Source organism: Microplitis demolitor, chromosome 6 (genome assembly GCF_026212275.2).
Source record: "Microplitis demolitor isolate Queensland-Clemson2020A chromosome 6, iyMicDemo2.1a, whole genome shotgun sequence".
Lineage (NCBI taxonomy): Eukaryota > Metazoa > Arthropoda > Insecta > Hymenoptera > Braconidae > Microplitis > Microplitis demolitor.
Window position 1 is genome coordinate 1,218,279 of NC_068550.1, and position 131,746 is coordinate 1,350,024.

At 32.8% G+C, this 131,746-nt stretch overlaps 25 protein-coding genes and 1 long non-coding RNA gene across 49 annotated transcripts; 13 read left to right on the top strand and 13 right to left on the bottom strand.

The window, feature by feature from the left end:
• Nucleotides 1-591: 591 nt before the first annotated feature.
• On the top strand, nucleotides 592-7,265 carry LOC103575668 (MAGUK p55 subfamily member 7). 3 transcript variants are annotated; one of them, XM_008555533.3, is made up of 9 exons: nucleotides 592-661; nucleotides 1,643-1,864; nucleotides 1,959-2,408; nucleotides 3,585-3,871; nucleotides 3,936-4,067; nucleotides 4,815-5,054; nucleotides 5,212-5,467; nucleotides 5,778-5,954; nucleotides 6,014-7,265. In XM_008555533.3, the coding sequence occupies exons 3-9, from the start codon at nucleotides 2,369-2,371 to the stop codon at nucleotides 6,532-6,534; spliced, it is 1,653 nt and encodes a 550-aa protein (XP_008553755.1). In that variant the 5' UTR covers nucleotides 592-661; nucleotides 1,643-1,864; nucleotides 1,959-2,368; the 3' UTR covers nucleotides 6,535-7,265. The 3 variants fall into 3 exon arrangements, with proteins under 3 accessions (XP_008553755.1, XP_008553752.1, XP_008553753.1); XM_008555530.3 differs by having other exon boundaries at nucleotides 594-661; nucleotides 5,649-5,954; nucleotides 6,014-7,264; XM_008555531.3 differs by having other exon boundaries at nucleotides 594-661; nucleotides 2,303-2,408; nucleotides 5,649-5,954; nucleotides 6,014-7,264.
• Nucleotides 7,266-7,475: 210 nt separating this feature from the next.
• Nucleotides 7,476-14,812, top strand: LOC103575667 (uncharacterized). Of its 3 annotated transcripts, XR_549320.2 has the most exons (12): nucleotides 7,476-7,551; nucleotides 7,874-8,034; nucleotides 10,328-10,474; nucleotides 10,785-11,112; nucleotides 11,607-11,936; nucleotides 11,989-12,164; nucleotides 13,339-13,468; nucleotides 13,532-13,672; nucleotides 13,732-13,913; nucleotides 13,977-14,191; nucleotides 14,257-14,440; nucleotides 14,743-14,812. XR_549320.2 is itself a non-coding variant. In XM_014443357.2 (11 exons), the coding sequence occupies exons 2-11, from the start codon at nucleotides 7,999-8,001 to the stop codon at nucleotides 14,366-14,368; spliced, it is 1,794 nt and encodes a 597-aa protein (XP_014298843.1). In that variant the 5' UTR covers nucleotides 7,476-7,551; nucleotides 7,874-7,998; the 3' UTR covers nucleotides 14,369-14,371. The 3 variants fall into 3 exon arrangements, 2 of the variants coding, with proteins under 2 accessions (XP_014298843.1, XP_053595737.1); XM_014443357.2 differs by lacking the exon at nucleotides 14,743-14,812 and having other exon boundaries at nucleotides 10,331-10,474; nucleotides 14,257-14,371; XM_053739762.1 differs by lacking the exons at nucleotides 7,476-7,551; nucleotides 14,743-14,812 and adding an exon at nucleotides 9,376-9,424 and having other exon boundaries at nucleotides 8,016-8,034; nucleotides 10,331-10,474; nucleotides 14,257-14,371.
• A 22-nt stretch (nucleotides 14,813-14,834) lies between these two features.
• LOC103575666 (dnaJ homolog subfamily C member 22) lies at nucleotides 14,835-17,225 on the bottom strand. 2 transcript variants are annotated; one of them, XM_008555526.3, is made up of 6 exons: nucleotides 16,912-17,225; nucleotides 16,303-16,635; nucleotides 15,818-15,965; nucleotides 15,325-15,689; nucleotides 15,152-15,259; nucleotides 14,835-15,047 (listed from the first exon to the last, which is right to left on the bottom strand). In XM_008555526.3, the coding sequence occupies exons 2-6, from the start codon at nucleotides 16,609-16,611 to the stop codon at nucleotides 14,841-14,843; spliced, it is 1,137 nt and encodes a 378-aa protein (XP_008553748.1). In that variant the 5' UTR covers nucleotides 16,612-16,635; nucleotides 16,912-17,225; the 3' UTR covers nucleotides 14,835-14,840. The 2 variants fall into 2 exon arrangements, with proteins under 2 accessions (XP_008553748.1, XP_008553747.1); XM_008555525.3 differs by lacking the exon at nucleotides 16,912-17,225 and adding an exon at nucleotides 16,700-16,905.
• Nucleotides 17,226-17,796: 571 nt separating this feature from the next.
• On the top strand, nucleotides 17,797-19,826 carry LOC103575669 (U2 small nuclear ribonucleoprotein auxiliary factor 35 kDa subunit-related protein 1). The gene is made up of 2 exons (XM_008555534.3): nucleotides 17,797-18,316; nucleotides 18,387-19,826. The coding sequence occupies exons 1-2, from the start codon at nucleotides 18,065-18,067 to the stop codon at nucleotides 19,701-19,703; spliced, it is 1,569 nt and encodes a 522-aa protein (XP_008553756.1). The 5' UTR covers nucleotides 17,797-18,064; the 3' UTR covers nucleotides 19,704-19,826.
• A 440-nt stretch (nucleotides 19,827-20,266) lies between these two features.
• On the bottom strand, nucleotides 20,267-25,005 carry LOC103575670 (clavesin-2). The gene is made up of 7 exons (XM_008555535.3): nucleotides 24,896-25,005; nucleotides 22,459-22,692; nucleotides 22,108-22,267; nucleotides 21,974-22,035; nucleotides 21,711-21,904; nucleotides 20,819-21,032; nucleotides 20,267-20,698 (listed from the first exon to the last, which is right to left on the bottom strand). The coding sequence occupies exons 2-7, from the start codon at nucleotides 22,640-22,642 to the stop codon at nucleotides 20,493-20,495; spliced, it is 1,020 nt and encodes a 339-aa protein (XP_008553757.1). The 5' UTR covers nucleotides 22,643-22,692; nucleotides 24,896-25,005; the 3' UTR covers nucleotides 20,267-20,492.
• A 2,073-nt stretch (nucleotides 25,006-27,078) lies between these two features.
• On the bottom strand, nucleotides 27,079-29,887 carry LOC103579598 (uncharacterized). Its single transcript, XM_008561069.2, has 4 exons — nucleotides 29,798-29,887; nucleotides 29,206-29,650; nucleotides 28,891-29,056; nucleotides 27,079-28,782 (listed from the first exon to the last, which is right to left on the bottom strand). Exons 3-4 carry the CDS (start codon nucleotides 29,043-29,045, stop codon nucleotides 27,537-27,539), a joined length of 1,401 nt encoding a protein of 466 aa, XP_008559291.1. The 5' UTR covers nucleotides 29,046-29,056; nucleotides 29,206-29,650; nucleotides 29,798-29,887; the 3' UTR covers nucleotides 27,079-27,536.
• Nucleotides 29,888-30,625: 738 nt separating this feature from the next.
• LOC103575671 (serine/threonine-protein phosphatase 6 regulatory subunit 3) lies at nucleotides 30,626-36,366 on the bottom strand. Of its 5 annotated transcripts, none has more exons than XM_053739857.1 (18): nucleotides 36,348-36,366; nucleotides 35,810-36,002; nucleotides 35,524-35,603; nucleotides 35,298-35,449; nucleotides 35,067-35,188; nucleotides 34,489-34,659; nucleotides 34,177-34,355; nucleotides 34,001-34,114; nucleotides 33,547-33,682; nucleotides 33,079-33,345; nucleotides 32,930-32,994; nucleotides 32,639-32,837; nucleotides 32,423-32,509; nucleotides 32,262-32,359; nucleotides 32,100-32,187; nucleotides 31,682-31,871; nucleotides 31,111-31,600; nucleotides 30,626-30,809 (listed from the first exon to the last, which is right to left on the bottom strand). In XM_053739857.1, exons 2-18 carry the CDS (start codon nucleotides 35,867-35,869, stop codon nucleotides 30,761-30,763), a joined length of 2,547 nt encoding a protein of 848 aa, XP_053595832.1. In that variant the 5' UTR covers nucleotides 35,870-36,002; nucleotides 36,348-36,366; the 3' UTR covers nucleotides 30,626-30,760. The 5 variants fall into 5 exon arrangements, with proteins under 5 accessions (XP_053595832.1, XP_008553759.1, XP_008553758.1 ...); XM_008555537.3 differs by having other exon boundaries at nucleotides 34,489-34,626; nucleotides 36,173-36,355; XM_008555536.3 differs by having other exon boundaries at nucleotides 36,173-36,354.
• Nucleotides 36,367-36,731: 365 nt separating this feature from the next.
• On the top strand, nucleotides 36,732-40,085 carry LOC103575673 (leucine-rich PPR motif-containing protein, mitochondrial). Its single transcript, XM_008555538.3, has 2 exons — nucleotides 36,732-37,071; nucleotides 37,131-40,085. The coding sequence occupies exons 1-2, from the start codon at nucleotides 36,947-36,949 to the stop codon at nucleotides 39,982-39,984; spliced, it is 2,979 nt and encodes a 992-aa protein (XP_008553760.1). The 5' UTR covers nucleotides 36,732-36,946; the 3' UTR covers nucleotides 39,985-40,085.
• Nucleotides 40,086-40,637: 552 nt separating this feature from the next.
• Nucleotides 40,638-45,521, top strand: LOC103575674 (leucine-rich PPR motif-containing protein, mitochondrial). Its single transcript, XM_008555539.3, has 4 exons — nucleotides 40,638-40,956; nucleotides 41,021-44,649; nucleotides 44,736-44,888; nucleotides 45,294-45,521. The coding sequence occupies exons 1-4, from the start codon at nucleotides 40,823-40,825 to the stop codon at nucleotides 45,359-45,361; spliced, it is 3,984 nt and encodes a 1,327-aa protein (XP_008553761.1). The 5' UTR covers nucleotides 40,638-40,822; the 3' UTR covers nucleotides 45,362-45,521.
• An 83-nt stretch (nucleotides 45,522-45,604) lies between these two features.
• LOC103575675 (barrier-to-autointegration factor B) lies at nucleotides 45,605-46,380 on the bottom strand. The gene is made up of 2 exons (XM_008555541.3): nucleotides 46,131-46,380; nucleotides 45,605-46,040 (listed from the first exon to the last, which is right to left on the bottom strand). Exons 1-2 carry the CDS (start codon nucleotides 46,254-46,256, stop codon nucleotides 45,894-45,896), a joined length of 273 nt encoding a protein of 90 aa, XP_008553763.1. The 5' UTR covers nucleotides 46,257-46,380; the 3' UTR covers nucleotides 45,605-45,893.
• An 88-nt stretch (nucleotides 46,381-46,468) lies between these two features.
• LOC103575676 (PSME3-interacting protein) lies at nucleotides 46,469-48,112 on the top strand. 2 transcript variants are annotated; one of them, XM_008555543.3, is made up of 6 exons: nucleotides 46,469-46,523; nucleotides 46,633-46,887; nucleotides 46,983-47,081; nucleotides 47,154-47,441; nucleotides 47,508-47,724; nucleotides 48,023-48,112. In XM_008555543.3, exons 2-6 carry the CDS (start codon nucleotides 46,791-46,793, stop codon nucleotides 48,048-48,050), a joined length of 729 nt encoding a protein of 242 aa, XP_008553765.1. In that variant the 5' UTR covers nucleotides 46,469-46,523; nucleotides 46,633-46,790; the 3' UTR covers nucleotides 48,051-48,112. The 2 variants fall into 2 exon arrangements, with proteins under 2 accessions (XP_008553765.1, XP_008553764.1); XM_008555542.3 differs by lacking the exon at nucleotides 48,023-48,112 and having other exon boundaries at nucleotides 47,508-47,940.
• A 44-nt stretch (nucleotides 48,113-48,156) lies between these two features.
• LOC103575677 (protein sly1 homolog) lies at nucleotides 48,157-51,097 on the bottom strand. Its single transcript, XM_008555544.3, has 7 exons — nucleotides 50,941-51,097; nucleotides 50,663-50,822; nucleotides 49,563-50,415; nucleotides 49,091-49,488; nucleotides 48,870-49,008; nucleotides 48,608-48,811; nucleotides 48,157-48,465 (listed from the first exon to the last, which is right to left on the bottom strand). The coding sequence occupies exons 1-7, from the start codon at nucleotides 50,966-50,968 to the stop codon at nucleotides 48,355-48,357; spliced, it is 1,893 nt and encodes a 630-aa protein (XP_008553766.1). The 5' UTR covers nucleotides 50,969-51,097; the 3' UTR covers nucleotides 48,157-48,354.
• Nucleotides 51,098-51,132: 35 nt separating this feature from the next.
• On the top strand, nucleotides 51,133-52,192 carry LOC103575678 (uncharacterized). The gene is made up of 3 exons (XR_549321.3): nucleotides 51,133-51,219; nucleotides 51,291-51,315; nucleotides 51,706-52,192. It is a non-coding gene; the product is annotated as an uncharacterized LOC103575678 (long non-coding RNA).
• A 474-nt stretch (nucleotides 52,193-52,666) lies between these two features.
• On the bottom strand, nucleotides 52,667-64,157 carry LOC103575680 (polyhomeotic-proximal chromatin protein). Of its 7 annotated transcripts, none has more exons than XM_014443353.2 (12): nucleotides 59,514-64,157; nucleotides 57,209-57,478; nucleotides 56,564-57,139; nucleotides 56,282-56,489; nucleotides 55,974-56,212; nucleotides 54,756-55,637; nucleotides 54,421-54,682; nucleotides 54,109-54,348; nucleotides 53,894-54,022; nucleotides 53,670-53,805; nucleotides 53,410-53,572; nucleotides 52,667-53,225 (listed from the first exon to the last, which is right to left on the bottom strand). In XM_014443353.2, exons 2-12 carry the CDS (start codon nucleotides 57,410-57,412, stop codon nucleotides 52,998-53,000), a joined length of 3,267 nt encoding a protein of 1,088 aa, XP_014298839.1. In that variant the 5' UTR covers nucleotides 57,413-57,478; nucleotides 59,514-64,157; the 3' UTR covers nucleotides 52,667-52,997. The 7 variants fall into 7 exon arrangements, with proteins under 7 accessions (XP_014298839.1, XP_053595969.1, XP_014298840.1 ...); XM_053739994.1 differs by having other exon boundaries at nucleotides 53,903-54,022; nucleotides 54,756-54,925; nucleotides 54,998-55,637; nucleotides 56,564-57,478; XM_014443354.2 differs by having other exon boundaries at nucleotides 54,756-54,925; nucleotides 54,998-55,637; nucleotides 56,564-57,478.
• LOC103575679 (D-2-hydroxyglutarate dehydrogenase, mitochondrial) lies at nucleotides 57,762-68,274 on the top strand. 2 transcript variants are annotated; one of them, XM_008555546.3, is made up of 8 exons: nucleotides 57,762-57,847; nucleotides 66,107-66,381; nucleotides 66,447-66,644; nucleotides 66,770-66,963; nucleotides 67,045-67,213; nucleotides 67,288-67,577; nucleotides 67,674-67,842; nucleotides 68,016-68,274. In XM_008555546.3, exons 2-8 carry the CDS (start codon nucleotides 66,114-66,116, stop codon nucleotides 68,264-68,266), a joined length of 1,539 nt encoding a protein of 512 aa, XP_008553768.1. In that variant the 5' UTR covers nucleotides 57,762-57,847; nucleotides 66,107-66,113; the 3' UTR covers nucleotides 68,267-68,274. The 2 variants fall into 2 exon arrangements, with proteins under 2 accessions (XP_008553768.1, XP_053595970.1); XM_053739995.1 differs by lacking the exon at nucleotides 57,762-57,847 and adding an exon at nucleotides 65,916-65,982.
• Nucleotides 68,275-69,726: 1,452 nt separating this feature from the next.
• Nucleotides 69,727-85,714, top strand: LOC103575780 (uncharacterized). Of its 2 annotated transcripts, XM_008555715.1 has the most exons (4): nucleotides 69,727-70,324; nucleotides 70,407-71,526; nucleotides 82,157-82,243; nucleotides 82,312-85,714. In XM_008555715.1, the coding sequence occupies exons 2-4, from the start codon at nucleotides 70,704-70,706 to the stop codon at nucleotides 85,305-85,307; spliced, it is 3,906 nt and encodes a 1,301-aa protein (XP_008553937.1). In that variant the 5' UTR covers nucleotides 69,727-70,324; nucleotides 70,407-70,703; the 3' UTR covers nucleotides 85,308-85,714. The 2 variants fall into 2 exon arrangements, with proteins under 2 accessions (XP_008553937.1, XP_053595971.1); XM_053739996.1 differs by having other exon boundaries at nucleotides 69,727-71,526.
• Nucleotides 85,715-90,644: 4,930 nt separating this feature from the next.
• On the bottom strand, nucleotides 90,645-94,143 carry LOC103575682 (cdc42 homolog). Of its 3 annotated transcripts, XR_549322.3 has the most exons (6): nucleotides 93,874-94,143; nucleotides 93,235-93,421; nucleotides 92,558-92,667; nucleotides 91,688-91,885; nucleotides 91,331-91,481; nucleotides 90,645-90,960 (listed from the first exon to the last, which is right to left on the bottom strand). XR_549322.3 is itself a non-coding variant. In XM_008555555.3 (5 exons), exons 2-5 carry the CDS (start codon nucleotides 93,410-93,412, stop codon nucleotides 91,392-91,394), a joined length of 576 nt encoding a protein of 191 aa, XP_008553777.1. In that variant the 5' UTR covers nucleotides 93,413-93,421; nucleotides 93,874-94,142; the 3' UTR covers nucleotides 90,645-91,391. The 3 variants fall into 3 exon arrangements, 2 of the variants coding, with proteins under 2 accessions (XP_008553777.1, XP_053595902.1); XM_008555555.3 differs by having other exon boundaries at nucleotides 90,645-91,481; nucleotides 93,874-94,142; XM_053739927.1 differs by lacking the exon at nucleotides 93,874-94,143 and adding an exon at nucleotides 93,533-93,671 and having other exon boundaries at nucleotides 90,645-91,481.
• A 123-nt stretch (nucleotides 94,144-94,266) lies between these two features.
• On the top strand, nucleotides 94,267-95,399 carry LOC103575683 (proteasome subunit beta type-1). The gene is made up of 4 exons (XM_008555556.3): nucleotides 94,267-94,483; nucleotides 94,573-94,762; nucleotides 94,834-95,070; nucleotides 95,148-95,399. The coding sequence occupies exons 1-4, from the start codon at nucleotides 94,389-94,391 to the stop codon at nucleotides 95,331-95,333; spliced, it is 708 nt and encodes a 235-aa protein (XP_008553778.1). The 5' UTR covers nucleotides 94,267-94,388; the 3' UTR covers nucleotides 95,334-95,399.
• Nucleotides 95,400-95,595: 196 nt separating this feature from the next.
• Nucleotides 95,596-97,025, bottom strand: LOC103575684 (40S ribosomal protein S7). Of its 2 annotated transcripts, none has more exons than XM_014443359.2 (5): nucleotides 96,927-97,025; nucleotides 96,303-96,476; nucleotides 96,029-96,210; nucleotides 95,793-95,943; nucleotides 95,596-95,718 (listed from the first exon to the last, which is right to left on the bottom strand). In XM_014443359.2, exons 2-5 carry the CDS (start codon nucleotides 96,471-96,473, stop codon nucleotides 95,641-95,643), a joined length of 582 nt encoding a protein of 193 aa, XP_014298845.1. In that variant the 5' UTR covers nucleotides 96,474-96,476; nucleotides 96,927-97,025; the 3' UTR covers nucleotides 95,596-95,640. The 2 variants fall into 2 exon arrangements, with proteins under 2 accessions (XP_014298845.1, XP_014298846.1); XM_014443360.2 differs by having other exon boundaries at nucleotides 96,889-96,985.
• Nucleotides 97,026-97,349: 324 nt separating this feature from the next.
• LOC103575685 (cytochrome c oxidase subunit 4 isoform 1, mitochondrial) lies at nucleotides 97,350-98,960 on the top strand. 2 transcript variants are annotated; one of them, XM_014443361.2, is made up of 4 exons: nucleotides 97,350-97,441; nucleotides 97,760-97,981; nucleotides 98,309-98,501; nucleotides 98,581-98,960. In XM_014443361.2, the coding sequence occupies exons 2-4, from the start codon at nucleotides 97,763-97,765 to the stop codon at nucleotides 98,724-98,726; spliced, it is 558 nt and encodes a 185-aa protein (XP_014298847.1). In that variant the 5' UTR covers nucleotides 97,350-97,441; nucleotides 97,760-97,762; the 3' UTR covers nucleotides 98,727-98,960. The 2 variants fall into 2 exon arrangements, with proteins under 2 accessions (XP_014298847.1, XP_008553782.1); XM_008555560.3 differs by lacking the exon at nucleotides 97,350-97,441 and adding an exon at nucleotides 97,464-97,588.
• Nucleotides 98,961-100,869: 1,909 nt separating this feature from the next.
• On the bottom strand, nucleotides 100,870-105,648 carry LOC103575686 (terminal nucleotidyltransferase 4B). Its single transcript, XM_008555561.3, has 8 exons — nucleotides 104,796-105,648; nucleotides 104,176-104,346; nucleotides 103,663-104,020; nucleotides 103,415-103,558; nucleotides 103,123-103,310; nucleotides 102,871-103,024; nucleotides 102,596-102,737; nucleotides 100,870-102,467 (listed from the first exon to the last, which is right to left on the bottom strand). The coding sequence occupies exons 1-8, from the start codon at nucleotides 105,311-105,313 to the stop codon at nucleotides 102,196-102,198; spliced, it is 1,947 nt and encodes a 648-aa protein (XP_008553783.1). The 5' UTR covers nucleotides 105,314-105,648; the 3' UTR covers nucleotides 100,870-102,195.
• Nucleotides 105,649-106,434: 786 nt separating this feature from the next.
• On the top strand, nucleotides 106,435-107,643 carry LOC103575688 (cytochrome c oxidase subunit 5B, mitochondrial). The gene is made up of 3 exons (XM_008555562.3): nucleotides 106,435-106,603; nucleotides 106,854-106,927; nucleotides 107,019-107,643. Exons 1-3 carry the CDS (start codon nucleotides 106,516-106,518, stop codon nucleotides 107,223-107,225), a joined length of 369 nt encoding a protein of 122 aa, XP_008553784.1. The 5' UTR covers nucleotides 106,435-106,515; the 3' UTR covers nucleotides 107,226-107,643.
• A 92-nt stretch (nucleotides 107,644-107,735) lies between these two features.
• Nucleotides 107,736-110,055, bottom strand: LOC103575689 (peroxisomal membrane protein PEX13). Its single transcript, XM_008555563.3, has 3 exons — nucleotides 109,522-110,055; nucleotides 108,985-109,457; nucleotides 107,736-108,917 (listed from the first exon to the last, which is right to left on the bottom strand). Exons 1-3 carry the CDS (start codon nucleotides 109,584-109,586, stop codon nucleotides 108,217-108,219), a joined length of 1,239 nt encoding a protein of 412 aa, XP_008553785.1. The 5' UTR covers nucleotides 109,587-110,055; the 3' UTR covers nucleotides 107,736-108,216.
• A 183-nt stretch (nucleotides 110,056-110,238) lies between these two features.
• LOC103575690 (protein phosphatase 1 regulatory subunit 14B) lies at nucleotides 110,239-115,039 on the top strand. 2 transcript variants are annotated; one of them, XM_008555565.3, is made up of 5 exons: nucleotides 110,239-110,594; nucleotides 110,952-111,222; nucleotides 111,316-111,405; nucleotides 111,476-111,514; nucleotides 111,695-111,789. In XM_008555565.3, exons 2-5 carry the CDS (start codon nucleotides 111,013-111,015, stop codon nucleotides 111,716-111,718), a joined length of 363 nt encoding a protein of 120 aa, XP_008553787.1. In that variant the 5' UTR covers nucleotides 110,239-110,594; nucleotides 110,952-111,012; the 3' UTR covers nucleotides 111,719-111,789. The 2 variants fall into 2 exon arrangements, with proteins under 2 accessions (XP_008553787.1, XP_008553786.1); XM_008555564.3 differs by lacking the exon at nucleotides 111,695-111,789 and adding an exon at nucleotides 111,818-115,039 and having other exon boundaries at nucleotides 110,243-110,594.
• Nucleotides 115,040-115,117: 78 nt separating this feature from the next.
• LOC103575691 (U4/U6.U5 tri-snRNP-associated protein 1) lies at nucleotides 115,118-117,747 on the bottom strand. Its single transcript, XM_008555567.1, has 3 exons — nucleotides 117,476-117,747; nucleotides 116,777-117,375; nucleotides 115,118-116,703 (listed from the first exon to the last, which is right to left on the bottom strand). The coding sequence occupies exons 1-3, from the start codon at nucleotides 117,636-117,638 to the stop codon at nucleotides 115,192-115,194; spliced, it is 2,274 nt and encodes a 757-aa protein (XP_008553789.1). The 5' UTR covers nucleotides 117,639-117,747; the 3' UTR covers nucleotides 115,118-115,191.
• A 3,485-nt stretch (nucleotides 117,748-121,232) lies between these two features.
• Nucleotides 121,233-127,377, bottom strand: LOC103575692 (protein decapentaplegic). Its single transcript, XM_008555568.3, has 3 exons — nucleotides 126,752-127,377; nucleotides 124,372-124,801; nucleotides 121,233-122,808 (listed from the first exon to the last, which is right to left on the bottom strand). Exons 2-3 carry the CDS (start codon nucleotides 124,769-124,771, stop codon nucleotides 121,946-121,948), a joined length of 1,263 nt encoding a protein of 420 aa, XP_008553790.1. The 5' UTR covers nucleotides 124,772-124,801; nucleotides 126,752-127,377; the 3' UTR covers nucleotides 121,233-121,945.
• Nucleotides 127,378-131,746: the final 4,369 nt, after the last annotated feature.

Here is a 131,746-nt window from a genome sequence, read left to right on the forward strand (position 1 = left end):
CATTTAAATTTTCAGTCCCCTGTCATAAGGACTATTGCCGACTTACCACCAATCTTCCCTGTATTTAGCATAAGTTAAAGCGACAATTGTCTCTGAGATTACTACATTGCATTGATATATATTTATATATATATACGTATAAATATGATAGACTTGTAACGTGTAACATATGAATTTGCGGCGACGAGCACGCGTTTATTTGCTCATTTCCCTGCAATTTTCGCCATTGCGCAATGTTTGCATGTACTTACAAATAATAATAATGTATATTCTATATACTGATGTATTTATGTATATAAATATTAATGTGTATTCATATATGTTTGAAAGCTGATTCAACGTACGAAATGTAAATAACGTATTATTTATAAATTTTAATATTATTTTTAAATTATAAATTATAAATTACTTTGCATTTATCTTACGGATAACGTAAACTTTTTATTACCTGGATTTTACGTTGTCATGAAATGAGATTAAGCCAAGCCACGGTAAATATATAATATATATGTGTAGAGTTGTGTTAAAAAAGATCCATGTTTGAATTAGTATTAAATATTCAACATTCTAGTGTGAAATTAACACATTCTTGTTGTTTGGAATTTCAAATCAATTTATCTTTTGAAAATTTTTGAATTTTAACCTGCGGACAAAATATATAGTAAGTAAATAACAATCTCTGTCACTGGGAAATTAAAATTAAATTTAATGGTTATAATTATAATGGAGGCCATTAAAGATTAATGGAAAAATTCTAGGGTAAAATAAACATCTTTTAAATGGTAATTTTACGTGAGTAATTTGGGTTGAAAACAATAATTGTAGTCATGTATTTTTTTACCACAAATAAATTACATATCTTTTGATGAATGTGAGTGTAAACTTCTCTAGAAAGAGAATGAACTTCGAAATGCGCCTCAAATGTTAACTATTTCTAATCTGCGCCTGCGCAGTGAAAAGTGGGGGAATAAAAATCAAAAATACCTCAAGTTCTCTTTCTCTAGGAAAATTTCAGCTGTCAATTGGCAAGTTTTTGAATTTTGAAATGAATATAAATAAAAAGTTTGCTACACTTACACTCATTTTTTTTTCAAATATTAATTAAACCTCAGAATTAATCTTGACATTCGAAACTTAAAAATGATACTGAAGTTAGCAGACAATTGAAAATTTTCGAATTTTTTTTAACAAAAACTAAAAATATGCACATGAAGAAAATTTAAAAAACTATAAGTGCAATTTTTTAAAAATGTTATTTTTTATAATTTGTCATTTTAAAAAAAAATCAAAAATTATTAGTCAGCTGGCTTCAGTCTTATAAATTTTCAAATTTTTTCCCAAGTGATTTAAATGAATATTCAAATTTAAATATCAAAATTAATGATTAATTATCAATTATTTAAATAAAAATTTCCAACTTTACCTCAGAAGTGAAATCAAATCCTAGTAAAGTATAAATTTTCTCTTATCAATTATCGATAAATAAATCACTGCAGATAACTTAGGAATCACCAATAAGAGTAACAATTATTTATAAATAAATAAATGAATTAAAAAAAAATAAAACAATAAAATTATTGATATCAATTAGTTGACAATTATTCAATGACAGCAACAATAAGACGAATAATTTCTAACCTAGTCTAGAATTCAAATCAGTGTCAATTTCACCCGCTAGAGCGCAATTGTCAATAATAAAATGGCAGAAATCAGAGTCTATGCACACACACAGTTGATGGTAATTGTTAAATGTGTGTAATCAGTGTTAAGATCAAGTGCCAGAGCAGAATCAATAAATAAAATGAAAATTAAACATGTGAACAAAGTATTTAAATGTTAACCTCAATCAAGATTTAAAAACTAGGTAATTTCATAAATTATTATACAAATTACAATTAAATTAATTTAAATATTTAAATAACAATACAAATAATAATACATTTTTTATTCCCACCCAGTCTCCCCGTGTCGAGTGACAGCTTACGTAACAATAATTATTTTCGCAATGATAAGAGACGCGGGACTTTTGTGTTTCTGCGTGTCTGCTAGCTGGCAACTTAAATAATAATAATAATAATTATTATTATTATTTCAATAAGAAAATTCGGGGAAAAGTAGAATAAGTGTTTATTCCAAGAATCAGAAAGTACAGAATCAGTGACCCGGTTGTATTACAAATCAAATGTTGAAGCCGAGTCTTATTTACGTTTAATATAAAATTCAAATTATTAATATTATAATTTAAAGTAGTCTTTGTAATTTATTCTGGTGGCGGCTATTAAAACACGCAAGATTTTTCTAGTCCGTCTGAAGGAATAATTGACCAGAGCTCCAATCGATCCACCTAGTCTTGTTTGCTAGACGAGCTATGACAGCAGTCGTCATGGAAAACGTTAATTGGAATCCTGGTGAGTTTATTTTTGAGTACTCGATTTTATTTCAAGTTATTAATTGGTTTTTAATTCAACTTCTTGACAAATGCGCTGATGGTATAAATTAATATTAATTACGTGACAGTTAATTATAATTTAATTTTTTTTACTAACTAGTAATCGTTTTTTATTTACTTTACAGTCACAATTCATTAAAAGATAATTAGCATTAATTATTGGTATTTATTTAATTAGGGTAATTTACTTAATCACTTGTCAGAAATAAAAAACTAACAGCTTAAAAAATTATTTTTTATTTATTCGAGAATAATTACAACTCATTTAGTCTAGTAATTATTAATTAATTAATTAATCAAGCGGGTAATTGACTCTATTTATTTCTTGACCTCTTCACGCTATCGAAAAAAAATATTTTAGACTAAAGATTGAAATTTAATATATAATTAATTTTATACTGAAAATTTAATCTTAATACAATTAATTAGTTAATTAAAATTTCTCTATTAATTAGAAGTAGCACTCGTACAACAAGCGCACGCTAAAAAAAGTATAAATGTTTTAATATTTTAGTACAAAAAATCTCCAGAAGTCCAGAAAACTAGTCTTGTGTTGACGCTGGTAATTCTAGACTTCAATGCTGACTGTAATTTCGAAAAGATTTTGTCTAACATCTCGTCTGCTAAATCGTGGCTTAGTAATATCAAGTTCATTGCCAAATAACTTTGATTCGTATTCATATAAATATCTATTTATAGACAAGCAATTTATCGAAAAATTTTTTGGTAAAATTATTATTTTTTTTTTATCATCAATGAAAATGTAATTACTTATAATTATTATTAAATTATTATATATGATTCATAAATTTAAAAATGTTGACGTTAGTTATTTATACCCGAGGTTTAAAAACAATTTAACTTGATATATTTATAGATTTTAAAAATATATATTGAATATTAAATATTTACAAGAAGTATCAGTCAAAATTTACAACACATAAAAAATAATAAATATATATATATTAAGTATATATATTTATATCTCGTAGGTAGATTAATTTATCGATTCGCTCAGCCGCTAGCTGTTCTAATTTAATTTTCTATATTTACATACTAATAACCAGCAACAATAATAATAATAATAATTATAATAATAATAATAACAATAATATTTAAATATTATTATTTACAGCATTATCAACACTTCTCAACTCACTTGAGGAAAACAAGACCGAAATACCCAGTTGTACCGACGAGGAGTTCGGGTTCCTCAGTGAATTGCTGCGATCAAAGGAACTAAATGCCCTCGTAAACGTCCACAAAAAAATCCAATCGAATGTCGAAGACGACAAATTTTTTCCCATATTGTCAAACTCAATGGACATCGACATCGAGATTCTAGACATGCTCGCGTCGAAGACGCATGGCTCGGAACTTTGTCGCGAGCTGTTTCATTTGCTCCAAAAACCTCACATTCAGGTACTGACTTATCCTAGACAGACCTTATGAATTATCAATATTTCTAATTAATTAATCAAATTAGGGTCTGCTGTGTACACATGATGCAGTTGCTCAAAAGGATTACTACCCTCGGCTGTCGGAAATTCCCCTAGAAGTCGACGAAGACGAAGAGACAGTGAAGATCGTCCAGCTGGTCAAGTCAGACGAGCCACTGGTACGTCAAAATATCGGTATTTTGTGTACCTGAAAGTATAAAGACGAGCAAGCGGCTCATTAATTCGGGATTATAGTCGATCTAAATAAATGTGTGGAGTGGTACCTTTTAGCTGGACACCGGTCCACGATCTCCACCTGCATGTGTTTGGTCCTCTTATCCACTCCACTTATCCAGGGTCCAAAAATCCATTCTCTCCCTTCCTCAGGGCAATAAGAAAAACCCGCGTCCCAATTTCGCGACTCATAATCCGCAATATCTATTCCAAGTAATCACGTGTTTTGTTTTATCCTGAAACTTGCCGCGAAGGGCGGTGACGGCGTTGAACCGATCGTGGTAAGTTTTCCCGTGGCTTTAGTTGCATCAGCTGAGCTTTCATAAATATGCTAATATATTGTTATATTTATTATTTCACTGCAACAGTGAAAAATATACAAATTCATTTATGTTTTTTTATGTAAATAAGAGAACTATTTTTTTTGTAATTGTTTATTTATCTAGACTTAATTTATTATTATTTATTTGTTTATTTAAATTGCATGACCTGTATGTTGTACGTGATGCTGTAAATAAAGCATTTTTTATTTATTTTATTTTATTTTGTTTTATTTTATTTAACGCATGTAATAGAAATGTTTTTTTTAGATCCCGATCCTTGATCCTGATTGAGTAAAATAGTTGATGGTTTTGTTTTATGTTTTTTGATGGATAATTAATTAAATTTATTTACATTTAAATTGACAATAGGGAGCGACGATAAAGACCTGCGAGATAACAGGGAAGATTGTGATAGCGCGGATAATGCATGGCGGCGCTGCTGATAGATCTGGATTGATTCACGTCGGAGATGAAGTATGCGAAGTAAATAATATCAGTGTTGAAGGTAAGACACCGAATGACGTGCTCAAGATTCTTCAGAACTCCGAGGGAACTATTACGTTTAAAATAATTCCCGCTGACAGCAAAGGAGGCGTCAGAGAAAGCAAAGTAATTTTTATATATTTATTTTAAATTATTATTATTATTACACTGTACAAAATTGGGAGTAAATTCGGACCAAGGGAATTAAATAAATACACAGTCATCTGCTCCACATTCACTCCGCAAATTTTTTACAGTCTATTATTATTATATTATATTTTAGGTACGAGTAAGAGCTCATTTTTCATACAAAGCAGCAGATGATCCTTATATACCATGCAAGGAAGCCGGCTTGGACTTTAACAAAGGCGATGTCCTGCATATAGTCAGTCAGGACGACGCATACTGGTGGCAAGCCCGTCGTGAAGGTGACAGAAATATGCGGGCTGGATTAATTCCCAGCCGCGCGCTTCAGGAGCGACGTATAATCCTAGAGCGACAGCAAAAGGATAAGACTGATGATGAAGAAGATAACTTGAGTAAGGAACTAATGCTTCAAGCTTCATGCTTGCTTTTTATGCTTAACTTAAATAAAAGACAGTATTTTTTTTTTTTTTTTCAATTAACATGATAAATATTTAAAATAAAATGAGTTGCGTGATGGGAGCTTATCCTACTAACTCGGTAGCTATAATATGCTGACCTAACCCGCTCGGTTAGGCTTGTGTTCTGTTCCAGTGCCTTTGCCCACATTGTGCCCCCGTCCCAGTACCTCTTCATTACACGCTTCGCCTACAAAGTGCAATTTACAAGGAATAAAAACTAAAAAAATAATGTATGACGCTGCAGAGAACGACGACTTTGATCGCGAAGAGATACCCACTTACGAAGAAGTTGCTAAGTTGTATCCAAGACCTGGACTCTATCGCCCGGTGGTGCTTATCGGACCCCCTGGAGTCGGTAGAAATGAACTGAAGCGACGGCTCATGGCCACGGATCCAGATAAATACAAGACTCCAGTTCCATGTAAGCAATTACTTACCTGGTAATTAAAAGAAAAATTATAATAATTATTTAATTTCCAGACACATCAAGACCACCAAGACCTGGAGAAGTCGACGGCAAAGAGTACTACTTTATAAGCCGAGAACAAATGGAGCAGGACATAGAGGCGGGAAAGTTTATCGAGTACGGAGAATACAAAGGAAATCTTTACGGCACAAACGGCGAGAGTGTCAGCTCGCTGATAAACGCCGGGTTCGTCTGTCTCCTCAGTCCTCATTACCAAGCGCTAAAGATGCTCCGCACCCCGCAGTCAAAGCCCTACGTCATCTACATAAAGCCCCCGCGGTTTGAAATTTTAAAGGAGACGAGAAATGAAGCCCGCGCTCGGTCGACTTTCGACGAATCAAACTCTCGCGGATTCACCGACGACGAATTCAATGAAATAATTCACAGCGCAGCACGCATTGAGTTCCTCTACTCGCATCTCTTCGACGAGGTCATTGTCAACGGAGATCTGGCAATCGCATTCGAGCAGCTCGTCACCGCAATCCACAGGGTCGAGTCTGAGCCGCTCTGGGTACCGGCTTCCTGGGTCCAGTAAATTTAAATTTAAATTTAAATTGTTAAAGAAGCCGATTCCTCGGGCATTTTCCACTAGATTAGTTTGTTAACAAGTGAATCACCACCTCCGTCATCAACACTTGAGTACCTTTGTCATAATCTTCCATTACTTGCTCATCATCAAGTCTAATAAAAGTATAAATAATAATAATAAAATAATAATAAATAATAATACCGCTAGCATTATGATAAAGATTTAATAAAATATAAAGTTTTGTCATTATCCCCAGGATAATTCCTCACTGCCAGGAGAATAATATCTCTAATTAAATCTTGTGGTGATCACGATTATTATTCACATGTTAATTAATTAATAATTACATTAATTCAACTATAAATTAACTGTAAAAAAAAAACAATTGTATAGAAATTTAAATGATAATAATAATGATAATGATAATAATTAATTCCTTATTCATTAATAATTATTAATGATTATGATAATTAAATTTGAGAGATAACTAAGCGGTAATTGTTGTTAATTGTTGCCAAATAATTATTATAAATAAATAAATAAATGAATTGACGATACAATTGATAAAGATAATTAAACATATTGAAAAATTGTTCAATTATATTTTCCACTCGGCTATTTTCCACAATTAAATTTATTTTAAATTAGAAAGTAAAATAAAACGCTGATAGTTAATTGTAATTACGATTAATCAGAGATTTAAATTAATTGTCGTTGGTTAGATTACTCCGATGTATCTTGTCGTTAATAAAAAAAATCATTTTAAAAGTAATGACTAATTATTTATATTTATTTATTGTTTTTAAATTTTTTTTTTTTTAGCGCGCCCGGATTATTTTACTGGCCCGTCAATTCCCAAAGCTGCGAGTGTCGCGTTTGAGTTTTCGAGGGCACTAAGACTCCGAAATAGAACGCGAACGCTCCCCACGCGATCTAGCTCACTAGCGATAGACATCACAAAAAAAAAATGTCATTTTTAAATAAAATTACTCGATAAATTAAAAATCTGATCATCAATTAAAAGTGAGTACGAATTTACCGTAAGTTAAAATTTAAAAATTTACCTTTTAATTTAAAAATTTATAATTAAACGTTTTGTCGATGAAACCTTGACACAAATTTTCAAAATTTACAATTTATTTCGCTAAACTTTTAAAATTTCCACGAGTTAAATTAAATATCAAACTCGGCCGCGATCGGTAGCTTTAAAAATTAAAATAAAAGTTTTAAACCCGATCGATCTTGAGCAGATCTCTGAAGTGGATCTCGGTCTTGCATAGCGCATCGCATCGGTAATTAAAGTAATGCAGTGCGATAATCCTCATAAAATGTGATTATTTTCCAGGTAAAGGTATCACCGCCTCGCACCTGGACACGATCCGCGCTTGCGTGCTCCGGGGGATAGTTTACAAAATTTTTTAAATTTTTCCAGTAGACAGTAGGACGTACGAGGGTGAGCATCTGCGGGATATGGTTTTGAACCTCGTCGACTCCGCTGACCTCAAGGTAACTTTTTCCTAATCTCTGATAAATTATTTTATTTAAATAATCGACATGTGCGCGCGTATATAAAAAAATTGCAATTATTAACGATAAAAATTTACGTAAATTTTTACGCTGCTGTTATTTATAAATAATCCGAATGATGACGATAGATAGTTCCCTCTCCATTGAGTTGCTTTACTTAACTCAATATATCTATTCTAATCTATTCTCTTTGTCATTTGATTAAAAAGCCTACGTGTACATCCTCGAGAAACTCAGCGCGGTGATAAATTTTGTAGTCTATAGGTCAAGTATTTAATTCTATCTCTTAAATTTTATTTTAAAATATTTTATTCAAATCATCTTGACTTTTGCTCCAGAATCGATAACTTTTTTAATTTAAAATTTGTAAAAAATATTAATATTTAGATAAGACAATTATATTTATGTATATATACATAAATTTTATCCTTCTTACTTTCATAAATGGGTCGAATTAATCCGAAAAATATTTTCCGGATTTCAAATTAAAATTTTAAAAAATTTTTGACAAATATTTTATAAATGAAATTTAAAAAATTTCTGTAACTCGCAAACTAAGGACTTTAGCGACTCAACTAAAAGGACCTTTTTTGTAGAGAATAAAATTTCCTACAAAATTGTCCTCTACATTTTTACTGTAAGTTTTGTTTTTTAGTCAGTATCAACTAAAAACCAAAATTGACATCAAAAAAGCGACTTTCAGAACCAGTACAGAAAAAATCGGAAAAATGGCGGCTGATAATTTGAAATGCGGCTAAGCTCTAGAGAATTGAAAAAAAATTATTAGATTTCCTGTGCATTTTAAATGGAGAAATTTGATAATCAAAATAAAAATACTAGAAGTAAAGTTAAGAGCTAAAATTTTTAGGGAATTTTTTACGTAATATATATGAATATTTAGCTGTCATATTAATTAATTCATATATTTATTATTTATTACCATGGATAGTTATAATTAACTGAGAGATCATGAATTAATTTCCCGTTGATCTGCAAGTATAAGCCCGACCTTGAACACGAAAGGTAGTTTACTCGTTACCTATATATTTAATATGTATCTGTATATATGTACATGTAGGTATGCACACAATTGAGCACTCGAGAATATTATCTTTCACTCAGAGCTGTTATGTTACACCCTCGTGATCTCTGGGGGAAAGTCAAGCCCCCGTCTGTGTTTGCTGGGGTAATAAACGAAATTAATAAGGTCCAATAAAAAAATTATATGATTATTATGTTGATGTTTGCTATAAATAAACAAAAGCTACAATACTGCAATGTTTTAAAGAGATTTTAATTAAATTTACTGACACGTTCCAGTGCTTCATCAACCCGCGGCTCAATCAACGTCTCGGAGAAATCACGCACGGTATCTAATCATCCAGAGCTTCCGTATTACAAAACTCTTGACCTCTTTCTTCCTAAAATTAAATACCCGACAAGATGCTCATAAGACTGATAGAAAAAATTTAATCTAGAATTTTTATTTTTAAAATAATAATTAATAAAATTTTAAAAAACTGCGGACTTGTATTTTATTGTTCAAATCGATATTGCAGGGAAACTATTGGTCGTAGAGAAAAAAGTTTCTAATAAAAAATGTTCGTCTTTTTATGTAGAACAAGAATGTATTGATATGATTTATTGATATTCTAATTAGTTTTCTAGATAATTGCGATTTAATAAATTATTACCAAAATCAGCGCGCGTATATTTTCAATGATTAATTTACTAAATCGCAATTATCTTGAAAACTAATGAAAATATCGAAAAAACATATGAGTATATTTTTGTTCTTCATAAAAAGACGAACATTGTTTATCTAAAACATTTTTCTCTAAGACCAATAGTTTCCTCACAATAACAATTACTCCAATTGAATAACCCGAGTATTATTAATTTCCAACGAACCGACGTCACATTTTATTAAAAATAAAATAAAAATCAGGACTTGGACATATCTTACATGTATCTGGTAACCCAAAATTAAAAATAGATTTTTTTTGCGTTTCTTAGTTAATATTTATAACCAAAATTATCCATAGTTACATAAATTTTCGACGCATGTGCGATAGATCTCAGACATTTGAATTTCCCATTAGCCAGTATCCAGTACCCAATTCAGTCATTACTTATTACTCACCAGTAATTTAAATAATGCCTTGACAATAAAGTTAAACGTGATTTATCTCACACAATACAATCCAACAACAATAATAATAAAATAAAGAATATCTAGTATAAAGTATGACCATGAATTGTTTGCCGTCAGCAGCAGCAGTTGATGATGGACACAAGTACGACGACCGGACGAAGATGGAATTCGTCGGGGATAACGCATCACCGGGAGAGTATTATAAACGTGGGTGCCTCGAGTGGTAAAAGAATCCCCACTTATGTCGAGCCCACCACTCATCAAGTGAGTATGAGTATGAGCATGAGTATGTAAAGTAAAAGCAAAGCAATGCAAACCAAAGCACTTGTTTAATTCTATCTCTTACTTCTATCCGTACATTTACAATTAGCCTTAATATTATTATTATTATTACATTAGTGTATACATCGTACGATAGGCTTTTGACTCTCTTTAGTTGTCGAGTCAGCGTCAGAATCAGAATCAGTTAAAACCGTCAGCGGTTTATGATACTACCGACTATTTATCAACATTATCTTCAATTTAATCAGATAAAATATATAAAAATATATATTTATTTACTGGAAAATTGCAGAAAATAAATCGTATTATTGAAGAGCACAAGACTAAGTCTTCAAGAGAACGCGCCAAGTCTTTGTCATCGTCGTCTTCTTCAAATTTGCCGAATTATCTCGTCGCGTCAAGAGGTGAATTGTCACGGGGGTTTTTTACCATACCAGAAAGTTGTCGGAATAATTTTGTGCTGACGGACAGACGCAAAAGTTCTGTTAGCGAGTTGGTGAACGGGCGGGAAGATTTTAGCAGAGCTAGGATCAGTTCCAAGGGAAATTGGGATCGGAGGCGCGAGGACAGATCAAGTTCTAGGTCAAGAAGTGTCAAGAATAAATCCGCTGCAAAAGACGGTGAGTAAATTATTGTTTTTTAAATTTCCCGCTGTAAAATTTTAAATTTAAATAAAAGGGAAAGTTATTGGTTTCGGTATGAGTTTTCTTCAGATGTCGACATTTTGAAGTCTTAGGAAATTTTTTCTGACTAATTTCGGACAGAAGTTCGCGTGTGAGATTAAAGCTCAGAGTAGTTTCCAAGTTCTTTAAAAAATTTCAAAAAACAAATTTTTTTCATCAGGGAAGCTTTGGGATTCACCCACAGGGTCATCCGTTTTTTAGATTTTTTTTTATTTGATAAAGTTGTTTGCTGATTTTATTATCGAGTAAAGATAATTTTAAATGCTGGTTTAATATTTAATATTTTAAAAAACAATATTTATTGCCAAGTGAAATATACAAAGTGTGTGTGTTCTATTTCCTTAATGTTGACGCCAGGGGTATATTTAGTTGGGTCAGGGACGGGCGTTATTGATATGACGTATGCTATTTGTTGTATAAAAATGTTTCAGGACTGGGAGCTATTCCACCTGGCAAATTACCCACCGATGGAATACTAAAGCAATCAAAAAATTTTGTTTATAAATCCGCTGACAAGGAAGTTCTGCGGGCGTTTAAAAAAAGTACGCCCAGTCGAGTGGTTAAATCGACGAGCTACCAAACTCTCAGTACATCGGATTTTAAAAAAGACGGACGGATTAATTTTAATAATAACAGTAACTCGCGATTGGTTAAAAAATCCGTGTCTTTTAGTTCGGACACGAGTTTCGTCGCCAAACGGTTGCCTGCGCGCAAACCTGCAGTTCATGAAGCCAAAGTTTACCACAAAGGTGTCCTGAGAGGTAAAGAAAGTTTTATTGGTTTTGATTAATTAATAATTTTAATTGGTTTTAGACATAAAAAATTTTGATCAGCCAAAAAAAAAAGTGAGGGAAATAAAAGAGAATATGAACCAGTTGCTGTTGAAAGCCGCGCGCGACGCCGATGAACTCGCGCTCAGTGACACGATCTCCAGGATACAGAGGTCCAGCGAACCTATTGATGTTAATTTGAGAGACGCTAGTGGCAGGGTAATTATTTTTAAATCTGATGACAGTGCGTGAATTGGATTTTAAAATTAAGCGGGAAAGTCAAAAGGCGATTTAGGATTTTTATTAATCCTCGCGTGTAAATGGATGATAGTAGCAATCGATACGCAAATTCTTTCAGTTTTGCTGTTACTGGTAATGTAACTGCTTGTGTTGCACGCGATCAGTTTTTTTTTACGTCAGTGTTTTTAAAACTCATTATAAATTCCCGGGAAAAAGAATAATTTGAATTTACGGAAATCTAAGTCGGGCATTTCGCGTAGATCTATTAAGATCTACATAAATTTTGGCGCAAAAACATTTTTAAAATTCAAAATTTTTAATTTTAAAAAAATTAAGGCCTTAAAAAAACACAAAATTTTAAATCGAAGAAAATTGATATAAATCAGAATAAATATGAAATTAATAAAAATTAATCTAGTAAAATTAATACGGATGAGTTTTAGAATTAAATTTATCACTTGAATATCAAAATAAGTATTTTTAGATGAACTATATATATGTATATTGTATATTATTCTGTAATGATGATGATAATTATATACGTAGACTGTAAAATTTGAATGGTGAAATTGTACACATGTCCAGCCAGACATTTAACGATCTTCCGTTTCAAAAACACTCTTTGAGAATAAAACGTAATAGCGTATCGATAAGTTTACAAATAATCAGATTGTTATTAAAACAATTGCCGGGTTTCATTTGAAAGCTACTTAATTCGCATTTTTTTTTTTTTTTTTTTGCGAGTTAATTTTTTAAAAGTCTCGATCCTACGGAATGCTGAAGACCTTGACTGTATGATTCCGTAAACAGTAAAACAATTCCACTAACCCCGATGTCGCTGATCTATTTGTAATATGTAAAAACAAATAGTCAATAACTTTAAACATTCTTTTATTTATATTATTAGCGTAAGATTATTTTTTTAAACGTTACCGAAAAGAAATTATTGTTCACACGTGGAAAAAAAATTTGTCAATGAGCATTGAATTAAAATTTTTTTTAAAATTCAGAACCAAAATCATTTATTTTGTAAATTTTGTCCTTTTATTCGAATTATTTGAGTTCATTAAAAAAAAAAAATATATATATATATATATATATATATATATATATATATATATATATATATATATATAATTATATATGTGTACAGACTGTGATAAGTTACTTGGCTGGTAATGGTGCCGCTGAAGTATTGGAGACGGTGCTGAATTTTCCCGACGCAGAGGTCGATGCTGCAGACAATGAAGGGAACACGGCACTCCATTTTGCCGCTCAAGCCGGTAGTTAATTAAAAAATTTACCATATAAATGAACTTTACAAATTAATATTTTTACTGCGATAGGACAAGCCGAGTGTCTGAATATTTTGCTGCAGAAGAGCACGAGCGTCGAGTTGGACACCCGTAACATTTTAGGATTCACTCCGCTGATGAAAGCCGCGCTCCAAGGACGAACCAAGTGTGCTAAAATTCTCCTATTTGCTGGTTAGTACGAATATAAATTAAGAATAACAGCTGATGTTAATCATAAGATTTATCACCAGGAGCCAACCCAACTCTGAGAGACCACGGGCGAGGGTTAAAAGCCGAGCAGTGGGCGAGATTTTGCGGGCGACATGTGTGCGCTGACGTTATCGAGCGGTTCACTAGGCATCGATTGATGGAAAAGACTTCCTGTCGCTGGGGAAGCGAACCAGAGCTCGCGGCTAAGGTTCTCCAAGGAAAGGTAGACCTTGAACTCAGTTATAAATATTTTATGCACATATTTTATTTATATATTTACCTGCAGGTCCTGCCAGTTCCTTTCACTCCAGCGCCGGTGGCATCATCCGGATTTAAATCAAAACTCAAGCGCGTCTTCCGCAATGTCGGGGCAGATAAAAGTTTCTCGTTGGTTTCCCAGCTCACCAATGCCGCCCTGTGTGCCAGCACTCCCGCATTACCTAAACCTGGTGACGCTCCAGTTAAAAACCTTATCAGGCCGCTTAATATTCCTCAGCTCAGGTAAAATTTTTAATTGCAATTAAAAAAGTCTTTGATAACAATTATTATTTTTATTTTTGTTACAGAGTGACGCTAGTCGCGCCTATAGACATAATGGACAAATGCGAGGTAAATTACACGGAAAAACTTGAAGGCACGACAAAAAAACCGCCGCGTTTAAAAAAAAAGACAAAGTAGCATCAGTTTAGATCGTCGTCATTAATAAATTGCTGTGGTTTTCACGGGACACCGGTACTGGATGACAAAAGTGTAAGTTTCCCAGTTTTAGATGCTCGCTGGACGGGCAATGACAAGACGCGACGATTATTTCTAAAATAATCACTCGGTTCGGCGGGTAAAAAAAGTTTTGTCTTCTCCGACGACTGACCAACGAAATCACTGATCACATCCGCACTCACATCGCCAATTATTTTTTTAATCGTCTCCATCTCTACGCCGCGGTAATCAAAATTTTAAAATCACGGTCGTGGCAGTTTGTCATAAATTATAAATAAAAGTAACTAATTTATAATATTAAATATTTATAAATTATATTTGATTATAAAATATAGATGCGCTAAGCGCAAAGTCAAAGACTTGGTGGTGGACTGATGGAAAGACATAATGATTGTTAAATAAATAAATAATAAATATATAATGTATATTAAAATCATCCATTGCGACGATTTTTACGTTGTCGTCGATTTTTTTTGCTCGATAAAATTTCGTACGCCTGTTGGATCTCCATAAATCTGTCCTGCGCAGCTTTACGCTCTTCATCCGAACCTTTTACTTTGTCAGGATGATGTTCTTTGGATAACATGCGCCATTTAGTTGTGATCTCACTCTCTGATGCTGTTTGAGATAAACCGAGGACCTGAAATAATTATAAATAAATAAATAAATATAAATATAAATACATATATATATTTACTACATTTAAAAATTATAAATATTTATAATAAATTATTTTCTACATACTTTGTATGCATTCATTTCCCCGCGTAAATCTGACATGTCTATTAATTGCTGCCACGTGGCCCAGAATCCCTGATTTTTTATTTGCTCCCACGTTGTCCATAACGTCGTCTAGCAAAAAAAATTAATTAATTAATCAATTAATTAAATATATAAATAAATAAAAAATAAATTACTTTCAAGTCCAGCCACATGGGCGAGGTAAAGAAATGTTTGACAGCTTCAGATAATTTTATTTCCTCTCCGTCACTGTCAGTGACAACGGCATTGAAGTAGAAGTAACTCGTCCACAGAGCGAGGTAGAGAATAACAGCGAGAGCTAACCCGAGGAACCGCTTGGCAGCTGATTTTTTTTCCCGTGGCTTGAGTCTCCATTCCTTGCTGAAGGTGTCGAACACCAGGGCGTCCACGACAACCATCAGACTCAACCAGGTGCTGTCATCCCCGATGTAATAAAGGGTCGGGTACATCAAATACGAGCACACCAACGTAGGCCATAGAGATCCTTGCTCTCGGCCAATGTTTCCTATTACCCATACACCTGGAATTGTGTCAACTCATTAATTACCCGCTGCATGCATGCGTTATTAATATTTATCGCGCTATCGCAATAGATAACGAGTGCTAAGAGACCTTGAAGATTTTTTTACATAAGCAATGTATATTTACCTAGAGCAACTGCTAGCGGTACCAAGATCATGAGATGACGTAAATTTAATCCGTATATTTCGTCTTGAGGTATTGCCATCCATAATAATAAACCCCATAAGTATCCAACTATAAGTGCGCCGATAAATCTTACTGTTGAAAACGTTGGCTGTAAATTTGAATAAATATTTATTTTATTACTTTTTATTTATGCGAAAACTTACATTACATCGGATATTTTTTTTTATGTAGTAAAAAAAAAAATACTGAGTGTTTTTACTCTCGATTTTTAAATTTGGAATTTAAAAATAATTTTTTTTTAATTTAAAAAAAATTAATTAATAGAAATTTGAAATAAAAATTCAAAAATTTTTACAAATAATCACGGGTGAAAAATTAATTCAAAAAAAAATTTTGAAAAATATATCAAGCTCTTCAATATTTCTATATATAATTACTTGTTTATTTAAAATAGTAGTAAATCAAAGTATGTAAGCAAATAATACCTTCTTGTGGTGTCTCACTGACAGCTTAAACTGTTCGACGAAATGAGGATGATCATTAGCGTCATCGACGTACGTAGAAATTTTAAACAAATCCCTGAGCCACCCGATACCGAAGTATCCTCCTAAAGTTGAAAACCATATGAAAGCATGCGCATCTCTTCCAAGGTAAAGATGATGTGCTCCAAATATCCCGCCAAACACCCACCAGAAATAAGCCCAGTACTTGGACTTTAATTTTCTATCCGCGATTACCGGAGCGGTTCCATTTGCCTTCGGCTTCTGTTCCTTTCTATTGTTCGTCAGTTCCATTTTAAATTTTCACTCAAACTAAAACTAAAACAATCAAGATTCAAATATCAAATTCAATTAAATATACAGCAATAAAATTTTTTATTACGTTTTAAAATTGCATGAAGTAAAAAGACCGTCACTGACTTTCAGTAGAACGTTCCCAAAATATTTGAAAAACTGTCAGCACGTAAATAAAAACCGACACGTAGACGATCTAGTCACAGGTCATCAATTGACTAGAGCCCGTTAATTCAACTGACAATTGTTATATTTATTGTCGATAATTTTATGATAAGTATTAAACTATATATAGTTTACCTCAGGCAATTACTTGTATGACTCGTGTCCACGTTGCTGCCTGTAGACTGTAGACCCACGTCACAGTTTTACGTTATACCTGAAGAATAACGGGATCATAAACCTGACGTGGTTCTCATGCGATTGTTGATGCCTCTCCACTCTCCTCTCTTCTTTATACTCTCCAGTTATTTATTTCCAAGCATATTTACCTCGCCACCAATTCTTACCTTGATCTTGACCATGATTATTTCAAAATCTAGGTCAATGACTTTAAACAATCGACGTCTTTAATTTCGTTGCAATTAATTAATGACTCGAAGTTTACAGACAATTAACAATTTTTTAATTTTTTTTTTTCAACAAATCAATTACAAAAAAAAAAAAAAATTAAAAATATGCACATGTAGAAAATTAAAAAAAAGCGCAATTTTTTTAAATATTTTTTTTATTTTAGTTTATCGTTTTAAAAACAATCAAAAACTACTAGACGCCGGCTAACTTCAGTATCATAATTAATTAATTTTTTTCATTTTGAAAATTTCACTGAAATAATTAATTATTTAAATTCCACTTGTTGACTCAAATTTTTTTTTTATTTATAAAGAAAAATCAAAAATAAATTTTTCTTCAAGATCTGTTCGGATTCTCCGTTCGACGCACTGGGGCGCTTGCAATATACCCGGGAAAATTTGAATTCATAATTAAATTTAATTAGAAGAAAAAAAGTGAATTACCAATTAAAAAAAAATGTATTAATTATCAGTGTATTGATTAAAGTGAAATTTAAGTAAAACAAATCTTAGTATTTCAAATTAAATATAATTATGAATTTAAATTTTCCCGGGTATATTGCAAGCGCCCCAGTGCGCCGAGTGGAGAATCCGAACAGACCATTACTTACGTGTGATGATGAGTAGAGTGAAGATGATAATTAAGTTTAAAATTTAACTTCAAATTTAAAATTCTATTATTTAAATTTAAAAATATTTTATTTAAATAAATCTGTTTTACCGCCAGAGTAATATTGAATTAATTTGAAAAGAAACCACAAACAATAATATGGCTGTCATGGAAGCACATGATGCGGGCGATGTAATCGGTGATAAAATGACTCGTTTAAAAGTATGCAAGTATAATAGTGATAATTGATAATAATAATAAATTTTGTGTTATGGAAAATGATAAGAATGTTAAAATTAGTCATAAGGAATGGAGAAAAGTGGCTAAAAAATTACGACGTAAACGGTTGAGACGTAAAGCCGCTCAGCTGAGAGATTTTGATGACGAACAACTGAGGGCGGCGTTGGAAAGAAGCGCGGAATATTTGAATTGGGTTCAGGAGCAGAATAAATTACGCGAGGAAAATGAGAGAAGGGAGAAAGAGGAATTGGAAGAACAGGAAAAACAATGGCTGGAAAATGAGGTATTTATTATTTTATTCACTACTGCTAGTTATTAATTTATTAATCAATTAATTGATCAATTAATTTTAGGTTAAGGCGCAAAAAGAATGGCAAGAACTACAAGAGCGTAAAGCTAAAGCACGTGCTGAAAAATTTAAACAAGAAGAAATAATACGAAATGAATTTGAAGAAAAACAGGAAGCGGCGAAGAAGAAACGGGAGGAAATAAAACGTCTGCAGCAGGAACATCTTGAACGGCAAGTAGAATTTGAAAGAGAAATAAATGATTATATTGATAACGGAGCTAAAACTCCAGAGTCTCTGAGGTTAATTAGTGAAACTCATCCTACAAAAGACCCCTGTGTGTTCTTTAGTAAGACGGGGGCATGTAAATATGGAGACGGTTGCTCTAGGAATCACCAGAGAAAAGCGCTTACGAAAGTTATCCTTATTCCGGGTTTCTATTCTCATTTTTCGTTGGAGAAAAACTCCAATGAGTATGATACAGATATAGGGCTAGAGTACGAGTCTTCAGAGACACGGAAACACTACAGGGAATTTTATAATGACATTGTACCTGAATTAGAGAGTTTTGGGCGGATAAAAACACTCAAGTGTTGTGTCAATCGCGATATTCATTTGAGGGGTAACGTGTACGTTGAATATTACACGGAGAGAGAGGCTGCGAGAGCTTGGAGGAAGTTGAGGAACCGGTGGTACGCTGGCAGGCAGATAAATTGTGAGTTTGCTAACATTTATTCTTGGAGGACTGCCGTCTGCGGGATGTTCAATTGCCCTAAGGGACGACTTTGCAATTTTATCCACGCGTTTAGAAACCCCAGGGATCAGTACGAGATAAAAAGTCCGCCTTGGTGGGTCACGAAGGCTGAGAGAGAGTCGACGAGCTCGAGGAGAGATAGGATTGACTTTGACGAGTCGGTGAGAAGCCACGGGGACAATCACAGAAATTGGAGGTGGTCGGAATCTCCGGAAATGGAAGTTGACAGCTCGAGGAAGGAGACGAGTGAGGAGAGACGCAGTGGTTCCAAGAGTGAAAGACGTTCTGAGTCAGTTCGCAGCTCGAGGTCTGACAGACATTCAAAGTCCAGGCGAGAGTCATCTAGATCCAGCCACGATTCGTCTAAATCGAGTCGCGAATCTAAGTCGAGGCGAGAGTCATCTAAATCCAGACGAAAAAGTAAAAGACACAGCGATTCTGATAGAGATTACAAGTCTCGTGATGATAAAGAAAATGGTGACTACAAAAAAAATGAACGTCACAAGCGATTGAGTAAAGATGAAGTAGATTCAAAAAATTCGGATTGTGATAAAGTTGATGACGCAGACAAGCCAGCAAAGGTCCAACGCTCTGAGTGGGATACAACTGATTCTGAAAATAGTTCATAGCTCGTACTTATAATTAACTTTAAATTATTTTATTACAATAAAGTGTACATACAAAGCTGACTTTTAAGATAAAATTAATTTTTTTAATTAAAAATTGTAATAAAGGAGTGAAATCTAATTTTACATGCGAGGTTTTGCAATAACAATTTAAAAGTTCCACTTCCTTATTTTAAAATTTATGATGGTAATAATATTTAGATTCTTTTTTGTTACTTTTATTTTATTTATTTATAACATCCGGGTTATTTTTAAGTGGGGTTTTTTTTATCCTAATAAGAAGTCGAGTAAAAAAATTTGAATATAAATGAAAGGACAATTTTTAAGACAAAACAAGTCTAAAAAAATCAAACTTGTCATCCTTGATAGCAAAATTTAAATGTCAAGATCATCCGCGATTTTTTATTTTATAATTACGGGGATAAAAAAATGAACATAAAAATTATAAAATCAATTTTTTTTTTATTCATGATTACAAAAAAGTTTACTGATACTAAAATGAAACTCTACAGTTGGGATTTTCAAAAGCAATTTAAAAATCCCAGTGCGCATGTCTATTCAAAAAACTAGTGAATCGTTTTACTTTTTTTTTTTTTTAATACTAGTGTAAATTTAATCTTAATTACTAAATTATATTAATTAATACAAAACTTGTTTTTTAAAATCATTGAGAAACTTAAAAAAAAAAATTGCCACGAAAAATTTTTCTAAAAATCTTCAAAAAATTTAAAAAGTCAAAATATTTATAACTAATGAGTAATAACTTAAAAAGTAATTAATTTAAGATGAAAATCAATCGACTTCCAATTTTCTGAATGATCCGCTGAGTCCGTGTATCGTTGAGTCTCCGGAACTGAGATCTCCGCAGCCAAATCCTTGTTTCAGTGCCGAAATCGCGCCTTCGCGGGCCTTTTCCGAGTACATATTAATGCGTACTTTCATTTTATCATTTTTCATAAGGTTTGGCCGTGTATCCAAAACTTCCTTTCGCCACAAGTCTATCAATCGAAAAAAAATGATTAGCTCCGCCCAAAAAATTTCATCATTTACTAAATTATGACATTCAATGACTGGTAAAATTAAAAGCTTTTATTGATTACTAGTCATATCATACTTACCAATCATCTCTTTCATGGGCATTTTGCCTCCGTACTCTTTCGGCAACATACTAGTGTCCATTCCCTTCGCAATAGCCTCCTCCAAATTTTCATATAAAGTAACACGCTTTCTAATTTTATCAGATACCAATGACATTCCGAAATCCAAAACGTATTGTAATTTTTTCGGTACATTTATCGCAATCACAACTTTGTGCCTCATTGGAATCGTGCGCTATTATAAAAAAAAAATAATTACATTTAAATTATTTATATATAAAGGGGCAAAATGGCCACAGAAAAATTAAAAAAAATTAATTAGCAATCATATTTCAATTTAATCTCCAGTCAAATAATCTTTTTTTTTTTTAATTTTAAATCTGAGTAAATTTCAAATTATCCCGCGATAAAAAAAATAGACTTCTAATTTTTAATTGCAATTATTAATTCCTAAAAGTTTAGATGGCCCGAATTGCCCCACTGCAGCCATATTGCCTCTAAAATTAAAAAAAAAATTTCCAATCCATTTTACCCCTACTCCTCAATATAGTTACAAAAATTATTTCAACATCAACTTTCACTTTTCTATCAGTTCTACAAATATCTAATAAGCAATAAATGAATTCCGTTTCCTAACAAAAATATATAACCCATCAAATTACATATTTTGGGTTCCGCCAGCGTCTAAAAGTCAGAGAACCGGTTTTTAATTTTTTTTTTTTTATCACACATTAAAATGTTACATGTGTCACATGTGGCCTTGGATTTACCAACAATAAAATATCTCAGCATGTTAACGTAAACAAAAGTGAAAGATCAATAGTTATTTGCATAATATTAAATAATTCTCACTAACATATATCACTGTTAATGTTATATTTATTTATTAGTAAATATAACATTTGACATTTACCTCCCCGTTCTTCACAATGCGGACAGCTTCACGTGGTGTAAATAAAGTTATATGAGGGAACCCAACTCCAGCACCATCGGCGAAGTGAACAAACCCACGTACTTGATTTTCTTCATCTTCCATCAGCGTTTCGTAAGCGATCCCATGCATCTTACACATGTCGACGTTAGTAAATTTGTACGGATCAAAAACACCTGGGTTTAAAATTTAAATTTAATGCAAAGATTATTACTAGAGACTTTAAAATCAAAATTAAAAATTACCGGGCCTGGTAATAATAAGTCGTCGCCCATTGGCATCGCGACCGGGCGCGGCAAAAATATATCTTTAAAAAAAAAAAGTATTTTATTTTAGTATTTAGTTTGAAAATAAGTAAATATAAAATTTAAAAACGTACCCAAGTGATAACAGCTCGTCCATATTGGGCTCAGTTATATCCAAGTTGTTAAAAGCTGGATGATAAACTTGTCTGAGTAGTAAATATCTTTCAATAGCTTCCTGGGACATGGGTACGCTGAATTTTTTAACTCGCAAAAATCTCAGAAGAAATTGGGCATCTAAAAAAATTTAATTACATTGATAATTAATTTAATGTTTAATTATTAATTGATTGGACTGCAAAAAAATCGGGAGTCAATCCAGAGTGAATATAAATTTTTAAAATCCGAATCCTCTTCGTATATGGAGCAGTAGTTTTTTTTTCTCTGGATTAAATCTACGACTTTTCAAATATAATTAATTATTTTACCAAGTCGACAATTTTCAATCCGTTCATTTCTCATAATATAATCACGCATTTGTTCAAGCGCAGTATTACGTCTCGATTCATCTTCTCTAAGTTCTTCTTTAGCAACTTCTTGGGTTTCTTTTGACAATTTGCAGACATAGTTGTCCGGTTCCGTAACCCATTTTATTCCTTCTCCGAAACCCATTGTTTGTTAATTAATAAATTAATTAATAACCAAATTGAGCTGGTAAATATCTAGTACAAAAAATAAATAATTAATAATAATAATAAAGCTACGTAATGATCAACAGCTGGAGTAATGTTATGTCAGGAAACAAACAAAGAAAGTAATGTAGGTCAACATCGCGGCGGACCAACTGCCAACTTTCACTTCTGGGTCAATGTGACCTCGAAATAACATTTATTTATCACTAGCTAATTATTTATATATAATTTTAAAAAAAATATTTGGAAAAATTGCACCTACAGCTTTTTGAATTTTCTAAATGTGCATTTTCTTAGTTTTTTTTAAAATTTATTTCTTAAATAAAAACATCCAAAAATTGTTGATTGTCTATTCAGGATCATAACTAGCAGTGAATAATGTTTTGATTTCTTTTCAACAAACCAATTTAAAAAAAAAAAAAAAAAAAAAAAAAAAAATGCACTTGTAGAAAATTAAAAAAGCTACAGGTGCAATTTTTCAAATATTTTTTTTTTTTATAATCTCACTTTTAAAAAAAATCCAAAAATTCAAACGTCAGTTAATCAGTATGAATAACATTTATATATATTTATACAATTTAACTGGTATATATAATGAAAAATAAGTGTTACAAACTATATAACATTACATGTGAGTATTACATCCGTGAAGAAAGGCAAACCTTGAAAGAGATCAACAAAGTAAATTAATAAAAATAAGTAATAATAAGCGGTCTAACATAATAACCACGTATCCAGTGATATAATATGCATTAATGGGTTGTAATGTAAACGTAATATCAAGCCGATATTATGTAGAGACAGTGGAGGTGGAGGTGGAGATGGAGATGAAGGAATGAACGCAGTCAGCTCACTTGAAGTTAACTCGTATCAACTCTTTCATAATAACTTTCTCCAGTTATATAACAATTATATATCAAGTATGGGTTGTTCACCCATCTTTCTTCTTTGAGTCACCAGGCCTTCAATATCTTTATCTCTTACGCGGTTATTTTATTTCAAAATTAATAATAACTCGAAAATTATTTAATTATTCACGGAAAAAAATTACTTCATTTTTTCTAAAAAAACTTCTTATGCGTATTGATATTTTTACTATTTTATTTACGACATCCGGGTTGGTTTTAATTTATCGCTGGTTAACAAGCGACAGGTAGAATTTTCTACCCCAATTAAAAAGGCCGCAAAAAGTTTGAAAAAAAAAAAAAAAAAATGAAAATAAAGAAACGTTTGAAAAAAATAAAACTTGATCTCCTTGAGGTAAAATTTGTATGACTAAAAATATCGCGACCTTTTTGATGAAAAGTTGATCGAATATTAATCAAATAGAATAAAAAAATATCCTTGATAAATATATGCCGCTGAGAACATCAAGTTCAACTGGTGGCATGCGTTAAATATTTAAGTAGACCCGCATTTTTTATTTGCTGCAACTTATTGATATTCAAGATTACGCTCAAGTTTTATCGAGATGACACCTTGTAGATGCGGAATATATTTATTATTTTATTGATATGATGACTGTGATTATGGTGCTCGGGACAAGTGACCCCGACACGCATCAGCGAATTTGAATTATAATACTTAGGGTTTATATTGTTATATATTTATTACTTTTACTACTGATTACTGAGTCGGTATGCAAAAAAAATATATATATATATATATATATATATATGAAAAATGAAGAAAAAAGTTTTCCGCGTGGAAAGTTAATTGGTATAACTCACCGAGCAATTTAATTATCTAACAAATGTACTGCAGTTTTTTTTTTTTTTAATTTAATTTGATACGCGTGTAATTTTTTTTTTTTTTTTTATAAAGTGTTTTTTAAAAATTTCATTACTCTAGTATAATGAGTAATGTTTATATTAAGAAATGAATTATATAATGTGTTAAGATAATAACTGGGGTATTATGAAAGAAATTACATTTTCATTAATTGTTATTACATTTTAAATTATCTCACATGCAATATAATAATTAATTACTTTTTTAAAATCAAGATTATCAATTAATTGTTTTTGTTTAAAAATTTGATATTTAAATTATTTAAAATAATGACACTTCATTTAAAATTTTGAATTTTAAATTTGGAAAAATTTAAAAAGTGAGATAATCTGTCACAGCCACAAAATATTTATGTAAAAATAAAACACGAATAAAAATAAAAATTCACAAAATGAAAAAAGTAAATTGGAGGTAATAAAATAAAAATAAAAAACGCACGTACCCCAAACGCTGTTGCTTTGCGGCAAACTTGTAAGCAACTGCCCCTTCGCCGGGACTTGATCACTCTTTTATAATTTTCACGGGCTCCTCTCTTTCTCCTTACTCTCTGTTGAGTTCACCTGAGCCTAAGGCTATCAGTTTTGTCCCAACGTCATGGTCTGATACTAATATAATCCTCTACCTCCACCTAAAAATTATAATCGTGCGCGATATCATTTTTTTGTTACTCGCTTGTGGCAATTTCCATTCATCTTTCGATCTGCTTATAAAAAACAAAATATTAGAATTTATCATGTGTCAGACGTAAAAACACGTGATTGTTTTACGTGGAAAACTTATTGATCAACATCGTAATGATTACGACGAATTAAAATTTATTTTTGTATAAATTAAATCACTTGTGAACAAAAAAAAACCTTTACAGTAAACACTTTCTTGACTTAATTTGAAAAATTAAAATTTACCGCCAATTCAAATTAATTGATCATTTATTTAAATTTCAAATTTTTTCGCGCGCAATTAAAAAATTTTCACTTTTTGACCGTAAATATTTTTGGAAATAACAAAATATTTTAAAAACATTAAACTCCCGCCATAAAAATCAATTCAAAATTCAAATTTTTTTTAAAATCTACTGAAAAACTATGAACTAAATTTTTTTCAACCATCAACATGAACTATAAAAATATTAAATGACAAATTTAGTGAAAGTTTTTCCGGTACAATAAAAATAAAATTTCCAACTGTCTGATGATATCTAGAAGACACGGTTTTGTTACCAAGATGATATCGCTACTTATCAAATGCCCATCATCTCATAATTCACATCATAATAAATCACATGAGTTAAAAAAAAGTATGAGGAATTACCTCAACTGGACATTTCTAAAAACAATTAAATGTCCCATTGAGTAATCATCGATCGTAATATTTAATCTGTAATAATAAAAATGTTTATATAAACAAAAGTCCATACAATAGAGAGTAAAAATAAAAACAATATCTGTAAGCAATTGAGTGTGACTAAAAAAAGATATTTCTATAATTTAAAGACCGCAATCCGCTGTCGTACCCGTTACATAATTTTGGACATGTAACAGGTAAATATTAAGTAATTTCGTCAGCTAAATGATATTTAAATTCAAATAATTACCATCTATGATTATACTTTTTCTATAAATATACGTACGTCCGTCCATAAATATCTAAGACAATTACAGGTGCCGGTTAGTAGTACAAATATATGTACATATATACGTTCTAGTAATGGTTTATTGCTTCTGCTCATATTTATATTTTAATTTTTAAATGAGATCTTCAACGTGATACTTAGCGGCCAGTAAACTTTCTTCTGGTTCAATTTATTTTATACATATTTTTTTTATTTTGCATAACTGAACGAACGTAATAATGTGTAACGCAATAATATACTTTCCTACAATTTCATGATATGAGTGCGGTATCAAACTTGTAGACACGCAATATAATAAAAAAAATGATATTCCATAGCAAGGGAGTCCCGGTTGTTGGGTTTATATGTATATAATATAATAAAAAAGTGAAATGTCGGTAGTACTCTATACCCTGAAGAAAGAAAAAAAAGTTACAATAGTCATCATCATTTGTTCATTTAATACTTAGTACTTAATACTTGATACTATTATTTGTACATACTCCACATTGTGTAGTTGTTTAATGATTATCATTGTTATTTAATTATAAAAATTCTTTTGTTATTTAATGCTTCGAGTCTCTAAAAAGTTATTAAAGTGGATAAATTAAAACAGTTTAATTGTTAAATATAACACTTTCTTTAGTGTTGCGGCAATAAATTATTTATGAGGATTAAAAATTTTTTTAATTACGCGAATGTTTATGTCAAAATTTTGATTTATTGTTTGATGATTACATGAATTTATTTTATTTTATTTTATGAAATTTGTTGTTGCCGTAAGATGAGCGCGCGGGGGTATTTTTTGAATTTTTTTTCTGCCGTATAAGGGAAAGTAAAGGCGGGAAATTCAAAAAAAGTTTAATTCAAATTTTGAATAGTTTGGTAATTAAATTAATTTAATGCCATTAAAATTTATTTTTTGCCGTAAGATGGAAGTAAAGGAGGGAAATTTAAAATATTGAATATAGACTTTGAAATTATTTGGTAATTATATACGTTATTAAAAGAAATTACTTTATTGCCGTAAGACGGGTGGTAGAAAAAGAAAACTTACAAAATCTATTTAATTATTTTTTTCCATAATTAAGTATCTTTGGTGGCGCAATAAGAAATTGAGTACCAAGGAAGTTAAAAACACGATAAAGAAGTTGGTGCAATCGAAAACTAACAGCTATAATCATCCAATTATCTACTTCAATATTTAGTAATTAGTGTTGAAGTAGCATAAATAAAGCCAAAGACAAAGTACTTGTACACTTTACATCACGCATGCGCAGTAATAAAAATTCGGGCCGGGTTTGTAATAAAATTTCAATCCAAATTTAGTAAATTAAATATTTATCTTTAATTACTCAGTCAGATTAATTGCATTCACAGCAATTTAAATATCACAAGTAAATTGTCAAGAAAAATAACAATTATTCAATATAGATGACAATTTATGTAAATTGAGGAATTTCCTTTGATTTTACGCTTTGACAAAAAGTCGGACTTTGGCATAAGCGCCTTTGCAGCCGCTCTGAAATCTTGTGATACTTTTTTTGACTTCTTCAATCTGGTGGTCCGTCAGCTGGATATTTAAATTACGCGCTTCTTCTTTGATGCAGGCTTCGAGAACTCGCGGCTCTAGGTCTCGGAAGGCAATAGCTTTTATCGGAATGTTAACATTCGAAAATGCCGCTTCGATGCTTCTGATGCTCTGGTCCAGGTCAATGGATTTGTGCAGATTGTCATCAACAGTCTGTGGATTGATCATCGCGAGAATAATAACCCGCGGGCGATCCTTCTGATTATGAAAATATTCAACAAAGTTCACTAAATCTTTCAAATCTTGAGTACGTAAGTTTTCCAAGACAACTAAATTACTGTGGAGTGCTGATAACATACTGTACGCCTGGATGGCGTTACTCAGCGGCGGAATGTATTCATAAATATTGTGTCTATGCGGAAAATGATCCTTGATAATATTACCCGTGTAAGTTTTGCCGACTCCGGTACCACCGACCAGAGTGACGACATCGAAGTCTCCAGAGCTGAGCTGAAAATATTCAGACAATTGTACGATGGCCTCATCTTGACCGTAGATCTTTCGAGCAAGTTCTAAACTTGCATTAGCAAAATTAAAAGGTTGCTCGTAGAACTCTGTTACGAGACTTGAAATTATAACAGCACTCAAGACCACGAGTATGAAGAATAAAGACTTTGACCATCGATTAGTTAACTTTGGACTTGAGTTCACAAACTCTTGAGCTATAAGAGGTCGAATTTTTTTTTGTTGGTCTAGATTTTCTGACTGAGTCTTTGAAGTTTCCAGTTTTAAATTTATTTTATCTTCTAGTCCTGGTCTTGGTCCTGGTTCTGATCTTGGTACTGGTAATGGTTCCTGTTTAATTTTCGGTGATGATGAACTATTCCTTCGATCATCATGGCTAGAATGACTGCGTCGATGTTTTTTAATCTTAAATAATTGTTCTTGACGTTTATGCTCAGGCGAATCATCAGAAATTTTCAATCCGCTTAAATTAAGTGTCCGCAGGTCGCAAGGTTCATTTTTAATTGGCATCGGTAGTTTATTAACTGATGATGACTTTGTTAATCCAGAGTTTTTTACCCATAAATTAGAAGCGGAATTAACACGTGGGAAATTCGATGGCCAGATTCCCTGGCTCTGAGGTTTGCCGTCAGCTGTTATTACCGTCGAGACTTTGACTTGCCTACAAAAAATTTATTTATCACTGATGATCTAATGAGTGATTAATTGATTCAATCAAAACTCGATTTGAAATATTAAATATTAAATGTAATTTTAATAAACCCGATACCTGATATTTGAATTTTTATCAAAAATCTGCTCGCAACTGTACTGTTTGACAAGACCGCCAGCAGTTGTCAGGTGTTCAAAAACTACTCTACGGTTTTCCGATGGCAGGTCCGTAAAACTTGACGTCCTCGTAAGCCCAAGAAAGTTTTTGTCCATCACTCATCCAGCTAAAAAAAAATACATGAGTTTTTTTGCTACGGACATAACCTGCCTGATTATTTATCATCTAATCGTCTTTTATTTACGGCAATTATTTAAAATAGCAAAAAACTCATTATTTATTTTAAAAGCGCAAAAATATGATATAAAAAATTACCTTATGTTTTTTTTTTTACTTTAGTTTCTTTAATTCAATTTAATTTCACTAGCAAGACTTTATTATTTTTTGCGCGCAATTTAAATAATTTATTTTAATGATTTAATAACAACAAAATAATTATTGTGAACACTTATTTATAATTACATTTGATAAACAAAGTTAATTATTTATGTAAAAAAACATTAAGTGCAACCGGTACACGCGGGACAGAAAATAATTTAATCTGCGCGCGCAGGAGGAAATTCAAAAAAGTAAAAAAAAATTTAGTTAGGTTTAAAAATTTTATTTGTGATGATTTGAATATAGAAGTTCATACATTTAATTTATTATATATATTTGATATATTTCTGAAGAAAAAATATCTATTTCATAAACAGAGACCGCGATTCCATATTGGACCATGGAAACATCTGTGGTCACAGCATTCGTCGTGTTTTAAACACTAGAATAAATTAAATATATATGAATATATATATATATATATATATATATATATATATATATATATATATATATATATATATATATATATATAAGTATGTAAATGACATTAAAATTAAAATTAATTGATAAGGAATATCATACTTACTGATTCATATTTTTTTTTGCAAACAAAACATTCACAATACGTATTATGACTCACCGCGCATGTGGTGAAAAATCCAAAGATAAAAATAAAAATAAAAATCAAAGCTTTTGACATTATTCAAATTTATATAATTACTGATGTACTTTACTAATAGTTCTATAGACTCAGACATAAAAATATGTCAATAAATATCTACTTACCAGTTATAATTTTTTTTTATTAGTAAATAATAAAATTAATTAGGTATTTTATTTAAAACTTCCTGAGTGGGAATGTAGCAGACATGACAAATTTAAAGTTAATGTGATAAATTTAAAAAAAAATATTTAAAAGTCAAGATGAATCATTTATTCATTGTAACATCATTTAGCGTCATGGTAATTATTTTTATGATAAAAATACAAGGATTAATTCAAATTACAATTATTTGTCTTGTTATTTTAATTATAATTCTACAAGTTTATTAAATAATATTTTTTTTCTTTTTCATTCGGTTTATTTAATTAATTAACTACTAATATAGACATCGAACAATTTCACTATATAAAACAGTTGAGCATCACATTCTGTTTTAATAACTCGCATTCGTCTAATTATATTCATCAATTAATACAATGCAATAATATTAATATTAATAAATTGATAATAATAATAATAATAATAATAATTAATAATCGATAACAATACCCTGCAATACATAACTCGAAGCCATGTTTTATACGTTTTTCTTTTTTTTAAGTAGAAATTTAAATAACTCTGTCATTTATGGACAAAATGGTTTTTTTAATGATATGATTTATGTATAATACAGAAATATAATCATAACTCTTGAATTAAAATTTTATTATTATTTTTTCTTACTTTTCGATGCATTCACTCATACATTATCATAATCACCAATTAACTAAACAACAAAAATCTCATCCTTATTAATTTACAATTTAACAATCGGCGGTGGTTCGTTTATAAAGTTGTAAGTGCACGTGATTTATCTTCAGGCTCGTCAGGTTTTCTATAAAAACAATTATTTATTAATTAATTAGTTAACACTAGAACTTTAAGTTCCAGTCTTAGCAGTCAGACAAGAAATTAATTCCAGATCAATCGTGTGATAAATTATTAGCGTAAGCGCAAATTGAAATTCGTAATTAATAATTAAGTAGAAACAGTGACAAGTATCGGGACTGAAATAAAAAGTGAGCGGCAGAAATTTTTCAAGGGACGAAATAAATTTTTTTCCTGCCGAGGTGTCCGCGACATTGAACTGAAACTTTAAGTTCCAATGCTGGTAAACAAAAAATTAAAAAAATTACCTATTACTGGGGGTAATATTTTCAATTGGCTCTACATTAGCGTTATCATTTACATTTATTGAAGACACATTACTCTCGGGGTTACTAATTTCTTTAATTGTATTACTGATAATTGTATTTTGTTCTTCGTTGATATTTGCTGCAGTAATTTTATCATCAGCGGCTGATGGTTCCACAGGCTTGATATCAGAAGAAGAAGGAGATGGAGATGAAGACGGAGAAGTTGGTACGGCTGAAGTTGAAGTAGTATCTTTATCTGTTGTACTTGTCGTTGTTTCAGGTACTTGCTGTTTATTATCAGCTTCGGCAACTACGGCACTAGGTACAAACGCACTTTGTAGTACATTCATACTGGCAATATGGAGTGAACTATCAAAATTGTCAAAATTAGCCCAGCCTGATGATTCATCCGTAGGCGATGTTGATGAATCCCAAGGATTTACTTCCGGTAAGATTGTGTTGCTTGATAAAGGTTCTGGTGTATCCCAAGCTGAAATATTTCGTTGCAATTAATTTTATCAATTATTGTTATTAATAATATTAACAATGATTATTTATTTTTAATACTAACGATCAGCAGAATCAATTTCCATTTGTATGTCTTTTGTTTCTTCATCCTCGTCAGAAGATATTGAATCGTGTTGCTGCTGTTTGAACGGCCAATCACGTTTATCAATTACGGTTTGGAAAGTTAATTCACCTTCATCACCCCATTCAAGACCATCTTCTTCTAGGCCGGCTTTTTGTTTTTGTTGACAAATCTATTTTATAATTTATTATTATTATTACAAATATACTAACAACAATAATATTAACGAGCAACCTAGTCTCTACATGACTGCCCGAGTATTACTACCAAATTTATTGAATATTATTTGAATTTAAATGTTTATTAAAATCTATTCTCTAAAATCAACTCTCATTGCAGTTAAAAAAAATAATCCAGTCCATTTTACCCTGTTTTCTCTGACATATTTTAAAAAAATTACCTTGTTAAATGCATCTTCTTGTTTAATAAGATCTTCTTCAGTTAAAGTGAAAGGCATCGTGGTTATTTGGTCTACCGAATTACTAGGCCTATTGAATAACAATAATTAAACCAATCAATTTACACCCTTAATAAAATTCCAAATTACGAAAAACATTCTTACTGTAAAGCATCATTGCCCTCATTAAATTCATCATCATATAAACCATAGTTAGTAGCAAAACGTGATGTCATCTTTTGTTCCTGATAGTTTTCATAAACCTGACGTTAAATAAAAATAATTATAATTCAAAATATTCCCGCCAATAATTATTTATAAATTACCTGTTGTATATAATTATCCTGTGAGTAAGAATTAAAATCTTCTGTACTGTCTTCCGATGATGTGATGTACGGCTGAGTTTTTCCACCCTGCGTAAATTTGAAAATTTTAAATAATAGTATTTTACGCGCCAAGGGAGGAAAGTCACCGGCTCGGGTCTACTTTCTTCCCTTACGGTGTAATGTACTATGAATAAAAAAAAAAAATTATTTAATTACCAGGAATATTTGATGTGTTTTATTTATTTCAGCTAACTGAGTATTTACAAGAGCTTCCCACTTGTGCAGAGATTCTGCCGGGATATTGTCTTTTAAAAACCTATCAAAATCTTCACTTTTTTCAGCCTTTTTGACAATATTATTTGCTATATTTATTAAATGACCCATGTAACCTTGACGTATTCCATTTTCTTTTTTCCTAATCAAATTAAATTAAAGTTAATTTAATCAACTAATTAATTTTCGTCATTTGTGTCAATTAAATTGACTTAATTAAATAAAACAACGTACTGCTTATCGTCGTTTATCACCCAAGCGTCTAGTATACGATCAATCAATTTACACTGGACGAATATCTGTCGTAGATAATTGAATTAAATAATAATGATAGTAAATAAATTAATGAATAATTAAATAAAATAAAACTGTTGAAATCTTACGTGCGTATATACTAAATTACTCTTCTCCTGCCACTCTCCGCTAATAACTAAAGCCAGACATTGATCGACTTGAGTATGGAGGAAATTATTCCAAGAGTACTTGAAAAATAAATCCAACAGAGTCTGGAATGTACCGAGTTCGGCGAGCTTTCGAAATACTTTAATGTTCTCCGATGACAAAAGGGCTGTCAATAATTTGGCAATATGTAGGCGCGTGTTCCCTAGTGGAATCTCTAGTAATCCAACTGTTGTTTTTACTCCAGGCTTCTGTATCATAAATATAACAATTTAATTTCTATTAATTTAATTTTTGTGGGGTAATTTAACCAGCCCCGGTCTGACCCTTGAAGAAATTATTTTTTATGGCGCGATTATTTTAGTAATTAAATACATAGGGGCTGAGAACTAACTGGGGCTGGCTATCGGGTAGTTTACTATAAATAAATAAATGAATAAATATTTTCTTACAGAAGGTGGATTTAATAATAGCTGTTGTAATTTTTCCAGGTACGGTAAAGTTGCATTTTGGATTTTAATACGGTCCACATTATCTGTCACTTCTTCACCAGGATTATTACCTTGCATTTTTGGATCAATTAAAATACTGAAAAAAAAATTTTTATTATTAATTAAAAATTTAAGCTGTCAAAAAAAACGTGATTGGTTTTTTTTAAATATCTAAGTGAATATCAAATTTTATGAAAAATTATAAAAGACCTTTTTTGTAGCGCTTTAAATTCTCTACAAAAAAGGTATCTTATAAATTTTCAAAAAACTTGATAGTTATCGAGATATTTTGAGTTTAAAGTTCAAACAAGTGATATGGAAGTTGGAGTTCAAAATTCCCGGGCTTTTTTGAATTTTAAATAACCAAGGGTTAAATTAATAATTTATTATTATTATTAATTTTAATGAATCTTACTTGTTGGATTCTTGACCGAGTAAAACTAATAGCACTTGAATGCCTCCTACGATGCTGCTTTCTTTATGTTCGCCAGATAAAATAGTTTCTAATATTAGCGAAACTGTTTCTTCTCTGTAAAAATAATTTATTATTAATAATAAGAAATAAATTATTTAATTTAATGAAATACTTACGACTCTAATGTATTGAGAATAGGATCAGGGTCAGTACGTTCTGTACATGTGAGCCTGTATTCCCTTGCTAATTTAATAATATCACAAAGTAACTGTGCCGCATTAGTATGTTTTTCTGAATTTGATTCAGATGACAATAATTTAATCAATCGTTGTATAAGTTGTTGAGTGTCCAACCACTTTTAATAATATAAAATAAAAAACATTAATTACTACAATAATAAAAAAAACTAAAAATAAATTAACAAGCGTCAATCCGCTTGTGGTCTAGACTTTACATCCTGAGCCCGGGAAAAAAAAAAGTTTTCTCACATTTAAAATATTCTGACGCATATCGACACCCTCGACTTTGGTCACCAGTTTCAATACTAAGTCCATTATCGCCGAAGTCTCCAAGTGCTCGAGAAGACGATCCACGCATTTTTGACGACCTTTAAGAAACTCTAATACCTGCAAGCACATGAACTGATAGGAGTACCAATTCTGGTAGTCGGAAATGGAGTCCAAGGATTTTTTTCATCAACAAGGAGTTTGAGGTTCGGGAAAAAGGAAAAAATACTGATATATTAACTATTAACTTAACTTACACACAAACATTTATTTATATTAATAAAATATACTAGTTTTTTTAAATTTGCGCATTTATATTTTCATCATAAATGAAGATACTCAAATTGCAGCCATCAAGTTATGGCTCCAGGTGATGAAATCCCGAACTTAAATATAAAAATTGTAAATATATTTATGATAAAAATATAAACGCGCATTATAGTCAGCTCATACCATAAAAAATATTTTTTTAAATGCCAAAAATTAAACTTTATACTTAAATAAATAAAATAGTTTTTAAAAAACTGACAATTTATAATTAAATAAAACAAATAAATTACCTGATCGCTTTTACGTATCAACAAAACTCCAATTATTTTACTGAAAAAAGAGGCAAGAAGTGGATTCAAAGGTTCATCAGTATCAATGAAAGAATACAATTTAGCCAGCAGAGTTTCCGAGCCTAAAAATAACCACAAGTATTTATCATTACAACAAAAACAATTTACTTTGAACATAAATATAATTATTTAAGTAACACTGGTGTATTGAAGTTGCTCCAAAGACGTTACCTGCCAACTTTTCATTAAGAGTCGGGACATTGCACGTTAGCAACTCGCAAGCAACATTGGGGTATTTGTACCTCCACCTTTCCTCGATGTCCTCAGGCGGTTCTTTAGTCGTCAATGCCACCAACTCTTCGATTATTTCAGGTCTGGTTAAACTAAAATTAAAAATTACCAATTGTCCATCAGCCACTTCACCAAAGCCAATTACTGTTTAAAAAAACCAACTCACTATTCAACTAATTTTTTGTTCTGACTTTTACACTCAGGCACGATTTCCTCTTGATCCATCAACTCTTGGAGCGTTACATCCTTAAACAATAAAAAATTTTTTAAAAATCCCAGAATTTATTACTCTTAGTTGACAATTATCAGCCATATCATATATTTTCTGTACCGTCAATAAGTTAGCAATGAAAAATAAAATAATTTCCAAGTACTAGAGCCAACTCTATGATTAATTAATGACTAAGTGCATGGAATATATACAATTATGATAAATATGTAAAAGTACAAACCTCTTTATTGAGTAATGCCTCGATTTGCGGAGACAGTGCATAGATGTTTGCCCAAAACATGTTGGATCCACGCTGGCTTTCAAATAACCCAGGTACTGAGCTTGTAAATACTGATGTTTAATTCAAGTATTTTAATCTCACACAGCATCCGGACGAAATACGCGCTTGGATTATTGGTCTTAATAATACTGAGCTGGTGTATAAAAACATAAAGTTATTATTATTACTATTATTACTTATTTACTGGTACTTATTGCTACTTAAAAAAAAAAAAAAACTAAACGCCTAGTGTTTGAGAAATACAAACTGATACGTAAAAGCTTAAAATTATTTAAGTCAATCTATACTACGGTCAGTACATACAACTTTTTTGCGATCGTCACTGTGTTATAACTATATATTGTGATACATATGCTCATACACTTGCTTTTTAAATACTTAGCACATATACTTTTATATTTTTATTATTATTATTATCATTTGATACTAGGATATCTTTATTGTCCCACTCTCATTATATTTAAATCCGTTAACTCACTTTTTCTTCGCTTACTTATTTATTTTTTATTTTTTTACATTTATTATATGTTTTTTTTTTTTTTTCCAACTACTCAGTATGTAAAAGTGCGCATGATCTGAATTGTTGAAAAATTTAACACCCGCCATTTTGAATTTTTGGTTACGAACCTCATTAATTATTTAAAGTTGTTATTGTTATTTTTAATTGGTTTAATTTATATTTTTTAATTAGTATGACTAATTACGCAATTTTTAAATTGGAGGGTAATTATTTGAAAACTAGAAAATTGAATAATTTAAGTGATTTTTTTTTTAATTGTGAGATTTGACTTTTGGCGCCATCTTTTGAAATGGATTTTATTTAAAAATTTTATAACAACAAATTGTAAAATTTTATTGACAATTTTTGAAATTTTATTAAAAGAGGTTAAATTACGAAAATGTCAATAAAATATTTGAATTTTAAATAATTTAAGTGAAGTAGAATTTAAAGTGGCTTATATGTCATATTAATTTATAAATAAATATATATTTAAGTAAAACACGTGTCAGGTAACTGGAGAGTTTCTGAAATTTGATAAAATATAATTGTATGAAATTAGATAATTAAATTTGAAAATGAGGACGTTGATGAGATTTGTAAGACAGCTGAGGAAATTGAACAGAGTCAGCTGGAGAGTTAATCAGCCACGGCTAGAAGTTCCTGGCAATGATCGGCGGAATTGTTTTCGAAATTTATCGAGGTGAGTAATGACTTCGCTGATGATTGGTAGAAATTTTTACATTTCACTTGGTTTCGCAGGAGCTACATGTCGATGGCAGCGAAGCCTACGATGTCTAACATCTACAATGACAAGCTGTTCGAAAAGATTGAAAATCAGTTGAGAAATGGGGAACGAGTTGACAAAAATGATATTCAGCAGTTGCTGCTGGACATCCAGACCTCGGGGACGGTTTCTAATGTTGATGCGCTGATGTTAATTCAGAGCTGCGGCAAGCCGTTGATTGACGCTGATTCTAAGGAGAGCATTCAGTTGGTACAAGATGTCTGGGATACACTGGAGAGTTTGAATATCCGGATAGACGTGTCTCACTACAACGCTCTGCTGAATGTTTATTTGGAAAAAGACCATGAAATTTCATCAGCTGAATTCCTGTCGATCATGGCCGACGGATATGTGGAACCAAACCGCGTGACCCTTCAGCGACTGATAGCTGCCGACTGCAAGCAAGGTAACATCGCGGGAGCGACTAAAATTATGAAGCAAATGAAGCAAAGAGGTCTGGCATTGTATGAAGAAATTTTCAATTTACTGATCATCGGACACAGTCAAGCCGACGACATGACCAACGCAGTTAACACGTTGAAAATGATGGAGAACGCTGGGATCAATCCATCTGCTGACACTTACACGGCTCTGATGTGCGCTTATGCTAAACGAGGTGACATGGACTCTATCAAAGCGACTTTTGATGAGATAGAAAAAACTGGAATTACTCTTCTTGAGACACATTACATGGGGATAATCTACGCTCTGGCAGCTAATGGTCATTCTAGTCAAGCTGAAGGATTAGCAACCCGGTTGCCTGATGAAATTGGCTCGGACATGGACATCTGCCGGCTGCTAATCAAGCTGATCAACTTAAACCAACTGGAACTGGCACTAAGGTTACTCAAATCATCAACAAAGAATCCCGCGAGACACAAAAAACGCTGTCAATATATAACAGGAGCTCTGGTGAAGACCAGAGTCAAAGTAGAAAATGTAATTCGCGTCTGCGAGTTCATGGAAAAGGAACATCTTCACTCCCACGCTTTCTCCTCCACTGTCTACGACTATTTGATCACAGCCACTGACTCAACTGCCGTAATAGAGGTAATGAAAGCCTGGTCTAAAGCCGGTGGGGAGATACGCGACCATTTCTTCTGGCCATTGCTCGTCACCGAAGCCAAGGCGAATAATATTGACGGCATGTTCGATGTGTTGACATGCATGATCAATGATTTTAAAATAATTCCTTCGCTGAGCACACTCAGGGATTACACGATTCCCTACATGTTTGGTAACATCGAGGATATCATTAACAGACTGACCCCGTTGGGGATTCCTCGCGACAACATTCTGACGGCCATTGCCGATCGTCTTCTAATCGAAAGAAAAGTAAGGAATGCTGCCATCATGATGACAACCTTCCCGACAAATTACCCGAAGGATTTGTTTATAAGACACCTGGTGGAGACTTTGAACGTCAAAGATGACGTGAAATCATTTTCAGTCATAATGAGACTCCTGTCCAATGATTCCGACCTAGAAAATTCTAGTAATTCTTCAACGATCGCGGACACTGTTCTGCGTGAAGTGATGGAAGTAGTACCGGATTACCGACCCAATGTAATGATAAGTCTTCTTCAAGAGTTACAGGTATCGGGGATCAGCATCTCTACCCAGACTGGGGATGAAGTTAAAAAATATCTAGGTGACAGTGTGAACATCGATGTTGACGAATTGCTTCTCAAGTTAACCTCGGGTACTCTCATCGAGGTGCCTCTGTCTCAGTACAATCCTTACTTGACTAGGAAATATACCGAGCAGAAGGAACCGGTATCTACCATCCAAGTTGCTGAATTGAGAGAAGCATTCAATCGCAGCGTTGTGAAACGAGATCCTGAAGGTGTCGCCAAAACTTTGAACCAACTGGAAGCTATTGGGTACATATCAGCACCAGTTCTAGCTCAAGCCATTGACATCTTCTGCGAGCAAGAAAACCTCGAGGCTGCTGAGAAGTACATGGACATATTCAGCGACCAATTACCCGGGTCCACGCTAGACCTGAGGAAAATCGTGAGATTCGTCGAGTTGCTCATCAAGAAGGATCGCTTTAATGACGCCGTCATGTTCCTCAGCAAACAACCGGAAGCAGAAGGCAGCATAAGATTTTCTCGCGGGTTCATCACGTTCGTCCAGTCACTTCTGGAAACTACTTTGAAACGCAAAGACCTGCAGGTCACCTTCCAGATGTTCGAGCTACTCAAGGCGAAAAAGTATCTAGAGCCAACCATCAACTTGCTAGGTTCCTTAGTCAAGTTTTGCCTGGATAATAATGACATCAAAACGGCTGTGGAGATTTTTGAACGTTCCATCAAAGATTACGGCTGTGCTCCATCCAGGAACAAGCTGCTCGTGGCTATCATCCAGGCTGATGACCAAGTTAATCTACAAAAGCTTACAAAACTTAGTGACGACCTGCACGGCAAGGGCAATACAAAATTTATTCTAGCGGTGGCGCATTTGAATGCCGGCAAAAAGAGCCAAGCGAAAAAAATTCTCGAATCTCCAGGTCTACAGATCCACGACAAGCCACTCCAAATAGCTGTTGAACACTTTGTTAAATATAATAAACTCTCTGATCTTGAAGTATTATTTGAGTTCACGAAAAATACCACCCGGGTAAACCGCGGCATCATATACGATGGGTTGTTGCAGATGTACATCGCGAAGAATGATTGGGAGCAAGGTCTAGGATTGTGGACGCAGATGCAAGAAGACAATGTAATACTTAGTTCAAATTTTTTAAATAAATTAGCTGACTTGCTTACAAGGAATAATAAACCAGTTCCTTATGATCGCAGTGACAGACATCGGAGATCTTATTAATTAAAATGTTATATTTGTATGATAATGATTGTGTACAAAGTCTGTAATTAATAAAAACTGAGTAAGTTGATTTTTAAATTATGATGTTTTATTCTAATGTCTGGAGTAAGGGATAGAATTAGATGATTTCAGATGATGATGAGAACAGACATTACACAATCAGGTTACACTCGAGTGTACCTATTCAGAACAGTAGACAAATCTAGACGATGGACTACACTCAAGACCTCAGAAATCTAAAAATGGTCTGAATCTGGCTAAAAATGAACTAATGGGCTAGATTTTTCTATTTATTTTTTTTTTTTTCATTCGACTATTTGATTATCATCCCACATAATTTTTGTGGCTCCTTTGATTCCAAATAATAAAAAATTTTCGAAGGAAAAAAATCATCTCGAGATTTAGTATATCCATTGGATCCTGTCTTTTTAGTCGTCTTTTATATTACAAGAATTTGAATAAAATTCTTATCATCAATCAGCTAAAAAGTGATTCAACAGAACACAAGATGGCGGCCCCGATAATTTCCTTTGTCAGATATTTTAGTCGACGTAGAGGACGTCGTCGTCGGTACATATGATGAGTTACGAAACACATCCAGAAATTCCGCACACCTACATTTACATATCTACACATACATACAGTCACTATATATATTTAAGTATAGTGCAGAACACGTGCGCTGAACCCACGGCGGCCATTGTCGCATACAAGATCGTACAAAAGAAAATATAAAACCAGCGTGACTAAATAAAGCTCATAATTAATTTTTAATAAATAAGTCGAGTAGTCATAACATAGTTTTAATATATAATTTATAAATATATATACCACAACAATGACAACAATACTGAGGTACGTGAGACACTTAAGAAAGCTGAACGGCATTGGTTGGAGAGTCGCTATTCACCAGTCGAATTTAGAACTTACCGGTATCAAGGGACAAGTAAATCAGCTAGCGAACTTATCTAGGTACGTAATTATTCTATTATTTTAACTTACACTCGTCAATTATATTAAATATTTAAATGTACAGGAGTTATGCAACAAATCCGGCGCCGAAACTGGCAGCGACAAATTACAACGATAAGGGATTTTCGAATCTGGAGAACCAGTTGAGAAAAACTGGACGAATCTTCTATGGAGATGTCAAGCAGTTGCTGTCAGATGTCCAGACGATGGGAACGGTGTCGGGTCTTGATGCGCTTCTGCTAATAAGGAGCTGCGGGAAACCACTGCTTGATGCCGATCCCAAGGAGAGCATTCAGCTAGTACAGGAAGTGTGGAAGACACTAGAGCGCTTGAAGGTCAGGATGGACGTGTCTCACTACAACGCTCTGCTCAATGTCTATTTGGAGAAAGACCACGAGTTTTCACCGGCTGAGTTTCTCGCTACGATGACTGATAAATCTATCGAACCAAACCGCGTTACTCTTCAGCGACTGATTGCCGCTTACTGCAAGCAGGGTGACATCACGGGAGCGACTAAAATCCTGGAACAGATGAAAGCAAAAGGTCTGCCGTTATCTGAGGACATTTTCAATTCACTTATCGTCGGACACAGTCAAGCCAATGACCTGGAGAGCGCAGTGAACACGTTGAAAATGATCGAAGCCGCTGGGATCAGTCCATCTGCTGACACTTACACGGTTTTGATGTGCGCTTATGCTAAACGGGGTGACATGGACTCTATCAACGCAACTTTTGATAAAATAACAAAAGCTGAACTGACTCTTCTTGAGAATCATTACTTGGAGATCATCTACGCACTGGCAGCCAATGGCCACGTCAAACAAGCTGAAGAATTCGCGGCCAAGATACCCAATGAAGTCCACTCCGACACTGAAATTTCTCGGCTGCTGATCAAGCTGGCCAACTTGAACCAACTGGAACTGGCTCTGAGGCTGCTCAAGTCAACGGCATCAGACCCTCTGAGGCACAAAATCCGTGGGTCACTTCTTACCAGGTCGCTAGTTAAATCTGGCGCCCCAGCAAAGGACATCATACGAGTGTGCGAGTACATGACCCATGAGATCTCCAACGACCGAGCTTTTTCATTCGCCAGTTACTGCTGTTTGTCAGAAAAAGTTGATTCCAATATCACACTTGAAATATTCAGAGCTTGGTCGAAATCCGGCGGTACTATTCGCGAACATTTCTTCTGGCCGATACTTATGTCCCACGGTAAAGCCCTCAATGTCGATGGAATGCTAGACGTACTGAGATGCATGATGAACGAGTTCAAAATCACTCCTTCGTTGGAGACTATCAGAGATTACGTGGTTCCAAACATGGCCGGCAAGTGGGAATACATCATCGATAAGCTTTCAGAAGTTAACATTCCGCGAAATGAAATTTTGACAGCGATCGTTGACCGGATGATCGTTGAAAGGAAACTGAGGAGCGCTGCGTCGGTAATTAACTCATTCCCCATGGACTACCCGAAGGATTTGCTCATCAGTCATTTGGTGAATGCTCTCAATGATAAGATTGACTTCAAAGCGTTCATCGTCGTCTTGAGGCTTCTGTCAGGCAGCTCAGAATCCTCGACCCCTGATAGCGTGAAAATGACAGTAGACTCTTGTCTTCGCGAACTGATGAACAACAAGTCATCCTACCAAGCTAGCCTGGTCGCTAATCTTCTTAATGAAATGGTAGCAGCGGGTCTCAGCGCATCCCCAGAAGTTGGAACCGAAGTCGTCAACTATTTCGGCAGTCAGGTGAGTGAGCCCATCAATAAACTGACATCAGGCAGCCGCACTGAAATTCCTTTGTCTGAGTACAACCTGCGTTCCTATCAAGCATTCCAAGGCAACACTGCAGTCAGCAAACAGTTGACGGAACTGAGGCGATCATTTATTGAGCACATTGAGAATCATGACAGCGAAGCCATCGCTCAAACTCTGAAGCAGCTGGAGAGTGCCGGGTTTTTGTCCGCGCCCGTTCTGGCCCAGGCTATCAGTGTCTTTTGCGAGACAGAGGACATAGCATCCGCTGAAGACTGTATGAAAAAATTCAACGAAAACTTTCCAGATGCTACGCTGGACTTGAGAAAGTTAATCAAGTTCGCGGAACTGCTAGTCAAGAAGGATCGAATTGATGAGGCGTTCAAATTTTTATCTGAACAACGGGTTGAGGAAAAAAACGAGAAGCAATCACGTGGGGTTGACATCGCCCAGCGATCGCTACTTGACACCATCGCGGCGACTAAAAATGTTGAGCTGACTGAGAAAATGTTCGAGCTGCTGAAGTCCAAGAATTATATTGAAATGGACAACTGGTCATTGGGACCGCTGGTGAAGGTCCATCTTCTCCGCGACGACCTTCCCAAAGCCCTTGAGACCTTCGAGCGCGCTTGCATTGAACACAAATGCACGCCGTTCAAAAACAGACTCTCGATTGCCTTCATCGAGGCTGAAGACGCAAACAGTCTGCAGAAACTTACAGATCTCTGTACGGAAATTCACGGTGAGAGTAATGCACTTGTTGATCTTGCCTTTGCATTCCTGGACTGCGATAAAGTAAGACAAGCGCGTAAAATTTTTGAAACTCCCGGTCTACAAGTTTACAATTCAAAAATATCAAGTGGAATTGAACATTTCCAGAAATACAACAGACCCCAAATTCTTGAGGAGATGGTAAAAATAACAAAAGGTGTCGAGCGCATGGATCGCGCCCACATGTACGAAAGTCTGCTGGCTGCGTACGCAAAGACAAACGACTGGCAGCGCGGGCTCTTCCTTTGGACTGAAATCCAGGATGAGGATATCCAGCCCACCTCGAAGTTCCTTGAAACATTGAGCAAACTGTTGAAGAGCAACAACCAGCCGATACCATTCGCTTACGACGACATGGTGGGAACCCAAAAAAAAAGGACAATCAGGTTGTTGTCAACTTCTAAACCTATTCATATCGGACCTTTTGAGACGGCACTAAAGGCTAAGGACTACGACGAAGCTGAACGACTAATTTCTCAGGAATCATTCAAACGAGTGGCAGTAGGAAAGTACGGGCGACTGATCCGTTCAGTTCTTGATGACAATCAGCTTGACAAGGCAACAGAAATGGCGGCAAAATTGATAGGAAATTATGCAGCTATTCCTGTCACAGTTTTCACTGAACTAGGACAGAAGTTGGCGGAAGCTAAACGTCTTGATGACATTGTAAAGTTGGGGAATCTTATGGATGACTCGATGAAAGAAAAAGTGAGATATGAGAAAATACTTTGCACGGCGATCATTGAAGCCAAAGGCTTGAAGGAATTTATAAAGTCGATCAAAGTCGAAGATATTTCGACAGATGAAAACGCCAGAAATATTGAAAAGAAAATTCACTTCGGGTCCATAGTCCACAGCCTTATCAAAGACCCCAGCTGCTTGGAAGAGTTCGAAGCCTGGGCTAAGAAACTCGACAAAGCTGGAGTAAAACGCGGGATGCAGGTGCTCTGGAACTACTACTACATCACCGGGAATCCCAAAGCAGACCTGTTGTGGAATGACTACATGAAGAGCGTTCCTTCGCCGCTTATCAGGCCCGTGATTGAGTACGCACAGAAAACAAAGGATGTCAAGTTAATTGAAACGCTTATGGACAAACTCAAAAAGCACCCGACACTGACGATTAATAAGTCTGGAGTATTGATGTCTGGTGTAATGGAATGCTACAGTAAGTTATTCATTTAATTTAATTTCTTTTTACGTGATGAGATAATTTTTATGTTTCATTAATATTTAACTGTGCTTTGCTTTCAGATTTACTTGGTCGTTATGATGAATCATTGGGTATTCTTCATGAAGCAACAAAACGTTATCGTATTAATGTTATACCAGATAAAATTTTACTAGACTTAAAACAGGGCATTGAACGTTCTGGTAGAACGTTTCCATATTCATTTCAAACCCAAGGTAATTTTTTTTTTTTTTTTAAATGACATTAATCGGAAATGATGATAATAATGAGCGTAAATGTAGCAGATATAAAAAACATTTAAATTTATGACCAAGCAAATTGAACAATTAAAATTATAGGAATAAAAAAATGCACATAAGAGACCTAGTCCCCGATGACTCCATGCATTTGTAAATCTATTAGGGTGGTCATTAAAAATTAAATTACTGATCTCTTACATTACCGATTTTAAAATTCTGTAAATGCGCCTTTTTTAATTTTTATTTAATTATCGTTTTATTTATTTATTTAAAAATAAAATAATTTAAAAACGCCTGCTACATTCAAAGTCGTTGATAATAATTATTATTATTTACTATTTTTATTTAAAATAATAAACTTTTTTTTTGTTTTAAATTTAGATGACGAATTCACAGAAGAAATCGATGACGAGCCTGAGAAAGTTAAATTTGGATCATCAAAATTTTAAAATTAGTTACGTAGTATAAATTTTAAGTATTTCATATATAAATAAATAAATTAATTATATTATACTAATCATACATTTAAATTCATCGCTGTAATAATACTTTTATTTGTATACAATACATGAATTATCACCACGATAATAAAACTTCTGTATAAAATTACCAAAACTATTAAATTTATTCTCCTGATAAATAAATATAAGACACTTTTTTCACTGGCAATTATTATTATTTATTATCTGTTACAAAAAACATAATTAGTCATGCAGGAAACTACAATCAACGGGTAAAAAACAATATTTGGTTAAGTATCAGTGTACGATTATAATTTAAAAATTTTAGAGTGTATAAAAATATCGTTTGATTAAAATATAGTTATCATTATCATTATCCTCATAATTAGCAACATCAAATGTCTCATAGACAAACAATTATTATAATGATATTTTTCTAATAGACAATAGACATTTTTCTTATTATCAACCACATCTATGATAAGAAAATATATGATAAATATATCTATATATATGACTATTACAAAAATTCATCGCACCAGTCATGTAGACATTGATAGCAATCGTTTGATTGTTTCGAGTTGGCTGAACAAACATCTTTCATCCATTCCTGAAAGAGCTCTTTGTCCTTCTTCAATACCAGGTACTGCCCGAGCACTACGTAAGCCTGCAATAAATTTAAAAAAAAATTTATTGTTATGGGAAAAGCTTATCAGTAATTAATAAAATAAAATAAATTAGTAAAAAGAATTCAAACCTTATCAAAGCCGGCAGCTTCTAACCGTCTCGCTAAAGTTTCACCAACACCAGCTAAATCTGTCACTGGTTTTTCGCCCATCGGCTCGGCAACAAAATTCTTGTGCTTTTGTGAAGTACTCGACATTTTATTTTATTTATTATTTTCTTATTACAATTAATTTTTATCAGTTTGTAATGTAATTCTTTTTATAGAACCGACAATGTGAATAAATAGATGCGTCTTTGCAATTTGAAGGTCCAACGAGCTCTGGCTTCTGAGACTCAACACCCGAAATCCGCGCGCTGGATAGTTTTGTGTTTCATTAAAATTTGACAGATGGCGGGAACTTTAATTTTTGCCGGGAAATTTGAAAATTTGTTTTTAGATATTTTTTTAGTGAATATTTTAATTGTAATAATTAATAATAATTTAATAATATGATATTTAATCAGATTAGAAATATAAATTATAATTTATGAGTTTGTTATATTTATTTAATAAATATATGATATATTTTTAGGTTAAAGGGAATTTTATCTGAGAACGTACGCCATCTAATCAAAACCGTGACGTAAAAAAATAAATGGGATGTTTGTGTCAGTTTACAAATAAAGTAAATATATTATATTAATAATTGATATATTTTTTATTACTTGTTATTTATTTGGTGAAAAAAAAATGAGTTCGGGTTTTATATCAGAAGCTGAACTCGCTGAGCAGCGAAAAGCTAAGCAAGAGGAATGGGAACGTGTGCGAACTGCTGAAGAACCACTTGGTAATTTAAATTTATTAAGATTAATTAAATGTTTTTTTTTTTTTTTTATATTAATGATGGCTAAAAAATTTATTTTTAAATTTACTTATTAATAGAACGGCCGGAAGAAAAATATGACCCGAGGCCGCTGTATGATAAGTTGCAGGAACAAAAAACTAAACGAGATCTTGAGTATGAGGAAGCACACAAGCTCAGTAAGTTGATGATTTATTTTATTGGTTAATTTATTGCTAATAATTATCGACTGATTTATTTTTTTTACGCAGAGAATATGATAAAAGGGCTAGATGATGATGAAGTCGAATTTCTTGATCTGGTTGACAGAAAGAAATTAGAGGAAGAGCGTAAAAAAAATGAAGAAGAAGCTCAAGAGCTACGTGATTTCAAAGCACGTGTTGCTTCATTGCAGGATAAAATGCAGGAAGAGCGATTGAAGTCTGAGCTAAAGACTCCGCAGACTGGTAGCAAAATTTCCGGTAGCAAACATTCGCAAGTTAAATTGCTGGCTGGTGTTGTTGTTAAAAAACCCGAGAAATCGGGACAATCAGGTCAAGGTAATTGTTATTTAATTAATTACTCCTCTATTGATTAATTCGGGTGTTTAATTGTTTGGTTTGTAGGCACGAAGAGAAAACTATCTGAATCAGCTGATGATGAAAAATCTTTGAAAAAAAGTCTTGATGGTAAAGAGTTGGAGGAAAGTAAAAAACAATCAGAATCAGTGGCAACAAAAAGCCAGTACCCGGCAAGTGGGATGAAGTGCATTGGGATTCTTCCGGGACTTGGATCTTACAATGACTCGAGTGACAGCGACTGCTCATCGGATTCAGATACAGAGTACGGAAATCCAGTCAAGTATGATTTGTTAGGCAGGAAAATAGAAGTAAATTCAGAGAATAAGAGTTAGGGATTAGGAAGTAGGAAAATTTTTTAATTTAAATATAAATAAATAATAGATTTATAATAATCAATCAATTAATTCTAGATATAAAAATGATCTTTATTAAAATAAGCGATTGTAAATGAAATTATTATAATTAATGATTTTTTAAAAAACTTTAAAATAATTGTAAGTGATATTCAATACAACAATTTAATAATAAACGTCTTTTATATTTTTTTTTTTTATTTACAGCACGAAAAGTCGTAGTCATCCACAGTAAGTCTGCTGATAAAACACGAGTCGAGAATTTGCTGATTTTATATTTATATTTATATATATATATATTTCTTCTTAATCTTATTATTTAAAAAACCACATTGTACAAATAATGTTCATTATTTTAATAATTTTCTTAATTGTTATTGGAAAATAACACGAGTAACTTTTTAAAAATCAGATCGTGTTACTTTACGATAATTAAATGTACATTTATTGAGCTCTTGCTAATTAAAGTACCCAACGTTTTATAAATAATTATCAATTATTAATATAAATATTTATAATATTTTATTTTTTTATTTTAGTCAGTGCACCTCTTGGCCGAGGAGAGAAAGTTGTTTGATAAATTGCCGGGCATTTATTAGCGTCGTTGAACCATAGACGACTCGTTTATTAGCACCGCTGCTTGTCTTTTGCTAAAAGAACGAAAAAAATTATCAATCAAAAGTAGACAGTGCCCCCGTTTCTTTTTTTTTTTTAGTATTTAATGACTTAATTAATTAATTAACTTTATTCCAATCGTCCACTCAAGTGAAAGATAAAAATAATAATAATTACCTTGACATAGTCATTCAAATTTTGATATTCAATATAATTCCCGCCACCAACAATAAATACAATAACGTCTTGGAATGTAGTGCGGTTTTTGGGTACATGCTCTATTTGCTTCAATTGCTTTGGATCAAGATAATAGTAGTCATCAGTACTTGAATTTTGTTTCATTTCTACCAACTCGTCGACTATTTTAGTGACAGGTAAATTCTGTAAAAATTATTATTTTGTTATTCACCATCACAATTAATTAATTACAATAACTCACGTGTTTCTTGACAACAAGATTTTTAACCCCCTCCATAACGAACGAGGATCCTTGATTCATTAATTTTGAAAACATGCTGACTGTCTTGGTACCGCCGCCTTCATAACTACTTTGGATACCTGACAATTTGGTGTATCCCCTGAAATAAATATTATTTTTGTATTACTGACAGTTACATTGATAATTATAAGTATGATAAATAAATAAAATATTTCGTGTACCTCCACCGCTTTATGTACATGAGAGGATTGAGATCACACCCGGCGTTGGCTAACGCAGCCTCGTGTTTATTGAACTCAACATCCGACATATTTGTGCAGAGATAGTAAATAATGAACAATCTTATCTTGTCTTCAGGTGTACCAGCTTCCGGGTCATTGATAATGTCAATGATACTCCGATCGAGTGTCTGCTTGCTCATTATTTTTTCTTCTATCTCAAAGAACGTGTCAAGACGACGGGATTTTATGGCGTTCAGTATTCCCGTGGCAATTGTCGTGTGCATGTCAATCATACGTTTCATGTCCAATAATTGGGGCAAATGGTTGATGGCAGTTGTAAGCCGGGCTGTGTTATTAGCCACCATATTGCCTGGTATCTCCATATCGCCATCAATACCCTGGTTAAAAAAATATCTAGGGTAATCATTTTTTTTATTGGCAATTGATGATCAATAATTATAATTATACGAACCATTGAGCTCTTGAGCTTCTTTACTTCCTCCTCGCAGATGCGGTACTGCTCCAGTTCTTCTTGAATAGCCTCAGCTACTCGAGGAAAGGGACTTCCTTTGTGCTGAGACCAGAACCGGTCGGTGTTGTTGAGCTCACATGGACGAGTTTTAGACCTAGCGCCACCGGCAGGTGATCGTCCAACATTCTCTTCAACTACCAGCCGATTCAACGCCAGCTCGAGGACGTCATGAGCCAGCGCTTGGTAAGTCCAGGTGTGATGTAGCGGCGTCGCCATGTCAACACTCCGGTCCAGGACAATCAGCAGCGGGCGTTGAAATGTAAAGTGCCCAGTACCGGCGACTTCACCCTGGAACAAACTGTTCCTCGTGTCCCAAACGTTCTCCCGTAATTTTTTATCCAACTTCTTGGCAACCATTTCTGCGGCATTGCCACGTGGGCAACGTATTATTGGAACTGTTCCTAGTGTTACGAAGACGGAAAACAAACTATCCACGATTGTGTCCATGATTGATTCCATCTCAGTGTCTTTAATCTCACCACGATTTATTGCGTGGTAAGATATTACGTCACTGTTCTGATGTCTTAGCACAAACATATCATCTTCTAGAGTAATAAAGTTAAGATACTGATCAAAAACTTTATGGATATTGGCAACCGCACCAGCTAACAGTGCCGCAGATGCCAAATCTTCCATTTTTTGTCTCGAAATTGGAGATATAAAATTTAAATGATAAATATCATAAACTCCATTGTGAAAATCTTGCCCAATACGACCTATATTTTCTTCCGTTGGTGCACAAAAATATATTGCTGGTACTTCAGGTATTACATCTCTGTCAGAATGTAATTGCCTAAAAAAATTAAGGTCAGTTTAATAAAATCACTTACGATACTCAAGTAAGCCGACGTCTAATCATTTTTAGACTTTCCCTTTGTAGAAAATTTAAAAAACTAAAGGTGCAGTATTTTGAAATATTTTTTTTTATAATTTGTCGTTTTAAAAAAAATCCGAAAACTTTTAGACGTCAGCTAACTTCAGTATCATTAAATTATTGACAGGGTTTCGATGATTGATAATAAATAAATAAAAGTACTTACATATGTAATGTTATCCCTAAATCACGCAATTCCTTGACTGATATCAATGGTGATATTATATCTTGACCTACACGATCATAAATCAAAATCTTCCACGTCGGAACAGCTGTCGTTGTCTTTGTTTCTGGATGATTTAAATTCAACATTTGCTTCAGAGCATCTAAAAAATATATAAATAACAATCACTACTGATTAATAAATTAATTAATTATCAACATAACCAAGTAAATGTTTAAATTTGTAAAACAAATAATATGCGCTAAAATGATAAAACTTACGAATCTGTTTTTCGCGAAGTGTCATCATATTTACAGTCAAGACAGATATATATGAAAATTAAAATTAATAAATATTTATAATGAGGGTGTTAAAAATATATAAATATATGTAGGTATATAATAGTGGTGACGTTGATAAAATATGTTTTCTGTCAGTGACTATCGCTAACATTTACAAATTATTATTTTGAGACTAAACTCAATCCAGATGGCAGCAAGTGCGTCAGTGTAAAATAAAAAAAAAACGAAAATTGCGACTTTTAACACAACAATTACCAGGTTAGATATTTTAATTAATAGAATTATTTAAATAATAGACTTTATTAATTAAAAATTTGTTTTTGTTTCAGTTTTAGATTTTTCAAATAACGACAGGTTAGTCCGCATGTTCTAGAGTCAATAAGAATTTAATAACTTTTGTATTTTTATATATATAAATTTATTATTGATTGGAAAAATATATACGGAGTACTTTTAAAATTTTTCATATAAATTTTTAAATAATTCTTTTTAAAAACTTGACAATTTGATGAGTGTGAATGTAGCAGACACCAGACAAACTTTCAATTTACTGAATTTTGAATTGTCTGCATATGCACTTTTTTATTTTTATTTTATAAGCATTTTAATTTATTGTTTTAAAATTTTAAATTTGTCTACTGGATTCATACTCGTGAAAAATTGACGTATACGATTTTAAAAATCAAAAAGTCAGTTTTCAATTGTTCGTACGCTAGGTGTTATTAAATTTTTCATTGATTTCAGGTGAATTTTGAATTGTCGATTATAAACAATGAAGCTGGCAACAAAAAATAAGATATTTGATAAATTACACCATGCATTTGTTTATGGTTGCATAGGACTTACATTTGTTACCGCAGTAGCAATTACTCAGTTGGGTTATGATTATTTCGTCAATGTAAAGCCGGTTAAAAAAGTTGAGAAATTAAAAGCAGAACGAGAATTACTAAAAGAAGGTTCTGCGTTTATTCCTGATGTTTAAGCGAATAATTCTTAGTCATATTTTTATATAACAATTAATTTAAATATTACCTAAAAAAAAATTAATTATACCAACAGCTGACAATTTATTTTTGAATAAACAAATTAAATCTCGGAAAAAATGCGTACAAAATTCAAAAATCTACCGCGCGCTTTTTAAATTTATTTAAAAAATAAAAATTGTCAGCTTGTAAATTTTTATGTTGTACAAATAAAACTGGAATAATAAAAAATGGAGGTAAATAATGTGTTAATGATTTATTTTGTAAAAAAATTTATTATCATAAATCACTTGAGTAATTTTGTTCATTAATTAAATAAGCATCACTCATTAATTATAATGTTTAAACAATTTAACAAAGCTCTTTAATTAAATCACATTAATGTTTTATTGTTGGCAGTTATTTATTTAAATTTACATGAGCCTTATATTTAATTACCTTATTATTTATTATTATTATCATATATTTTAGTAGAAAAACTGTTGATTGCACGAGACAAAGTATTCTAATTTAGTAAATAATAACTAATTATTTACATTTATTACTACAACTTAGAAATAAATTAAGTTTTTATTTTTTATCTTTAAGAAAAAAATGCATCACGTTGACTAATTACTATTATTTTTATCACTAAAATAATTATTTAATCACTCATTATAAAAATAAATGAAAAGAAAAAAAAAATTACCAAGACGGTAAATAATAAATTTTTATAAATCATAAACAATTGCGTAAATAATTTATTGTTTGTTCATGAGTCTTAAGTAATTAGACAATTAAACTACTGTATTTACAGCTTAATAAGTATTTATATTTATATGTTAATGTATCATGTATATATTTTTATCGGACATGAGTACCGTATACTATAAATGTCTTGTCTCGATATTAATCTTACGCTTATCGGTTTGTACAGGATATTTGTTAACGAGTCAATAATTGAATAGTCAAATTCAATTATTTAACAGAACACAGTAGTTACTCTAATTTCGTTTAATCGTTAGTTATAGTTAGTGATAACTTAATAAATAAAGTCCGGGACGGAGCGGATATTTATGAGCTGTTAGACGTGGGGGATGTGCTGACACTGTTATCAATTCTCATAGAATCTATTTTAGCAACTATTTTTAATGCTGGTCCGAGTTTTATACTCATCGCAGACATCAGATGGTCTTCTTTCAGTAGCATCAGAGCTTGACCGTCGATTTCTTGAATCGCAAAATCTTCAGCGTAATCTGAACAACCGGGAAGATTTCGAATAAAGTCGCAGACTTCATTTACCTAAAAAAAAAAGTTAAAAATTGAATTAATTTTCTATGGATATCAATTTTTAAAATTAAAATTTGATAAGATTTTTTTTGTGGATAAAATTAATGTAGAGAAGTAATAATGATAATAATTTAATAGTTAATAAAATACTGCGCACGCACTTATAATTAATGAATTAAATAAAAAAAAAACTCACCGTCCATTTAATAGGATTTATTTTAGGCGTAAGATCTTCAATAGGCGTAACAGATTTTTCTTCAATATTTTTCTTGGCTCCATCATCATTTTTCTTGGTATCAACATCCATATCCGTCCACTGTTTATCTGCAGCCTCGCGGTCACGTGTTTCCCGCTTTTTGCTGCAATTAAAGATGAAGTAAAAATAAATTAACATCAATAATTATCATGTACATGAGCATCATACCGAGTAAATATAAATGAAATAAAAGTACAAACCTTTTTGCACAGATTGATGAACAGAAACGTTTGTCCTTTTTGAATTTAGTCGTGTGTTCATCAAAGACATTGCCACAGGCCTCGCATTTAGTTGTCGCTTCATTTTCATTTGAATAATTAGCCGAGTGTTTTTTTCCTGTGACATAAATAAATTGTAATTAATAAATGTAATTAATTATAATTGATAATTAATTGCCAGAGAGAAAGAAAGAAGTGAACAGTACTTTTCTTACTTGGAGGTTCTTCATGGGCATCTTTTTCGTTTATGTTGTTGTTATTTCTATTCAAAATTGTCGAGTCTTGGGTGACTGATCCGTTGAGCGTCGAGCGATTTACGGCGAACGGCTCAGAAGCTGATGGAAAATAAAATATTGCAATGTAATGGAATAAAATTCAATTATTGACGAGAGTGCAAGAGATCAAGTGATGGGAGACGAACCTTCTTGGATGACAAAACCTTCGATGACGTGGGTGAGAACTTGAGGTTTGACAAGAGCCTTAGGCAAAGCTTGTTTGCCGCTGGATGTCGGAGTCGTCACCGCGTTCGCTGGTTCATCAGCAATTCCGTTGGTTATTGAATTTACCGCGTTCGCTAAATTAACTAGCGGATTATTGGAAAGTTTATCATCAGCTTTAGCGGTCGAGTTTTCTTCTTTAGCCGTTGGTTTGACTTCGACGTCTAAAATTAATAATAACTTGAAAAAAAGTTCAGTGGAGACAGAAATGTTATTACTGCAAATAAGTAACTTACCTTGACTAGTTGCTGGTTCTTTAGCCTCGTCGTCTTTCTTGGGAGTCTGTCTTGCTTCCTCAGTGGCGCTGGGAGTAGCGCAAGGCTGCAGCACCACCGGGCAATCCGCGCTCTGATTGCGATCAGCGGCGACTACCATAGGAGTCGTAGCGCTGTCCTGAGGCGGAGCGGGAACTTCACTTGGCTGAGTAAGAATGGGCATCGCCTGAACCTGCGGCGTGCCTCCAACCATCTGGTTGCCAATTATTGCTGGATTAAGGGCCTAGAAAAATGATCATCTTATAAGGAAACGTTCTGGCTGATGAACGCGGATAAGTTGTGACAATAATTCTTACGGGCATAGGAAGCTGCTGTACTGCAGGCATAGAAGGCTGCTGTACCTGGCCCATTTGTAATGTGGTTGCAACTCCAACCCCAACTCCACCCATTGACACTACCGGCATGATGGGTCTTTCGGTACCAAGAACGACGCCAGGCGGTTGCTGGGATGGCTGGATAGCCATGCCTGGACACCACATGCCTAAGTTAATGCCACCGTTCATGAAACGAGGGTAGGAAAAACGTTGAGGTGACATACCCATCAGTGGCTTCGGTTGTATCTGTTGCTGGGTGGATTGGGCTTGCTGCTGCTGTTGTTGTTGTTGCTGTTGTTGTTGCTGCTGCTGCTGTTGCTGCTGTTGTTGTTGCTGTTGCTGTTGTTGTTGTTGCTGCTGCTGGAACTGCTGCTGCAATTGTTGTTGCTGGTGCTGCTGCAACTGCTGCATCTGTTGCATGAACATCTGCTGGTACTGGGGCTGCATCGTCGCCTGGGCCTGGGCCTGAGCTTGAGCTTGGGCTTGCGCTTGCTGCTGGGCCTGTTGCTGCTGCTGGGCTTGTTGCTGGGCCTGCTGCTGCTGTTGTTGCTGTTGTGGTGATTGCATTACTGTTTTGTTTTGTTGCCCAAAGTTTTGTTTGTCAGCAGTGGACATAGGTGAGCCAGGTGGTTGCGCAGAAGTAACCACCGGTGAATTCGTTGTTATAAGTACTTTGTTACTGTTTCCGTTATTATTTGTAGCATTGGGCTGTTGTTGCATTATCATTGTGGCGTGATGAACATTAGATTTCGTTTGATTGGCTGCATCGGCTTTTGTTGTGCCTTGTGAGGCATTTGTTCCGGGACTTGTGCGAACCACCGGCTTACCACGGCCTTTACCGCCACTCCCACTGCCCTTGCCGCTCTGAATAATAACAAATTATATGAATTGAATGCCATATTTGTGGATATGGATAATTCATTTATTATCCAACATCCATTTTATTTTTTTTTTTATAAAAAAAAATAAAATTTTTTTTTATTTTTATCGAGAAATTATAATAATCAGTCCAATGGTAAAATCATAAAGTGTCAATTTTGTTTAACTTAAAATAAACGCGAGCTTGTGATAATTTTTTTTTCAAATATAAATCAATAAAACGAAATTAATATAACTAAACAAAAACCCCCACGGCGTGGTTTCTTTTTTTTTTTTTTTTTGCTTTTTTTTTGGGTCTATCCATTTATCAATAGTAGTAACCTGTGTTTGTACCGTAGTCTGTACTCCGTGGACTGTTTGAGTAGAGACCGAGCTGGCGGGTCGTATGTTTGCTCCCTGAACTCCTTGAAGTGATGATGGTAGAATACTCAAAGGACGCTGACCACTACCACCTTGTTTACCCGGTTGTTGGGGTTGCTGCTGTATGTCCATAACTCTTGGCTTTCCGCTGGCAGCAGCTATTTGTTGGACACCCTGTAGCTGCTGCTGCGTTGCTATAGCTAAGCATTATCAGTTACTAGTTTGCTCTAATGGAATAATAAAAGGGAGTCAATAAAATATAAACAAACCATTGTGAGCTTGAATTGGCTGAGGACTCTGTATGTACATTTCCGGTTGCGTAGGGCTTCTGATAAAAATCTGATTTGGCGCGGCAAGTAGTGTTGTGCCGGGTGGCTGTAGACCAGCCCAAGCAACTTGTGGTGTGAATTGCCATGGTGCGAATTGCATACCACCCCCTCGTGCTGCGTTTTGTCCACCAGCTGCACATGTTGTGTACTAAAATAACGTAGAATAAAAATATTTATTAGAGCGTCAATACAACAGAGTTGATAATTTAGTAGTGAATTTACTTTTTGTACTTGATCAGCTTTGTTTCCTCCCTGTTGTTGCTGCTGCTGCTGCAGCGACTGCTGAGGTTGAGGTGAACCAAGAACTCCAAGCTGCCCAAAGACCAGTGTCTGACCACCACCGGGGTTAGAAGTTGGAACAGGTAAATAACCTGCTGGAAAACCCTGAACCTTACCTCCCTGACCTCCATGGCCACCAGGTTGCCCTTGAGTCGAAGCAGTTGTCAGCATATGTGGAGTCAACTGACCAGCTGATTGAAAAGGTTTACCGGCAGTGATTACTTGGATTGACGATGGGTTGAGATTCGCTGGATGAAGGGCCAAGTTCCCTGGCAGCAACATCGGAGTTCCCTGAGTATTGTACAGCTGCTGAAGATGATAAGCTCCACTCTGCATGGGCTGTTGGATGACTTGGACAGCTTGAGGATGCGCGGCCATCGTGGTGATCGTCGTTGCACCCTGCTGACCCGCCAGCGCCATCGATACACCCGGCTGCTGCTGATGCTGCTGCATTGACACCGCCACCGCCCCCTGAAGCTGCTGCGGCATACTCGCGGCAACTTGGGACTGGACTTGAACCTGAGTGACATTGTGCTGAGCATTTCCTTGCTGCTGGTTTTGCGGTTGTTGCTGCTGCTGAACAGATACCTGTTGTATTTGTTGCTGCGGTTGAATCTGCTGGGTCACTTGCTGTCCATGGTTGTCTTGTTGACTCTGCTGCTGTTGCGGCTGCTGCTGCTGTGACTGTGTTGTCTGTTGCTGACCAGTCTGCTGTGGCTGCTGATTCTGCTGCTGCTGGAGCTGTTGCTGCTGAACATTCTGTTGCTGCATCTCGAGGGTGTTTATCATCATCTAATTACAGTCCTTATATATAATTCTTTCTCTCCGTTAATTATTAGATGGAAAAATTTAATGCAGCTGAAATTAATTTAACATATATTTTAAATTATCATTTAAATATTTAAATTACAAAAAAAAAAAAAATAAATAAATATTTTTTTTTATTCCGTTAATTTAAACTGATGATTTATTGAGCAACTATTTACCAGAAATTATTTTTAATCCCTGATAAACTTTCATATCAATAAATATTGCATAATTCAAAGAAATATAAATAATATGTATATATACATATACATAATCAATGGATGATAAAAATGCATATAACCTAGTTGATTTCTCAATCTGTCTCATTCGGCATCACAACTGCTCTTGTGTAACAGTGCGTCAGTCATTTAATTGACAATTAACTCATCATTAAAATTCAAACTTTGGATTATTATAAACGTAAGTACTAAATAAATAAAACTACTTATGCAGAATTGTTATCAGAATAAATAGTATTGTAAATAAACAGTATAATATTAAAAATAACAAAACTGGCCTTCGCAACCGTGACAATCACAAACTTTTCAATACCGTGCCGTCATCGAATAAATTATCATTATTATTATTGTTGCTGATTTAAATAGACAAGTCTCTTTAAATAAATAAATATATTAATAATTAATATCAGTAATTAAATACCTAACCTAAAAGAAAGTAAATATGTGTATGTGTATATATATATATATAAATAGAGGTTTGAAAATGTGTTGAATTGAGAACCTCTGGCGCGTGTTCGAGGGTGGCCAACAATGCACATTTTTTTTTCTTTACTCTTTTGCTTTTTCTTTTTCGTTTATATTCCTCTCATATATTTCTCCTCGGCGGGCTTACGAGATAGGGACAGAAAATCCGCTGGGGAAAGGGACAAGTGATATACGACCGAGGAAAGCTTTAATGACTAAAAATATCATAAATACAAATATATGACATAAAAAAAATAAATAAATAAATGGGAGACTAGAAGACAAGACTCTGAACGGATCCGCTGATAAGCGCGTTTTTAAATTTAATTGTTCAAGTAAGTACTCATATTTGTTTGATAATGAAAATGATATTTTTAGTTCGGGTAAAAATCTAGATAAATTTTTTTAATTTTTTCATAATATAAACAGTAAACACGTCGGTTACAAGGTTGAGAACAAGCGTGTGCTCGGAAGTAGCTGATTCCAAGGTCGAGGGCAGAGAAGTTTAATATATATATATATATATATATATATATATATATATATATATATATATGTATGTATATATTATATATATTTCAAAGAATAAGGCATTGAATTGGCAATAGGAAGTTTTTAAAAAAAAAGTCGTGGTGTTGGCTGTATTTAGTTATTTTGTATAATATATGTATATATATAGATATATATAATTTATGGTAGGCTGTAAGCTGTTGGTCAGTAGAGGGGAAGAAATTCGAGGACCCGGCACAACTCGATATCCATCTTGGAACGTTGCGGAACAAAATGTCGTCCTGGGGCCGAGACCACCATAATTAGCGTAACGGAGTGAGAGAGCGAGGGAGAGAAGGCTGTGTGCTGGTAAAAAAGAATGGACGACAAACCAGATAAAGAGACCCCGAGGCTCGGGAAGGAGAGAGAAGGAGAAAGAAATATGGAGTTTTGTTTGGAGCTGGTGGTTTTGCTGGCTCTACTCGGCTACAGGCTAGTGTAGTCCCTCGTTATTTTATCCCCCAAACTAAAAAGCGGGCGGGAGGTAGAAAGCCAGAGGGGGAATGCAGCAGCGGGCGCGGAGAGACGGGTAAAAAATAAATGGAGAAAGAGAGAGCCGACAGAGAGAGAGGAAGCGTAGAAGGGGAGACGGATCCAGGGGCCGACTAACGACATGGATTTCACGCGAGAATCATAATAATATATGGAGATAATGCGTGTGTGTGTGAACTGGCTGGTTTGTAGAGAACTTGTGTGCCAAACAGTAGATTGTGATGTTTAAATAATCCAAGATTGTACTGTTTATTTATAAATTAATGCGTTATTGAGCTGGGTTTGATGTTAAATAGTACACTACTGTCGGTTTTTTTAAGTTTACTTGCTTGGATACTCACATGGCGATTGCGCAGTCACACCTAGACACGTTTTAAATCACGCCAATGAATTAACATCATTGTTGACACAACACTTTTAACCATAAAAACTTTAACAGTCTACAGTAAATTCAAACTCACTGATACTTTGATAACTACTATTTTTAAAATTCGATTTTCCCGGAATTTTGGTTAAGATAACATATAAATATATAATAACACGCGACTAAATATTACGTAGTGTTGTTACCGTGAGCATTGCCAGCACTGTCGACTCGCTCTGTCTGTTCCCTACTTCGAGTTTGTAAAATTACGCCCCTTGCTCCTCTTACCCCACAACCCATCAGCTCTCCATTACTCCCACTCTGCCAGTAGAACTCGTCATTTATTCTATACCGAGGTTGGCTCACTCTCCTTTACTGAACGTGCACCCCGCGTATTCATGCCAGGCACATCGTCACGTTCATTGGTCCGACGTGGACAAATCCCAGAGGCATCGTGATCGCCAAGAAAGGCGGGGCCATTCACTAGCTCTGTCCCTCTTGGTTCTCTCTCTCCTCTGATCCTTGTTGCGCTCCCGCAGTCTGAGGTTTCTGTCTCTCTACAACTCGCGCTAACAACTTGTGTTTCTTATAATGCGCCCTCGGAAAGCGCATGCATATAAAAGCACGAACACACGCGCACAAGAGAACCATTCAATCGTTACCGAACACACGTACGATGCTCCAGGCTTGGCTTTTCTTTTTTTTGTTTACTCTCTCTATCTCTCTCTCTCTATACCTTTCTATCTTTCGAAATTCTGTTCTCTCTTCTCTTCCATTTCATTCCCTTCTACAGAGTCACTAACACACGAGTACTTTGCACAGAACACTTGTACAGACTAACACACTAGTTTCCCACCCAGGGATGTACCAATAATTTACTTCAAGTACTTGCATTTATTTAATTATTTTATATTGATTATTATTCATCAAAAAACTATTTTACTCAGACGATAAATTACTCATTTAAAAATTCTTAATCATCACAAAAATAAAAAAATTTTTTAAAAAATACTTAGTAACGTTAGAATTTCGGAGCCGCATGTACGTCACTGCTTTTCATCAAATTACTTTGCTACAAAACCAAAAACTAAAATTATTTCCATAATCTGCCTGATTACGATCCAAGAAATTTGAATTTTCAAATAAAAAAATTTCCCGCTAATTTTTTAAAATTAGTCTAGACGATTAAAGGATTAATTATTTAAGCGGATGAGAGGGATTACGATTATTTGTAATTTATTGTCTTAGTTTTATTCGCAAGAGTTGATAAATAAATAGGGCAATGGTACAAATAGTACATACGCACCTGGCACAGCTGTCTGTGGCCACGTTTACACTCCCCGTCCTCAATGTATACCTATATACATATTACACTAACACACAAAACCTTCGTTAGCCGTGAATTGGGTGGTAGGTATCGCGGTGAAAATCTTCAGCCTATCGGATGCGAGCTGAGCCATCAGTTATATTTTAAACTCTAGTCTTTTTCAAATTCAGCGCTCTATTATCTATATCTATATCTATATCTACATCTTCATCTTCGTATATACCTACATCTATATTTATATCGACTAAAAAATTTGAATGCCCAACACTAAAGGTGACAGGCTAAAAAATGATGGCATAGTTTCCAAGAATTAGAACTAAACCCATTGTGTATTGTTTGGATGATATGTAAGGCAATTATTCAAAAATAAAGTTGTGTTTGCTGATTAGATGGTCAAGTAACTGAACTGTGGGTTTTTGAAAATCCACGGGCTTTCCTGATGCAAGGCTGGATGATTTAAAAAAAAGTTGTAATTAGAGCGCAGTATTAATTTTGCCTGATGGTTTCTCGTTGTAAGGCTGCCGAGAAATCGGTCGTGAAACTATTCGCACAGCTAACACACATCTCGTGTTTATCTGACACAAAAGTGTATCTGTGTGTTGTCTGAAGCATTGTAGGGACGTGGATTTCAGTGTGTGTTGAGTTGGTGTACAAGTGTACATTACGTACTGTAATCCAACAATAATATAGAATAAGTAGAATGAGTAGGGATAAGTAACCAGCCAACCAATGGTTTAGGTCCGGGAGTGTTGCCAAGGAAACCGGTTAATGATTCGACCGGCTACAGAGGAATTGGCTTGCTTTATATACTCGTATACATGTAACTCGTATCATTTGGCGCATGCGTGAGTCATCTACGAGCTATAAAATACTCTTTGAATTTGAAATAAAAAGAACAAAGCGGGAGAGAAAGAGAGGTAGAGACAGAGATAGAGATCGTGATAGTGACAGAGATAGAAGCAGAGCAAGTGAGATGGAAGAAGAGGAGAGCGGGTGAACGATAAAGAAAAAGTGAGAGATGCGGAGAATGGGATAAAGAGGGAGAGATTTATTAATAGTGGACGTCGGATTTGTGTGGAGAATATGTTTTTGCTGATCTCCCTCTACATGGGGATAGTATATAGAGGCACATTCCCATATTAAATTACCCTCTAGCTCCTTCGACGCGAGCTCTCCCCCACCAGAATAGAAATATCCGCGAGTAAACCGCGCGAAGAGACCGGGGGTCATGAACGCGGACGACGAGTTGGTCTTACGCGCTCGTTGTCGACGATTGGTTTCCTTCCCACCCCTCTATTTCGTCCCCACCCTATTTATTGTCAGCTCTCACTTATTTTTACATATATATACATACATACATATATACACATACATATGAAATTTTGTTGATATGCTATCATTTTATCATTCCCGAAGCTTCGTCATTAACTCTCTGTCTCATTCTAAGGCAATTAAATTTTTTTACTCAATGATTGGCTTTTAAAATCAGCTCATGTTTTTACTAACCATTGAAATTTGAAGGTGTGTTCTGTCATTCATCGGCCTAATTTTGTTACGATCAAAAAACTTGTACTATAAATAAGTCCGTTGAAATAAATGACCAAGATTTAGAAATGAAATTTTCTCAGCGCTATTTTTTCGGTTGAGGAATTCGGAGAATTGGAATTGACATTTTAGAAACACGAGGAAGTGGTCAAAGAAATGGCCTTGTTAATTATCTGCTGGTTGCTGATGATTGATGAGTTTCGTTGTCGATGGAGATGGCAGAGTGATCGTAGTAGAATATAGTAACAGTAATAGGAAGTTATGTAACGACGCCCACGTATCATTGGTGCGTGTCAGACATTTTGACGCTCCGAAATACTATGGGTTCAATATAACAACAATAAACTGTTATTTTATTAAGAAATTCTTTGAATGTATCGTAAATTTGATTAAAAATACATACTCATTAATTCTAGATTTATTTTTGTATACCAAAGTTCAATTTTTATTGTACGTTATTTTAAGATTATTGAATTATATCTTAATAGTTTTTTCCGAGGCCGCTATATAAAGACTATTGATAAGGTTTATTATCGACTGGGGGCATTGAAATTTGAATTTCCAACACTTATTTGAACTTAATATCGAACCAAATTTAAACTGTCGACGATAAATATTTTATGAGCTCCATTTTGTTATAAATTTAAAAATAACCTCCGAGTTTCCGTTTTGATAAAAGATTCAGTGTATTTTTAAAATACCAACGATATTTTTTCGGGTGACGTTAAAAATATATTTTATACTCAACGCTACCATTTTTTTTATTAAGAGTTTCATACTACGAAAGATTTGAATGTTTCGTTGGCATTTAAATGATAATACGTTATATTTGAAGTTTGATAATTAATCTAGGGCAAACAATTGAGTTTTATGTCCTCACATTTAAGAGACTTGAGTGTTTGAAAAAGAAGTAAACAAAAAATGTACGAGATAATATGAATTAAGATTGATACCACCTTCAAAGATTACACATATATACTTTTTTTTGATAAAACATGTCTTTTGTTGCCTGTAATTTGCTTTATGATTATTGGAATGTTTTAAAAAATATCATACTTCATTTTTTATTTTCACGTACGGAATAATTATTCTTGTTTGAAATGCCATGGTATCATATACTAAAACCGGATCGCGTTAGCCAACTGCAGAAATTGAAATGAACATATTGCAAAATGGCTATACTAAAATTGGCAACGATTATATTACAAATTACTGTAACTCATGTAAATTTCACTACGGGCATAGTAATTTTTGCATGTTTATATGACATCACAGCATTTTAAATGAGGATGATTTCTCTGTGTGGGTTCGATTTATTGAAGTAAAAAAGATGTTAAAATTTATGAATCATTTTATTTGACATATTTAGTATACCTATATATATATGTAGTTATATGTGATTATGTTTGTGGTAAATAAAATAACATAGTATATAATAATAGCGCAAGTTATAAGTGGTAGATATATGCGCGAATGGAAAACCGCTTAGCGAATGAAAGCCCGATAAGAAGTTGCGCGCGCCGGTTAGTGGAGTACCGCGCTTGCATCGTTTCCTGTGCACGTTTGCATTGCACCTAGCTTACCTCACCTCACCTACTCACCTCACGATCTAGGAAGTTCAATGCTTGCAGCTATTTCGCCGGTACAAAACTTGACAGAACATTTTCAATAACATTTATTCACTGGCCATTTTAATGCCCGTAATAATTTCATGTCTAATTTTTTTGAAAAAAAATTTTTAAACTTTCATTCCAGCATTTCCACCAGCAATTCAACTCTGCTTTTTCAAAAAACACAGGGATCCGATTCTTACTTCAAAAACATGAAGATGAATTTCAGAAAAATTTCGTCCAAAAATTAGATGCATGATTTTGCCATCAAAAAACTCAAACATTAAATAATAAAATTTTTTTTTGTATCTTTCAAAACAATAAATATATATTTAATAAGTACCTTGTGTTTTTGTGCACTCATTATTTAAATTAGCGTTAAAAAAAATGAACAATCAGGAGAGAATAATCCGCCTGGAGGAGGCAACATACGATTTCAAAAGTAAAATCCCCTCTACTTTACTACCGAAATAAACTCATGTACAGTGTAAAAGTATAGTTGTGTTGGTGATCAGCCCTCCCCATGGATGATCACGGGGTCCTTACCTTCCATTCCATTTCTCAATGCACGACATTTACTTGCCATTGAAAAATAAAACCCATACAAACCATTGAATTCAGCAATAACAAGGACAGAAAGGCATTCCCGTTACATTAGATATTCGTTCCTCCCCACTTAGCAATTCGTCTTCTCCCTCCTCGAGCATCCCCTTCACCCAAACCCACGTCCCTACGATAACTAAATAAAACAATTCCCCCATTTCTCAGCTTCTCAAAAATCTACCCAACAATCCAATCCTTACCACACGCCAAGCATGAAAGCTTAACTTTCTATCCTTATCCGCTGGTACAGGCTGCCTACACATCACTCTCTCTGCTATTCATTCCGAGCCCTTCTCCCTTGTACTAGAGTTATATTGCAGCCTTACCCTCGGTCTGCTTTCTCTATCCTCTTTCTCACTCTACCTTTGGTCTTACCGCTCGCCCAACGGGTGGTTGACATGCCAATAAATAAAGACACCAGTCTGTTCAGGTCTCTCTGTCTTTCAGCATCTCCATCTCTCTGTCTCTGTTATCTGCCTTCTTTACATATCCACTCTCTACCATAGTTAGTGTTCCTGGAGTAAGAAACAACGAGCATGAGACTTGAATCTAGTGCGCCTGCCACAGTGGGCGTACCGAACACATGTCTCTCTCTTTCTCTTTTATCGACATTAACACGCATGCGTATTTGTCAACCGATTTTTTCTATCCCTTCTTCATTATCACTGTCTTCTTTACATACAACACACACCTACACCATCTATCTCACCCATCCATCTATCCATCCGTACATCCACCCATACATGTGCATATACGCATACGTATATATATAAATACACTATTTACAGTATATAAAAGAGAGTAGAATACTGAAAGATACAGAGAAGACTACTCAGAGACACATCATCAATATTCTTACAGTTACGTCGTAGTCGAGGGTCACGGACTCAGCTCATGAAAAAAAAATATCAGAATAAACACGTGCACATTTATCTTCACTTCAGGGATTCCTCAAACGTACAAACCATTTTTTTTTTACATTTTATGTAACTTTTCACACATTACCTTTTTTTTTTAACCCAATATTTTATATTTTCTCATATTGATGCCGGTTTAGTTGTAGGGTTGGATGTATATATCGTGGAATATGTAGTAGATTTATGTATTATTAATGAAATTTATTACAAAAGAAAAAAAAAGGTGTCAAGGGGTGGAACGCGCATGGGCACAAATATAGATCGATGATGCCTTGCGCGCCAAAGTTATAATAGAGGCTGTAATAACCCTATACTAAAATCTATATATATATATATATATATATATATATAGTACAGAACTCATTGAATGCATGCCACTGACACATAGACTTTAATTACATAAATTAATGAGCATGCGTTAAAGATTTATTTAAGTGGAGTAGTGTAAGTATTTAAAAAAAATTTTAATCAATTTTCTATCCTATAAATTATTCGAATTTTTTAAGTTAGTAACTAGTTGCTATCAATTGCTGGATATTTGTGATATATACGAAGGCTCAATTTGTAGATAAGTAATGAAGCCCTGCGGGCTGTTCAGGAACGCTGATAAAATATATCGATCGATTTGTCATGGGGATCTTGGGATGGCTTGCGCCGCCACCAGATTGGGCTCAACTATGCCCGATTTAACGGCAGTCAGGTATAAAGTCAAACGTGAGCCCTTTGGTGAAATAACTGGGACCCATGTCAACTTTTTTGAACAATTGTTGGGACACAATCGAGTTATTACTGATCCGAACGAGTGTGATAGCTACAATGTCGACTGGATTAAGATGGTTCGAGGTGTGTGTTTGATAGAAGTTTATTTTTGTAATCGTTTGATCGTAATCAACGAGGGTTCTTTTTAGGAAGCAGTAGACTTGTGTTGAAGCCTAACTCGACAGAAGAAGTGTCAGAAATTCTGAAGTACTGCAATGATAATAATTTAGCTGTTTGTCCACAAAGTGGTAATACTGGTCTTGTTGGTGGTAGTGTTCCAGTATTTGATGAAATTGTTTTGTCGATGAAAATGATGAATAAAATAATATCTACTGATGAATTGTCTGGTTATTATATATTATTATCATTATTATTATTTGAAAAATTTTTTTGAAACGAGAAAAAAATTTGAATCACGAAATCCTTATTTTTCGGTGTAAAAATATTAATTTCCAATTAAAATAATTTTTAGGAGCATTAGTTTGTGAAGCCGGATGTATATTAGAAGTTTTAGAAAACCATGTAGAACAATACGGATTAATGATGCCCTTGGACCTTGGGGCTAAGGGAAGTTGTCTTATCGGAGGAAATATATCTACCAATGCTGGAGGTCAAAGATTGTTGAGATACGGAAACTTACATGGATCTGTATTGGGTCTTGAAGCTGTAGGTAGTGTTTAGACTTGCCTAATATTTAAATTAAACTAAATTTAATTTAACTATTAAAATTATTATGAAAAAATGTAGGTTACTGCGAACGGTCGGATAATCGATTCTATGAGTACATTGAAGAAAGACAATACTGGTTATCATCTTAAAAATTTATTTATTGGATCAGAAGGTACACTTGGAGTCGTTACTAAAGTTGCAATACAGTGTCCGACTCGTCCATTGGCACAAAATGTTGCGTTTGTCGGTAAACAATAAATTAAAAATAACAAAATTTCAAAAGTTACAATATATCATATATTTATTTTATTTTTACGCTAGGATTGAACAGTTTCGATAAAGTATTGAAGACTTTCGTGCTTGCGAAAAAAAAACTTGCGGAAATTTTGTCAGCCTGTGAGATGATTGACTCGTGGTCTTTGGGAATCAGTGTAGATTTATTACATTTAAAGAGTCCGCTGAGTCAGGATCACAAATTTTACATGCTCATTGAAACGTCAGGAAGCAATCAGAAGCATGACGAAGAAAAGTTGACGTCTTTTGTCGAGACTGCTTTGTCAGAGGAGCTTATTGAAGATGGAACTCTGAGCGGTGATCCTACAAAAATAAAAGTTTGTTTTTTTTTTTTTTTTAAATTAAATCACTTTCTTGTCAGATATAAAATTTTTTGTATTAGTAGTTTGTAAATTAAATGAAATTATTTACAGAAAATTTGGGAGATTCGTGAACGTTTGGGCGAGGGATGTTTGTTAGATGGATACTGCTTCAAATATGACGTGTCTCTACCACTTCCACACTTTTATAAACTAATTGAAGCCCTTCATGAACGTCTAGACACTTCACGAGTTGTTAGAATCAGTGGGTTTGGTCATCTAGGTAAACTTATTTACATAAAATAATAGTTCAATTTTTTTTACGACTTGAAAAATGTTTTCATAACTTTAATAAAAGAAAAAAAAATTTTTTTTTATTGATATTGATATTGAATTTGAAAATATAATCAGCCCAAACTTATGATCCGTAAAAAGCTATTAACTTAATGCCCACAGGCGACGGTAACCTGCACGTGGTAGTGGCAACACCCAAGTACGATCCAGAGATCGAGTCTCAACTTGAGCCTTTTCTCTTTGAATACGTATCCGAACAACGTGGGAGTGTGAGCGCTGAACACGGAATTGGGTTCAAAAAAACAAAGTATCTTAGTTACAGCAAAAACGCCTCTGCTATTCACCTCATGAAGGAAATTAAAAATTTAATGGATCCTCGTGGGATTTTAAATCCCTACAAAGTGCTTCCCTAATTTTTTTTATTTTCTAGTCAAAAAAAAAAAAAAAAAATTATAATATAAATGTATATTTTTTTATTCTATTTAATGTTTCAAACATTCCGATCGCTTATCAATGGATGTATTGTTTTAAATGTATATTTAAGTGTCATGTTAAATAAATTGTTATTTTGTTTTAAGAAATATGATGACAAATATGTAACTCGAGGATCTTGCGCAGGTATGCTCCATTTGTAGTCCCAGTCTGGACTATATATCGCATATTGCGCAATCGATAAAACGTGCGCTGTATATACGTATTTATGTGTACATACATAAATACATACATACATACACACATACTTATATATATATGAACGTGCGTTAACCAAGAGAAATTCTTCCCCTAATGTATATATAGCAACTACACCAACACATTGGATCGCGTGTATTTGCCGAAACCAAAACATAAAATTTTTTCTCGAGACTCACGTTCGTTTACTGAAGATTTATTGTTCAAACAATGACGTTCAATACGTTTTATTTTTATTTTATTTTTTAACTTAATTTAATTTATTTGTATATATTTGATTTTTAATTTATATATTAAATATGACGTAATATCACGTAGTTTATTTTTAAATAATTTAAATTATAAATTTAAATTAAATGCATTCGCGTTATTGGATTATAATATTTAATTCACTTGCTAGATTATAAATTTATGTAGGAGGATATTGATCGTAGGATAATATTGGATTTTAGTAATATAATTTACTGGCGGTTTGTTAAATATTGAGACCAAAATGAACTAAAAAAAGTTATGTTATTATTATATTAATTTCAATACTCAGAAAAGAAGATTTCTTGGCGCAATAATGTTTTTTTTTTTTTTTTTTTTTTTTTTTTTTTTTTTCAATTTATTATTCAAAAAATTTCTTGGATCGAGTAAAAATTTTTTGCGCCAAAAAATCCTTTTTTCTGTGTATTTCTATTAATTATCAAATTAGAAAATGAGAATATTTAAAAATTTGAAATTTTCTTCAGATAAATTTGCGCTTTTTTTGAACAAGTCGTTGGTTATAAAAAAAAAATGTGACAGAAGTAGCGACTCGCGGTCATTAATCTTGAGATTTTTTTTATATTCAAGTATAAACTCCTGTCAGAATTTTTTAAAGATGAAATGCTGATAGTGGCGCGCTCACACGAGTAACCCACGTACTTTTATCCCAAACTCCCAAGGTAACTGAATTCAAAAAAATAACACTATTTGAGGAACTTAATTTGAACACCTGCAACTTGCACAGGTGCAACCTTGTCACACAGCTTTGAATTTCCCTCCCTAAAAATTTTCGTAATTTCAAATATTTAAAACCTAAATGTCAATAGAAGCACTCGTAAGTTTTTTTTACTACGAATTGTGTTAATCAAAGAGAGACCTCGACGGCTGGATGAGTGAGGGAGAGAGAAAGAGAAAAGTGTTTAGCTGAGACAGATCGATAAAGACGGCTGGACAACCAGAGGGAGGAGGAGCGTCGCAAGGCAAAGCAAAAAAAGGTTTTTATTCATCCGCGATAGCGCGGATTTCCACGACAATACCCGAGCTTGAGAACGTTTACGTTTGTATGGAGTTGACTCTGCTGGTGGAGAGGAAAACGTTTATAGTGGATACAACAGAAAGAACCAAACGATCGACAAGGATGGAAGTAGTGGTGGCAGTGGTGCTGGCAGAGTAAGTTAAGTACGAACTATTATATATGCAGAGCCAGAGAACAGAGGAGACCAGACCGTAGACCGGAGAGACAACAGAGAACTGAGCAAGAGCAAGAGAGTGTGGATTGGAGTTCGGAGTAGAGTAGTGAGCTCAGAGTACAGTAGACTGGTTGTGCTAGTGCCTGTCCTGTGTCTGCCTGTCAAACGTCATAAGGTGTTAGGTGTCAGTTGGCTGGTGGGCCTTCTTGTACTAGGTCTTGGTGTCTTGGTGGTGGTATACATCACCTGTAGTATATTTACAATATAATACGTTAACGCAAACAACTTGGGCCAGTTTATACCCTGGCTCGTCACAGTGAGGACGTACTCAGTGCCAACACGGTTTGTTTTTCTTCATTGTATTTTTTAAAAATTATAATATTACAATTTGTGTTGATACTGATAACGAATATCTGCGTTCCAGATGTCATGTGTTATTTTATTTAAATTTTAAATTCAAATTTAAAATACTTAACTCTTAACCAAGATGACTAAGCAGCTGGAGATGGTGCTGGTGGTTATCCTGGAGGAGGTGCGCTCATATATTTTTTTCTAGTCCTGCAAATGTTTTAATTACCGGGTACGTTGTTTTTTTTTTATTGTGACGTGTGATGGATTAACAAAGTGGTTTTTTTTGTTAGCTCCAAATAATTTGCGCGCTAGAGTTAAATTTAAATTTAAAATAAAAATTATAAGTATAGTTAATAATCAGCAGGTAAAAATGAAGGAATTAGAGCAAGTACATGACGTGCCGATGGGCACACGAACGCTTAAGTCATTATTAAAGAAACCTGGTCACAGTAAACAACGTACGCATAAAAATCGCGTTACGATAAATGAAAAACTAAATGAATTTTTTGCTGCTGATTATATAATATTAATAAAAGAAGAGTGCTGTGGTGATTATGAGGAAGAATGCGACTGTTGTTGTCAGGAGCCGGAGATGATAAGACTTGGAAATTGCAAAGAGTGTCGCGCTGAGTTGACGAGACAATTGGCTGCTGGGGATATTGACACGCGTTTTAATCCCGAGCGAAATGGCAATAAAATAATTGATACAAGTTGTGATGTATCGCGACGTGTAGGTGCTGGTGTTGGTGGAATTGGTGGCTGTATAAGTGTCGGTGGTGTTGGTATGGGCATGGGAATGGGAATGGGGATGGGAATGGGGATGGGGATGGGAATCGGTGGTGGCGGGAGCGAAGAGTCTCAGGAAGATGAGGACGAGGAGGACGAGGACGAAGAGGAAGAGTACGAAGAAGAAGTCGATGATGATGATGATAATGACGAAGCCGAGTCTTCTGAGGAAACTGAGCATCATCGCGACCACTGTTCCGCTGGTGGTGGTAGTCCAGGTGAGCCCATGACTCCCGGGCAATTACAGTCACAGACACAGACCCACGAGACTCTGAGTCCTCCGGAAGGTTACAAGGACGTTTGCGAGGAAGACATGCAAACTGAGGCTACAAAAGACATGTGTCCTGCTTCCACTGGAGCGGTTGTAGTTTGCGGCGAGTGTAATTACTATCGTCAGAGAACCTCAGGTAAGGATCTTGTTACTTGTATATTATTATGTATGTCCATATCATACATGTTTACTCTTAATTTAAGTCTTGAGTCGTTTTTGTGGATGTAGTTTTATATGTAAACATGCCAAGTCTCGGCCGGAGAGTTATTTCAATAGAAATCCTTCCGTTCTTTCCTGTCATGTGATAACAGGATGAAGAAGATAACACCGGATGCGGTTACTACTCTTAACTTGGCTCTCCGGATACCAAAACCGGTTGACAATTGATTTATACAAACTCTACACGTATAAATATATGTTCAACTTTATTTATATATATATATATATATTTTTATATTCTTGACTTGATTTTTAGTTTTTACTCAACACTTTGCTTTCATTTCGAGTAGCAAGTAATGAAAGATGTTGCATTGTTCCTTACTACTTTGTTTTGATACAAGCTGGAGACATTACATCACTTGCGTGTGAAGCCACGTGATCTAAACAATGACAGCTCTGCTTTCGCCTGCTACTGCTTTTGCTCTCATTGTTTCTATTTATTTATATATACAAATATATATAGCTTTTTTATTTTCCCGAAGCCATATTTTCACACTTACTGTTTTAAATATCATCGTATTTGAAGATTACCAACAAAACAACGTATTCTATATTTTATTATTCAAAGGCACTGTTGTTATCTAGGGTTTCTTATTTTTAAAACTACTATATAAATACGATAATTAAATATATATTAATTTAATTTAAATATATACATATATATACAGAAAAAAAGGATTTTTTAGCGCTAGAAATTTTTCTTAATCAAAATTAAATATTTAGAAAATTATTTAATACTTTTATTATCAAACTATAAAAATTTAATGGCAAGATCAAAACCCAGCTTCAAACGCAATTAAACTACATATTTTTCTCAATAAATTTCAATAACAAATATATTAAAATTTAATTATTATGTCAATGATAATCATATTATCACAGAGCAAGACCGGAATCACGGACGACGGTCTATAATAAATAAATAAATAAATAAATTGTTTATGATCACGTGGAAAGTTGGAATGCGCATATGGGCATCAATATATCGCAGTAGCAGTGCTACTTTCTAAACAACAAACTATCTACAGCGTTATACACTTTGTACTAGCAAATACTTTTAACAAGTACACGCTTAGACATGAGCTGATAAAAAAAAACGACAACGCTGAATAAAAGTACAAGCTTGAGAACAAAAAAAAATGTATATATAAAAAAAGTTGAGTAGACATCACGAAAAGACGTAATTAAAGAACCGCTCGGTAAAGATCCACTGATGTCCGGCCGCAAACAGTGACAAGCTTATCCAAGACTACACGCTACGGTAGTTTGATAAAACTTTTGTTGTGTTGTTGAGGTATAAGTACCGGGATTTATTTATAGTAAGGATGTATACAATGTCTATGAAGGTACAGAGGTAGAAGTAGAGATAGAAGTTTTAGTTGACTGAGGTAAAGTCCATAGGAGAGACAAAACTGGAGTGAGTAAATCAATTGATAGGAACTAACACCCAGCTAATAGTTTAGTTAAATAAGTATGTAATGTATGTAACGAGACATTAGAACATTGAGTGTAGAGTGAGAAAGTAAAATGGTTAATGTGCAAGAAGCGATAGAACTGTTTTAGTTTCAAACAGGTGGAACAGCGGTGTGCGCGTCGTTGGATCAATACACGAGTTTGATGGAGTAGAGAGAAACTAACGAGAATGTGCCAGCGGATAGGAGTCGAGTGTAGGAGCTAGAGAAATTGAGATAGGAACGTTTGTAAGAATAGAACAGGTTGGATACATAAAGACCAGCGGTAAGGTTGCTCTGACTTTAGAGTAGACGAGAAGCAAACCATCCAGAGTGAAAACGGGAAACCTTTCCACAAATTACACCTTTTTTACTTTATCTTTTTCCAACTTATTCTCTACTCCATACCTTTTTCACATTTTTTTATCTTTTGTACTTCCTTTATAATATTCCCTTACAAGTAAAGCTGCCGCAGCTTTCTTTTAATTTAAACTTGCCAGGTAGGAATATTGACCTGGTAAAAATACAACCGTACCATCGATCTACTCTGCATCCTCTTCATCCTCATCTTCATCCTCATCCGTGTAATAACTTTATGATATTTACATACATTGTCTGCATATCTATACATCATGCGTTTAAATATATTTAATAATGGGTCTATACATATATTTATGTATTTACATATATATCCATCCATCCATCCAACATATCGTTTTCTCGCGTCATTGAGAAGTGGCAACATTACTATACTACTACTATGCCTGGCCTCTTCCGGCACGATTGCTCTCTCATTCTTTCATTTTTTCCCTCTCATACTTTTTTTTATCTTACTCTCGATGCGCCAGCGGCGCTTTATGTTTTCCATTGGCTTCTGTTTTTTGTACTGCATCATCCACATATATGCAAAAAATATATATATATATATACATATGTATGCATGTCGTTAGGTTGTACAGTGCATTCATGTATCCATTCCACGTATGCACATGGTATGGAGTTGCTACTGGATAAGAGACATCTACATACAAGTATCATATATATGTACATCATATATATAGGTGTATAAGTACAAGCATTCCCTTATATTTGCGCAAGTGGATACTGGATAGATGCCAGAAACGTACGATATGGGAGATAATTTCCCAAATATTTGTATTAATTACTGACCATTAGCATTCTCGGCAAGTTGACACTCTACTTTTTTGTAGACGTCAGGTAAAAGACCTAGTACACGGATAAATTATTCCTGTCATAATAATGTCGGCCGTCTGATGGAAAGTGAAATAAACTCATGGAAAAATTACTATGGTCCTAGTAAAAATTAAAAATGCTTACAATAATTTGTGGTAGTATAATTGATGTCAATTCTACTATAACTATGTAGTTTTTCTAGGTGGGCAACATGGTCCGGCTTTACGACACGACGGCATTTAAATGAGGAATAAATCAACTAGTACCCTCACTCATGTATTTAGTAAATATAGATATATATACAAATATATGAGTGATTGAGTACTAGTTTCCTGATCGGGTACGAGGTCTTTTACCTTATGTCTATATTTGTTTTTATCATTTTTTATCAGGTCTTTAAATATAAATTACAGGTGCTTGAAAAATTACTGGAGCGTAAATTGCAATATTTTTTAAATTTTATGTTTAATGAACACTCGTTAATTAACACGGGCAAAGTGTATCAAATAGTTTTAGATTTTTTATTTTTAAATTTAACTTACGGTAAAAAATTTCGCTGTGTACTTTAATTAACAATATCGATTTAAACTTAGTGAATGTATGGATATTTATAGAAATATTTTCTCGTATTTAAATATGTAACTTTTCTATTGACTCTATTCAGAGGTTTTTATCTTCTTTTATTTTTTTTTTTACTGTTATCATTGAGAGAAAATATGAATATATAAATAAAAGTTGAGTCTTTGAATATTGAAAAGAAAAATATTATCAATGCATCGATTCTTGACATAAAAAAATCACAGGCCACAAAAATTTATATTATGCCTTTGATAACAATAATTTATATAAAGAATAATAACAATAATAATTATGACAAATAATTAATAAAAATATTATTATCTTAAGAAAGACAACGAAGCAAGATATTTTAATGACATGTTTACATCTGACAATTACTGAAGAATCTTCACTTCCTTCTCATTCATTTTTTTCTTTCTTTATAAAAAAGAAAAAAAAATTATTTCCAAGGTCTTGAATATTCTGAGAGCTCTGAAGAAAAAAAAATTTCAACTTTCAAGTACAGTAACTTTATTCAAAGCTCATTAAGCTTCATTTGAACTTTTCGCGTAAAATAGATGCGTTAGTTTCTCCTCACATAAATATATATAAATAAATCCTAGTGAAAGAGCCTCGTGCAGTTGATTTGTTTAAAAAAAAAGCCAACACCTACGCACTTTTAATAATAATATGCAAAAATAATAATAATAATATTTTATAATTTATCTGAGATTTAAAAAATATTGTGCGTCGTAGACGTCGTGGTCGCGCCTGCGTCGCAATATTGAATCCTAAAAGTAGTATATCCCTATCCCTACATCTCTCATCCCCTATACTACATCTAGCAACATTCTCGCCTCTCTTGACGTCGTTATCGTCGTCTGCACCCTCTACCTTACAGTCTCTACCCTCAGCATCCCAAACTCCAGTTCATGAATTTCCCTACTATACCTTAAATTATATTTCATTCTAGTGTTGCATAGTACAACAACGTCAACACGACAATGTTTACTCTCAAGCAAATCAACTGAGGGGTAAAGGTAAAGGCGACGATGCTTCTCTTTACCAAATCGATTTGCTCAATTTTGTCTTCTCTTTTTACTCTTGTCGACACATTCGGCATTCAATATTCCAGCAAATAAAATTCAAACTCAACCCAAACCAAAACCCATGCCCGTGCCCATTGACTATAAAAATATTTTTTATCTTTTTTACATCGCACTACACTTTATTTCAAACTCGGAAAGTGTAAACACTGTCTATGGACATGTAGTAAATTTAAATAGACATCCAGTCAGTCTATATATATATAATACTACTAGACATTCATACATTTCATTCATTTTATTTTTTATTATATGTTTTGTTGCATAATCGAACTTGACGAGCATTTTAAATGATTTATGTCTTCGAATATTTTTATTTATTTCAATTACATAATCAACTTTAAAAATATATATATTATAATTTTTACTCTTCTTCTTAATCTTCTTTTTTTTGTTAAATGGATTTCATTTGAATGCTGAATGTTTATGATAATTTAAAATCCTTTGTTAGCTTCAGCTTTAATCTAATTTATTCTGTTCTAATCATACTGTCCTGCATCAACGAACGTAACGTAAACAACCATCAAAAATATGTATATATGTATATATATAATATACAAGTATTTAACGACCGCACCCAAAGTTTCCTATTGTCGAGTATCTTCTCTACTCTTCGCTTCTCTGTATAATAACACTACACTACATCACATACTTTACATACAATGTTCATATATATATGTGATAGATATAATACCGTACGTATAGTACGTCACACTTGTGACTTTGTCCCTGATATAGTGAAAGATAATTCAGAGTTGAAGAGTTGAAGAACAAAACCGTCTTTTTTACAACTAAACCTTTTTGTTAAAAATTTTTTTTATTGTCACGTGTGTATACTATCATTTTTTTTTAGAGCGTGCTGCTAATTGATAATGAGGACTTAAGCTGTAATTTCAGTAAATGGAAAAAGAATTTTTTAATTAATATAATTAAGTAATTTCTTTTATTTTCAGAGCCGTGGAATTTTTTTAATTTTTAAAAATATATTTTCTCTCAGCTCATTTACATTTTGAGTATTTTGTTTTTGTTTTAATTTCAGGCCTGGATTTTTTTAGCCATAGATTTTTATTGGGAGAGGCCATGGTCTCTCTAGAGAATTGAGTGCTCGGTAAAATAACAAATCTCATGAATATTTTCTGACTTATTGTTGATTTTAGTTAAAGGAAATTTTATAAAAAATTCATTAATTTGACGTTTTGTAAAAAAAATTTTAAACTTTGACTTTTCTGACATTTTCATAATTTTTTTTTTACTTGACAAACTTTTTCTATTTAAATTTTTTCAATAAAAATTTGACTGGCGGCCAATTATTTAAACTTTTAATTAAAACTCGTTAATTCTTATTGAAAATTAAAATTACAATTTATTTTTACTGCAAAAATTAATGCATGAAAAAATTCAGACATCGGTTGACTGCAAATATTTTCCTCAATTTTCCCCGCAAAAATTCCAATCATCCCGTTTTGTAAAAAGAACAAAACAACTTTAAAAAAAGTAAGTTTTCCATTGTTATAATTTACATGAAAAATTTTTCTATTGCTAAAGTTATTAAGAGACTTAAGATTTAAGAGTCAAGTTTTAGGTCTTTGTAACTTAAATTATTTCTCGCTCTTTAATGTTAAACTTTTTTTTTATCTTAACAATTTAGTCTGGCTATGCCGAGCGCGAAAAAATCACTCATGTGGAAATTTTAACATTAGAACATATATATTACATGTACATAAAAGCATGCAAGAATATTCTTCCCACGCGTTACTATTTTATACATAACGAGCCGAGTCGAAAGGCCATGGAATTCTGTAGCTAACGCACTTACTTTTATTATTAAATTAAAAAAATAAATAAAAAATAATAATAATAATATTAACAACAATGACAATGACAATAATAATTAGATTAATTATCAGCGTAATTTAAATTATTCAATTATGAAAATACTTTTTCTAAAACAAAAAATTTATTTGTTAAATTCAGTAAAATTAAATGAGAATAAGAATTGTCTTTATAAGTAGTACTAATATATATATATATATATATATATATATATATTATATAAAAGACATTTTAAATATGATACCTATTCAAGTAAAACGAGGATTGTTCTCATTCTTTTCATTTTATTATTTCTCGGATTTCAAACTGGAGTAGTAGACCACATGTCTTCAATTTGTCATTTTTTATTATCATTACATATATATATATATATATCGCGTTACTAATTCCAAAAGGACATATATTTTTTATACGCCCTTTTGGCTTTAAGAGCTTCCTAAACCCTAAAGGGTTTATAAATTTTTTTTATGGCCAATCGTTTTGTGGACTAATTTTAGAGCTAAAAATTGAAAAAAAAAAAAAATTTAAACCTAGAAGAACGTTCAATTTAAATTATACGGCCTTTTGGCTTCCAACTTTTTTTTCCATTTATTTTAGCTTTAGAATCAGTCAACGAAACAATTTGCAATAAAAAAACAAATTACACCGAAAGCAAGGATTTTTTAGCGAAAAAAATTTTTACTTGTCCTAAGAAAATTTTTATATGAGCCCTTTTGATTTTAGAAAACTCTCAAACGCGATATATATATATATATATATATATATATATACTTATGTTTATTTATTGTTTGAAATTTTTTATTTTCTAAGTGAAATATCTTTGGCAATTACTCCGGCTTTTAATCAGACTTCCACTGCACGTCTATTAGAGTTGTTTTAATTTTTTATACTGAAAAACCTGGGAAAAAAAAATGGCGAAGGAATTAGAGAGAAAAATGGTTACGAGATAATAAATAAAATAAAATAAAAAAGTTTAGAAAATTACTTGAATATTTTCTCCTTGACGATTCGTGTAATTACAATGACCTGTTCTCTTTCTCGGGGATAATATAGACGTTTTTTGCTTTTATACGGCAGTGACTTTGCTATTTATTTAATTAAGCAATTATAACTATTTAATTAATAATAAATTACACTTCATTGTATGTTACTTAATGAAAGATATGAATGACTTTTGAGTCTTAAGGACGGAATTTTTAGTGAAATTATTTTTTTTAATTTCGAGCGCGAAATTGGCTTTGAATTTTTTTTATGATGAATATGAGAATTCAGTAACAAAACGTTTATTGAATTCTCTCAATCAATCGATTGGAAATAAATAAAATCGGAAAGTTGTAAAGAATAAATGAAGTAAAATAAAAGGGCAATAATATGAAAAATTTTATTGCGCATAAATGTAAATATCAATGGAATAGATAGATGTCAATAAGAAAATCAAGGGTTTTGTTCACGAAAATAGGTCATGAATTCCCAGTTAATTATTAAAAATTTTTCCAGCATTTATTTATCTAGTTTTTTTATTTTATGTACCAATGTACTTCGTTATCCAAAGCAAACTTTTATGTTTACTTTCTCATCAAAGTTAATTCTATTACTATTCACCCATAATGAAAATAAAAAAAATATCTATGCTAATAGATCATTAGTCAACAAAAAAACTCACTGAAATTGTGCTAACACTAAAAAGTTAATGGAATTTAAATCGGTACTTTTTCGAGTTTATAAACGGCTAAAAAATATAAATGTACTTGAACTTGGAATTAGTTCATTTGAATTTTTCAATTATTCGAATTACTCGTTAATTTTTCAATTATTTAGAAATTTTACTTGAACGTCAATAACATGTAATTTTTTTTTTCAACGGTTCAAATTTTTGTCTGAAGTAAATATAGAGCTCAGAAATAAATTCAAAATTGAATATTTGAGCTGATCAGAATTTTCGGATTCGAACTGAGTGATTTAAAAATTTCAAGTAATTCTTATTTATTAAATAATTATAAATTTGAAAAAATATTTTTATTCAAATATATAAACTTCCATTTATACTTTTTTTTTAAATATTTCTTGTAACAGTTTTTCATATATTTAAATTTTTAATGATAAATAACTTTTGCATGGAAAAAAGTCGACTTTACCAGTAGTATAACTCCAGTTATTATAAAATATTTATTTACTTAATTGTATTTACTCATCTTCAACTTTGCAGAAAAATTTATTTCGTCTTTATAAACTTTTTAGCTTACAAGTTAAATAGCTTTTAAACTCTTTATAGAGAAACATATTTTAAAAGTTTTTTATTATTGGAAAATGCTATTTCAAAGTTATATTTATTTCTACCGCAGTCAAAGACTAAGCTTTAAAAATTATATTTTTTATTGTTAACTTGCAAAATTAAAGTCTGTAATTTTTTTCCCAAAATTTACAAAATTTTGTATGCGAAAAAAATTTGTTGTAAAATTGACACTCTAGTGAAAGCTGATAATATTTTTCATTAAATTCCATTTGCATGATGCGATTAGACAAAAAAAAAATCTTGAAACTTTAAACTTTTTATTACTAATTTGTAAAATTGAATCCTTATATTTTTTTTTACTTAACGAGCTCTAATAATTTCTCAGTAATAAAAAAAAAAAGTTGTTAGTAAAATAAAAAATGCATGAATTTTTTTCATCAAATCGCATTTGCGTGATAAGATTACATACAAAAAAACCTTAAAAAAACATTTGAAATTTGGAAAACTAATCGAAAGCCCGCCAACTGCAAAAAAAACGTAATTTAATTTCTCGCATTAATGTGTTTTTAATGTCAATCCTAAAACAAAAATATAAAAAAAAGTCTCACCGTTAAATCAGTTGTAATAAAAATTAAAAAATAGGATAAAATAAAAATAAGCCGGATAGTATTCATCGTAGCGTGACTCCGGTGTTCCTCAACTTCCGTTAGCCCGCGCCCTCATGCACTTAGAACAACGTACATTCTTATACATTAGGATCCAAAGGTTATAGCCTTGGTCAAGGTAGCTCGAACCTACACGACCGTAAACTTTGAACGTACGTTTGTTAAATATATTTAACTGAGGAAACCAACTCACCCTTTTATCTTCCCTCTACACCACTCATACTTTTATTTATAAAGGAACTGACTTATTACCCACTCTCACACTCACACACTTACATATAAAAATATATATTCGTTAAATTCCAGGACGATCTTTTGCCGTCTTATTGTTTTCAATTAAACTCAATGGACTCTCCTCAACTCAACGAAGCCTTTAATTTTCCCACGTACTTAGCAAGTCCTCCAAGTTCTCATGATTATTTTTATGCATAGCTAACATGCATTAAAAAAATTTTTTTTAAAATTACTACTACTACTACTACTACTACTACTACTAATATTATTATTATTATTTTTTCTCATCCGTTAAAAGAACTTGAGTACTCTGACGAGCTTTATAGTAAAACTAAAACTTTTTAATTAAATTGTAAGGGATTTAAAAGCTTTTGACTGGAATCCAGCTTTAGTGTTACGTGTGTGATTAAAGTGATAGCTGATTAGTATTCACTCTTAACAGCGAGTTAAATGTTACCAGCTTCTGATGCTTGTCGCATTGACTTGTCAATTGTCTTTATTTTATTTAATTTTTTTTCCAGACCCACGTGTCACTGTAAACCAAAATAAAATATTAAATGACAAGGCTTACAGCAAACATTACATACGATAATAATTGTATGCACGCTGGGCATAATAATAAACTCATGATATGACAAAAGAATTTATATTTTATGCGTATCACGTTTTACTATTCAGACACGATTAATGTTACATACTTTTATACTTATGTCTATTTATTATTTTTATTATTATGTGATCAAAAATTAATACCATCAAACTGAGTAAAATAATAATATTTTCATTTCCATAACTAAGTTATATGTTAATTAATATTTAGCACAAATTTAACGCTATGAATATTCAGTTTCTTTTATGCGTAAAAAAATTTTTATTTAACTTTAATTTTAAAAATATTTTTAATTAAAATAAACACATATTTTTATTTATTTTTCCCTCATTTAATTGCCCGAGCGTTAAATTCTGTCCAAATTAATTAAAGAAACTAAAATAAGTCGCTGGAAAATAAAAAATAAAAAGTATGATTTTTCAGCAGCACTGCGACTGAGTTACAGAACTGATAAACTAGCAGTTATGATAAAAAGATAACGCGAGATATCGTTGCCAGTACGTTAAATAACTCCGAGAATAATGGATACAATATTAATTTAATTTATTGCAATGGAAACCGGAGCCAAAATATATTACAAAGTTAAAATAATTAGTAAGCCAGGCGCTGAATAATAAAATAAATCCATTCGCTTGCTGACCTAAAGTTATTTATCTGTTGCAGAGCAAGATGTCGAGGACGGGAACAAAAACATCCACGAGATCGAGGAGAATGCCCAGAAGACACCGGAGCAGTCCCAGCAAACGTCAGGTAAATATCAAAATTTACGGCCGATCGAAATATAAATTCGGCTATTGCATTTTAAAATTTTTTTTCAGACACCCATCAACGCTACCTCGTGGAGACGATAACAATGACAACGGTAACGGAACGTCGCATTGTCCGTGAGATCAGCGATAACAAAAGCAACAGCAATATAATAAATAGCAGCTCGGAGCTGGTGGATCAAACAGACAAACCAGTTGATAATTCCAACACTAACGAGGTAACAAACGGCTCGCCGGATAATAATGTGACCAGTGAGCAGATCAACGAGGAAGATAAGACAAAAGTATCAAAGCCACCAGCACCAGCGCCAACACCAACACCAACATCAACAGCAACAGCACCCACTACATCATCAATTACCGAAGGAGACAGAGATACACCCGCTAGTGCAACAATAGGATCAGCGGAGCAAAATAATGATTTAATGGGCTTCAAATTGGGCAATTCGTCATTAGTAACAAATAGTTTAAAACCAAATTCAGCAGTAAGACAGTTATTTCCAAATCCAAAGTTTATATCTCCACCACCGGCACTTACCAAAGGTATTTCGTTGTCAAACGACGAGGCAACTGATAGCGACGGTTCTGAAGCTCAAAGGTATCTCGTAACAACTGAGAGTCTACGGCTTTTTGACTCTGTAAAGAGAGCCAAAATGGCTGGGTCACGTAGCGACTCATCGGAGAGCGATTCGTCGACTATAAAACGAACGATAGAACGTAACGCTTTGAGGAGATCCCTCGTTTGTAAATACGACACGCTGACGAGAAAAAAAAATCTTATGAGAAAGGACGTCAGTTTGGAGGAGAGAATACGGCAGTTGACATGCGTTGATCCTGAAGAGGACACTACTTGCGACAGTACGTCTGATTCTACGAGCAATGCCGGAGATAATCATTTGAATTTGTCGCAAGATCTCCAGGACTTGCCAGCGAGGACATCACCCTCGGGGGAAGAGCGTCCGCTTAAAAATGAACGCATTGTGCACGCTGATTGCCCAGAGCATTCGCCGTCACCCCCGCTCCATCATCATCATCACCATCACCACTATCATCACCATCATCACAACAACAACTCGTCGACGTATAAAAAAATAACGGATCTGTTTGGTCAGAAAAAAATAGACAATATGCCTGATTTGGGCCTGGGTGATCGCTCGAGTCCTAAAACGTCGATGTCTAAATTAAATAACGACCGTAAACAATTTCTTTCGAGTCTCGCGCCACTTTCCTGTGTCGCCTCGACGGGCATTGACGGTAATGATTATTATCAGGTGTCTTCAAAAATAAATCGGGACTCAATGGGCGGGTATACGTCGGACTCGTCGTACAGTTTGGAAGACATTGAAGCGGCATTGAGAGGTGACGAAAGAAATGGAAAGAATGCCGGGCCGCCGGATGTTACTCGAGGAACTCCAACGGGCATTGGTCCAGGTGACGCTTCTGACGCAACGACTGACGAATTGCTGGCATTCGTTGAGCAAGACAAGACCAGGACTGAGAGACTCAAGAGACGTTATGACACCGACGAGCATCATAACCAGCATCACAAAGATGCTGCGGTAAATAGTATCGATAAAAATGGCAGCCAATCGGTTGATGACGAAGACGATGAGTTAAATGACTATGGATTTAACCGACGTCCAGCAGTTCGCGGTATCAAACCTCAATTTGAGTCAACCAGTGAAATTGTACGTCAACTACGTTACCGTACTATTCCAGCTTCGATTGTCGATAAGACTCGTCAAGCTCCCTGGCCTTATTATGACACCGATAATCATCATCATCAACTGGAGAAACGGGTTACATTTACAACATCAACGGCCGCTGCTGCTGCCGCAGTGGGAGTCGGAGTTGGAGTCGGAGTAGGGGTTGGAGTTGGAGTTGAACCGGATGACATCAATAGCATAACGTCATCACGTGACAGTACGATAAACCGTATCAACACAATGCAACGTCAGATTGACGACATTTATCAGACAATAGCTGAAAGTGCATTGAGTATACAGGGAACCCTTGAACGCGGGTCGTATCTCGAAAGCACACTGCCACGTGGGGTGTCATCGCGGTTACCGGCAGTCCCACCACCGCCATTGCCACCCTCGGTGGCCGATTGCCACCGTTACGACCCAAAGACAGGGGGACCTGCACACTTTCAAGATAATCCCCGCATGCATATGTACAACAGTTTGCCTAAACAGCCGCGTCGTACTGCCGTAGCCATATCAAACTACCCATGCGGAGTGGTTCCCATTGAAAGCAGCACCAAGTGCTATCGCACAATGTACTTGGTGCCATACAACGGCATCACTGACCCAACTTACCAAAACATCCAGCGAATTCTACCTCCACACTCATCATCGGCTAATTACGCTGATCATCTTGAAAGATATCCGTACCCGAGGAATGTTGAACCGGATGCAAGTCAAGTGCCTCGCAATTACTACCCACGAGCACCTGGTCCTGGTTCTGGAGCCGGACCTGGACCTGGGCCTGGAACTGGAGCAATAACTGGCCACGCAACACCAGCAATAGTGCCACCACCACCACTACACCTGCGTCTCCAACCCGAAGACATGGGCTTTAACACAGGTGGTGTAGGAATGCAGACAATCCTCCAGCACCAGCACATCTCGCAGCTGGCGACCTACAACGTCCAATCAGTTCCAGCTTATACGGTGATGGCACCGTCCAGGACTCCGGGATATCCCTATCCTGTCCATCCACGTGGCAGCGTTGAGATTCAGACGCAGACGGGTTCTCTACCTCCGACGATGACGACAAACAGCACAGTAGCGACCGGAATAAACGGATCCAACCATCATCTAGCCTGCACTTCTTCCTCATCTTCAACTTCATCAGCGCTTTCATCTCCCACAAAGACTCCCGCCATCACCAGCATGTGCTCGACAGCAGAACGAGGAGTTCCCGAAGGCGCTGCTAGTGCGCCCGCCCAGGATTTTGTGTCGCAACCAAACAATGTTTCGTACGGACACAACGTGCCGCCACCTAATACACAAAACTCAGTCTACTACGCCATGAACGTCTGAACCTAGACTCCTGGAGCTTCCTCTTCTTTATTTAAATTATTATTATTATTTAAATACAACAAAACTCTCATGCAATCAACTTTCTATTCTTCCTCACTCTCTCTCTCTCTCTTTTTGTTTCTTCTCAGCCTCTTTATTTATTTCAACAAAACTGCGTCTGTCTCTCCTGGATATTTTTATTTAACTCTCGGCAGCAATTTGCTAAAATTATATTTTTTATCATTCATCGGGGCTTTAATGTGGGAAAGCGGGTTTATCTTCGGCATACAGAACTAGCTTCTATGTGTGCTACCACCTCTACTACCACCATCTCCATCGCTATTCTGTACTCCAGAATGCAATTATGAACCGCGAATCGATGCGACCACAAATATTTATAAAATTAATAACTCGCCGCCGGGATTTATTGTAAATAATTGCTAACATATATATATATATATATATATATATATATATATATATATATATATATATATATATATATATATATATATATATATATATATATGTTTTTAATTCGCGGGTTAAAAAATAGATTTTTATTACGGGCACTTTGTTTTATCGATAACCAGTGAATTAAACGAACGCTTCTGACGTTACGTATAAACTATTGACTTAGGCATCGGTAAACTTTTTTTATGCTGGAATAAAATTGTTTATAATATTTAAGTTTTAAAAGTTTCTCTATAAATAGAGTTTTAAATACCAAATCAATAGTTTCTATACTATGTTTATTTTTATTTTTATTATTGTAATTATTGTTAGTTATGCTAGTAATTTTTTTTATGTATTTTTTAAGCTAACAAGCGTGACTTGAATTACTGTTGCAACAGCGGAGCCAAAAATTAGGTTTGAATTATTGAGATTTATATTATATATATAAATATATATGTCTATTTATATATATTGCAATACAATGGAGAGAAATAAGGGCAAAATAAGCTGGGGTTAAAAAATCCTGAAAAATTTTGAGTAAATTTAACGGAATTGGGGCAAAATGGTCATCGCGGGATATTTTGCGCCATGTAAAAATTTTTGATGTAAATTAAAGGGGAAGAATGGGCCTTACTTTTGATTTAATCTATTGAGGGGTGAAATGGGCCATGAATTTTTGAAAAAAGTTAAAAAGGCAAAAATAAAAAATAAGGGTAATTTAGGCCAGAGAAAATTTTGTGAAAAAAGTGAAATGGAGTTTTTTTTCCTGATGATCCATTTTGCCCCGACTTACATATTCAAAAATACTTGGTCATAAAGATTTCACATGTGAATAAGCAGCCGTTAATTGCTCATATCAAGTCATACATGAACATGTTAAGGGTCAGAGATAAAGGCAGCAAAAAATATAAAAATAAAAATAAAAATAACCGAGTCCAAGAGGGGGAGAGAGTTTGTTCGATAAAAAAAAAAAAACACGTTTACTATTTCATGCGGAAGTTCTAATATAATTACCGTAACACTTTGACGGGCAGCCGTGTAGGTATCAAGTGGAAAAATAATAATTCCACATGTATATTTTTTTTTAATTTATAACTCCTATCTAATAATATTCTCTTCTATTATATTATACAATTAATTAATTAATTAATTAATAACTTATCAATTGACCTACTGATATATAAATATATATAAATAACGATAAAGAAATAGTTTTTTAGTGCAAAGACTTTTGACTTGATAAAAATTGATATTGATAATTAATATTAACAATAATAATATTAATAATAATTATTATTAAATAACAAAACAATAACCAAAGTCGTAGAGCTGTTAGTTGTTGTTGTGATACCTAATGTTTTCAATCTATAGAAGCTGTAGATTTAAGCCAAGATGGTATTAACAGTCATAAATTATCTATAATAATAATTGATAGTATGATTTATTTTAAAAATAAAATAACGTGCAGATTAGGGCTGACAAAAAAAATTTTAAGCCTTCAATATTTTATTGACATTCCATTTGATAATAATTGTCTAATAGTAATGATAATTATGATGATTGTTCAATTTTAAACCATAAAATTAATGATTGTTATTAAATCACATATTTATTAGATATTTTGTTTGTTTTTTTTTTCTTTATTATTGTATAATTAGAATTAATATTTTATATTAATTACAAAGAAAAATAGAATCTTTTGGCGCCAAAAATTTTGAATCGCCCCAGGAAATTATTTGCATTATAAATCAAAAAAAAAAATTTTTAGGGATAGAAAATTTCTCGCGCTAAGAAATCTTTTTTTTTTCTGTATAGTAGAATGAAAAAAGAATTTATGTATTTGTTGATGTGTAATAAGTATGAGTATGAGTATGAATATATTTTATTTATTAAAAAGTAAACGTACTAAAATAAATTGGTAATTAATTGATAAAAAATGTGCACGTGGGAGGGCTTTAAAAAACATTGAAGACTGCAATAATTACAACTCTGGCCTACTGATTAATAATTTACGACTAGATTACAAATGTTCTAGTATTTTAAGATAAGTTTGTGTAATAGAAGAGAAAAAAGAAAGAAGATAACAGTTGAATAAAAACAGGTTATCAATGCGTTAAATTTAAATTTTAAAATTTTAGGTGGATAAGTGGAAACTTTTAAATTATGATAACTTGACAAAATATAAATTAAATTATAAATGGAACCGTACTCTCGTACCTATGGAACAAAAAGAGATCTTTTAATTAATATTATTATTTTTATTTTTATTTATACATTCATTGTATTTATTTTTTATTTATAATTTATAATTCCTGATTTATGTATTTAATCATTTTTTTTTTATTATTATTTTATTTGTTACCTCTCGGTCATTCCAAAGAATGAAGTTTTATTTGTTATAAATTATATTTATTTGTCATAATTGTGTTTTTTTATTTTATTTCATTATCCTTTAGTTTTAATTCATTGTCACACTGAGCGGGGAAATAAAAAAATGTTCTCTTGATAAAAAAAAATTCGTATTTTAAATTAAAATATTATTTTTAAGTAAAAAAATTTTTTCACTCAGTGTAATTTTTTTATTTTAATTACTTATTAATTTGTTATTTTTATGATTTGAATTTAAAAAAAAAAAATAAAACTGGGTGCAAAAAAAAAGGAAGCACAAATTGAGATAAAGCCTTTTGCAACTCGAATTAATAAATTGTATATCAATACAACAAAAAATATAAATTTAAAAGTTAAAATGTAAACTATAAATGACACCGGAAGTAGTAGACATTCAAAATTTTATTTCTTTTAAATAAACAAACAATACAGGGAAAATTTGTAAAAATTGCACACCGGAAATTTAAAAAAATCTTTTTGCACATGTTTTCAAAATAGTATCATACTTACTAGTAATAGGGCAGAAGTAACATTTGGGGCTACTAGTCCATTGGAAATTTTAATTAATGAAAAAGTATAAAATTAAATTTTAATTGCAATTGTAATAAAAGTATCCTTGCATATATTTGAAAAATCAATTGCGTCATGCGCATAAATGCCGAAAATTCTTGGGCATTCGCAAACCCACGAAAAGCCATTGTGTATTTTTCAAATTATTTGATTTAAATTTGTCTGCTGTCTGTTTAATTCACACTCATTTAAATTTTTCGTGTCCAAAATTGGTACCTCTATCCTATAAAGTTTATAAAAATGAAAAAATCATCTGAAGTCTGGTACTTTCAGTGTCATACTAAAAACAGTATTTGGGACCCTCCGTAGAATATTTAATAATAAAAAAAAAAACAAAATGCGTATTAGTAGTTGATTTTGATGATAGTCAGAGTATTAGAGAAAAAAAACAACTAAATAAGGTATTTAAATAACTAATAATGATAATAATATATAATAAATAATAATAATAATAAAGAACAGAGAAACATACATTTAATTATAGGAAATAGATCCGATTAGAAGTAAGGGATTGGTGTTACAAGGTCGTTGATCGTTAATGTAAAAGTGTTACGCGGTGAAAGGTTTTATGCTGCATTTGACATGAAAATATATAAATATATATAAATTAAAATAGTGTCAATGGATTTTAAATTTATTATTTATTTATTTTATTTATTTAACGGGTGCAATAAAATTTATAGTAATTGTATTTACCGATCAGTAATTAATTAATAAATTATTTAATGGGTTTTATGTATAGTAAGTATTTAATATATAAAAAAAATGTATATGTATTTGTACTTACTGGGTGTGGGTATCGGTTGTCAATTTAACGGTCTAATGAACTAAAAAATTTAAATAGTATTAAAACATTAAGTTTAAATAGCGATTAATGTCGCGTTTAATCTTTATGACAGTCAGCTTTTTATTTAAAACCTTTTTTTTATATCTTTTAAACCGACTAATGAACATCCGATAATTACACTACACATTTACAGTATTAAAGTTTTTAATGGATAAAAAAAAATGTAGCGGGAAAATTTAAAAAATAAATAAAAGATTCAGTATTTGATATTTATTATATAAGAGATTTAAAAATATAAATTGTATATTTTTTTTTGTAGTTTTTGGAGGAAGATTTCTATGAGGAAACTGCCAAGCCGCGTTTTATTACGAATTTTATATTCGTAAATAATTAGCGTAAGATTTGTGCTTCTACTTATTTTAATGATAAAATATTTTAAATTAAGAAAAAAAATGTAAGTTGCTTTTAAATAGAGTATTGATTTATTTTGATTAAATAAACGAGTGAATAATATATATAATTAAAAGCTCTATTGATTTTAAGTAAATGTCTGTTTAAACAAAATTTAAATTTAAATGAAACGTTATAAATTTTAAATGTATCGAAAATAAAATTAAAAGAATAAAAAGTATTTGAATTATTGATACTTAATTTTATAAATTAAATACTTAGAAAATAAATAATTTATGTTGGTATTCAAAAAAATATATGATAATAAGTAATTGCACGTTGCGATCGCCAAATATATATAAATATAAAAACTGTATATACATAAATATAATCATTATTGTTAAATTTAATAGTTGGGTGTGTAAATAAAAGCTTTACTCACTAAAATTTAAAAGTTTATTCAAACTTAAGTTTAAAAAACAGTCGGATTCCATTAACTCGAAACTCTCCTCAATATTTACTCCCACTACGAGCTGCCAAGTCTCCCACCCAATGTCATACATTTGTGTGTGTCTGTATATATTTATATATGCATTATTTATGTATGTAAGTGCGCATGCGCGTAGTTTAGTTTTTAAAGAAGAAGGGGAATTCGATAAGTCGGAATTTTTAGGAAATTTCCACTCCTTCGTAGACTCTGTCCGAGTTAATGGAATTCGACTGTACGCAGAATATTATATAGTGAAGGTAAGTAATGAAATTTGTTTTTTTCGATTATCGATTTATTAAAAAATTCACATTAGTAACTTATTATTAAAAATGCCTTATTAATTTATTAAATATTTGAAAGAATGCGTTCCTTAGGGGTTGCAACCAAAGGTACTCATTCCAAGTAGGTCTTACTTTAATTATTTATTTTAAATTCCATTATTATTAATTAATAATTATTCATGTTTTTTTTTCACATGATGATTCCTCAGATTTTCTTGCCTGCTTATTTTTTTATAAGCAACTTGTGTACAAATGATGATAATTATTATTTTTTATTATTATTATTTATTTTTTTTTCTTATATGTATCGCCCTGAAGAAAAAAAAAATTTATTGTTGACGTTATAAATTTAGGATTTTTGTGATTGCCTGCCAATATCCAATTGCTTAAAATTTCGTAATTTCTAGTCTCGAGTTATTTAATTATAACTAATTATTAATTTAAAAATAATTAAAAAAATTTTAACGTCATTTAAATCATGCAACTTGAGGTAGATATGACTTAACTCATAAATGCTCGCATGATTTTATAATTTAAATTTTAAAAAATAATTTTTATTATTAATTAATTTTATAAATTTAATATTCAACTCAAATATCTAATTTTAAGTGTAATTTTTAAATATAGATTCTGAGGAAATTAATTTTGGTGATGTTGATTTGAAGAACATTGCAAGACTTACAATAAACGGGCGCAGCAAGCCAATTTGAAGAATAATATGATAAGAAAGTATCTAAAACCTCCTACAAAATAACGCACTTTCTTCTTCTTACAACCTCGGGCGGTTCAAGTGCTGCTAGAATTGCCTCATCAAAGACATTCTTTAATCCTTTCTAAAATATCAAAATCATTTTTTATTTATTAATACTGATAATTATTTCAAACTCGTAGTCCAGTCAAAACTCCAAACTAGGAGACATTTGGTGCAAATTTAGTTCAAGGTCTAGGATGCCAAATGTTGTCTATTTCAGAGTTGCGACTGGACTATTGTGATATAAATGTATATACATATTTTTATAAATTAAAGAATTTGTAATACCTGTGTGAGAGCACTACACTCAACATATTTTACGGCTTTCAATTCTTTCGCCAATTTTTCACCCTGCTCACCAGTTATTGGCTTCTGTTTATTTTTCGCGAGCTTTTCAATTGTCGCAGCGTCATCTCGTAAATCTATTTGGGTGCCGACCAATAAAAATGGTGTCTTTTGACAATGATGAGTTATTTCTGGTACCCACTGTAATGAATACATACATATATTATTTGTTTTTAACCCTTAACCACAGTTACAACATTTAGTTTTTTTAAATATTTAAAATTTCCCGCGTTTGTTAGTGTCATTGAAAAATACGAAAATAAAATGAATTTTCCAGAGCTAGGGATATTTCTCACTAAAATTAGATGACAGAGCTTATGATCAATATTATTTCGTGTCTGTCAATCTCAGGAAATGGAGATAGAAAACTAAACTCCTGACAAAGATATCGGGATTAATTAACCTGTCAGTTGCAGATTTGATTATAAATTTACACCGCAAGTTTTAAGCTTCGATCTATACTGATGATCAAATTTATATGAGTATGCATATAAATACAAATATATATATAATACAAGTGGATACGGATACTGATACTGATGCTAAACTTATTTTGAGTTTTACCACAAGCTATTTTTTTACGTCATATTTATAAATAAAACGGATGCAATTCCAGGTATTAAATTTTTATAATTATGTCTATATTTATATACTTTGTACATAAAAAGTATGTCAGTTGAATTTATATAATTTTTAATAAAATAAAAATAAAAAAACAGATTAAAATCTAGATTAAAATTTCTAATTAATTTCTAATAAAAAAAAATATGAATTTTCTAATTAATAATAAATAAATACATAAAATTTTCTTACCTTTTCTTTGACATTTTCAAATGAAGAAGGAGAAACTACAGAAAAACAAACTAAAAATACATCCGTCTGTGGATAACTCAATGGTCTCAGCCTGTCGTAATCTTCCTGTCCTATTATCAACAAAAACATGAAATATATATAAAAATACTCATATTATCATATGAACTACTATCACCATCACCTTCCTCACAAACGATCTTGAAGTTTTGCAACAACAGACAATTAAAAATTATCGACGTTGTTTTAAAAAAAAATAATTATTAGACGTCGGTCAACTTCGGCAATGAGTGTGAGTGTGGCAGTTATGAGAATTTATAAATTCTAAATAAAAAAATTAATTAATTAAAATAATGAAATTCAAAAAAATGCGCGTTTTGATTCTCAAATTTTTCAACTGCGTATTTTTTAAATTATGAGTGTGAATGTAGCAGACATCAGAAAAATATAAAATTATAAATACATAAAGTAAATAATTTTTAATTTATGATGTCTGCTACATTCACACTTATCTTAAATTTCTTTCGTTTATTCAAAAATTAAAAGAATTGCCGTCAGCCAAATTCACGCTCATACTTCAGTATCACAAGCTAATAATTAAAAAAAAAAAAACAATAAACACTCGTACCAGTTTACAAACAACAATTAAAGTTTATAAACAATAAAAAAAACTAAATTACCAGCTGTGTCAAATAATCCTAATGTGTATGGTTCCCCACCGATCATTACCGTGACAGCATAGTTATCAAAAACCGTGGGTACATATTCTGATGGAAATTTGTTTGTCGTATACGATATCAGCAAGCATGTTTTACCTACCGCACCATCTCCAACCACCACGCACTTTATCGTCTGCATATTTTGTTACTGTAAACATAAATTAATAATCAACAATTAATTATTATCATAATTATTATTATCATATCAATAATTAAGACACAATCGTCGATAAAATAATAACAATAATAATATATGTACATATATATACTAATTCCAGACTCAATTAAATGCCACCAACCAGCGGAAATAATAATTAATAATTTAAAATTTAAATTTTACGATACTTCTGAACTGTCAGCGGACAATTTATTTAATTTAAATTATTTTCAGTATCCGGATATTTGAGTATCAATAAATAACTTGGACATATGCAAACTGCACCGGAAAAATTGTTTTTGGAGGAGCCATTTTGCCCAATACCAGCACCAGTACCAGTACCAGTACCAACTCCACCACTAACACCAGTACAAGTTACGCTCTTATACTGCAGATACTCACAAGCAATCATCAAGGAATGTGGTATAAATAATATATATTACCTGTTTTGAGTATATATATTTATCGAGAATCTGATATTATTTATTTAACAATCCAGATCCAGATGGTTTTTTTTTAATTCTATGGGTAAATGTTGATGATACGACTGTGTCACGCTAGTTTGCTCACCAGTCACACACAAATTTATCACATATATATATATATACAGCTATATATGTTTTACACTCGCGAAAACGTACATGGAAAAATAAAAAAGCCAGAGACTACTCAGGAGCAACTGGGCGTCGACAACAATTTGCTGTCACTAAATCCAGGTATAGATTATTCACTAGAACGGGTCACTGTCAACCCAAAACTCACTGATGATGACATCTGTTGATGATTATTTACTCTGTCCTGGTTCTAGTTGATGAGTTTCGGTGTAGATGTCGCGATGAGTTTGAAAAACTGCACCAGAAGCTAAAGCTAGATGCTAAAAGTGTGTTGTCATCCGGATAAAACAAAAGTCGGTTTTATTTTTGGTAAAATATACTTTGATTAATTTGTCAAAGTGATCATGGCGATGATGAATGATTCCATGGGACGAATCCTGCCTGATTATGCTGCTGGTGCTAAGAAGGTCCAGTTCAGTCCGTACGCGGACAACGGAGGGTAATTATATTTTAACCTAATTTACTTGATGACTGGTTTTTATTTTGATGATGAATTCATGATAATGATGATGGTGACTTGGATTTTAGGAGTGTCGTTGCTATTGCTGGTCCAGGGTATGCTATCATTGCATCCGAGACACGTCTGAGCTCTGGGTACAGCATCTACACCCGGAACCAGGAAAAATTGTTCACTCTTTCGGAGAGAACTGTTCTAGGATGCTCAGGATGTTGGTGTGACATTTTGACATTCACTAGAATTCTCGCTGCTCGCATGCAGGTAATTGATGATTGAAAAATTTCTAGTCTACTCTGGTAAATTCAAGGAAATTAATGTCAATTTAATTGTAGATGTACAAGCACGAGCATCTCAAAGAAATGTCAACTCCAGCAGCAGCGCAGATGATGTCCACGATGCTCTACTACAAAAGATTCTTTCCTTATTACATAAGCAACATTCTCGCTGGACTTGATGAGAACGGCGAAGGCTGCATCTTCAGCTACGACCCCATAGGTCACTGCGAGAGAAATATGTACCGTGCTGGTGGATCTTCTGGTGCTTTGTTGCAACCTCTTCTAGACAACCAGGTAAACTACCAACTGATCCATTCAATACAATGTTTAATTTTTTTCTTACAACTAAATAATTGATATCTGGTGCTTAGGTTGGATACAAGAACCAGGAAGGCGTAGAAAAAGAACCTCTGAGTAAAGAACGTGCACTGAGTATAATAAAAGACGTGTTTATATCAGCTGCTGAACGTGACATTTTAACTGGTGATGGGATCACTATTAAAATTATAACCAAGGATGGAATTCAAGATGATTACTGCAGCTTGAGAAAAGATTAAATTAAGGATATGGAAATTTTGTATCAATAAGATTTTAAAATAAAGCTTTTCAATTAATTAATCAAATTAATTAAATAGTTTTATTTATTAATTTTTTTACATTCATCAGAGCTAGCAATCGTTTAATTAAATTTTATTTGCTAATAGAAATTTTAAGCTCAGGAAAATTATTTGGAATTCAGAGTCGCCTCTGTAGAAAAATAGTACGAGGGAAAATTTTAAAATTAAAATAAATTTTGAGCGTAAAATAAATAAACCCCAATTATTTCATTTTTAAATTTAAATCATTTTTATTTGTGTTTAAAAATTACACGTAAGATTCTGGAAATTCGAATGTGACATCACGACCCGTCAACTTTTTGTAAACTCCAGCAAAAGTGTCAACCTGAACAAACAAATAAATAAATTATTATACCAATTAAAATTAACATTAATAATTGATGATTTAAATTAAAATACCTTGTGCTCAATATTAGTCTGTTCATTTTTGTCAAGATGAACCTTGATCAGTTGAGAGCCGTCCAACTTAACGCGAATACGCTTGCCAACGATTTCCACTGGGTAGACCAAGTCTTCAAGAAGAGCATCATAGACAGCGGTCAATGTACGGCTGAAAATTTAATTTATTTATAAAATAAATCACTAATAATCAATAGTAATTAATGATAGTTAATAATTTGAAAATAATAAAATACCTTCTTGGCCTCTTTTGCTTGTTCTTTGTACGGGTCTTACGAGTTGGTTTTGGTAAAATTTTTCTGTCACCAACAAACATGACATGTTTGCCTGAAAATTTCTTTTCTAACTCACGTACCAATCGGGTCTGGATCTTGTGGAATTGTTGGAGTTTGTTCATTGGAACGTACACAATGATTGACTGAAATAATCAATTTCAATAAATTAATTAATTAATTAATAACTTACTTACTTACAGACATGAAATTCAAATTATTGACAAATTTTGTTTACCTTTTTGTTGTTTACGTCAATTTCACGTGCCTTGGTGATATGAAGCTCTCTCATTGGTGATTTAAGATCGCTGTTCATCTCCAGCTCAAGAAGAGCTTGGGAAATTCCAGCTTCAAATTGGTCGGGCTCAGCCCCGCCGCTTTTTATTATTTTAGCACTTGCGGTGAACATTTCCTGTAATAAAAATAATTAATTATTAGCAACGCAATAGAAAATTTGAATTTAAATTTAAAAATTACAAGCAATTGTTAATTTAATTTTTAATTATTCAAGTGAGGTTAGACTGTTGACATTTACACTCTACACTTTCAACTGTAGTAAGTAATTAAATAAAACTAATTACTGGTTAAAAAATACGAAATTAATAATGTAAGTTTACTAGAAATTTAAATATCTTGTAATTAAAAAATCAATTGTCTCTTAATAACAGCTCCTTGAAGCTCACAACTGAACTGAAATCCTCGTGAAATAAAATCCAGTGTAATCGTAAAAATATCAAGCGATCAAATCCCAATAAATAATAAAAATAAAAAAACAATAATTGACGTTTACTTTAAAAAAGATATTTTTAATTAATTACACTTACTATTTATATTAAAGTAGTTTATTTATTAAAATACGTACGGTGTTCTCCGTCGTCGCGTGGAAAAGGAGCAGGAGATGTTTGATTTAGTCTATGGTTAGAAGTGCCACGGAAAAATTATTTGGCGCCATCTTGTCAGCAGTTTAAAAGTTATCTTCAAATATTCAATCGATAATTAATTTAATTAATGAAAATGTAATTATTTATTACAATATATATAAATACATAAATATATAAACAAAATAATTAAATAAACACGAGCAATTTTGTTTTTTAAGTAAATTTTTATTTTTGAATATCCCGCAAAAAATTCAAATGTCAATTTTATTTAAAAATTTAAATTTTTAATTAAAAATTTTTGATTTCAACTGAGCAGAATTAGAAATGTTAATTGTAAGTACATAAAAGTATTTAAATTTAAATTGAAATAAATAAAAAAAAAAAGAATTCGGTGTCGCCCTCTATGAACTTCTAGATGATGGCCTTTATTTAATGGCTGCCTGAGGATTTCATCGTAGCCATATTCTACTGTGTTTTCTGAAAAAAATCACAGACGGTAATTACAAATTATAACTATTTAAATAATTCTATTAATAAAATAAAATATAAGAACTTTAATTGCGCGTATAAATAATTGAATATCATCGATCACTAAACGGTAATCTCGTCTCACAATTACTGCGACTTTTTCACTATCGATTAGGTAATCATTTTCTGCGTTAAAAAATAAATTACGATAACAATTGTTAATATTTGTGATAATATGTACACAATATCGCGTATTTATTTGAATATGTCAAAATCATTAATCCTAGTTTTATTTATTCAAATAATTAAATCATTAACTGATAATTTTATTTATTGATTCCATCAGAGAATGGCTGGGAAACTCTTGGTTTCGTGCTTGAGGCTTAACAGCCGAGTGTTGCCGATGCGGATGATGTCCAGCGATGTCCCCTATCAACCTCATTATTTAACGAAAATCGGCAAACGTGAGATCGTTGGCTACGGCATGAACGGAGAGCCCCATTACATGGATCTCTGGGACTATCCTTTCCCATCGATCAGATTCAAGGAAATAACTCCTGACCTTCAGGTAAAAAATAAATAAATTATTTGGCATTCATTTATTTCATCTATTATGTAAAAATAAATTTATTAATATTTTATTTAGTTTTGCTCCAAAAAAAATTTTTGATACTGAAAGCAGCAGACAGAGAATTTTGTAATTTTTATAAACAAGTCACTGGTAGTAAAAATAAAATTTTCAAAAAATGTGCCAAAATATTTGCTAAAGTTTTCTATAAATATTTTCCTTGCTTATTGAAAATAAATAAATTTTTTGAATATCTGCTATTTGCAGTATCACAGATTTCTGATAATAATAATGAGTACTTATATTTTGTGTCATTAAATTAACCAGGTCCTTAAAGACAAAGAAAAGGGTGACTGGAAAAAATTATCATTAGATGAAAAAAAAACCCTCTACCGTGCAAGTTTCTGTCAGACATTTGCTGAGCTCGACGCACCAGACGGTTACTGGAAATGTATCATCGGGTGTGTGCTTATTGGAATAAGTTTAGCCCTTTGGATATTCATGTACATTAAATTCTACGGTACATTGATTATTTTAACTTTGATCCTTTAAATAATTGAGCGTTCATATTTATATAATAATTAATTATTGATTTTTAGTTTACTCACCGCTACCAGAATCATTCTCACCAGAGTCACAGGCTGCTCAACTGAAACGTCTGAGACAGCTGGATGTCAACCCCATTTGGGGTATCAACAAACGTACACCAGAAGAGCTCGCCAAGAAGAAGAAGAAGGAAGAATAATTTGACGGTCATTAATAATTACCATCAAATAAATCTTAGTTTACGCCGTGGTAGGAGTTGTAATTATTTAAATTAAAAATAAAAATTTTAATTAAATAAAATTCATTGTAAGTATTGTTACATGATCATTGATAAGGCATTCAATGAAATAAACAGCTAATAAAATGCCATTATTATTATATATGAAAAAAAAAAATAATAAGCATTCAATAAATTATACTCTTATTATATAAACCTGTTTATTCATTTATTTAATTACCGATACTAGTATCGAAAATTTATAAATTTCGCAAGTGGTGTTTTTAATGTATGGTAAAATATATAAATATTTCGCGTTCAGTAATGGTTCTAGAAATAGTTCTGGGGACCTTAAGGGAATAGAAAAAAATTTTATTTTTATACTTTTCTATAAAAAGTGCGAGTAGTAAAAAATTTAATACTCTCATGCTTTTCAGCGATACCTTTTACCACAATACGCCCTGGTGACGTAACGTGATATTTAAAAAAAAATTTGACACGCCCTTGTGGTTCCAAGGAACGGTACCAGGAACCATCAGAGCTTTTCTAAAAATTTTTGGATAAAAAGTACATTAATTACTAATAAAAAAAATTTGAATACTCCCTTATGCTTTCCGCCAGTACCTTTTGCTACAATACCCTCGTGACGTAACGCAGTAATTAAAAAAAACCTAATTACTAAGTAAATAATTATGAAAGGTGAGTATTAAAAAACAGATATTGTTTAGGCAGAAGCCTTTTGATTTTATTAAGAAACGTAATGAACTATATGTTTGTACTTGAGATTATGATACAGTATTGTATATAAATAAAGTGATATCTTACAAAGACCGCTTATTTATTTTTATTATATTTTTTTTGTTTTTTTCTTCTTTTTTTAACTTTTTTTTCTTTTGAATTTTTAACTTTTTTTTCATTCTATACAGTCTTGTAAGTTTATACATATTAAATAAAAATTACAATAGCGTTAATAATCTATTTAGGCTCCATTCATGCAAAATATATCACTCATACATAAAATCCATCCATCAGACAATACCTTACATTGTTTTAAATCTTTACTCTTTAAACCATTTTATTTATTAGTTAGGAAATAGCTTAGTATACATATTTTATTTTCCATTTTTTTTTCTTTAATATCAAGCATTTTTATTATTTTATGAGAAAAAATATATCCTACATATTTTAGTTATTTATTTATAATTTTTACTTTAGATAAAAGGAAGAAGATGAATTTATATCTTTTATTATTATTTCCTTACTTACAAATATGGAAAATTATTAATCCATAAGTAAAAATTTTTCACACGCAAAAAAAAAAAATTATTTTCATGGAATTTAAATTAATTTTTTTTTATAAATAAAAAAAAATATATATTTATACATGTATACTAAACAATAAGATTTTTTAAAAATTTTTCATTTTTTCAATCAATTCATTTCCATTTACAATATTTACAAACAGGTAAATCCTCATTTTTTTTCTTCTTTTTTTAAATAATTTAATTATCAATTTTTAAATGTGGCGGCATTTTTTAAAGTTGGATAAATCAAAGAATATTACAATACTATACACAAGGGTAGTCGTTAAAAATTAAATTTTCTCAGGCGCCCTATAAAAAGCTTCTTTTCTGTGAAAAAATCCATGGGGAATTTGGTTTTTTCTTTTTTAATAAAAAAAAAAACATATGCCTCAGGACGATCAAATTTCATTTTTCGATACGATCGCGGTTTTTTTAAAATATCTCATGAAATATACAAATTAAAGGAAAAATTCACAGGAACAATTTTGTAGGAAATTAAATTCTTGACAAAAAAGGTCATATTCATTTTTTTTATAGAATGTATATTTACGAAGATATTTCGAAAAAACTTTTTCAGATCATCAATTGAGCACCTGAAGAATTAAGAATGTTTAAAATAACGTTTTTTTAAAATATATTTATAAAAACAGATTTTATGAAAAAAATGAATTTGACCTTTTTTGTCAAGAATTTAATTCCCTACAAAATCGTTCCTATGATTTTTTCCTCTAATCTACATATTTCATGAAATATTTAAAAAAAACCGCGATCGTATCAAAAAATGAACTTTGATCCTGAGGTCTGTGCTATTTTTACTAAAAAGAAAAAACCAAATTACCCACGTGTTTTTTTTACTAAAGAAGCTTTTTATAGAGCTCTTGAGAAAATTTAATTTTTAACGCACCCTAATATATATGTATATATATTATGCTTTCGTAAAAAACTAACACGCGGGTTGTTATTTTTTTTAAACTACAATTGCATTAAAAAAAGGGAGAAAAAAAGTGTTACATTAAATTTGTTTTCTATCTTAAAGTGTACGATCCCGAGTAAGAATAATAAAAAATACTAATAATAAACGTACAATTGATTACATTAACAAGATAAGTTAGTTATTATTATTATAATTATTATTTTTTTTATGGCAATGCATTTCCACATGATTCCCGTAAATGGAGAATATTGTTTTAAATTTTTTAAATATGAACACAATCAATTGCTTATTTAGACAGTTGCGATGATAGTGCATATTAATTAATACTATCTTCAATAAAAATAATATTCATATAAAACGCACTGTCTCGCAGTAATCGATTTATAAATTTAATTATTAAATAATTAATATAATTTTAACAATTTTAAATTTAACTACCGATTATATATCCGAGTATGTTCGTTAAGAAAAAACCTAAACAATACAAACGGAGGACGATTAAAATTGTTAAATAATTAAATCACAGTGAAAACTGGAGACAGTTCAATTAATCATATCATAAAATCCATGGGATATTTAAATATTTATGTCGAAAAAACAAAAAATTCTTTGGTTCATTTTTCAGAAACTTGTTAAGAACCAATCAATTATTAATTATCATAGATAATAATGATTATTATAATTAAATATTAATAATAATTAAAATTTAAATCGGACATTACATCGAAAAAAATATCAAAATTATTTTAGTCAAATAATGCTTAAGATTACTGTTATTTTTTTTCTTTATATATATATTTATATCTTCGTTATTTTTTATATTTTTTTTTTTGCTTTTTGTCATTTTTTTATACGAAATAAAATGCAGAAATTTTTTAATAACTACGAGACGATAAACTCAATATCATACACATTTTTTTTTTTTTTTTCAACTCTAGACCGTATAGTAAATATGTAATTGTTATTATTATGTATATAATATATTGCTAAGATTATTCACAAGATGTGTAACAGTTTTGTTTGTCTGTATGTTATTAAATAGTTTAATAAATAAATCAAAGTGTAATTTTGACGATTAGCCTCGCGGATTTACCTGAGGAACTTTAATTCGTCTGGCAGAAATTTCTTTTTTTTTTTTTCTTAAATTCCTAGATTATTTTTAGTCACTTGAAATACCTCGCAATGTACAACAAAAAACTCACACAACATTTCATCACCGCACGCAGTCACCAGGTGTGCGGTTGCTAAAAGTCTTCTTACGTTTCTGCGCTTGGATCCTCGTGCCCGGACTCTGACTTCCGGCGTTACTACTGCTATTGTTATTATTATTATTAATAATATTATTGTTGTTGTTGTTACTGCTGGTGTTGTTGTTGTTATTAATGCTGCCATTGGTGTGATGTAAATTCTTAACTTTATTTTGGCCAAGGGTGTTGTTATTTATCCCACGTGGGTAAATGCCCCTGGAGTTGTGTTGATGATTTACTAAAATGATATGATGAATTTAAGGACCATCATCTATTTATAAATAATATACAAGTATATATATGTATACATATATTGTTATGCATGTATACATATATTTTTTCTAGTCTAATTCAATCGATTTCTACCATGGCCAGTTTTGTATGATTTTTTCCAATGATTTTGCGGGTACTGATTATTTTGCTGATTATTGTATGCATTGCGATCTCTATTACGATCTTCTATTTGTCCGCCGGTGTTGGGAGAATTACCCCGGCTGTGTTCTGAGTCCTGATGATGAAAAAATTTATATAAATTTCATAGAACACACAATTATTTTTATTTCTAAACAATAAATTTTTTTCACTGATTAAAATAATAAAATAGTTGAGTTTTATAAAATTAATTAAATGTAAATAATTACAGTATCACTGGCTGGTGCAGAAAGAGTCGAAGCATCTGAACCAGTTGAGCTAGATAATGAATCTAATTCAAGGACGGAACTGGGAAATGTCATTTTAATCCACTTCCTGTACTGGATAACTTCGTCAGTAACTCGAATTATTCGTCCCAATATACTGGAAACCAACAAACCAATCAATAATCATTATTATTTATGAAGGAATCATCATACGGTGGAATTAAAATTTATAAAATAGTTTAACTATTTAAGTACCTATGTTTCATAGTATCTATGGAGTTTGTTGGATTGACAGCTTGTGAAAGTACATGGTAAGCCCAGTCAAATGCGTCTTTAACATAGAGAGCTCCGTAACTACTACGTCCGATATCATTGCCGGGTGTCAAAGGATCTTCGATACATAATAATGATGGTCGATGTCCATCAATCATATCTCGTTGAACCTATTATCAATGTTATCATTATTTTTTTTAATTATCAAGACTGCGTACTGGACCTGGATAGAACTCCATTGTAAAAATATATTAATATATTAAATATAAATTACCTCTTCTTTAGAAATGTAAGTACCACCTTCCTTCACTCTAATTCCAGTCTTAACATAATTAAATTTTCTACCGTATAATTCTAAAAATTCGATAAGTAAAACTCCTAAATTAGAATTTTCAGGTGCATTCTGTCTAGGATGTAACTGCAAATGATTAGTCATATATTTATATACATATTATAAAGTATACCAAGAGATAAATAATAAGTAAATAAACATTGGAAATTTGGTTTAAAATGACAACACACCTGCAGGAAACTAATTGTCATAAGAATGAGACTATATGAAGATATTCCTCCCGTAAAAACTTCATTAAGATCTCGCTGTAATAAAAATTGTTTTAAAACCAGTACAAGTTTATCAAGTACTGGAAAACGTCGTTTGTAGTCTTTGATAAGTTCTGCAGATTTAACACCATTGCTCATATTAAAACTAATGTCTACTTTAATATCAGTTTCTTTGTCCGTTAATTTAATAATTGGTACACTAGCCTTGTCCAGCACTTTTATCGAGGACGGTTCTGCAATATCGTATTCCAGGAATTTATTTTCTAATGTAAACAACGGAAGGTTCGCCCATCTTCCGATAACAACCAGATCAATATCACTGTAATTTAAATAAATCCCTATTTATTTTAAAGATTAATTTTAATACTCGTAAGAATATTTTAATATATAAGCAGTAGATTCTTGTTTACAACCTAAAGCTCTTGGTTTGCAGTCAGTGTAAATAAAAATTACCAGGGATTAAAATTAATTTACCTTGTGGGTAAATAGAGACCAGTACGAAAACTTCCAAATACTTCAACTTTTGATTCTGGCCACTGCTCATAAATAATTGTCTCAATTCGCCTGACAACACGTACTCGCAAATTGTGCTCTTCAATTGTCGGGCACATGTAATTGTAGAAATCGACTATTTCTTCATGGAGTCTAGGAAAAAAGAAAAAAAAAATTACATATATATATATGTATATATATATATATATATCATATTTATTTCATCATATCAAGTCATCAGATGAGTTATCGCAAGAATAGTCATCGTCATTATCATAATAGTCGTGATCGTCAGCATTATCACTGCTGATAAATAAAATAGCCAATAAATCTAGTCATCATAATTATCATGATAATTAAAATTTCCAACATCTTGGATCGTAAAATCTCACGTGTAATTTCTAACCTCTTGTAATAAAAGCGCCCTCGTGCGGATTGCGGTCCGCTCTCAAAATATATTCAAGGCTAGCGAAAGATGTTGGGTAAAAAAAAAGTAACTGGATGGAGGAGCGACTGAAAGTACGTCGAAAAAATTCTAACCCCTAAATAAAGTAACAGCAAACAAATAATATATATTTATAATAAATAAAATATGTACATACCCGATAATTCCCGCGCTGTAATGCTTGTTGGGAATACGCCAAGGACACCCTCCGTACATGCCGATCAGCGAGTCCTGATTGTAGTTCATACCATAAGTACTTGCACGGTTGTCGTTTTTCCTCCTCGACGGGTTGTAATAAATATTTGACGTTACTATTTGATTACGTTGGTTCGTTGTGTTGCGTTGATCCTCATTAACGCGGTTGTTAATACTCGTGGTTGTGTGGCTGTCGATTGAAATAAAATCCTGAGCGCTTTTGTTGCCAGTAGTAGCCATTGCTGTTGGTACACCACCACCACCACCACCACCAACACTAGTAACTACACTGTTACTGTTACTATTACCCGTCCCTCCGCCACCGCCGCCAACACCAACACCACCACCGCAGCCTATTATGCTGTTTTCGTTTTTTAATGTCAATGAATCAAGGCCTTTTTCAGCAACCCAAATTTCCAGCCACAAATCTTTCGCTGGCCCGAACTGCTCCGGTTGATACCAGCCGATAGTAGGATCCATTAAAAAAAGGACACTTTCCACACGGGACACGGCCTCGGTGGTGTGTGTCGATGGTGATATCCCGCGCGGCCGAATCCAACACGACCCGCCGGGGTTATTCTGACAACACTAACAGCACAACACCTTTAACCAATTATTTATAATTATTTATAATTAGGAACTTTTTTATTTAATTTTGTGTTTTATCAGACGTAATATCTGTTGTCTTAATGAGAAACCCCATGCATACAGGTGTTGCACCCGTGATATTAGATCCGCGATAGATGTCGCGCATTAAATTTATAAAATACTTTGAGAAAGGAACAATCTAGAATATAGCGAGACTCATATGTAAATCTACTTACGCGATCGCGGCTACACTTGCGCTTTATTGCGCGGCTGCGCAATTCGCGCCGCGTTTCAAAATTTTTTATCTGACATCTGACGGCTGTGGAAAAACAAATTTTATTTAGTTAAATTACTAATTGTAACTTAAATATTTTATACTTACTGATTACTTGTAATTATTAATTAATAATTAGCAATTAATAATTCATAATTAGGATAAATAATTATTTTATTGAAATATTTTGAAAAAGATGGCAGCACTGGAATTTTAAATTTAGAATTTTAGTTTTTAATAAAAAAAAAAAAAATTTTTATAAAATTATTGTTATTATTAATTTTAATTTACTATTTCTATGTCATGGGTAATTAGTTTGTAATTTTGAAAGCTAATTAATTTATTTTGGAAAGAATACGCGGCAAATTTGAATTCTATCTGACATCTGACGGGAACTTTTGAAAAATTAAAATTACTTCAATTAATTAGTAATTACAAAATATAATTACAGCTCAGTAATAATTAACAATCACCAATAAATTTCAAAAATTATTTTATTTAAATAGTAATAATATTTTTCCAAAGATGGCGGGGCTTGTAAATTATAAATTCCGAATTTTAGAGTTTAAATAAAAAAAAGAAATAAATTTTTGATGAAATTAAAATTTTATTCAAAAAATTAAATTTTTAAATGAGTTTTTGAATTACAAAAGCTATTAATTATTTGAAAAATACTTGTTCTACCAGCAGATGGTAATTTAAGCTGCGCAAAAGCCAGAGTGTCAGCTCTTGATGTCTCATGGTCATTGGTTCGAAAAAACTTAGTCGGAGATCGGCAAACAGTGACCACCAGTACACTTAGTAAAAATTAATCTGCAAAATGGCCTCATTGTGCAGAAACGCAGTATTCAGAGTATGTAGCCGTTCGTTTTCCAAAGCTCCAGTTTGCTATAAATACGACAAATGGCGTAAGTAATTTATCTACAACTTGATCGCTCAACTAACCATAATGTTATTGATTATTATCCGACACAACTACATTATGTAATTCAGTCGATGTGATGGATTTAGACTGAGACACGGCAATGGCCTCCCTGCAGTACCTAGACATTATTTATAATATTTTTCACATGCTACTTACCCTCCATCAATTAAATTAACTTACCAATCAATTATAAACCTACATGTCATTAATCAATAATATTTTTATTTTATCAGAAATGCCCGACCCTATGGATTTGGCAACTGGTCTAGAGAAACGAGAACTTCTAGCTTATCAAGCCGGAAACGATGTAAGGCTTAATTATTTAAACTATCATCAATTAAAAACCTTTTATTGAAGACTTAATTACTGAAAATAAAATAATTATTGTAATTTGACAGGATCCTTTTATGATGAAAGGCGCAGTCCGAGGACCTGGTACTAAAGATCAACCAAATGAAATTCCAAGTGCATTCGACAGTCGTATCATCGGCTGCGTTTGCGAGGAAGATTCCACCAGTATACTCTGGATGTGGCTACACTCCGGGATACCAAAGCGCTGTAAATGTGGACACTGGTTCAAACTTGTTAAGAAAACTCCTATTTAAAATGTTTACACTTAACTAGAAAAAAGAAAAAAAAATACATTTAATAACAACAAATATTCGCATAAATTAGTCGATTGTTTGCAGTTACTTTAGATAATAATAATAATAATAATATCCGATAGTTATTATTATGATTAAATTACATTACATTAATTTACTTATAACTAAGGGTGGATTTATTTGCGACAATACCAATCTGTCCTTTACTTCTCCTTTTATGTAGAGAATTTATTCTCGTTGCGTCGCAATTATTATTTTGGTGGATAATTTGGTAATTATCTAGGGCGCAAAACGAATCTAAACAATGAGTAAAGTGAAGATTTATTATTGTGACTGTTATTGTTATTATTATTATTAACTTTCTGTCAATGTACATAAATAATACGAGTTTAATGATAATAAATATCGAGAAAACTTATTTAATTGATACAGTAATTTGTTGTACTGAGATTATTTTTTTTATTTGGCGCGTTTATTTTGATTAACATTAAAGTATAAAATCTTATTATCTATTTAAATTAAGACATTACTTCAAATATAAATAGACATTTTTTTTTACTTAAATTATTGTGGTAAATTTAAATTGTAATTTATTTATTTTTAAATTATGATCGGAATTGGTGACAAGACCAATAGCGAGACAGTTGAGGGAATTTTGAAGTTTTAGTAAAAAAATTTGATTATAAAATCGCGCGATATTTAAATTGAAAAATTTTAATTGACGTAAATATGAGGATTTTTTTAACAATTAGTCAAAGTATAAGAAAATTTTAGGGAAATCGTGAAAATGCAGTAGTGGGGCAAGTTTGGAAATTATTTTTTTACGGATTTGAATTTGGAAAATTTCAAAAAATGAATAATTATCCCGCCGCTGGTTTCGTTATTTTAAAAAAAAATTAGTTGGCATACAACATGACCGTGATATGACTGAGCAAAAAATCTATAAAAATTACAACCTAAATAATTAACAATGCAATTTTCAAATAATAAGTTATTGATTAAAAGTATCCGTGCTGGTATCTTTACAACTTTCTGAAGTTGTTTCACCACTACCGGGATTTTTTGAACTTTCTATTGAAGATTTATCAATATTATTCGTGATGGAACAGTCTGCTGAAGTTTTTTCTTCATTATTACTATCAATAGCAGCAGCAGCAGCAGCGGCGTCGTTAAAGCTTTCTTCCATAATATTATTTGCACTCAAAGAGTTCGTTAAAGTCGAAGTTGAAGAAGAAGTAGACACTGAAGCAGGAGCAGAATTATCGGAGTCACTTCTTTTAGTCACTTGCGCAACGACATTTATATAATTGGAAGGTATCAAACCAACGCGGCTCTTGTCAGTGGCTCTGGACCAACCGGGTAAATTTTTCGGTTGCAAAGATTGAGGGGCGAGCCACACTTTTTGTCCAGCTCTCAGACTCATTTCTTCAGCGGAAGCTGCATTGAAGTCATAAATCGCCGTGGCCCAGTACACGGGCTCATTTAATTCGAACCATGCTTGCGGATTGTCCGCTGAGGATCGCGATATGCTGGCGCTGTTCACTAGCTTGTGAACAAGATAAGGAATAGCTGCTAGAAGGCTGAAGAATAAAAGGATCGGCCAAGTCATTGGACCCTTTTTATCTCCACTAGCCGCCTCGAGCACAGACTTTTGCCACAGACTTTCGTCACTTGGATCCGTAGCTGATAATCCTGGGTAAAATAAATCAACAGTTTATTTAAACCCGCGTAATTTATTAGTTTAAAATATATCACTTACCTAATTTGTACGCTATGTACTTATATAACCATTTAGCGAATCTAATAAGCGCGAATGTACTCAACAACTGTCCAAACATCGACCTCACTTTCCCTACATTTTCAGCTACACTCACAATAGCACGAAATGAACTAGACATCGCCATGAAAGTCGACTCCAGCATCATCGTGATTGAGGAAAATGTGTGAATTATTGACTGGATTGACTGGAATGCCGGTCTCGTGCTTTCTTCAGCAAATTGGATCAGTCTATTTTCCACGTCTCCGCTTGGACCCAGTCCTGGATAAGTTGAACCGTAAGGATACGACCCGTAGCCATGTGAGTATTGGCTGTAAGGGAAACTGTTCCCGTAACCGTACCCTCCATAACCTAAGACTGGAGTGCTCATATAAGGACGATAGACTCCATAATTTACTGCTGCTCTTGGAGGTACCGGTGGCGGTCCATTAGCACCAGGTGTATAAGCTCCCCCGCTTTAATTAAATAATTAATAATTAATGGAGCATTAGTTGATAATTTATTGACGTAATTAATTACCTGGGTATAGAACCTGGTCCTGATTTAAATTGGTTGAAAGTTGATGTGTTTGGCCTTTGATTCATTGTTTCAAATAAAAGACGGAATTAAACTGGAGGTAAAATTAACAAATTGATCAAAGTTCAATGATTGGGTACTGTTATTATTATTTATTGTAATAAACAGATCGTAGTATTGATGTGTCAAAAGAAATGAAAATTTAATGAATTCACTTATTGATTATAAATTTTATAATAAATACTCAGTAATAATAATTTTAAAATAATAATTATTTACAAATCACTAAATTATTTTTAAACATCTTGATTACAAATAAATAATAATTAAATAATTACTAAAAAAAATGTTAATGTCATTTTGTGTAATTTATTATTATCGATTTTAATATCTATCGATTTGTTTTTCCACCGGCGGCAAAATAACAGAATTTAAAAAATCAAAAGTCGAATCATTTTTTTTAAACTAAATAAATAAGTAATTAATTACAAATAATTGTAATTGCAATTTATTTTAATCACTTATAGACAAAAAAATAAATAATAATAATATTTTTTTATGGTCATAATAACAATAGTATAAATTTGAAGGCTTGTTTTTAAACAGCTCCCGGAATTAGTCTCCGGTAGATTTTATTGGTCGAATTTACCGCCGTCTCGACCAATAAAAATCCTCGGATATTAACAAACTTGATTGGGATTACTTATTAAAAAAAATGCTTTATAAAAATAAATAGTTAAGACCTAAAGCAGGAGACTTTGCAGACTCTTGTCAATCGTCAAGTGAATTATAAGTAAACGGACGCGATTGAAACCGAGTTTTGCTATTAAAAATAATATTTATTATTATTATTACTACCATTTATTTACATCTGAGATTTTATTGAATTTTCAAAGTACATAAATTTGTTAATTAATTAATTTTAATTTAAATACTGGTAATTAGTTAGAAAAATCAAAATTAATGTAGTAAATTAAGTAATTGGTAATAAATAATTGATGTTAGTAAAGGAATCTCATTAAAAAAATTTTTTAAAAATACCGCGGGCCTGAAATTTATACCGCTATCATTTACTTGTAAGTATAATTAAGTAACTCTTTTTATAAACACAAGTATTTGTATAAATGTATAAATATTATTATTTCATATATGTGTACTGTAAGTATGCATGTAATATGAACAACAAAGAAGTGTTACAGGATGTTAAAAATTCCATGCATAACAATAGCAAAAATAACTCAATAAAAAAGAAATTTATATATTTATATATTTTTGAATACTTGTTATATAAATATTCACCTCAAACTGTCCTTTATTTAAAATAAATATTTATTTAATGTTTTTTCTGAATTTATAATTCATAAATTAATTATTGATCGCGGGCTATTATTAAATTAACATTAAATTTATAATGTATGTATATTTTTTAACAGATAACAGTAATAAATAACACGGAGTAAGGAGAATAATAATTTAATAATAATAATAATAATAATGGAAGGAGTTGGAGGTGTTTTAACAGCAGAGCGTAGCCCGGCTCGTGCTAATTTGCACGTGGCTTTCACAGAAAAAGGTGAAGTTAAAGAAAAACGTGAGAAATTTCTCACAGCTAAATATGGTTCACATCAGATGTCTTTAATTAGAAAAAGACTTGCCGTTGAGATGTGGCTCTTTGATGAACTTCAAAAGCTCTATGAATCTGTGGTAAAATTATTTTTAGCTGTTTGTTCTTTTAATTTATTTAATTATTCTCATTATTTATTGTTTACTTTTAATTGTTTATTGTTATTGTTATAGAGTGATAATGGCAAAAGTCGAGAAGTCGAAGTTGATATTGATGAGTTATTAGATATGGATAGTGATGATCATAGACGAACTTTTTTACAAGTAAGTTTATTATTTATTTTTTTTTTTTAATGGAAATTATTTAATTAATTTATTCATTAATTAATTATAGGAACTGTTGGTCGATGCTAAAAAACCCCATGATGTAAAGGTAATTTAATTATGATATTGAAGTTAATTATGAGTGTGAATATAGCAGACGTCTGACAAATTTTAAATTAAGTGCATTTTTATAAATATTTTTTTAATTATTACTCTACTTATTTATAATTTTTAATTTGTCTGTCTGCTACATTCACACGTAAATTAATTGATGTCTAATAAATTTTAGATTTTTTTCAAAATGATAAATTAGAAGAACTTTGCTAAAAAAGTCTGGAAATTGTTGATTGTCTACTAACTTGGGACGATTTTTCTTTAATAATTTTAAATGAAATTTATTTTCAATTTATAGAAATTTATAAATGATTTGCTAGAGAAGGCAAAAACACTCTGAAAAGTATGTACCTGCCATGGATTAGATCTACTGATACGCAAGGTCGTGATTTGCTCAGCTTTTTTATTAATATTAGAAGAGGTCAGTGAAAAAAAAAAAAATATGTGAGTTATCAATTTATATATTAATTGATAAAAAACATTAAATTTATAAATTTGATAAAGCTCAAATGAGTTAACGGCAAATAAGACAGCGTATTTTAATATTTTATTTACTAACTATTAACTATTAATTATTATTATTATTAATATTAATATTTTTTATTTTATCAGCTAAGAGTTTATTAAACTAAGATTTAATTACACGACTGAATCCCTACTTAATTTATATTCGCTTTCGATGATTTTTTAATTAAATTTATTTGTCTGATTGATTTTTAAAGTAACAGTAATATTTTTCGCTGGTGGAAAGTTTAAAAGCGATGCCATCCATTTAACAATCGCGTGGCAAAGTTTATTGATGGTACAAAAAAAAAACAAATTTGAAAAATAAAAAATTTGTCAGAGCAATAGATTTTTTAAATTTGTATGAGTAAATTCCAGTTGCGCTATAAAAATTTGTGTAATAAAAAATAAAGTCAAGTACGTAAATAAAAGAAAAATAATATTAATCACTAGAACAGAGACACGTGGCACTTAAAATTAGTAATTTGTATAACGATGTAATAGGCAAGTCAATTAAGTGCCAAATAGATGAATCACGTTCCAAAAGTACTTTAGAAGTAACTAAAAAAATAATTTTTAAAATAATAAATTTAAATAAATAGTTAAGATGTATATCTATAGAAATGTCTAGTGTCTCGCGTGTTCTGGTAGCTCTAGATTTATTTTATTATCGTTATTTCTGTCGATATTATTGTCAATAAATTTATTCAGAGACGAGAGATCGGATTAGAAGAAAAGAGAAGGAAACTGATATCACTTATCGATTTTAAAAATTTGATAAATTTTAGCTAAATTATTTATAATACTGTTGAAGTTTTAATAAATAAATTCGGCGTTTATCTTCTTTACTGTTAATTAAATATTATTACTGTCGTAATTATTTAAATAAAATGAATTTTAAATTTAAATTTAAATATCACTGCCGAAATGAACCAAATCTATGGCTTGGAATTCAATTAAATGAAACTATTGGTAACATCTGGTAGTAAAATGTAATCGCTTGAGTAGACACATATCTTTTAATTATCTCTCTGCATATCTGAAGATTTACTAAAAAAAATTAAATAAAATTAAAAAGTCAAAAAAAAAATTGTATACGTGATATGAATTATCAATTAGGCCACGTGTGAAAATAAAAATGTCATTATTATCTCAGAGAATGAAATTTATGTTAATATTGAATAAGCATATAAATACTCAGACTTTACATAAATAATTTACAAAAAAAAAAAAAAACTTATTTATTTACAACAGATCAAAAATAAGTAAAATAATAGTCAAGGCAATTGTCAAAATTATTTAAAAAAAATAAACAAACTGCCAAAGATTTATTTCACTGATAACAAGATAAGTTAAAAAAAGAAAAATTAAATAAATAAAAAAAATGTATCAAGTACACTTGGTGCTTAAATAATTTGTGATTTTATTTTTAAAAAATAATTTACATACAAATGGTCTCGTTTAAGTTTTTATTTTTTTTTATCACTTTTTTTTTTAAATACTAGATTTTTATTATTAATTATAAATTTATTTTTTCTTTAATTATTAAAACTTACAATCAACGAAAATTGCGTCGATAGTCCAGAGTTTTTTTTTTTTTATTTAAAGTGTTTTTTTTTTATAAGGGTTACAATTTAAATTCAAATATCAAATTTAAAAGTTTATCAAAGCACTTGGGAGTTTTCATTTAAATTACGTCAATTAAAGTTTTAAGAGGTTGGGAAAAAAATTAAAATCTCTGGATCATGAGTTAACTCGAATGTTCCATGACGTATAAATTGTCTTGATAACGTAAAGTTCATATCGGGTTAATAATAATAAACATAAAACAAATAAAATATTATCATTATATATAATTTATCAAGAAAACTAAGAGGCATTAGAGATCACTTAAAAATTAAGTAATCAATTGTTTACATAATTAATTTTTTGAATTACTCCACTTGCTTATTAATTAAAATTAGCTTTTATAATTAAATAATTAATGAATTGTTTTGTTGAATTTATATATCTTTGTACTTCCAGTAGGATTTTAAATAGGCTATTGTTTTAAAAATCTTTTGTGTGAAGAGTGTTTGTAAAAAAAAAAAAGAAAGAAAAAAAATCAATTCGTCTACGCTTTAAATTATAAATAAAAATGCAAACATTCGCTGATCGTTAGTTAAAAACTCTAGGTAGCAGGCTTCCATGTGAACACGAGGACCCTTGAGAAGGGAATTCAAATAAAAGGAGCAAGAGCAAGAGCTTGTTAATTTTTAATTTTAAAAAACGTGCATCGATCGTGTGTGATTTATAGTACCGCTAAAATGTACTCAGGATTATCAATGCATTGACATGTTAACGATAAACAATTTATCATCTCAATCAATTTTTTGTTGTCTTTTTTTTATGTATAATAATATAATATAATATATATATATATATAATATAAATATTACAATAGATGATAATAGCAGTAGAATTTTATAACAAATCCAATTACGCATTTATTTTTAAACCTTTTTTTAAATTTTAAAAATATACGCGCCAAAATTTTATTAAATTTAAATTTGTCATAAGTATGTCCAAGCGCACTATTGTTTTAAACACAAATATAACATACAATTGATAGCAAAAAAAAAAAATTAGATGGAATTATAATTATAATTATAGTGTGTGTCTATTTACTGTGTTTTTGTTAACCGGTAGAGTAAAAAAAATGTATCAATCAGAAATAAATATTTGTTTGGCGTTAATTATGAATTTTATTTCCTACAAGGTGAGCCCAATTTTTTATTCCAATTACTTATCACTATTAATTAAAAAATTTGAAATTTTACACAAACGCTTACATGAAAAAAAAATTCAAAAACTGTCTGAAGTCTAATTATGGTTGTTGTCTATTCAAAAAAGTGTCGGCACTAAATATCACTACGTCTAATTATCAATCAGAGTATCATGCGTTTGAATTTGACAGCCACAATATCATACGTAAAAAGATGATGGAAGAAATAAATAAAATAAAATAGTGTCAATAATTGGGCCTTTTACTACAGTAAGCTGCTGTAAAATATAATTACAAAAATTTCTGATGAAAAAAAATTAATTAAACGAATTTCCAAACTGTCAATTATCAATAAGTTTGTATTGATAAATTTATTTATTAATATTGTACAATTATTAAATAATTTAATGTTTTGTTTTGGATATCGAGGTTGCCTGCATCTGTTTACTGCCGCTGAGAACAATAAATGGGGACTGAGTTTCCTTTTGCTTAGCCTGAAGAAGATTTAGAGTACCCAGAGGTGTGTCAGTTGATGACATGCGTTTCATCAATACTTCTTGCTCGGCTTTCTTCATTCTCTTCTCAACTTTATTCTTACCCGGACCTTTACCGTGGAATTTGTGGGATAAATATCTGAAAGCTTCTTTAGCGCTGAGCACGTGACCTTCGTCATCAATGTATTCCAATTTAACATTAGGCTTGAAACCGTCTTTCTCTTTAAAGTCGGACGAGGGCCCATTGAATCGGTCTCTGCGTCCAAATTTGTCGTCGTCTCCGCCGTAAGTTTTGTCCTCGATCGAGTAATTCTGGGCTTGGAGATGAGCGAACCGGCTCGCTGATGGTCGGTTGGTGTCTTCTTTCATCAAGTATCCTTTGCTCATGGCTAACCGCAGAGCGCCGCCGACTCCCTGACCCAGAGACGGCTCAGCGTCCAAGATAGCCGCTTCCAGTGTAACTGGTTCACGTTTTACTTCGTCTAGTTTTACGGTATTCCAAGCACCGCGTCCATCATCCGGGTCTTCGGACTCCATCGGCTCTTCTTTCACCTCCTCCAATTCAAAGTCCATCATCTCGCGATCGTCATCCTCGCGATTTCCCGCCAGTCCATAGGTAGGAATTTCTCCAAGTGTACGACAGAATTCAGCAGTTGCATTTAATGTTATATTCCCAGATATATTTTCTTCACTAGCTGATTCTTTTTTAATTAAATCAAGAATTTTATCGTTGAAAGCAACTGATGACTCTCTCCAGCGCTTCGTTTTACTCAAAGCGCGATTTACTTCAAGATCTTTATCATCATCTTGGATCTTAATGTTCGTCAAATTTTCCGAGGGCATTTCATAATCAGCGACGTCCAAAGTATCCGATGAATCAACTTTGACTTTAGTTTCCTCGGGCTTCTTCCTCCTGCGACTTCCCAAATCTCTCAAATAATCCGTACTGTCAGGAACCAGATCATCTGCTTTGAGAGGTTTATTTTGTCTTATCTTCCTCACTTTCTTTTTGCGTTTCTTGAATTTAGCGAGCTCCTCTTCATTGTAATACTCGCTAGCCAACTTGGGTTCATCCAGCTTCAGACTCTCGAGCCGTTTGTTAGCCAGCCGCTGCTTTACTATTTCAGAGCGCCGTTGCTGCACTTCCTTGGCATTATCAACTCCCAAAATAAAGCTCTGCTTCTTCTCACCCTCGATCTCTTCGTCATATTTCTCGAGGACGTGATTCTTAGGCAGACCAAACTCATCATAATTGTCCTCGTCGTAAGCGTCGTAACCGGGTTTCTTTAGTTTGTTGTGAACATTACGCTTGTAGACTTCGTCATCGCGTATGTTTACGTTCACCAGGACATCATTGCCCTCATCAAGAACTCCTTTGTCCTGAAGGGTCAGAATTACTGTTTGTCCTTCAGTAAAAGTTTCCTACAATGAAAAAATTTCACAAATAAAAATAATGATAATAAAAATTTATTTATAAATAAATAAAATAGCTTACAATATTGTGCTCGACTCTAAGACCCCGTAGATCCTTATCAGAATAAGCAGCCCGCCTGTCATTCCTGACTTCCTCTTTCACCAAATCTTCAATACCAAATTCAGCATCCAGTTGATCCAATTGCTTGGCTCTCAACTCGGCCTTCTTTTTCTCTTCCTGCAGCTTACGATTCTTCTCAATCCAAGCCAGAGCATCCTCATCAGAGTCATCATCCCCAAGTGTCCTAATTTTCGACAAATTTGATTCAATAACTCGCTTCTGCTTCTGTACATTGAGCCGATCTCTGATCTTTTCAGTTTTCAATTTCTCAGCAGTATTCTGTGCTGGCTTATGATAAAATTCACCCAAGTCATCTTTTATTTTATTGGGCTCATCTTTTGAGGGTGCGGAATTGACTTCCAGTGGCTTTAATCCTATTTTAGCACGAATCCTATTGGTCTCCTCAATGGACAATGATTGAGAAGAATTACCAGACGCTGATCCGCTGGTTCGTGGAGCCGGTGATGGAGTTCGTGGACGTGATATTTCTGGTGGTGGCGGAGTAGCGTCATGACTGCGGGATATTTTTGGTGGCGGTGGTGGAGTACTAACTATTTCCACTACAGAAAATAATCTTATGTAATGAAAAACCAAAAAAACGTCATTAATAATATTAATCACATTTAATATATTTATTTATAATTGTATTTAAATACTTACCATCACTATCATATTCTTTACGTTCTTTCCTCTTGTGTTTTTTGTGATGACGATGTCGCTCACTTTTCTCCGGCTCTGGGCTGTAAGATCGTGAGCGACTGCGATGACGTTTTTTCTTAGATTCTTTATTTTTATCAGACTTGTGCCGTTTGTTAGAACCCATTATTCAATTAAAATAATCAAAAATGTATCTATATATTTATATATTTATTCCACAAAATCAGCAGACCAACCCCAAACAGACTGAAACACACAAATTTAACGTCCGTAAACGTCGGCCACCATAACCTAGAAATATTGCGCGCGCATCGCTAAAAAATTCATCCATGCGCACGCGCTGCGCGAGTTTTAAAATTCAGCGCAGGGCGGCGCGAAAATTCAAATTTAGTTCTGAGAAAAGAATCGGGCGATTAATTTAAAGTGTTATTAACAAATACTGAAAATTAACACATAATTAATTAATTAATGAGTAGTTAAACTATTAATGTTTATGATTTAATTAATAAATGAATGAACTAAAAGTAAATTAATGTGGTTATGATTAATAATCCGGAGAATGTAAAAAGAATTTAGTAGATAAAAATAAAAGATAAATTTCCGGTACTCGATTCGTAAATTGTTAAACACTTCTGAGGAATCTTTAGTTTGAATGATGGAGAAAAAGCATTAACATGTTTTTTAGGGTAGAAAAAAAATAAAAAACAGACAGAAATTATTATTGTTGTTATTTCTTATGAATTGTCCGAGTCAGCATATTTTTGTTGGTGGGTCGTTTGAGATCCCGACTACCTGAAATTGTCATTAGGTTAGTCGGCCTGTTAAACACATAAAGAGAGATGAAGATGAAGATGATGATGACGAAGAGTAAGAATAAGAACAAGAACAAGAACAAGAATTAAAGATGAATAAGAGGGAGCAGAAGGTGGTCTCAAAATTATCTATTCTTGTTATGCTAACGGTGAGATGAAACGTTTTTTATTTATTTTTTTTTTATTTTCTACGTTCTTTTAGTTTTTGTTTTACCCTCCCACTTATATTGCCGGTGAGTTTATCTCAGGATGAAGCCATTATCGCTGGTACAATACGGTCATCTGGATTCTAGCTCTGGATGATGCGAAGAGACGACTTGGGACTGATATATAGACTTTGATGTTCGGATGCCGGGTACGAAAATTGGTGGGATGAGATTTAGATGAAAGATGGAGTCAGGAGGTTCTGAAAAAAGACCTGAGGAGAGGGAGAGACAGAGGCAAGGGAAGGTTTAAAAATGAGCTAGGCTTCCTGTATGTGTTAGTATTTAAGTTGGCGGTTTTAGTTCGTGTAGTAGGTCCCTTTTGGTTGTTTTATCTCTGGTCCGCGGGTTCGGACACAGGCACGGGCCAGAAAAAATAAAACAAAGAGTTGCCACGACCGAAAGACCGAGAGCATCATGACCACGACCAAGAGCAAGAGCAAGAGCAAGACTATCAAGACCAACGACGAGTCAACGTTGCTTGGGGGTACACTTCACAAATACTAATACAATCGACGGACCGCATTCTCTACCTGTGTGGTAAAACGCTCACTCAGGACCCCAAGGGACATTCAAAAAACAAAGACTATTCGACGTCCTGTTCTAACATGACCCCTCATTATGAAACAATTTCCACATTCTACCGTCCCCGCTGAACAAAGAGAAAGGCCCCTACTTTATATACTAATACATACATATATAAATAATATACATATATATACGACTACTATCGCATCTACTTACAACTACACTTTATTATTATTACTACACATATACGACCCACGCGTTTTTTTTATACCAAAAGTGTACCGAAATTATTGCTCCCCTCTATCAGGAATTTGTAAAACATTTTATTTAATTAATTCATAAATTTAATACTTACATTATTATTTTCTCTTAACACTTATTTCACTAAAAAAACAATTAGCTCTTAAATTTAATAATAAAAAAAAATTTTGGAGTAAAAAAAAAAGTTTGCGAATTAATTTAAACGCGATTTATTAATTGAAATATTTTTAAATACAAAAGCCTTTAAAATAATAATAATAATGATAATAATAATATATAAATATGTTTTCAGTATTTAAATATTAATATACATAAATATAAAAGTTATACAATATGATGTCGAGATGATTTTTAAAAATTAATATGGTAAATAATAATAACTAAGTCTAAAATAAATAAATAAAATAAATTGATTGATTAATAATTAATAATTAATTATAAATAGTATGTATATATAAATGAAAAAATGTTTGTTTTAAAGTTACTCCAATTTATTTGCAATTTACATGCACCAAAGACATTTATGTTCTTTGTTATTTATTTTTTAATGTAATTTATCATAAATCGTAAGATATGCGCTTTAAAAAATATACATTACTTAATAATTTACAAATATAATGAATTATTTACAATCTTTACACAACGACTTTCCGCTTATTCACACATTATACAATCAAAGTTACATTAGAGGAGAGGGAGGAATAGGTACAGGATTATGAGGAAAGATATTTGATTTTAAAACTTATTCAATTATTATTGATATTATTATTATTATTATTAATTATAAAAGTAGTTAATTAGAAATGTAAATCAATTAAATCCTATACTCTGTACAAATATACAGCATCTATTCAATAATAAATTTTTTTACAAAATTTATCATTCTCATGCAAAAAATGTCAAGCGAATAATAATAAATAATAGTAAATCCTTAAGCAGGTACAATTTACATTGACGATAATAATAATAATTAGGAAGAAAGTAATTAAAAAGCGTAGTAATTAAAATAATATAAATATTCTGTTGTTTATTTAAATATTTCGCGGCCTCATTTCGCGGCTAATACAAAGTACGGAGACTGGGTAAAAATGACACGGAAAAATCACATAAATATCTGATCACTTCTAAACATTCTGGAGGTGATATTTTTATAAAAAAACTACCGTGTAAATTTTGTAGTTTAAAAAAAACCGCCAAAAATCTACGATACCTGGGTTTAAAAAAAGAAAAGTAAATCCATATTTTTACATAATCAATAATTAATTTTAATAATTTCCAGATACTAAATATATATTTATGTATATAAATATATATATATATACACTGACGTTCTATTAGAAGTCGTCATATCATCCAGCAGCACTCGATCAAAGACCAGCATGAATAGCATAACTGGATCCCGAGTGCGGAAAATAACTGCATAGAAGTGGGCAACGAGTATATTAATAAATGAAAAAAGAAATATTTAAACCAGGTAATACATCTGCATATACTCGTGTATAATAATAATAGTTACAATAATAATAATAATAATATTGATAATAATCATACGTAGAATAATAAAAAAAAAACATACATAATAATAAAAAATAATATTCAGCTCTCAAGCGTTCCTAATTACCATGAGTGTTTTTCGGTATTTGAAACGTTACCCACTATACACACTAGCCAGAGGACAAGCTTATAACATACACACACATGATATGCAGTCGCAGTGTCTCATACCGGTTTTTCTCTCGCCTTATTAATAAATTATACAAGCCAAGGAGGTTCGGCGTAGAGAGCTCTCTTATATACATTAGCCCGAGAATGAACGAGCAATAAAACGTACACACATATAAATTTATGTATAAGTAGTGTATATATATATATATATATATATATATATATATATATATATATATATATATATATATATATAAATATATATATATATATATATATTTATTGCGGAGCGCGAGTAAGCAAGAAGACAAGAAGACAAGATCAACACGTTGGTAAAGGCAGACTCAGAGGCAGCAGTAGCAGCAATCCACCAGCTTACAACCAGGCACCTTGGTTCAATACATATGTACATATGTACATAAGTTGTTTTATATTGAGTTTGTTGATTACTGAAAGTGTATAGAATGCGGCAGCGTCACGCACTCTGGGCTCTCGCGAGACGCCCGTTCTCTTGTACTCGGTACGGGGCTCGGTCTAACGAGCAATATACAAGCCAAAGTCGCTGATATGAGATGCTGAGATGGAGCAATACGTTGGTTACTGCTGCTGATGCTGATGCTGATGGTATATAGATATATATATATATATATATATATATATATATATATATATTTATATATTTATGTATTGTATGTATGTATGTGGTAGGGAGAGAATGGAAAAGCAAGTAACAGTGGCAAACACGCACCAACGTCATCACTGCCTCTTGTATGTCCTCTTGTCCAGTTGTCATGTGACTCTATATCCTATATATCCAGTCGAGTCATTTAAGAGCCAGCTTTACTGTACAGCTGTACACACAAGACTTGTAAACACATCTCTTATACTCATATGTATATGTAGATAGATATTTATATTAATATACTACTTTGTTTATCAATACGAGTTATTACTAAATCCCAAATGCCTCGTGTATTGCGCAAAAGTTTAATAGAACACTGAGATCAGCGACAGCCGCAACCAATCACTGCCATGTCTTGGTAGTTTTTAAGCACAACTTTGTTCTCTTCGTCTAGGTACAACATGGATATGGAGCTTAGCGCGGTCGGCACGCAGCAGGCTCGGGGAAGCATCGCGGGGTTCGTCGAGTAGACGAGATTCTGGACGATGGCGTGATTCGTCGAGTTCAAATGATCGGATAAAGGAAACGGGCAGTCGCCGTTGCAGTAGAACGCGTCGTAACCTGGAGGTGCGACGATCCAGTCATTCCATCCGACGTCGACAAAGTCCACGTAGAGAGGATGTCTTCGGCAATTTTCACGGCCGTCTTTGCGTCGGTTTTTACGCAAAGCAGCACGTCGCGCCCGGCGGTCCATCATCTCGGAGGCAGTGGCCATTTTGCTGCGTCCGTCGTCGGTGTAAGTGAACAATGTGGGCCGGGATGATGCCCACGTGTCATGGGATTCATCAGCGCTGCGCTTTAGTCTCACGTGGGACTGTTTACTGTTTTTGCTGTTGCTTTTACTGCTGGTCACCTGGATCAGCAGACCGTGATTGTTACCGTCTCCTTGAAGCCACCGGGACACTGCTGGATGGACGTCCAAACTTATCGTCGTATTGCTGGTCATGTCAATAACCCGGCTGTCGATGAGTCTCAACAATGGTTTGCTGTGTCCCTTAACACCTGGACGTAAAATATCATGAACTAAAATACGTCCCAATTTTTTAGTATTTTTTTCTTCTGGCACTGAAACTCTCGTCAAACTCAACTCCGCAGCTTTCAGGCTCTCTGTCGTTGGGATGCTGCTCAGGTCAAATGACAAGCGAAAACGATTCGATGATTGGAATTTATCATCAAGCGGACTTTCTGTAAAAAAATAAAAATTTTTGCCATGAATCATCGTGCATTAATGACCATGTGAATGTAAACATGTAATGACTTGGGAATGGTAAGAGGAATTTATTTATTTGAATAGTATTTTGTCAGAAAGAGCTGTTAGCTGGAAAGCAATTAGTCAGAGGGTGGTCTAAAATTTTAATCTTAAGTAACCACCACCGATTGACGGCAACTCTACAGCCACAGATAAAGAATATCTTCTCTCTTTAATTTAATCTAAAAGAAGCAAACCCTGCACTTACTCGGCGCAACTTTAAAAACCATAACTTAAAACCAAAGCTTTCTTGTGTCTCTCCTCACGTCGTTCATGGAATTCCTCGAGGTTATTCGTCCGCGTCTCAAAAAAAAAACATTTTTTCCCACATTCTTTCATACCAATACTCAGCTAATGTACCGTCCCAATTGATGACGGTCTTCTTCCTCTTGTTCTCTTATTTTCTCTATTTTTTTCCTTTCCATTTTCGTTATCTACGGACTAAAATTAGTCTCCGAAATTTGCTATCCCTAATCCTATTTAACAATTAGGTATCCGTGACAACTCTGAATAGTGTTAACTCCGTGTCAGTATCTTTTGCTGTAGGTTTAAGTAATAAACAAGAATTCGAGGCGTTATGCACGGATAAACAAGTTACCTTGAGTCAAACCTTCCTTTCAATATATATGTATAAATACGTGAGCATTTGACTATCGTCATAAATATACCGATAAAGTAATAAACTATCAAATCGTTCTCGGGTGTTTTTTATAATGGGACTAACGGATAAATGAAGGCCATCGGCTTTCTGTTTAAACTACGATTTTACCTAAAAATATGTTTTACTCTACAGCCAATAATATGACACAGCCATCAAAGAACGAAAAAAAAACAAGCACACTGTTTACTGTTATGCTGCATTACATTTCGTTTATTATATTCAAATAAGATACTAATTGACCGTAACATTGCACACAATTGCAGGCGGTAGTAAAAAATAATTCCATGAATGAATGAATGGTGAATAGTCTTTTTGGGTTTTCTACCTGTACAAATATATATGTATATAATGGCCTCACTGAAACAGTTTCAGCTTAAACGATTATACAGTCGGTTACTTTGGACCTTAGACTTGAAAGCTCGACATCTACTCCAGAGCTCTTATATTTATTGTATATACAAACGGATATACCCTCGACTCGAACAATGTGGGCTCGCTTTCTCACCTATTGTGCGTCCGAGTACGGGCTGTCAGCGTCAATCTTGAAGATTCAATGCCACAAACGATCTTTATATTACTTTTTAAAGAAAAACAAACATAATAATGACCAGCTTCCTTATAACCATCAACTATAAGTATATAAATATATACATAAATATTGTTTTTTCTTTACTACGCCTATTTATAACTCAAAGGTGATCAATCATTTAATCTTAATCCCACTCGGCTCATTTATTCTTATTTAATTAAAATGATTTTTTCTCTTCTATTTACAGAACCGCCTTGACTAGAGTTTCCAGTTGCAGTATTTAATTTTAAAATGAATAATTATACTAACCGATATGTAAAAAAGACCGCACGGTGTTTGCTGATCTTGTGTGGAACCCCTTTTTAGCGATATTTGAACTGGCGATTGAATTTTGCCGCGCGTACAACTTCTTCAGGGATTCAGGAACATGGGGTTTGCCTTTTGGTTTTGGTCTGCTGGTAAACCCGAGCAATGACAGCAAGCTGGCTTCGACGCTGGCTGTTATCCGTTGTCTCTCCTCGCTGTCCATGCTGTTGTCGATGGTGTTGCTCTCGATAGTATCACTATTTCTATTGCTATTGGTGTTGGTATTAATATTAATTTGAGCAATATCGTTGTTATCAGGTTTAAGCGAAGTTGCCGTCGTGATATCAGTAACCAGCACGCCCACTCCCACAAACACCAATCTCAGCAGCAGCAACGTGCGCATCGTAACGTCCAGTCACCGGGACTGCCACTCCTGAAACAATTACCGGGGTGTGGCATTAGTTTTATCTGCTAAAATAAATGTTTAAATACAAGTACGTCGAGGTATATAACACTAATATAAGTATATATATATATAAAATAATGCGGGTATTAAAAATAAAATATATTACCGACGTGTTAACAATAAAATAATTACGTACGTGATCTTATATATATATGAGATATTAAAAGACTAATACGATATATATATATATATATATATATATATATATATATATATATTACCTTGGATTTATATTCTTCACAAACAAACCTATATATATTTATATATTTATGTATACTCTTAATGTTTAAGTACAAGCGGATTTAATATCATCTTCATCTCACTTTCTATTGTCCCTCATTAAAATATAACACCAGTAATAAAATATTGAGGTTGTATTAAGGTATGATAAATATTTATAGATGCAGTAAATAAATAATAAAATAAAACATGAGTATAAACAGTACAAGTTGTAGAATAAGGAGAAGAAGAAGATGATGATGATGATGATGGAGATGAAGAAGTTGGAAGCAGAAGCAGTTTAAATAATAAAAGAGCAACAAACTTGAGAAGAAATGAGAGGAAATGAAAGATTATTTGTATTGCTGAGATAAATATATTTGAAAAAAAAAATAGTTTTAGAGTCTGGTGAACTGTGGATACTTATAGATGGCGGCATCAGAGAGACGCGATCGGTGGAGACGGCAAGGCTGCCGCTGCTAGAGCCAAGCTGTCTGCTGGATACTCCTTATGTATATAATCTCCCCCGCCTGATCTTTCTTTCTCTCTATCTCGGTCTCTTATTCCCTCTACCTCATCAGAGACCGGGGAGCCCTCGTATCGGTAGTCTGTGTCTACTCTACACTTCATCTTCTCGTTCCTCATCTTGTTTACATACATACATCTTAATACACTCACACACGGTCCATATTTACCGTCTGATCAGATCCAACTCCATTTTACTCTACTCCATACGCTGTACCCTGGGCACATGCTCCGCTCGAGGTTTTTATTTTTTATCTCAAGAGATTGGGATCCGATCTGGTCCCACACGAGAGTTTGGGACGACCAACAACGCAAGTGGTATCATCACAGAGACATTGCTTCCTCGACAAGGCCGACAGGTAATACGATCATGACGTAGACAACGATGACTTATACATATTTTTTGAGCATCACAAGTTAGCTTCCGGATTTAGAAATAGTACACAGGTCAGATGTTATGTGAATTTTTATCTCCTCACATGCTGTGAGCGCCATTTTGTATCATGTTTTAATTATAATTTATTCCAGATAATAATCTGGGACCAAGGTGATGAAAAGGATTCTGTAAGGAAGCTATAGATCGTTAACGATCTGAAGAAAGCTACAGATGATAATCAGCAGCCGAAGATCATGATTGCAAAGTGACTATTTAATTATTTAACAAATTAATACAGATTGAGTATGCAGGAGTAAGTGTAAGTGTGTATAAAATAACTATATAATATTGCAGATGATGAGTCGTATAAAGAGCTAATGTAACGCTGGGCTTAGTTCTCGCATCAGCTTAAGGAATGCGGTCCGCGTCGTGGAATCTGCGCGCGAGCGCTAAAAGCAAGGATACGGGGCCGCTGAGTGAGTCTGATGGTGGCCGATTGCCACGGTGGAACGCGCGGGAGCATGTATATATACATACATATACATTTAAACATATAAAAATATATATATGAATGTGTACACACACAAACGAACGTCATCGTTGAAAATAATAAAGACGAATCTCGTGTTGCTGAAGATCTCTTTGGTGATCATCAAATTTTTACAACGAAAATGGAGTAGAAAATAATTGGACAGTCCAGAGACCAAGAAGAAATAAAAATCATCATCTTCATCATCTTAAGGACCAGGTATTAATGCTGGTGATTTAATAAATAAATAAATAAATATAAATTTTACCTATAGCTAGCCGTGAGTCTGTAGTCCGTGCAGCCACGGCATCTCAGCGTGTTGATACACCGCGAGAAATCTTTGGTTGGTCGCGGCCACTAGCACTTGCCACTGACACTATCCACCATTCACGCACCTATTTATTTATCACGTACTCGCGACAATTATCAAATACTTATAATAAGTATACAGTAAAAATTTATTGTTACGTGAAGAAGAAAAGAAGAAATGGGTAAGTTGACCAGATGACCTAATGCTAAAATGTTTAACTCGACACTTTTTCGGCAGACAACAGCGCAAATGTGGAGCAGAAGAGAAGAAATAGGTAAATTATGATTAAGATCACTGTATACACTTTCTGTTGTTATGTATATATATCGGAGTGCTGTAATAATATGAAACTACAAGCACACAAATCACATTAAAGTCACAATAATATAATATGAGTAAATATGGTGATGACGGTAACTAAGAATCCAGAGAAGAGATAAATAGAAACTCATCCGACACGGTTGAGGGGCGTCGTATGACTACTGGTCGCTGCTCAGGAGCAAGCGGCAAGGAGCCTTCCTCGCGCTCTCCACGATCACACACCGTCCCCGCCGGTACGGACTGCCGTGCGCAAGATGGAGAGCGATATATTCCCCTACTGAATCTTCTACGTGGTATTACATATACATATATACAGATATATACATATATATAAAATATATATACAGTAAAAGAACCAGAGAGCGTCGATTCACCGAGTACACGCGCCCATTTGGACAGGGCCGCTGCCAAAGCACCACGGGCCCCGATCACCATCAGTCCCTTTTGTCGTCAATCCCCTCTATGGAGCATCTCCTGATGATGCTGGTGCTGATACTGATGCTGGATCTTTGGCTCTTCCACCTGTCTAAGAGAATAACTAAGAAGCCCTCCTCTAGGCATCGCCACCACCATCGCTACCACCAATACCATCACCATCACTCGTATCGCTTTCTTTACCCCCACCTGCTGGCAATACCAATGCCGAAGCTGATGCTGGTCCTCATACCTGCAAAGTCTGGAGCATCAGAATCTCCAGTCCATTCACCAGCTAAAAATCTTCATTCCCTACTCTGATCTGTTCTTCCCAATGACAATCTCCGGCACCCTGATGATGACCGTAGTAATTGATATTGACATTAGCAGCGTCAGGTGATGGATTGAGTTGAGCAATTATTTGCTATCTGTTGGTAATTACTGGACTAAGTAAAGTACACATGATTTTTAATGTATGTGTGTACGAAGATAATGGAAATGAATAATAAACATAGTACTCTGAAATAGCTGAATGATGATGAGCGCGTAAGAGGGAGTGATGTAGTGTATGTGTATATATTGAAGAATGTTGGATGCTGGATGATGGCTTAGTTTCTTGGCCGACCGGTCTTCCTGCCGCGCGCCATGCTGTCTGCCCGATATGATTCCCGCATACTTCCCACTTAGCAATTGGATATTTTACGCCATTTCCGCTTGACGACTCAATCGTACTTCTCGCGATATTTCGTGGAAATGCCCACGCGTTTCCTTCTTCACAATATTATGCGAATGCGGATAATAAATGACCTGCAAAATATACACGTATATTATTATTATTAGTGGTATAGTTGTTTTAATTTATTAAAGAGCAAGAAGAGAAGCGATGATAAATAATAGAGTGAGAAATCAGATACATGTGATATGTAGACACGACGATTATTATCATATGAAGAATAATTTGTCTTGATGTGTTGAACACACACTTCAGCAATTCACCATGGGCTTTAATCTATTCATCTGGTTCTGCTAGGATTTGGATCTTCTGGTAATGGTGAATTTTTTTTTTTTTTGAGAAGAAGTAAAAAAAATAATAAATCAACATCATCATTATCGTGATGACGATCATGACGATGGTGTATCGGAGGGAATGTCATGTCCTCGCGGGATAGAATAAGACTTTAAGCAAAAGTAGAATTGGCCAGAGCTAACCGGCATCAAGAGGTACGAAGGACCGATACGAGTAGAAGAAGAAACACGACGGGAGTGGCGGTGAGAAAGAACCAAAGGTATAAGAGAAGATATCGTGCCGGTTAGTGCCCCGCCCCGGCTTCAGGGTCGTCTTAATTACCGGGTGGTCCAGTTCGGAACCCCATAAATATTTCGTTGCGGCGGCACTCTTTCCGACGAGACCCCAGGACTCCTGGGAGAGCTTATAGACTTTATTCTCGAGACCAAGTAGGACTAATGTGACCGACAGAGAGAGAAAGTTTATTCTTTAAAAGAGAGTATATAAAATGAGAGAGTAAATATAAAGATGTACAGTAAACTCTATAACTCCATGGTCGTGTAGGCTTTTTCACAGACTCTTGTATATAATTCCATCAGATTGGGCTCTCTTTGTATTTATACTTCCACCGCCCGGCTAACTGCTCAAGAATAACCGGATGAGATCCAACTCTTTTAGCGTTCCATTCCATTCCATTCCACTCCACTCAGTTATCTTAGGGAGCCAGCAAGTCTACCGAAGGTAGTCATTTAGATGAATCGTCGGTTTGCTCGATGTGGGAAAGAGACATCCAACCCGGGACGAGATTACACTCAGACGCAGCTCCACGGCGATGAACGAGGGGTCCATCTCCACCAGACAAAGACGGCGGCAAAAAAATACGTTAAACAAAATAAATTATTGATTTTTATCTAATTTTCGGCGTTACCAAAAGAGAATATGTGTCCTGTACGTTACCACCAAGAGGATTAGTCATTTTTTCGAGTCACCTCCTCAGGTATACGCCGAGATAACAAGGACTCATCCTGTAACTTTAAGTCCTATCTGCACCACGTCACCCAGCTCCGCAGATTGAGTAGTCTGAGGCCTAGGCCTCCTACGCCGCGCGAGCTTCCATACTCGACAGAATGTCTTCGGCATGAGTCATCTATCACACACCGGGATAATGTTCCATGTGTTCCATGTGTGTGAGTAAGTCTGTACTAATGTATATCAATTGCAGTAATTATTATTATATATTATTATATATTTATCGCTTCCAGGGAATCCATTAGCGGAGTGATGGAAGTGACGTTAATCAGCTAGTACAGTATCAAGTATTCTCCCTTCACTTGGTACGTATTGTATCCGCTGGCTTACAAGTCTCTGGGTTTTACGACCCGCCCACATACGAAGCCTAAAACAATGCCCATTACTACCAATTTTCGATGAGCTGTCATCAACCACCCACGGGCATACGACGAGGGAGCTAGGGCACTATCATTTGTGTGGTCTGCCGGGCGGATTCGTCTTGAGATGGTATTGTAGAGTTGGCTAAAGTCTAAGAAAAAGACTCTGAGAGCGAGAGAGCTAAAGAGTTTTTTAAAATATATATGTATATATAATACTAAGTGAGTGAGATTGACGACTAAAAGAAGAAAGAGACCACCTTCGTGGAAGCCACTTTACTCTCGCGAGAACAGAGAGAACATTCCTTGTTCTATCTCACTTGGTTTTATATTTCGAAATTCTCTCTACTCCTCGACTTAAACTCAACTATATAACACTCCGCGGATCTTGTGTATACATACATATATATATTTGTATATTATTATGTGCGTTCTCTGTATTATAGTATACGAGATACCAGGAGAGAGTGGATCCATGAGAGAACGAGAGATGTAGATTCCCACCGAGTCTGGCTCAATGATCAGGTGGGTTATAGAAAATTAATAATCAACAACCTTCTCATCTCTTACTTACAAATGAGAGGAACATATATTTTTTTTAAAATAACAAATAACTTAGCAATGATAAAACACACGTGATTGCTCATTTGAATTTTTTTATTGCAGAGTACACATCTTGGAATAAAAAAAAAACACATTAAATAAATAAATAACCGAGTGCATCTCTCATGTGTACTCCGGTGTTATATCGGTACCTCATGGAAGCTCATTGTGCAAGGTATAATTATGCAATCAGCTCTTTATCATACGTAAATATACATGCAGTAAATTTCCAGTACTTAATAATCCGCCTGCGATGGACTGAAATTAAATTAAAGCTTCTAATTAATTTCTCATGGGTAAAAAATTTAAAGATGAGTTTTAGTTTTTAAAAAAAATTAATGCTAACATATGAAAAAAAATTTTCTTGCAATGAGTAAAAATTTTCTTGAGTCAAGAAATCATTTTTTTCTGAGAAATAATAATAATAATAAAACGTATAAAAAACCAGTACTTTAGTAAGCATGCATTAATTATACTACTGGTCTTGGTGGAATGTGCAGGCTCATCTCATCATTGATTAAAACTCCTTATTATAAATAAGGAGGTTTTATATGTTTATTTATAATAAAACCAGATGGTATTGTATATATTTAATATACTGGATCGGTCATCAGATGGGAGTGCTGGTATAATAAATAAACTGATGCATCCAACCAGTACAGGCACCCTCACCTGTTCTCCTCTCGTCTGCACATACGCATCAGCCAGATGCACTTGATGGTAAGAACGACCTAGCGGACAAGTGACACAGGTTCATATATTTGTATATATACATGTATGTATTTCTATATATAGACAGACATCGCGGCTTGTCCCTCATCTCCCGGAAACTCGTTTCTTCTCAATCCAATGACGGCAATATTTTGATCCTCGTAATTTATCGGAAATTACAACGACCAAGAGTTTCAATTTGCTGGAGTTTTAAATTGAATGGATTTTAATTATCAACTGTGGAGATTAGATGGGAGGAATAAAATCCTGGAGTCTGGAAGGTTCGTTAGTTGGATTAACGTTTAAGTGAATAAGGCCTGAGATGATGTGATATGAGGAATGATGATCCTGGCATTAGATAGAACCTGATACGAGTAGAGTAGAGGTAAACAAGTATTCTCTACACAGTCCAGAGAGTACTTTCGGTACGCGGCAGACAGCGCGTCGCCCAATCTCTGACTTGTTCATATTCTCACTACTTCTTGTGTGTTAGACTTAATACCAGCGGTA

What these genes read in the sequence shown, in the direction of transcription:
- LOC103575668 (XM_008555530.3), top strand. Translation starts at nt 2,369, where the DNA reads ATGACAGCAGTCGTCATGGAAAACGTTAATTGGAATCCTG. An exon ending in TCCAAAAACCTCACATTCAG is followed by an intron (nt 3,872 to 3,935) that starts GTACTGACTTAT and finishes TAATCAAATTAG; the next exon opens with GGTCTGCTGTGTACACATGA. An exon ending in TGATGAAGAAGATAACTTGA is followed by an intron (nt 5,468 to 5,648) that starts GTAAGGAACTAA and finishes CCGCTCGGTTAG; the next exon opens with GCTTGTGTTCTGTTCCAGTG.
- LOC103575667 (XM_014443357.2), top strand. Translation starts at nt 7,999, where the DNA reads ATGGTTTTGAACCTCGTCGACTCCGCTGACCTCAAG. An exon ending in TCGACTCCGCTGACCTCAAG is followed by an intron (nt 8,035 to 10,330) that starts GTAACTTTTTCC and finishes TGCCGTCAGCAG; the next exon opens with CAGCAGTTGATGATGGACAC. An exon ending in TGAGAGACGCTAGTGGCAGG is followed by an intron (nt 12,165 to 13,338) that starts GTAATTATTTTT and finishes ATATGTGTACAG; the next exon opens with ACTGTGATAAGTTACTTGGC.
- LOC103575666 (XM_008555526.3), bottom strand. Translation starts at nt 16,611, where the DNA reads ATGGAACTGACGAACAATAGAAAGGAACAGAAGCCGAAGGCAAATGGA. An exon ending in ACCGCTAGCAGTTGCTCTAG is followed by an intron (nt 15,690 to 15,817) that starts GTAAATATACAT and finishes ACACAATTCCAG; the next exon opens with GTGTATGGGTAATAGGAAAC. An exon ending in CCATGTGGCTGGACTTGAAA is followed by an intron (nt 15,260 to 15,324) that starts GTAATTTATTTT and finishes TTTTTTTGCTAG; the next exon opens with ACGACGTTATGGACAACGTG.
- LOC103575669 (XM_008555534.3), top strand. Translation starts at nt 18,065, where the DNA reads ATGGAAAATGATAAGAATGTTAAAATTAGTCATAAGGAATGGAGAAAA. An exon ending in AACAATGGCTGGAAAATGAG is followed by an intron (nt 18,317 to 18,386) that starts GTATTTATTATT and finishes AATTAATTTTAG; the next exon opens with GTTAAGGCGCAAAAAGAATG.
- LOC103575670 (XM_008555535.3), bottom strand. Translation starts at nt 22,642, where the DNA reads ATGGGTTTCGGAGAAGGAATAAAATGGGTTACGGAACCGGACAACTAT. An exon ending in GATTGAAAATTGTCGACTTG is followed by an intron (nt 22,268 to 22,458) that starts GTAAAATAATTA and finishes AAATTTTTTTAG; the next exon opens with ATGCCCAATTTCTTCTGAGA. An exon ending in ACTTATTATTACCAGGCCCG is followed by an intron (nt 21,905 to 21,973) that starts GTAATTTTTAAT and finishes TTTTAAACCCAG; the next exon opens with GTGTTTTTGATCCGTACAAA.
- LOC103579598 (XM_008561069.2), bottom strand. Translation starts at nt 29,045, where the DNA reads ATGGACAAAAACTTTCTTGGGCTTACGAGGACGTCAAGTTTTACGGAC. An exon ending in GATAAAAATTCAAATATCAG is followed by an intron (nt 28,783 to 28,890) that starts GTATCGGGTTTA and finishes AATTTTTTGTAG; the next exon opens with GCAAGTCAAAGTCTCGACGG.
- LOC103575671 (XM_053739857.1), bottom strand. Translation starts at nt 35,869, where the DNA reads ATGTTTTGGGCAAACATCTATGCACTGTCTCCGCAAATCGAGGCATTA. An exon ending in GTAATTTAGTATATACGCAC is followed by an intron (nt 32,995 to 33,078) that starts GTAAGATTTCAA and finishes TATCTACGACAG; the next exon opens with ATATTCGTCCAGTGTAAATT. An exon ending in GGAAATTGATTCTGCTGATC is followed by an intron (nt 31,601 to 31,681) that starts GTTAGTATTAAA and finishes GAAATATTTCAG; the next exon opens with CTTGGGATACACCAGAACCT.
- LOC103575673 (XM_008555538.3), top strand. Translation starts at nt 36,947, where the DNA reads ATGAGGACGTTGATGAGATTTGTAAGACAGCTGAGGAAATTGAACAGA. An exon ending in TGTTTTCGAAATTTATCGAG is followed by an intron (nt 37,072 to 37,130) that starts GTGAGTAATGAC and finishes TTGGTTTCGCAG; the next exon opens with GAGCTACATGTCGATGGCAG.
- LOC103575674 (XM_008555539.3), top strand. Translation starts at nt 40,823, where the DNA reads ATGACAACAATACTGAGGTACGTGAGACACTTAAGAAAGCTGAACGGC. An exon ending in CAGCTAGCGAACTTATCTAG is followed by an intron (nt 40,957 to 41,020) that starts GTACGTAATTAT and finishes TTAAATGTACAG; the next exon opens with GAGTTATGCAACAAATCCGG. An exon ending in TGGTGTAATGGAATGCTACA is followed by an intron (nt 44,650 to 44,735) that starts GTAAGTTATTCA and finishes CTTTGCTTTCAG; the next exon opens with ATTTACTTGGTCGTTATGAT.
- LOC103575675 (XM_008555541.3), bottom strand. Translation starts at nt 46,256, where the DNA reads ATGTCGAGTACTTCACAAAAGCACAAGAATTTTGTTGCCGAGCCGATG. An exon ending in AAGCTGCCGGCTTTGATAAG is followed by an intron (nt 46,041 to 46,130) that starts GTTTGAATTCTT and finishes AATTTATTGCAG; the next exon opens with GCTTACGTAGTGCTCGGGCA.
- LOC103575676 (XM_008555542.3), top strand. Translation starts at nt 46,791, where the DNA reads ATGAGTTCGGGTTTTATATCAGAAGCTGAACTCGCTGAGCAGCGAAAA. An exon ending in AACTGCTGAAGAACCACTTG is followed by an intron (nt 46,888 to 46,982) that starts GTAATTTAAATT and finishes ACTTATTAATAG; the next exon opens with AACGGCCGGAAGAAAAATAT. An exon ending in TGAGGAAGCACACAAGCTCA is followed by an intron (nt 47,082 to 47,153) that starts GTAAGTTGATGA and finishes TTTTTTACGCAG; the next exon opens with AGAATATGATAAAAGGGCTA.
- LOC103575677 (XM_008555544.3), bottom strand. Translation starts at nt 50,968, where the DNA reads ATGATGACACTTCGCGAAAAACAGATTC. An exon ending in TTAGGGATAACATTACATAT is followed by an intron (nt 50,416 to 50,662) that starts GTAAGTACTTTT and finishes TAATTTTTTTAG; the next exon opens with GCAATTACATTCTGACAGAG. An exon ending in ATGTACATAAAGCGGTGGAG is followed by an intron (nt 49,009 to 49,090) that starts GTACACGAAATA and finishes TATTTATTTCAG; the next exon opens with GGGATACACCAAATTGTCAG.
- LOC103575680 (XM_014443350.2), bottom strand. Translation starts at nt 57,412, where the DNA reads ATGATGATAAACACCCTCGAGATGCAGCAACAGAATGTTCAGCAGCAA. An exon ending in AAGCTGATCAAGTACAAAAA is followed by an intron (nt 56,490 to 56,563) that starts GTAAATTCACTA and finishes ACGTTATTTTAG; the next exon opens with TACACAACATGTGCAGCTGG. An exon ending in TACAGCAGCTTCCTATGCCC is followed by an intron (nt 54,683 to 54,755) that starts GTAAGAATTATT and finishes TCATTTTTCTAG; the next exon opens with GCCCTTAATCCAGCAATAAT.
- LOC103575679 (XM_008555546.3), top strand. Translation starts at nt 66,114, where the DNA reads ATGAAGCCCTGCGGGCTGTTCAGGAACGCTGATAAAATATATCGATCG. An exon ending in ACAAAATGTTGCGTTTGTCG is followed by an intron (nt 67,214 to 67,287) that starts GTAAACAATAAA and finishes TTTTTACGCTAG; the next exon opens with GATTGAACAGTTTCGATAAA. An exon ending in CAGTGGGTTTGGTCATCTAG is followed by an intron (nt 67,843 to 68,015) that starts GTAAACTTATTT and finishes TAATGCCCACAG; the next exon opens with GCGACGGTAACCTGCACGTG.
- LOC103575780 (XM_053739996.1), top strand. Translation starts at nt 70,704, where the DNA reads ATGAAGGAATTAGAGCAAGTACATGACGTGCCGATGGGCACACGAACG. An exon ending in CTATCGTCAGAGAACCTCAG is followed by an intron (nt 71,527 to 82,156) that starts GTAAGGATCTTG and finishes TATCTGTTGCAG; the next exon opens with AGCAAGATGTCGAGGACGGG. An exon ending in GCAGTCCCAGCAAACGTCAG is followed by an intron (nt 82,244 to 82,311) that starts GTAAATATCAAA and finishes ATTTTTTTTCAG; the next exon opens with ACACCCATCAACGCTACCTC.
- LOC103575682 (XM_008555555.3), bottom strand. Translation starts at nt 93,412, where the DNA reads ATGCAGACGATAAAGTGCGTGGTGGTTGGAGATGGTGCGGTAGGTAAA. An exon ending in AGGATTATTTGACACAGCTG is followed by an intron (nt 92,668 to 93,234) that starts GTAATTTAGTTT and finishes TGTTGATAATAG; the next exon opens with GACAGGAAGATTACGACAGG. An exon ending in TTGAAAATGTCAAAGAAAAG is followed by an intron (nt 91,886 to 92,557) that starts GTAAGAAAATTT and finishes TATTCATTACAG; the next exon opens with TGGGTACCAGAAATAACTCA.
- LOC103575683 (XM_008555556.3), top strand. Translation starts at nt 94,389, where the DNA reads ATGGCGATGATGAATGATTCCATGGGACGAATCCTGCCTGATTATGCT. An exon ending in CCGTACGCGGACAACGGAGG is followed by an intron (nt 94,484 to 94,572) that starts GTAATTATATTT and finishes CTTGGATTTTAG; the next exon opens with GAGTGTCGTTGCTATTGCTG. An exon ending in TTCTCGCTGCTCGCATGCAG is followed by an intron (nt 94,763 to 94,833) that starts GTAATTGATGAT and finishes ATTTAATTGTAG; the next exon opens with ATGTACAAGCACGAGCATCT.
- LOC103575684 (XM_014443359.2), bottom strand. Translation starts at nt 96,473, where the DNA reads ATGTTCACCGCAAGTGCTAAAATAATAAAAAGCGGCGGGGCTGAGCCC. An exon ending in AAGCAAAAGAGGCCAAGAAG is followed by an intron (nt 95,944 to 96,028) that starts GTATTTTATTAT and finishes TTAAATTTTCAG; the next exon opens with CCGTACATTGACCGCTGTCT. An exon ending in AGACTAATATTGAGCACAAG is followed by an intron (nt 95,719 to 95,792) that starts GTATTTTAATTT and finishes TTGTTTGTTCAG; the next exon opens with GTTGACACTTTTGCTGGAGT.
- LOC103575685 (XM_014443361.2), top strand. Translation starts at nt 97,763, where the DNA reads ATGGCTGGGAAACTCTTGGTTTCGTGCTTGAGGCTTAACAGCCGAGTG. An exon ending in AAATAACTCCTGACCTTCAG is followed by an intron (nt 97,982 to 98,308) that starts GTAAAAAATAAA and finishes TAAATTAACCAG; the next exon opens with GTCCTTAAAGACAAAGAAAA. An exon ending in CATGTACATTAAATTCTACG is followed by an intron (nt 98,502 to 98,580) that starts GTACATTGATTA and finishes ATTGATTTTTAG; the next exon opens with TTTACTCACCGCTACCAGAA.
- LOC103575686 (XM_008555561.3), bottom strand. Translation starts at nt 105,313, where the DNA reads ATGGATCCTACTATCGGCTGGTATCAACCGGAGCAGTTCGGGCCAGCG. An exon ending in TGACAATTAGTTTCCTGCAG is followed by an intron (nt 103,559 to 103,662) that starts GTGTGTTGTCAT and finishes AATCATTTGCAG; the next exon opens with TTACATCCTAGACAGAATGC. An exon ending in CTGCACCAGCCAGTGATACT is followed by an intron (nt 102,738 to 102,870) that starts GTAATTATTTAC and finishes TTTCATCATCAG; the next exon opens with GACTCAGAACACAGCCGGGG.
- LOC103575688 (XM_008555562.3), top strand. Translation starts at nt 106,516, where the DNA reads ATGGCCTCATTGTGCAGAAACGCAGTATTCAGAGTATGTAGCCGTTCG. An exon ending in CTATAAATACGACAAATGGC is followed by an intron (nt 106,604 to 106,853) that starts GTAAGTAATTTA and finishes TTATTTTATCAG; the next exon opens with AAATGCCCGACCCTATGGAT. An exon ending in CTTATCAAGCCGGAAACGAT is followed by an intron (nt 106,928 to 107,018) that starts GTAAGGCTTAAT and finishes GTAATTTGACAG; the next exon opens with GATCCTTTTATGATGAAAGG.
- LOC103575689 (XM_008555563.3), bottom strand. Translation starts at nt 109,586, where the DNA reads ATGAATCAAAGGCCAAACACATCAACTTTCAACCAATTTAAATCAGGA. An exon ending in GGACCAGGTTCTATACCCAG is followed by an intron (nt 109,458 to 109,521) that starts GTAATTAATTAC and finishes ATTTAATTAAAG; the next exon opens with CGGGGGAGCTTATACACCTG. An exon ending in GTACATAGCGTACAAATTAG is followed by an intron (nt 108,918 to 108,984) that starts GTAAGTGATATA and finishes TATTTTACCCAG; the next exon opens with GATTATCAGCTACGGATCCA.
- LOC103575690 (XM_008555564.3), top strand. Translation starts at nt 111,013, where the DNA reads ATGGAAGGAGTTGGAGGTGTTTTAACAGCAGAGCGTAGCCCGGCTCGT. An exon ending in AAAAGCTCTATGAATCTGTG is followed by an intron (nt 111,223 to 111,315) that starts GTAAAATTATTT and finishes TTATTGTTATAG; the next exon opens with AGTGATAATGGCAAAAGTCG. An exon ending in AAAAACCCCATGATGTAAAG is followed by an intron (nt 111,515 to 111,817) that starts GTAATTTAATTA and finishes TTCAATTTATAG; the next exon opens with AAATTTATAAATGATTTGCT.
- LOC103575691 (XM_008555567.1), bottom strand. Translation starts at nt 117,638, where the DNA reads ATGGGTTCTAACAAACGGCACAAGTCTGATAAAAATAAAGAATCTAAG. An exon ending in TAAAGAATATGATAGTGATG is followed by an intron (nt 117,376 to 117,475) that starts GTAAGTATTTAA and finishes TATTTTCTGTAG; the next exon opens with TGGAAATAGTTAGTACTCCA. An exon ending in TTAGAGTCGAGCACAATATT is followed by an intron (nt 116,704 to 116,776) that starts GTAAGCTATTTT and finishes TTTTCATTGTAG; the next exon opens with GAAACTTTTACTGAAGGACA.
- LOC103575692 (XM_008555568.3), bottom strand. Translation starts at nt 124,771, where the DNA reads ATGCGCACGTTGCTGCTGCTGAGATTGGTGTTTGTGGGAGTGGGCGTG. An exon ending in GCGGTCTTTTTTACATATCG is followed by an intron (nt 122,809 to 124,371) that starts GTTAGTATAATT and finishes ATTTTTTTACAG; the next exon opens with AAAGTCCGCTTGATGATAAA.